Source organism: Pelophylax lessonae (genome assembly GCF_965119305.1).
Source record: "Pelophylax lessonae genome assembly, chromosome: 3".
NCBI lineage: Eukaryota > Metazoa > Chordata > Amphibia > Anura > Ranidae > Pelophylax > Pelophylax lessonae.
In genome coordinates, this window is record NC_138770.1 from 405,845,866 (window position 1) to 405,967,761 (window position 121,896).

The 121,896-nt window shown below is 45.2% G+C and overlaps 1 protein-coding gene across 2 annotated transcripts; it reads left to right on the forward strand.

Annotated features, from left to right (window-relative positions):
- The first annotated feature begins 3,932 nt into the window (after positions 1-3,932).
- Positions 3,933-120,801, forward strand: DSE (dermatan sulfate epimerase). Of its 2 annotated transcripts, none has more exons than XM_082249563.1 (6): positions 3,933-4,195; positions 77,373-77,841; positions 100,499-100,752; positions 101,472-101,711; positions 115,655-115,862; positions 118,832-120,801. In XM_082249563.1, the coding sequence occupies exons 2-6, from the start codon at positions 77,426-77,428 to the stop codon at positions 120,582-120,584; spliced, it is 2,871 nt and encodes a 956-aa protein (XP_082105689.1). In that variant the 5' UTR covers positions 3,933-4,195; positions 77,373-77,425; the 3' UTR covers positions 120,585-120,801. The 2 variants fall into 2 exon arrangements, with proteins under 2 accessions (XP_082105689.1, XP_082105690.1); XM_082249564.1 differs by having other exon boundaries at positions 77,377-77,841.
- The last annotated feature ends 1,095 nt before the right edge of the window (positions 120,802-121,896 follow it).

Here is a 121,896-nt window from a genome sequence, read left to right on the forward strand (position 1 = left end):
AAACCATACCCCGTGAAGAAACCATACCCTCGTCATTTCCTGTCTGAAACAGCTGAGCAGCGCAGCAGTGCGCATGCTCAGAGCCCCGGATACGTGATTGAACATGAAAGAATTTGACAAGTGCGCATGCTCGGTGGGCATGAAATTATCACGGCACTGTGTCTAATGTTATACTTGCGGCGGGTACATTAAAACACTTCGGCTGCAACATCAATCATCTCCTCTGCTATCGCTGGCACTTCCCTCATCTCCGGTAATAAATATAAAAGCGGCGGCGGGTGTATGAGATGTAAATGACGGCGATCTGTGCTCCGTGATCCGCTTTTATATTTATTACCGGAGATGAGGGAGGTGACAGGGGGAAGAGCGGAGATGATTTCTGTTGCAGAGGAGCTGTTTTAATGTAAGCGCCGCAAGTTTAACTACCGTGAGAAATCCATACCCTCTGTAGGTGCACCGAAAGTGACGAGGGTATGGTTTTCTCACGGGTATGGTTTTTTCACGGAACACCGGCATTTGTTTATATGGGAACAACTGTGATTGTACACAGCCGATCACATGGCCGATCACATGTCATTGGCTCTTTACCCCAATCGGTGATGTGCTGTGTCCGAGGGACATGGTTCACCACCATTTGCCGCACTGCTTGCTTCCAGGGAGGATGTCAAATGATGTCCACCCAGATGGATGAGCATCCCGGGTGGGAACTGCTTAAAGGCAGGGGCATTTAGAGGCAGGAAAAGCCCCTCAGTCCAGGATCATCAGCATTTTGGCAGAGAAAACAGTGTGTGTAAACCTGTCTAAACATGCCTATACACTAGGTGCATTTAGCACTTGAGTGTTAGTTCACTTCATTGACCAAATAATAAAACATAATTCTGGTCAATGAAATAAATTAACGCCCAAGCACTTGACACACCAAAACATGTAACACGTCTTTACAAGCATCAGGCGTTTTTTTTTTTTTTTTTGCCAAAACATTGCTGCCGGGAGCAAAGACGTCTAGCAGAGTTAGCAAACGTCCAGTGCGCATGATGCCCTAAATCAGACCTTTGCAAATGTGGCGCAGTCGGCAGTCGCATTAGCGCTCCATGTTGGTGACTTGAGTCCATGTTGGTGATTTGAGTCCATGTTGCTGATCTGAGTCCATGTTGCCGATTTGAGTCCATGTTGGTGATTTGAGTCCATGTTGGTGATTTGAGTCGATGATGGTGATTTGAGTCCATGTTGGTGATTTGAGTCGATGATGGTGATTTGAGTCGATGATGGTGATTTGAGTCCATGTTGGTGATTTGAGTCGATGATGGTGATTTGAGTCCATGTTGGTGATTTGAGTCGATGATGGTGATTTGAGTCCATGATGGTGATTTGAGTCCATGTTGGTGATTTGAGTCCATGTTGTTGATTTGGGTCCATGTTGGTGATTTGAGTCCATGTTGGTGATTTGAGTCGATGATGGTGATTTGAGTCCATGTTGGTGATTTAAGTCCATGTTGGTGATTTGAGTCCATGTTGGTGATTTGGGTCCATGTTGGTGATTTGAGTCCATGTTGGTGATTTGAGTCGATGATGGTGATTTGAGTCCATGTTGGTGATTTGAGTCCATGTTGGTGATTTGAGGCCATGTTGGTGATTTGGGTCCATGTTGGTGATTTGAGTCCATGTTGGTGATTTGAGTCGATGATGGTGATTTGAGTCCATGTTGGTGATTTGAGTCCATGTTGTTGATTTAGGTCCATGTTGGTGATTTGAGTCCATGTTGGTGATTTGAGTCGATGATGGTGATTTGAGTCCATGTTGGTGATTTGAGTCCATGTTGGTGATTTGAGTCCATTTTGTTGATTTAGGTCCATGTTGGTGATTTGAGTCCATGTTGGTGATTTGAGTCGATGATGGTGATTTGAGTCCATGTTGGTGATTTGAGTCCATGTTGGTGATTTGAGTCCATGTTGGTGATTTGGGTCCATGTTGGTGATTTGAGTCCATGTTGGTGATTTGAGTCCATGTTGGTGATTTGAGTCCAAGTCAGTGATTTGAGTCCATGTTGGTGATTTGAGTCCATGTTGGTGATTTGAGTCCATGTTGGTGATTTGAGTCCATGTTGTTGATTTGGGTCCATGTTGTTGATTTGGGTCCATATTGGTGATTTGAGTCCATGTTGGTGATTTGAGTCGATGATGGTGATTTGAGTCCATGTTGGTGATTTTAGTCGATGATGGTGATTTGAGTCCATGTTGGTGATTTGAGTCCATGTTGGTGATTTGAGTCCATGTTGTTGATTTGGGTCCATGTTGGTGATTTGAGTCCATGTTGGTGATTTGAGTCGATGATGGTGATTTGAGTCCATGTTGGTGATTTAAGTCCATGTTGGTGATTTGAGTCCATGTTGGTGATTTGGGTCCATGTTGGTGATTTGAGTCCATGTTGGTGATTTGAGTCGATGATGGTGATTTGAGTCCATGTTGTTGATTTGAGTCCATGTTGTTGATTTAGGTCCATGTTGTTGATTTAGGTCCATGTTGGTGATTTGAGTCCATGTTGGTGATTTGAGTCGATGATGGTGATTTGAGTACATGTTGGTGATTTGAGTCCATGTTGGTGATTTGAGTCCATGTTGGTGATTTGAGTCCATGTTGGTGATTTGGGTCCATGTTGGTGATTTGAGTCCATGTTGGTGATTTGAGTCCATGTTGGTGATTTGAGTCCATGTTGGTGATTTGAGTCCAAGTCAGTGATTTGAGTCCATGTTGGTGATTTGAGTCCATGTTGGTGATTTGAGTCCATGTTGTTGATTTGGGTCCATGTTGGTGATTTGAGTCCATGTTGGTGATTTGAGTCCATGTTGGTGATTTGAGTCGATGATGGTGATTTGAGTCCATGTTGGTGATTTGAGTCCATGTTGGTGATTTGAGTCCATGTTGGTGATTTGGGTCCATGTTGGTGATTTGAGTCCATGTTGGTGATTTGAGTCCATGTTGGTGATTTGAGTCGATGATGGTGATTTGAGTCAATGATGGTGATTTGAGTCGATGATGGTGATTTGAGTCCATGTTGGTGATTTGAGTCGATGATGGTGATTTGAGTCCATGTTGGTGATTTGAGTCCATGTTGGTGATTTGAGTCCATGTTGTTGATTTGGGTCCATGTTGGTGATTTGAGTCCATGTTGGTGATTTGAGTCGATGATGGTGATTTGAGTCCATGTTGGTGATTTGAGTCCATGTTGGTGATTTGGGTCCATGTTGCTGGATCTGAGTCCATGTTGCCGATCTGAGTCCATGTTGCTGGATCTGAGTCCATGTTGCTGGATCTGAGTCCATGTTGCTGGATCTGAGTCCATGTTGGGGATTTGAATCCATGTTGGGGATTTGAGTCCATGTTGGGGATTTGAGTCCATGTTGGGGATTTGAGTCCTTGTTGGGGATTTGAATCCATGTTGGGGATTTGAGTCCATGTTGGGGATTTGAATCCATGTTGGGGATTTGAGTCCATGTTGGGGATTTGAATCCATGTTGGGGATTTGAGTCCATGTTGGGGATTTGAGTCCATGTTGGGGTTTTACCTAGTGCAATAACAGTGGAGTTGCTGCCATTCTATGGGCGAAGGGGCTGTTTGTGTACCCACCAAAGTGGGAGCCTTTGCTGACACAAGCTCCATTCACACCACAGAGTGAGGTGATAATTGAGGCTGCTCTCTGTGTACCATGCTAATGGAACTTGTGTGCTCCTGAGCTCATGCTTGTTTTTACATGCTGTTTATTATCAGTGTGATTTCACTCTCCTCACTTCCCTTGCCTCACAGAACAGAAACACACACACCTCGTCCCCTGCTGACGTTGCAGAACAGTAAACTTGTAGAGACGACGGCCCTTCTCTCTTTTTTCCTAGCCTCCTCAGGGTTAATGCATGCTTGGGGTGGGGCCTGACTGCCAACACAGCTCGGAGAAGAGGGCTCTCCGAACTTATCTCCCCCCCTCCCCTCATTGGCTCTCACTGGGATGCCGGGACTTGTAGTCGGAGCATCGGCTCCTGACTGAGTGGCGGCTGACATCTCCTCAGTTCAGGGACCGAGCCATGAGCCGAGAGGAGTGCACGGACAGCCCGAGGATGATGCTGAGCGCGCAGTGCTGGCCTCAGGGGGCTCCAGGCGCTAAATTGGCGCAAGCTGCACAACACTGACGCAGGATCCACACCTGGGTAAGGCGCCACACTTTCTTCCTTTTTATTTCATACTTTGTTTTTATTGCACACTTTTATTTCATACTTTGTTTTTATTTCATACTTTGTTTTTATTGCACACTTTTTTTTTTTTTTTTTTTTACTTTGTCTTGTTCTTTTATAGAGGGTTAGAGTAAAGTTGCAGGGGGAAGTGGAAGCTGTGGTTTTACCCCCCCGAGGGACTGTACATAGGGTAGCATCTTATCACAGGCACAAGGTTTTATTAGTCAGATTTGGTTGCAATAGGAAGAAATGAGTGACAGGTAGGAGGGAAAGTATAGCAGAGATTGATGAGGCCCATGTGGGTGATGAATACAGGGAAGGCTCCTAATGCATTCCTTATGGGAAGGTAGTGTTCTACCAGGGCTGCCTTTGTGCATCTTCTTTTGTTGTTTCTATAACTGTATTAGTTTTCTTACAATTGTAATAAGTGATGGTGATTTCTTTCCTAGGCTGATGGACACTTGCCAGCCAAAGTTAAATGGATCGCTAAAGAGGTCTCCTGTCTGTCCCATTGCTAGCAACGGGGGGGGGGGGGGGGGGGGTGACATCTCACTGGCTCCCCATTCCATAGAGACTAGTTCAGTGGCGGCTGGTCCATAAGGCCCTTTTACACGATCAGACCGACCAGGTCCACTTGTCTGTTTTTCAGGTGGACCTGATCAGGCCACCCATTCTACTCTATAGGGAAGTCTGGCATGCGATCTGACAAGATCTGCTGAAAACAGACGGATGGCAATACGTTCGCCATCCGTCCAACAGGTCAGATCAGATGAAAATCGGCATGCTGTCCATTTTCATCTGATCTCCCTATAGAGGAGAGGGGGTTTCTGCACAGTGAGTGGAGAAGGACCTGTCATCTGCCTGCTCAGCTTCTGACTTTTAATATTAGGGACACTTAGTGCCGGTTCACATTTGTGCGATGCGGGAACACTGCGAATATGCAGCGTGATCCTGCATCGCATCCGCAGCTCTGGCAGTTCACACTGCCATATGCGATACGCAGGGGGTGTCAAAAGTTAACAACACCCCCAGTTGCGATCTGCAAGTTCGCACAGAATCGGATCGCACTAGTGTGAACCACTATGCGATCCGATTCTGCTGCGGATAAAAAAAAGCCTCATGTGCGAATTCAGCCATACAAAGTGTATGGCTGAAATTTGCACCGCACGTGAGATCGCATGTCATTTAGGAGCAGTGCGCTCCGAATTGCATGCGATCTCTGCGATCGTACAAATGTGAACCGGGGCTTAGGCCCCTTTCACACGGGCTTTCCGATCAGGTCCGCCTGTCCGTTTTTCAGGCGGACCTGATCGGATGCTCCATGTAACTCTATGGAGCAGCGGATGTCATCGGTGATATGTCCGCTGACACCCGTTACTCTCCGATCTGATGTGGTCCATGAAATCCGGGGCAGATGAAACCCTAATTTCCATCCGTCTGGAAGATCAGATAGGATCGGATGAAAACCGACAGGCGGTCCATTTTCATCCGATCTCCCATAGAGGAGAGTGGGGCTCTGACAGCTCTGTCTCTGCAAAGTAAGCAGAGATAGACCTTTCATCTGCCTTGCCTAGCGGGGTTCCACTGGGCACACTGCTCATGTGAATGGACCCTTAGGGTCCTTTCACACAGGCTTTCCACCCGCAAGACTCAGTTTTGCTTAGCAGGGATCATTCAGCTGATCTCCGCTGAGCAGGCGGATGACCGGTCCGTCTCTGCTCACTGTGCTGAGACGGAACTTTGTAAGATCACCGCTCTCCTCTATGGGAGATCAGATGGAAAAAGAAATGCCTGTCTGCTTTCATCTAATCCTATCTGATTCTCCAGATGGATGGAAAATAGGGTTTCCATCCGTCTGGATTTCACAAATAGGATCGAATCGGATAGCAGCGGGTGTCAGCAGACATGTCACCGCTGACATCCGCTGCTCCATATGGAATGCATGGAGCATCGGATCAGATCCGCCTGAAGAACTGACAGGCGTACCTAATTGGAAAGCCCGTGTAAAAGGACCCTTACCTGTCCTGGAATCCAGTTGGCACCCCAGCCGAAGTTTTCTTTGGCTGTCAAGGGAAGGGAAGGGAACCTGGCCGTGAAGCGCATTCTGAATGGTGCAGCGGCGATGCCAGACTTGTGACGTACTTCGCCACAGGCGAGTCTGCCGAAAGTGGGGACAGGTACCTAACAAAAACAGGTACCCACTCATCCCTCTGGTGCCACAATCAGAAAAGCGTTCCACTTCTGGGTGGAACTCTGCTTTTAAGTTAAAAAAATGTTAGTCAAATTATAATATATTTTAAAAATAAATTGTTCCACTGTACCTGGCGCCAGACTATTAGCCGTCTATTCGGTCCGTCATTTTTCAATTAGGTTGTGATTAGAGCCAGTGCGCTGCGCTTCAAACCCTCCCACTTTTGACTTTAGCGAATGAAAATTCACCATCACATCACTTCCAGTTTCTCGTCCCAGAAGAACTGGAACACAGAAACCACTGGCCGCAGGGTATCAGCGGGGCTGTGAAAGCCCAGGCTGGAGGCTGCAGGTAAGGACCTGGAGGAGTTTGTTTGCACCCCCACCCCCCCAAAAAAAATGGGGCACGTGGGGCACTATTTCACCCACTGACATCAAGGAAGGGGCGCAATTTCTCCCAGTGGGCACAATTCCTGACAATGACAACAACAATAGTTTACTACCACTGATGCCAGGACATTTTCAACTCCCAATGGCCACGATCTGCCTACCCAAAGTCTGGAGGACAATAAACTAGCCCTTTGATTAGTAAGTTTGGAAACCCCTGGCCTATGCGAAGAATGATGTGTACTATACCCACTGTGCCCCCTGAGATATGTACATCACATATCCCAGGAGGCCTTACTGTTTCATTCAGAGAGGAGGAGAAGGAGGGCAGGCCTAGCTTGCCTGCTGAACCCAGAACAGCCGACTGGCCTCATAAAGATGTCAAACAATATGGCGGCCAGGACCAAGTGGTGGCAGGGCATAAGAGGATCTCAGCAGGACAATGCAGAGATGAATATCTGAATTGTGCAGATCCCACCTCACAGTAAGCGGGGCTGAAAGGGAAAAAAAAAGGGGGAGATATAGGTAGAGATCTGCTTTAACTGGCTGTGAGCCTGTCATTTCTGGCCCCGTAGCACACACACAAAGGGACCAGATTCTAGTTCAGAGGACACCCGAGCACATCTCTAAGTTTACACTAGTTTCAAAGCAGGTATTTCATAAGTTTCTTTTCAAGTTCCATAAATGCCTGTCAAAATTGAATGCATTGCAGTGCCCGAGGTTTCATTAGCATTGCGTCATGTCAAAATTAACCCGACATATGTCGTTTGCCAGGCTTTGTCGCTCCCCAATTGATGTCAATGTAAACTCCTCATAAACACCCCTATGGCATTTACAGCGTGTTTGAGATGCATTTAGAAAGCGTTACTAGCGAGATAATACAAAAATGTATACAATAAAAAACCAACAGGGTGAGCATTTTTAATGTGACACAAACCCAACAAAAACTCATCATTAACGCGTCCTAAGGCATTAGATGCGTTGATGGGAGCTCAGATTTCTTTTCATTTCTAAAAGCAACAAAAAGGCAGCCACTTAAAGTAAAACTAAAGAGTGAATACTTACCTCTGCAATGGTCCCTCATTGGCATTGGGATCTTTTTCTGACCACTGGTCTTCAAGTTTCTTCATTGGCTGGCAGGGGATTAGATGATCACTCCTGCGCATGTGCAGGAGCTAGTCCTCCAGGTACTCAGAGACCCGCCCAGCACTGTAAAATAAGCTGCTCATGTGCAGCTTAGTTTAAATCACCGGAGAAGACAGCCAGCAGGCAGGTAGGGGTATTTTCTCTTGTGCAATAAAAGCCTGCCTTTGGTTACAGCGGAACTTCAGTTCTGCTTTATGCCAGCCGTACAAGGTTACATTTTCGTTTGAATGTTCATAGAAAAATTATTTATCAGAACATTCTTTCTTGTCGTCATTGAGTCCACTAAACTGACTTGAAAGCCTTTTAAATGTGGTCCAGACCTGCTGTTTGAATGCAGTCTCATATTTTTTTGAACAGGTTTCATTACAATACATTTGATTTTTCCTAAATGAAAACGGCATTCACAGTTAGAAATGTATTTGTTCAAGAATAATTTTCCACCCTGCTACTTCGCATTTTCTCATCTCTAATGTTGAAAATTAAAGTTGATTGACCCCATTACATAGTTACATAGTTAGTGAGGTTGAAAAAAGACATCAGTCCATCCAGTTCAACCTATGATGTGTGTGTGTGTGTGTGTGTGTTTGCTATTAACCGTACATTGTATACCCCTGTATGTTGTGGTCTTTAAGGTGTCCATCTAATAGTTTTTTGAAACTATCAATGCTCCCTGCTGATACGACTGCTTGTGGAAGAGAATTCCACATCCTTACCGCTCTTACAGTGAAGAACCTCTTACGCACTTTAAGGTTAAACCGCGTTTCCTCAAGTTTTAGTGAGTGGCCACGTGTCTTATTGTATCTCCTCTCTCTGAATAGTTTGTTCCTTATGCTCGGGTCGCCAGTACAGTATTTGTACATTGATATCATATCCCCCCTCAATCTTCTCTTCTCCAGAGAGAATAGGTTCAGTGCTTGTAGTCTTTCCTCATAGCTGATGTCCTCCATTCCCCTAATTATTTTTGTTGCCCTTCTCTGGACTTTCTCCAGTTCCAGCACATCCTTCCTGAGGACCGGTGCCCAGAACTGGACAGCATACTCCAGATGTGGCCGGACCAGAGTCTTGTAGACTGGAGTGAATCCCCTTTTCTATACAACCCAGTATTCTGTTGGCTTTGCTTGCGGCGGCTTGGCATTGCATGCCACTGCCAAGCCTGTTGTCTACCAGTACCCCCAAGTCCTTTTCCATCCTAGACTCACCCAGAGGTTCCCCCCCTAGTGAGTAGCTTGCTTTCTGGTTTCTGGCCCCCAAGTGCATTACTTTACATTTTTCAACATTAAATCTCATCTGCCATGTAGTTGCCCACCCCGTTATTTTGTTCAGGTCCTCTTGCAAGGTTTCCACATCCTGCATAGAAGATATTGGCAAGCCTAATTTAGTATCATCTGCAAATACTAAGATTGTACTAGATATCCCCTCCTCTAGATCATTTATGAATAAATTAAACAGGATTGGTCCCAGGACAGAACCCTGGGGGACCCCACTTTCCACACCCGCCCAATCCGAGTACTCCCCATTAATCATCACCCTCTGGACTCTACCCTGGAGCCAGTTCTCTATCCAGGTACTCGCCTTATGATCCATACCTACCTTCCTTAGTTTGTACAGTAAGCGTTTGTGGGGAACGGTGTCAAAGGCCTTTGCAAAGTCCAGATACACCACATCCACAGGCTTACCTTTATCTAGGTGGCAGCTCACTTCATCGTAGAAGACATTAGAAAATTTGAAAATTGAACCATGAAAATTGAACAATGAAAATTCAATGCTGCATGCCTGTCTGACATCAGCCAATCTCCTATTTTTTTTTTTTACTTTTTTACAGTCCTGGATGCTTCTGTGCTTTGTAATTTTTAAACTTGATCTAAAGGTTTAAGGTTTTTTTTTTTACCTTTATGCATTCTCTGCATTAGGGTAAAAAAAACCCTGTGATCAGTATAACCCCCAGCCTCCCCTGTATACATATCTGAGCCCGAACTCGATCCAACGCTGTGCCCGAGGGCAGCTGCTCTTGTTTTTTTTCTCCTTACAGAACGGAGAGGCAGGAGCTATTGGCTCCTGCTTCTGTCAATCAAACAATTAGTGATGGTGAAACGGAGCCACGCTGTCTTTGTCTATGGATGCAGTCAGCGCGGCTTGAGATTGAGCAGGCGCGAGTGCCCCCAATACAGGCAGCCTCCTATGGGGTGCACTCACCGAAGAGGAGGAACCAGGAGCGCTGATGAGAGGACCCCAAAAGAGGAGGCTCAGGGCCGCTCTGTGTAAACCCATTGCACAGAGCAGGTAAGTATTACATAATGATTCTTTTTTCAAAAAAGGAAGGTTTAGAATCCCTTTAAATTGTACGGCACTTGGCTTTTATTATTAAGGTGATATGCAGCCATTGAAAATCATGATACAACTCCTACTCTGGCTGATATTACTGTATTACTATCCTGGGCTAAGGGGAGGTATGGATATTGGAGGACCTTGTCTATCACTCTCTTCTTGCTCTCACTTTCTTAGATATAGAAACTACAAAAAAATATATGTAAATGGTTATTTTTTTTTTCCTTATGCTCAGACTTTTATTGGGAGTGTAAAGTAAATTTTTTTACAATTAAAATAATAAACAGGGTTATATACTTCTCTGCTTTGTGCAGTGGTATTGCAAAGAGCTGCCGTACCTGGGGTCCCCACATCCACGACCTTGGTTTCTCCTCTTCTGTGTCTTCCCCCTATAGCAAGCTTCTTGCTATGGGAGCAGACATGCGGCTCACTTCCAAACTGGTCTGTGTGTGTCCATAGAAACACAGTGCTGCTCGGCCCTGACCCCCACTCTCTGCTCATGGATTTGACTGACAGCAGTGGGAGTCAATGGCTCCCAATTTTCCCGGCAATACCTGTGAGACCAGGAAAAGAGGCAGAGAAGACCTGCAGCTGGGCACACCGCTGGATCGATACAGGAGTCAGGTCAGTGTTAGGGAGGGGGAAGGGCAGGAACACACAGTGGAAGGTCTTCTTTTTTTTTTTTTTTTTTACCATAATGGGGGAGAATGCATTAAGATAAAAGAAACTTTACTTTAGAATCACTTTAAAGAGCATCAGTTCTTTCTTTAAAAATTGAAAATCAGCAGCTACAAAAACTGTAACTTCTGACTTTTAATAAACAGATACTCACCTGTCCCACAATCCAGCGCCATCCTCAATGTTTTTTTCACCGGTCTTCAGGTTCCGGCGCCAGCATCCTAACTGTTGGCAGCCAGCTGTGACTTCTTGCAGCTTTACAGCCAACTGCACATGCATGAGCCGTGCTGCGCTTTGTGAATGGTCACACAGCTTTCTGGGACCTGTGATGCGTCCCAGAAGTATGCGGGGGGGGGGGGAGGAGAACTTATGCTCAAATAGCGGTACTCCCCCCCCCCCCCCCCCCCCCAAAAAAAAAAAAATTGTCAGGGGAGGAGGAAGAAGGAGAAGAGCAGTACTTGCTCTTTTGGGTGAAGTTCTGCTTTCAAAACTGAGAGAGTGAAATGGACTCACCAGGTCATCCAACATACTCTTGCCACTTCCTTCCCTCCACTTAGTCTAGGATGCTGATAGGGCAAAAGAAGCCAGAGCACGTGTAGTATTCTCATTTTAGACTGACACCTATAATTTTGCCAGTCAGGGTTGAGCTGCGTGTTCGTATTATTGCTACTACTATATCATTTTTCTACGACTATATGAGGTCTTTTGTCTGTTTAAAATTTAGGGGGCAGAATCACAGTAATTCTGCTCAAGATCCCAAAACGCCAGATGTGAATGGGGCTTAAACCTAGAAGCTGATTGGTTACTATGCACAGCTGCACCAGATTCTGTGTGCACTAGTTTTAGTAAATCTCCCCCTATGCCTCTTCTGAATTCTGCACATGAACTGCCCGTTTGCATTTTATTAACCACTTTACCATCGGAGGATTTTGCTGTCTTACGTCCAGGACACTTTTTGCGATTCGGCGCTGTGTGAATTTAAGTGACAATTGCGCGGTCGTTCAACGCTGTACCCAAACGAAATTTACGTCCTTTTTTCCCCACAAACAGAGCTTTCTTTTGATGGTATTTGATCACCTGTGCGATTTTTACTTTTTTTTTTTATAAACCAAAAATAAAGAGTTTTTATTTTGAAAAAATAACTATTTTTAACATTTTTTTTATATGAAATTCCCCCCAAAAATGTAAAAATCTAAAAACATTTTTAAATTTTTGGCCAATTTGTTTTCTGCTACCTATGTTTGGTAAAAAAAAATCACAATAAGCGTATTTTGATTGGTTTGCGCAAAAGTTATTGCGTTTACTAAGGGAAAGATTTCTGGCATTTTTGGTGTTTTTTTTTTTTTTTAACGCGTAATGGCGGCGATCTGCGATCTTCTTTTTTTTTTTTGCGGGACTGCAACATTGCGGCAGACAGATCGGACCCCTGACTGACATTTTTGACACTTGGGGGTAGCAGTGACATTTCTACAGTAATCAGTGCTATAAATATGCACTGTTACTGTAATAATGACACTGGCAGGGAAGGGGTTAACTTTATTGGAGAGGGAGGGGTTAATGTATGCCTGGTGCTTACTAACGTGCGTGGGGGGAGGTGACTGAGTGACACAGGGACAGATCGCATGTTTAGCTATGCTAAACCCTGCAATCTGTCACTTAGGAGATCCGCCCGCTCTGTTTACACAAGCGGGCGGATCTCCAAACTCGATTCCCCGACGATCGGGGAAGAGCGGCAGTGATCACCGCCACTCCTCCCCTGGCCCGACTCCCGATGTGACTGAAAACAGCGGGAGCGCGCCACCTACAGGGGGAGGAGTCCTGCGACGTAGGTCTACGCCGCTGGACGGAATCGAGCCACTTTGCCGCAGTACAGTCCCAGTGGCTGGTCGGCAAGTGGTAAATTAAAGTTCCAATTTAACTTCATGTTGCGTTCTAATTCAGTCTAAAATGTGGGTTTCATTTACTTTACACTGATTAAAATACAGAGCACATTTTATAAGTGGGTGCTTTCTTTCATTAAATATAAATAAAGTAAAAAAAAGTTTAAGCGTTTCTTTCCTGTTTATAGTCAGAATTTGTCCAAATATCCCAAGTGTGGTAATTGGTTGGTAGACTGCCATAGGGATGGTCAGCCTGCACAGAATAGCTGATCTTCTGCTTCGTAGAGTCCCAGCACTGTACTTATGTGGTCCAAAACAGATAGAGGGAAACCACATGAACTCCCTGTATCATTTAGCGTAAATGGGGTCATATGTAATTATTGTTGTAGCTTGATTGGCAATGTGGTTTTTGGAAAGATCTGTAGGGAAAACACACGTAAGTAAAACAAAGCAGAAAAACGGGTCATAATTTGAATAGTAAGAACATGCACCTGAGACAGTAGCAGATAATCATTGAAGTCAAATTCTCTAGTCCCATGGAGACCCACAGTGTACAAATGCTGCGTTGACCTCTAGACAAGCTCCATATAGACAAGCTCCATAGTATTCATGGTAGAATTTTTACATAAACCTGCTTTTAAATTACAAATTGCTTCTGATATTCCATACGTCCTCCTTTCTTGTGGCTTATAGGGTATCTACCTCTCTCAGGACCTATATCTTCAGAGGGTGATTATATGCAAACCCAGTTCATAAGATTCAGGGTGGGGGGGTTCCCCTTCCTGGTTTACAGAGGGCAATTGTAACTTGCATGGAGGTCCACGGTTATGTTTTTCTATGCTTTGCTTGCGGGCTGGGACTCTGTTATGATCCTCGGACGTTTTAGTAATCCTATTTTAGTAACCATGCCTATCTCGTTTTGCATTGCTGCCATTGTTATCGTAACAAAGGCCCTTCCCAAGTGGGCTCTGTATATGTCACATTGTATACCTTACTTATGCAATATTTCCTGAAATTGTATGTTGTTGTTCTACACATGTCTTAGAAAATAAAAAACTTTTGCAAGTAAATTGCAAATTGCTTAGTGAATGCATACTATTTTCTTGAAAATCTCTTCTCTTTCATGTGCCCTGTGGGAGTGTTCACGTTTTTGCACTTTGTGGTATTGTGGGATAAAGATGCAAACTATTTTACACAAAGAGGAATTTGTCACCTATTTTTAGATGGAATTTAGCTTTTCCTAGCAACATGCCAGCTAGAACTACTATAGCAACGTTACAAAGCACAGTACCCCCATAGCACCACTCAGAAATTCTTTCATTTTGGCTGCATTCAATTGCATCGTACACTTTATTTTTAACCTGAAAGGGAAATTGATAGAGATGTTGTATGCATTTACAGTAGCATGCTGTCATTCATTATGTTAGAAATTTCTTTATAAATTATAAAGAAATGTATATGTATACATACATACATACATACATACATACATACATACATACATGCATGCATACATATATACATACAATCTCACAAACGTGAGTAAACCCCTCACATTTGTAAATATTTTATTATATTATATCTTTTCGATTAATATATCTTTTGAATTTGACGCTGAAGAAATTACACTTTTCTACAATGTAAAGTAGTGAGTGCACAGCTTGTATAACAGTGTAAATTTTCTGCCCCCTTAAAATAACTCAACACACATCACAGCCATTAATGTCTAAACCGCTGGAAACAAAAGTGAGTATACCCCTAAGTGGAAATGTCCAAATTGGGCCCAGTTAGCCATTTTCCCTCCCCGGTGTCATGTGACTCGTTAGTGTTACAAGGTCTCAGGTGTGAATGGGGAGCAGGTGTGTTAAATTTGGTGTTATCGCTCTCCCTCTGTCATACTGGTCACTGGAAGGTCAACATGGCACCTCATGGCAAAGAACTCTCTGAGGATCTGAAAAAAATGAATGGTTCCTCTACATAAAGATGGCCTAGGCTATAAGAGGATTGCCAAGACCCTGAAACTGAGCTGCAGCATGGTGGCTAAGACCATACAGTGGTTTAACAGGATAGGTTCTACTAAGAACAGGCCTCACCATGTTCTATATAGTGATAAACGCATGTAAAATCCAGTAGGCTGGTTGTACCCAAGTTGATAATCAACTTAGCATATTCAGCCTTCCCATACATGGTTCGAATATCGTCTGGTCCCTGCTGAACTGGCCGAAATTCTAACAATTCGAATTTCTTATGTCTTTATGGAGCATACCCATTAAACATTTACAGTGCTTGAGGAAAAAGTCAGTGAACCCTTGGAGAGACTAGATGGTCAAACCTCTTTTGGCAGAAATAACTTCAAGCAAGCTATTTCAGTATGGTGGATCACGCCTACACAACATTCAGTAAGAATTTTCGATCATTCCTCTTTACAAAACTACTTAACCTCAGACACATTTGTAGGATGTTGGTGTGAACTGCTTTCTTGAGGTAAATACACAGCATCTCTATAGGGTTAGGTTCTGGACTTTAAGTTTCAACTGTCAAACAGCAATCCTGAGATTATCCTGTAGGATATTTTGGTAAACTCTGGAATTAATTTCCCCTCGATGGCAAGTGGTCCAGACCCTAAGGCGGTGATGGAAGCTCAAGTCATGATGTTTCCTCCACCATAGTTTTCCGTTGGGATGATGTTTTGATGTTGGTAAGCTTTGCCCTTTTCTCACCATACATAGTGCTGCGCTGAGTATTCTTCCCAACCAATTCTACTTTTGTTTCATCAGTTCACAAAATATTTTCCAGTAGGATTGTGATTTTCTAAGTTGCCCTTTTGGCAAACTTCAGGCATGAAGCAGTGTGTGTGTGTGTGTGTGTGTGTGTGTTTTTTTTTTTTTTGGGAGCAGCTGCTTCCTCTGTGGTGTTCTGCCATTTGCCTTTTACACCCTGCCTATTCAAAGACTTGCGTATTGTAGACTCAGGAACAGGGATATTTCTCAGTTCCAGGGATGTTTTCAAGCCTTTCGCTGTTCCTCGTGGGTTCTTCTTTACCTCATTGAGGATTTTGCGCTGTATATTGGGGGTCTTCTTGACTGAGCACCCACTTCTAGGTAGAGAAGCCACAGTACTAAACTAACTGTTGACTGATGGATGCTTAAGCATGGTCTGGTATGTCTGGTACCGCTTTTCCATCTATATGCAGATCAACTACTCCTGATCGTATATCTTCAGAGAGCTCCTTTTTGCGAGGCAAGATTCACATTGGCTATTGCGTCTTATGAACAGCAATCTTAAAATATTGAGTGTCTTATCACTTAAAGCGGTAGTATACTCATTTTTGTGACTATAATAAGGCTTACCTGTAGGTACAATTAATATCTCCTAAACCTGCACGGTTTTGGAGATATTTGCCCTGCATGCAGCCGCTGACGCTAGCGGCGCATGCGCTCTGAAGGTCCGGCGGACCTTCAGAGTTCCTTGCCGGAAAGTGAAACTCCCGCGTTAAACTCGTCGCGGCTCCGGCCACTCACAGCGCCGGAACTGCCGAACCCGGAAGAGAAGCAGAGGCAGCATGTCAGCTCCCACAGCGGTGTCCGGGGGTCCGTGTCGGGGCTTCGTTTTAAGGTAAGTATTTCATAATGAGTTAGTATGCGATGCATACTAACTCATTATGCCTTTGTCTTGCAGGGTTTTTTTTTTTTTTTTTTTTTTTTTTTTTCAGTATACAACCGCTTTAACCACTTGCTGACCGCTTTACTATAGAGATGGAGAGATCTATCTATCTATCTATCTATCTATCTATCTATCTATCTATCTATCTATCTATCTATCTATCTCTAATATACACGGCGGAAGGGTGGTCGTACAGGCATATAGATACGTTGCTCGCTTGGTGGCAGCTAGGGGGGCGAGCGCGCGCCGCCGGCGGTGCGCTCCCACCCCCAATCTTTAGCGGGGAAGCCGATGCGTGTGTCAGGCGGCTCCAATTGCAGCCTGACACCCGTGATTGTTCTTCACTGAGAGAGGACGGTCGGCTGTTATTAACACAGCCGACCGTTCTTCTCCCTGGAATGGTCATAGAGCCCATGTGATCCTTCTGTATAGGATCACGTGTCTCTATGGTCATTTCAGAAGCCACTCCCCCCCCCCCCCCCCCCCCCACAGTTATAATCACTCCCCTAGGCTCACATTTAACCCACTGATCACTCACAGGGTTAACCTCTTCCCTTCCAGTGTCATTATTACAGTAACAGTGCATATTTTTAGCACTGATTACTGTAGTAATGTCACTGGCACCCCCAAAAGTGTCAAATGTCAGTTAGGGATCTGTCCACCGCAATGTCGCAGTCCCACAAAAAAATCGCAGATCGCCGCCATTACTAGTAAAAAAAAAAAAAAAAAAAAAATTACATAAATCTTTCCCGTAGTTAGTAGACGCGATAACTTTTGCGCAAACCAATCAAAATATGCTTATTGCGATTTTTTTTTTTTTTTTTCCAAAAATATGTAGCAGAAAAAACAAATTGCCCTAAAATGTTAAAATTTTATTTTTAAATGTTTTTTTATTTATTTTTTTGAGAATGCCATATAGCACAATATTTTTTTTTTCTTAAAAATTGTCGCTCTTTTTTTGTTTATAGCGCAAAAAATTAAAATCGCACAGGTGATCAAATACCACCAAAAGAAAGCTCTGTGTGGGGAAAAAAAGGACGTCAATTTTATTTGGGTACAGCGTCGCACGACCACGCAATTGTCTGCAGTGCCAAATCGCAAAATTGGGCCTAGTCATTAAGGGGGCAAATCCTTCCAGACTTAAAGTGGTTAAAGTAGCTCTAAACCATTCCACCTTACTAATTTCATTAATTGGACTCCAGGTCCAACTGACTCCAATTAGCTTTTATTGAAGCTTTTAGTCCATGGGTTCATTTACTTTTCGCTCCAACACTGTAAGGCCCCTTTCACACATGCTGTCCATTTGTCCGTTCTTCATCCATCCGTTGACGGATGAAAAACGGACATCAATGTATCTCTATGTAAAAACGGATGATCATACGTTTTCATCCGCTTCCGTCAATGTCCGTTTTTGTGAAAAACTGATGGAAAAATGGATGAAAAACTGATACATTTTGACGTGACTGAACTGAAGAACTGAACGGACCGTATGTGTGAAAGGGGCCTGAGGCCCCTTTCACACCAGTGTTAATTTTGGCAGCAAATTTCAATTTAGTTTTAGTCTTAGGACTAAAATGGCATTTTAGTTTTAGTCCCATTTTAGTCTTCTGCAAGTGTTTTAGTCGTATTTAGTCGACTAAAACTTCCTACATCCGATCCCCCATAGAGATGCATGGGGGACTGTTCAGATCCGCCAAAAAAAAAAAGCAGACAGGCGGATCTGAACGGTCCGCCTGTGTGAAAGGGGCCTAAATGTTTAAATGTTTAATGGGTGTGTTCAATAAAGCACATAAGAAATTAGAATTGTTTGTGTTTTATCAGCATCTGAGCACCACAAACCAAAAGCGCTATTTAATTCATTTTTAAAAAACAAAAAAAATGTCCTCAAAATGGGACTTTAAAGGGGTATTAAACTGCCCCCAAAAAAAGAAAAAATTGGGCCCCCTGCTGCCTTACTCCATAATGTGCTAGTATGCACCTCATACTAGCACATTATGAAAGGCTTACCTGCAAACTGAGCTCTCAAGCATAGCACTGTCACGGCTCCCCTGGCACTTCCACCTTCATCTGCTCTTCCTTCTGGGCTTGCGGGCTCTGGCTTCAGCCAGGATGATGTCACTTCTGTGGCACGGTATTCTGCATTTTATGGCATATTGTATGCCCTCGAATGCTGGGTATCACTGTGCATGCACGGGTGACGTCATCAGCTATTGCTAATGTGAATATCTCCTAAACAGTGTACAATTAGGAGATATTCATCGTACCTACAGGTAAGCCTGATTGTAAGCTTACCTGTTTGAAATAGACTTTTCAGCTGTCACGATACTTCAGGAAAGTTGTTCTCTTAACCCAGGGCTTGACAAATTTGCCTGTAATCTAGGAGCCAGCTAAAAAAAGTTAGGAGCTAGTTTTTTTTTTTTTTTTTTTTTAAACTAACAACCAAGCTTTATTTAATAAAACGTATACTAAATTTACACATAAATACGACTAGAACCCCACTCTCCTCTATAGCGCAATTGGATGGAAACAGACTGTCTGTCTCTTTCCATCCGATGGCATCTGATCTGATCCACGGGGTGGATAGAAAATAGAACCACCATCCGTCTGTTTTTGGCGGACAGGATCAGATGGCGGCAGATTACCGCTCCATAGAGGAGAATGAAGGGTCTGATCAGGTCTGCCTGAAAAACTACTGACAGGCGGACCTGATCAGACAGCCCGTGTGAAAGGGGCCTTCGGTTGTGGCTGTGGCATGGCGATGAGGGGGAAAAAAAAAAAGATAATTTTTTTTAATAATGAGAATTGAGAAAAAAAAAAAAGAAATCATTTTTTAATAATTATAAAAAAAAAAAGAAGAAAATTATTATTTTTTTTAATTTAAAAAAAAAAAAAAAAAATAATAATAATAATAATAACCACACTCCCTATCCACTTACCTTTTTAAGCAAAGGTAACTTGACAGGGAGATGAAGCCTGCAAAAACTTCCCTCTCATCTACTCTTAGGAAGTAGATGGGAATGCATTAACAGGCAGTGGAAACAGTCATTACTCCCGGCCACCACAAGAGGGCGCCAGTTCCCCAGCCTCTCTCATCTCACAGAAGAAGGCCGAAAAGCCGGGGCCTCAATTTTCGGACCGCACGGAAGTCCGTGCATTCGGGGAGAAGGTGGGGGGCTCAAAAGGGACAGGACACCTCCTGCAGGGCACCCCAGGCGCCAGGTCGCTAATTCTAGTCGCAAATGCGACCTGGCGCCCGGGGTTTGTCGAGCCCTGTCGTAACCACTTCAGCCCCGGAAGGTTTTACCTTAATGACCAGGCCATTTTTTGCAATGTCCTTTTCCCACAAATAGATTTCTTTTGGTGGTATTGGATCACCTCTGCGGTTTTTCGCGCTATAAACAAAAAAAGTGTGTCAATTTTGAAAAAAAACCCAATATTTTCTACTTTCTGCTATAAAACATTCCCAGTAAAAAAAAAAAAAAAATTCAACATTTTTAATTTTTTTTATCAGTTTAGGCCAATTTCTATTTTGCTACATATTTTTGGTAAAAAAAAAAATCCCAAAAAGCATTTAATAATTGGTTTGCGCAAAAGTTATTGTGTCTCTAAACTAGGGGAAAGATGTAGGTCATTGTTTTTTATTTTTATTTTTTTACTAGTAATGGCAGCGATCTGCGATTTTTTTTTTTTTTTTTTTTTTTTTTTTTTTTTTTTTTTTTTTTTTTTTTTTTTTTTATAGCAGGACTGCGACATTGCGGCGGACAGGTCGGACCCCTAAATTACATTTTTGACACTTTTGGGGGGACCAGTGACATTACTACAGTTATCAGTACTAAAAAATTTCACTGTTACTGTAATAATGACATTGTCAGGGAAGGGGTTAACACTGGGGGTGATCAAAGGGTTAAGTGTGTTCCCTATATGTGCTTTCTAACTGTTTTGGGGATGGATTTAACAGAGGCAGAGAGAGATCATTGGTTCAGCTTAGCTGAATCAGGCAATCTTTCCCTGCCTCTTGGACAGGAGAGCCGTCTTGCATAGTTTACATTCCAGAGGGCTCTCCCGTCAGTATTGCCAAAGATCGCGGGAGGCCGGCGGTGATCAAGCCCGCTCCTCCCACGGTCTTCCGCTGTGTCTATTTACAGTGGAAGAGCGGCTCCGGCGATGCGCATGCGCCGCCAAAACCACGTGCGCATAATCACGTAGAACTACGTGATTATGCGCAGCCGAGCCGCCCTGCCGCAATGGTTAAAGTGAAAAATAAGACACAAAACAAACAAGAGTTTTCACGCATCAAAAGGAGAGAAAGAGAGGTGTTATGTGTAATCAGAGTGAAAGATGTCCTTTTCTCTTCTCTGTTTAATCTATAGATATAGCTGTCTTTTATACTATGTGTAAAGACAATTTCAGCAAAAAGTGTGTATCCCAAGAAGGTAGTAATTCTAAATATAAATGTAACACCCATTCTTGCATATATGGTTTTTACTCTATAATTGACACATAACCCCACCCAACATACTAACATGGAAACTCAGAATAGAAATACATGCATAGTAAAATGGCTTCTCTGTCCTTGACAAAGGGACATATGAAATAACCTTCAAACGAACATCAGTACATTATATATATTTCAGAGACTTTTATCTTTTAAACTCTAAATCTCTAACATTACCTGTAGGGTCAAGTAAAGAGCAGGCCTTTACTACCACTTTAAAAGTGCCTAACGATGCAATTCATATAACGCATTAATATTATTATTATAGGTTTTATAAAGCACCGACATACTATTAAAATACATCAATGTATTGTAAAAACATTAGGGCGTGGTAGAGGTGCGCATCCTCACTAGCTGTTATCTCATGGTTCGATTCGATTACGATTATCCTGTCAACGATTTGATTTGATTCCGCCATGCATCACGATTACTGCCTGTGTTTTTCATAAAAAAAATTCAAGCAATCAGACAAACTCCATTGGTTGAATGCAACAAAAAAACTGACCTGTCTATGGGATGCTTAAGAAATTGACAAAACGTATGTTTCCTGCTGATTGGAAAGCTTTAACGCTGACTCGACATGGGTATGTTGAACTTCTCCAGAGAGACCACTACTTCCACACAGAGAGTGAAGCCCTGTACACACGTACCGATCGTCGGCCGACCGATCGGCCGTCTTTTGTCCCCGGGCTGTCCTGTCCGCTGAAAAGTGCAAAAGACTGCACACGAATTTTGTCCGCCGACTGCAGAAGTGATGTCATGTGATGGTTAACTTTCCCTGTGTTTTTTTTCTTTTCTGAGCATGCCCAGTCTTGCAAAACTGCTGTCTGTCGGCCGAATTCTGTACTGACTGGCGAACAATCGGCCATTCTGGTGTCGACACACAAAAATTTTAATGCTTGCACGACAGATTCTGTTCGGCCGAAGGTGCGCTGTCGGAAGCATCATACTAACAAGCCGAAAATCGGCCGATCGTTCGGCGGCCGAACAGTTTCGGCCGACAATCGGTACGTGTGTACAGGCCTTAGGGGTCCTTCTCTGCTGCATGTTGCCAGTGAGCAGACCTCTCTACTTGGGCTTTGGCTGTTTTCTAAAGAAAATGAACTGTAAAGGCCCATTCATGCTATGCATTGCATTAACTCACCTGTGTTAACAAAATACATTATCATGCATTAGCCCTGGTTCACACCAGGGCGGCTTTGAAATCGCTCTACTTCAGCACGATCTTAAAGCCACCGATCATTGCGATTTCATGTCGCACATGAATTCACACAAATGGTGCTAGAGTTTTTTTCAAAGTCGCTGCGACCTAAGTCACGGCGATTTGAACAGTTCCATTGCTACATTTAGGGTGCGCCTTTGTTATGTGACCTTAAACTGTCAAGTCCCATGACAAGTGGCATTGTTGTGAACCAGGGCAGACTGTGTGCTTTGTTAGGGCAGCCAATTTATTTTACATGAGCTGGTAACCGTTCACGCCCCAAAAATCAGTAATGCACATTTTTTTTAATGCAGCAAACTACAAAGTACACCATGAGAGGAGTTCTTTAAATTTACAGTACGATGCACTGGGGCACCATTTGGAGGGAATGACACCCCATACTACAATGCAGATGCTGTGGTAACATGATGTAAAATATGCATATTACCCATGTTACTGCAATGCAACTATTTAAATGAGCCCTTTTTACACCTATTGCTTTGATACACCTGGAGGAATGTATTTATGTAAAATGAACCTTCAAATGGGCTCTTGGCTCTGTTCACATCTGTGGGTTTTCAGCGTGTTACAACATTTTGCTCAGCACTTCAAAAGCGCATAAAAAAAAAAAAAATAGTTCCCTTTAAATTATATTAAATTGAATACATCTGTGTGCTGCATTACAGGGCTGTGTGCTACACCTTTGAAAACACCTGCTTTCTGTATCTTCAGTGTGTCTTCCTGAAAACGCACCTTCCATTATATTCAGTGCTAAAACGCAAAAATGCAATAAAAATGCAACATACTAGAGAAATACCTGGAGGTAGATAGAATACCGAGAGGTTTAAGATTGACCAAAATGTGTGTATGGTTAGAGGATGATCTTAAAACAGAATGGATAGGGAAATTAAGAGAATGTAATAAGTTACCCCTCCAGTTTATAATAACACAAAGGAAAAGGAATTTGGAAAAGATTCGTATTGACCTAAAAAACATACAATAGGAGCTTGCTTCATATATAGATATTTAGTCTTTTATACCTGGAATAATGGGGTAAACTACCAAATGGTCAGTTTCGAAACAGATCTGATCAGCAAGAAGTCAGGTAAATTTGAAAGGGACAGACAGGATTACCAGCAGGGGCATAAATTCAGTTGGAAGAAAGGCTCACATACTTTCCAAACGAGTAGGGGAAACCCAGAAAACACGAGGGCACCAGGCATCCACTTCAAGATAGCCATGAGCCCAGTAGAGCTCATACCAGGTGAAAGGACAGACGTCGTTTTCACCAAAATAAAAAATCCAAGAAAAGTAATAAGGGTAAGAGCTCCATTAGAAACCGCAGTCCAGGTCCCAGTAATAGAAATGACAGCAACTCTCTCTCTGTAACTTTCTTTCACTAACAACTGTAATACGAAACATCCCTCAACTTAGTTGGGGTTTTGGGCCCCAAGGTTCCCAAATGACACTTTTTAGTAACACGGGCGAATACGGATCAGACTAAGAAGGATACACATCCCTTAAGATTCAGCCCCTCTAGAATCACTGCCCTAGGTGCATCTAGTCTCCCTCAGGATGCGGAGACTGGTACGGACCCTCTTCCTTATTTTAGAGCCAGGGGCTGTGGGGGATTCTCCCCGGCAGCCTCCAGACCTTACAGCTCACTCCCACAAAGACAGTCGGTGAGAAAAAGAGAAGGGGGACGAGAGGAGGAAACAATATCTAAGAGGGAGAAGGTAATCCAAAAGTCTTCCACCATTAAGATCTACAATTTATCCAGCTCTGTGTTCACAGACACAGAGCTGGATTTTTTACGCAAAGGGCTAAATTTTGCCCCCAAGAACCATCCCAATTTGTTTATTTGTGGATCTTAACAAATATATTAGAGGCCTGACTGTCAAGAGATACTTTGCCCTCAGGAATGAAACGACTAAGGAGCCTGATAGCCCCAAGAGGGAATCAACAGACATGGAGGACCATTTTCGAACATGACAAACTACCCATCCTGGAAAGTTTATTCCAGGAGGGGGGTTGCGAGGATTTACAAATGGAACCATTGACATAAGGTCAGGAGGAGAGGAGAATGATTTACACACATTTTAAACCTAAATCCTAATTTTTTCCACTTGGACAAGGCAAGCTAAGGCAAGTTTGCCATAAGAACATAACAATTCTAAAACTAAATACACAGCTGGGGGTACAAAATGGGACAATTCGATAGATAAAATTAATAGCCTTAAAAACAACAGTCAGATCATCATCAGACAAGCAGACAAGGGTGGAGACATTGTTATTAGGGATAGACCGATATAGTTTTTTCAGGGCCGATACCGATATTTTGGTCACAACGTATTGGTATCAGCCGATAAGGGCCGATATTTTGTACATTTAACCACTTCCTTACCGGGCCATAGTAATATGACGTCGGCAGGAAGTCTCCCTCGATCTGGTCGGGCGTCATATGACGTCCGCCCAGATCCGCTGCTCTCCAGCCCCCCCGGTGATCGGGGATGCGGCGTGTCCGTCGGGACACAGCCCATCCACGATCGGTGCAAAGAGCCATTAAAAAAATGGCTCTTTACCATGTGACCGGCTGTGTCCAATCCCAGCCGGCCATATGTACTTCCCTCGTGCACGCCCCCAGGGGCGCACAGAGCGGCGATCGGGGATGGAGAGTGTCACTCTGACACAGTCCATCCCTGATCAGGGTAAAGAGCCAATGAAATTGGCTCTTTACCAAGTGACCGGCTGTGTCCAATCACAGCTGGTAACAGAATGTCAACAGAGAACACTGTAACTAGCTGTCACCGTGTTCTCCTCCTCACACACTGATCCTGTGTGAGGAGGAGATTGCGGTAACAGCTAGTTACCAATTCCAGTCCACACCAAAACACACTGATTGCCCCCCCCCCCCCCAATAAAGAGTACCTGTCACTAGCCCATCAAAGTACATGTCACCAGCCCATCAAAGTACCCGAGTGCCTGTCACCAGCCCATCAGGTACTCTGATGACAGGTACTCTGATGGGCTGGTGACAGGTATTCGGGTACTCTGATGACAGCTACTTGGGTACTTTGAGTACCTATTATCGGAGTACCCGAGTACCTGTCTCAAGCCCAGAGTACCCAAGTACCTCTCTGCAGCCCATCAGAGTACCAGAGAACATGTCATCAGCGTACCCAAGTACCTGTCACCAGCCCATCAGAGTACCCGGGTACCTGTCATCAGAATACCTGAGTACCTGTCTCCAGCCCATCAGAATACCTGAGTACCTGTCTCCAGCCCATCAGAATACCTGAGTACCTGTCTCCAGCCCATCAGAATACCTGAGTACCTGTCTCCAGCCCATCAGAATACCTGAGTACCTGTCTCCAGCCCATCAGAATACCTGAGTACCTGTCTCCAGCCCATCAGAATACCTGAGTACCTGTCTCCAGCCCATCAGAATACCTGAGTACCTGTCTCCAGCCCATCAGAATACCTGAGTACCTGTCTCCAGCCCATCAGAATACCTGAGTACCTGTCTCCAGCCCATCAGAATACCCGAGTACCTCTCTGTAGCCCATCATAGTACCCGAGTACCTCTCTGTAGCCCATCATAGTACCCGAGTACCTCTCTGTAGCCCATCATAGTACCCGAGTACCTCTCTGTAGCCCATCATAGTACCCGAGTACCTCTCTGTAGCCCATCATAGTACCCGAGTACCTCTCTGTAGTAGGGATGCACCAAAATGAAATTCTTGGCCGAAGCCGAATAATGAAATGCTTGGCCGAAGGCCGAATACCGAACGCGGTGTTTCGCATTTTTTAACATAAAATATGCCCATTAGCGTGCCCCTTAACATAAAATATGCCCATCAGAGTGCCCCTTAACATAAAATATGCTCATCAGAGTGTCCCTTAACATAAAATATGCTCATCAGCATGTCCCTTAGCATAAAATAAGGGGCACGCTGATGGGCACATTTTATGTCAAGGGGCACTTTATAGGGCACTCTAATATAATAAGCATTGCAAGTGGCAACAACATATGGCAGCCTGCACACTAATGCTTGTGCAGCTGCCAGCTACCGTATTCTTCTCCCCCAAATGTGCTCAGCTCCACATCACATACCTCAACTGCAGCCAGAGCCAAAAGCCGCGAACAGGGGGGCGGGGCGTGGACCTAGTGTGAAGGAGCCGCCAGTCAGGAGCAGGGGGCGGGACGCGCGCGTGACGTCACACCCCCTACTCGCGGCCGGACAGGACCACCAATGAGGAAGGTGAGACATTGTTCGGCTCAAAATTATTCGGCCTTTTGATTTATTCGGCCGAACACCGAAAGTGGCATTTTCTCTATTTTCGGCCGAATAATGTTCGGCCGCCGAATATTCGGTGCATCCCTACTCTGTAGCCCATCATAGTACCCGAGTACCTCTCTGTAGCCCATCATAGTACCCGAGTACCTCTCTGTAGCCCATCATAGTACCCGAGTACCTCTCTGTAGCCCATCAGAGTACCCGAGTACCTGTCTCCAGCCCAGAGTACCTGTCTCCAGCCCAGAGTACCTGTCTCCAGCCCAGAGTGCCTGTCTCCAGCCCATCGGAGTACCTGAGTGCCTATCTGCAGCCCATGCCTCCTAGATTATGTGTTGAGGTGTTTGCTTTCCAAAATGGGGTCATTTTGTGGGGGTTTCCATTGTCCTGGTGTTAAAGGGCCTTCAAAAGTGTGATAGGTTGTAATGAAATTATATGTGTAATTCATGCTCCTAGAACACCTGACGGTGCTCCTTGCATGTTGGGCCTCTGTATTTGGCTATGCTGTGACAAAGTCCCACATATGTGGTATCACCATACTCAGGAGGAGTAGCAGAATGTATTTTGTGGTGTCATTTTTGCTATATATATTCCTTGAGAAAGTCACGTGGTCTGTGATGCAACGCGTCGGGAGGCATCGGGTGACGTCGACTTGCGGTTCACGGCCGTAGCCGGAAGTACCCAGAGGATTCATACCGCTACAGGGCGGCTGCCTGTTACTTTTATTTTAAATGTGAGTGTTTTCCCTGATTTTTTTCTAAATAAAGTGAGTTTAAGACATACTTCACTATGGGTATCAATATATCTTTTTGAGCGTACTGGGACCTCTGGAGCTTTACTGGAAATCGAGTAAGCAGTGGATGTCAGAGATATTCTAATTTCCAATAGTGGATTACAAGCCTACAAGCCACTTAAGAAATCCAGCACCCCTATTCCAGGGTCATACATCAGCTAAAGCGCCTGTAATGGTGCAGTGAGGTGAGCGGCCATTGCACTTAAATTGTTCCTGCTCACTTCGGATCACATCACTGGAATTTCACAATTGTTGTCAAAAGAGAAATCACCAATTGTCACATGATTTTATGTGCACATATGAACTTCACTTGATCACTAACGGTATTCTAATCATTGCACAAGGACTATATTTATTTATTTATTTATTCATCTGTTTATTGATTTATTCACTTATAGAGTTATATACCTATTTATTTATATTTATTCTCATTGAGAGAGAAGATTCAAGAAAATTTTCCTTATCACGGATTTTCAATACTTATTTGCACTTTATATATGAATTATTGGTTGTTCTCACAGTTATTATTGTTCGATTTTATACACTTCTGATATTTTTTTTATATAATTCACCACATAAAATATATATATATATATATATATATATATATATATATATATATATATATATATATATATATATATATTCACCCACCATTTTTGATATTATTTGTTTTTGGATGGATTAAGTGATCATTGGATTAGTTTTTATTGAAGACACACACATACATATGATCCTGTGACTTGGATAGCGTGATGCGATAATTTTGGCTGTTTCTAAAGATTTTTTGGTTTTAGACTCTTGGATTGAAGACAGACACATATTTGGTTTTACAATTTTAATCATATGATGCAATAATCCAGCTGGTTTTATATATTTTACTCCAATTGGTGTGGGGAACTCTCAAATTTATTAGCCCCAGGCCCACCATTGATATTTTAGTGTGATTGTTCTTATCTTTTTTTTTTATACACTTTTACTCAGGATTTTATAATATAACGTATTGTCAGCTCATTTAGAGCTTTTGAGATTTTTTTCCATTAGCGCCGATTCATCTCTTGTTTAATATCTTTGTCAGTATTTGGTGAAAATACCAGAATTGGCTGCTGATGGTGTAGGATTGGATCCTAATCTCATACCATCTGTAAGCTTATCTGGAGTTCCTCTCATTCGGATACCCAAGTGACAGCGCACATATCACTTCTTTTCCTTATGTGTAATTTATGCTCCTAGAACATCTGACGGTGCTCCTTGCATGTTGGGCCTCTGTATGTGGCCAGGCTGTGTAAAAGTCTCCCACATGTGGTATTGCCATACTCAGGAGGAGTAGAGGAATGTATTTTGTGCTGTAATTGCAAGTATGCATATACTGTGTGTGAGAAATAACTTGTTATTATGACAATTTTGTGTATTAAAAAAAAAAAAAAAATGTATTCCTTCATTTTCCCAAGAATTGTGGGAAAAAATTACAACTTCAAAAAACTCACCAGGCCTCTTACTAAATATCCTGGAATGTCTACTTTCCAAAAAGGGGTCATTTGAGGCGTATTTGTACTGTCCTGACATTTCAGGGCCTCAAGAAATGAGATAGGCCGTCTGTACATCAGGTGTGATTAGGTGTGATCAGTTTTCAATGATTGGCACCATAGCTTGTAGACTCTAACTTTTTTACAGACTAAATAATAACCACTAATTTGGGTTATTTTTTCCAAAGATAAGTAGTAGTATAAATTTTGGCCCAAATTTATGAAAAAAAATTACTTCTTTGCAAAATTTTATAATAGAAACTAAAACAAAATGTTTGTTTTTTCAAAATTTTTGTTCTTTTTTCACTTAGGCCTCATGCACACTGGACGTTTTTGGAGCTGCTGTTAGCAGCGTCAGACATTTTTTTTTTTTTTTGCAGCTGCAGAACGCCCATCCATGTTATTCTATGGCCTCATGCACACATAGAGCTTTTAGGAGCTCCAAGTGGCATAGGCGTTTTACAGCTCCAAAAAAAACCCAGGAACTGTGCGTTCTGGAGCTGCAGCGTCAAGCTGTAAAAACGTCTGACGCTGCATAACGTTGCTTAACGTGAGTTAAGCCACATTATACGTTTTTTTTCTTCCATTCAAAATCAATGGTTCCCTATGGGAGCCTATTGATTTGAATGGAAGTCGCACCGCAAGTCGGATCAGGGTGATCCGACTTGCGCTGTGAGAATCTTGAGGGGGAACTCCCCGCCAAAAACGGCCACGCCCCTAATGGCTATATAATAAGCTGCAGAGACCGGCATAATCACCGGAGACGTCGCCGGAGGAGGACCGGAGGAGGACCGGAGGAAGAAGGAGAGCGGACAGCAAAAGAGCAGAAGACCGGAGAGGAGAAGACAAGACAAGAGCGGACACGGAGAGGAGAAGACAAGAAGAGAGGACAGCAAAAGAGCAGAAGACCGGAGAGGGAGAAGACCAGATGAAGATTTTTAATAAACTTTCCAAAGCGTCTCCTGTCATTATTTACACACCCTGCCTTTTATGGGGTGAATGGGTAGGGGTACAGTGTACCCCATACCCATTCACATAGGGAGGGGGTCCGGGATCTGGGGGGGCCCCCTTGTTAAAGGGGGGCTTCCAGATTCCGATGAGCCCCCTGCCCACAGACCCCCACAACCACCGGCCAGGGTTGTGGGGATGAGGCCCTTGTCCTCATCAACATGGGGGCAAGGTGCTTTGAGGTGGGGGGTGCAGAGCTCCCCCTGCCCCAAAGCACCAACACCCCCCCGTGTTGAGGGCATGTGGCCTGGTATGGTCCAGGGGGGGTGGGGCCGCTCGCTAGTCCCCTCCCCTTTCCTGGCTTGCCGGGCTACATGCTCGGATAAGGGTCTGGTATGGATTTAGGGGGGGACCCCACGCCGTTTTTTCGGCATGGGGCTACCCTCAAATTCCATACCAGACCTGAAGGGCCTGGTTTGGAACCCTGGGGGGGAACCCCACGCCGTTTTTGGCGTGGAGTTCCCCCTCAAGATTCTCACAGCGCAAGTCGTGCCGCAAGTCGGATCACCCTGATCCGACTTGCGGTGCGACTTCCATTCAAATCAATAGGCTCCCAAAGGGAACCATTGATTTTGAATGGAGGCAGAAAAAACGCTGCTAAAAGCTACTGTGGCCAAACGTGCAATAACGCTAATGGAAAAAGCTACTGAAAGCACGTTTTTACAGCTGCTTTTTCCCGGCGTCAAGAAACAGCTATGGAGCTCGTTTTTATGACGCCCTGTGTGCATGGAGCCTTATATCGCAAAAAATAAAAAACCCAGTGGTGATTAAATACTACCAAAAGAAAGCTCTATTTGTGTGAAAAAAATGATAAAAAATTTGATTGGGTACAGCGTTGCATGACTGATGATACTGAACATGTTAACTTTTTGTTTAATGCTTAATGGCTGGCTGTCTGGCACCCTGTGGTGGGTGGCTGGCTGTCTGGCACCCTGTGGTGGGTGGCTGGCTGTCTGGCACCCTGTGGTGGGTGGCTGGCTGGCTTGCTTGGACCCTGTGGTGGATGGCTGGCTGTCTGGCACCCTGTGGTGGGTGGCTGGATTTCTTGCACAATGTGGTGGGTGGCTGGCTGGCACCCTGTAGTGGGTGGCTGGCTGGCTGGCACCCTGTGGTGGGTGGCTAGCTGGTACAGGGTCTGTGGGTGGCTGGCTGGCTGGTACAGGGCCTGTGGGTGGCTGGCTGGCTGGTACAGGGCCTGTGGGTGGGTGGTTGGCTGGCTGGTACAGGGCCTGTGGATGTGGGTGGCTGGATGGCACCGGGCTGCTGTGAGTGGATGGCTGTGATACACTCCCACGAGACTAGTCCTGACTCCAGACGAGGCTGTCCAAGGCGAGGGAGGCGGCCTAAGAAGGCAGAATGACGTCACAAAAATATCGGCCAGTTCCAGGGACGATACATCGGGGAAAGTGCATATCGGCCACCGATAATCGGTCTATCCCTAATTGTTGTTCTACAGTATAGGTCTACGTATATCTAGCAGAAGCTTTGAGGTTGTTGAGAGATAGGGATACATATGAGACACTCCCCAGGGATCCGCTGCTTGAGTGAAGTACCAAACTTCGCTCAAGCAATTATTGTATAGGTCATTGCATGATCAAACAATTACAAAAAAAAGAATATCAGTTTCTGTATAGACCACATCCACTGACCCCACGCTTTTACCACATATTCAAGATTCATAAGGATCAGGTTAATCCCCCTGGGTAAGACCAATCCTAGCAGGCATAGATAGCATCACTAGTAATCTAGGTTCCTATATTGATTATTTTCTTCAGGACCTGGTCGTGGAACTACCCTCGTACGTTTGATTTTCCGGTCACATGCTTGGCATTCTATGGTCCATTAGGTGGCGCCAGCATTATATGTGGTTATCCCTTGACGTCACATCACTGTACACATCAATCGAACATAAATACAGCCTAAAAGCAGTCGGCTACTATCTGAGTTATAGCAATCTGCATCCCCTACATGTATCCTTCCTGGTGAACTCTATAGAATTCACCCTGACACTTGACTATATAGGGGATTAATAAGACAAGTTAGAGGCACTGCTATAGGGCCAGGTTTGCCCTTAGTTATGCCAACTTATTCATGGGTTATTGGGAAGACCAATTTATCTGGGCCAATAACCCATATGGGACTAACCTGGCCCTATATGCCAGGTACATTTGATATCTCGATCATCTGGGACGGGACAGCTGAGAATCTCAGTGGGTTCTTCTCTCAATGTAATAACCCATTTGGCATATCTTTGTCTCACGTCGTGCATGATACCCACCTGGTCTTCCTAGACCTAGAACTTTGAATAGGAGACGATGGGAGCATCCTCTCTAAGACACATTTCAAGCCTAGTGCGGGGCTTTTGCATGTAAAGAGCAATCATCATCCAAGGTGGATTTAAAACATACCCTTTGGTCAGTATTGTAGATTGCATAGAACCTGCACTAAGAGAGCAGATTATAAGGTTCAAGGAGAGGTTTTTAGAAGTAAATTCCCGGAGAAAGGGTATAGAGGACCAGGTGGAGGAAGCATATAGGAAATTTTGGCTGCTATATAATGAGAATGTTCTACGGGGTGCTAATCAAATGGCATACAAGTCCAGACGCAAAAGCAAGGGCAATAGTAAAAAAAGCTAATACGGACACCATTAGGTTCAGCACCCCTTTTAACTCAAAGGCCCTTGAGATATAGCATGTACTACAGAGAAACTGGAAAATCCTGAGACCGAACTCAGTCCTAGGAAAGTTGAGATCGTCTTTAGAAAAACCTAGAGATCTCAGGAGTCAACTAGCGCCCAGTAAAGTTCGTAATTCCCAGGTCAGGTGGGAGGTAACCATGAGTTACCCTTGGTCCACAATATTCGACCAAAAGGGTAACTATAAAAGTGGTGTGAGGAATTGTGGGTCCTGTTTGTTCATGTGGCAAAGTTTCAGGAAGCTAATTCAGCTAATACTAGTTCTCGTGCAGCTAATGCTAGCCCTTGTGCAGCTAATGCTAATTCTTCTTCAGCTAATGCTCGTTCATGTGCACCAGCACATAGACGAGCTCAGGCTAATGTCCAGTGTGCACTGACATGCAGGCGCATCTTCGTGCATTGGCGCCAAATGGCCTATTTAAAGGAGAGCCTGATGGATGCTAGCTGCTGGATGTTCTTTCAGCTTCCCCTGAACCATGTTCCTGTGTTCTTGCCTGTGCTAACTGATCTCCCGTTTCTGACCCAGCTTGTTCTTAACGTCCCTCTTTTTGAGCCTGACCTCGACTTGGCTCTGACTATTCTTTGCCTGATCTCCTGGTTCTGACTTCAGCTTGCTACTGGACCTTGCTCTGCCTGCTTCCCTGATACCGACCCAGCCTGCTGTCTTACCGTGTATGACCCCGGCTCACCTTGACTAAGTTCCGGACTTTGGCAGTCGCCTGCTATCAGGCTGCTGGCACCCATGCTTGGCAGTCACCTGCTATCAAGCTACCGGCACCCATGCTTCTTTGAGCCTTGTACCTCTGTTACCACCTCCAGGGGTGCTTGAAACCAGAGCGGCAAAGAAAGCTCTCTCGCCAACTCAGCCTCCAACCAAGGTACGTGACACACACAAAGAAAGAGGTATTTTTAAGGGATGGTCGTACCTATAAGATCAGACCATTTAATAATTGTAGTACAAATTATATTGTATATGGTCTCATTTGTCCATGTGGCCTTCTCTATGTGGGATGCACGAAACGCCCACTGAGAGTAAGGTTCGGGGAACATAAATGCAATATTCTGAACAAGAATGTAAATGGAGTGAGGGAGAGAAATAAATATTCGGGCTCCTGGCATTTTAGGCAATACCATATTGGGGACCCGTCTGGTCTGAGGGTCTTCGGTATCGAGGTCATAGGTAGAGATCAAAACTGTGGCAGGAGGTTCCAAAAATTGTGCAAGAGGGAGACCTATTGGATCTTCACTCTGGGATCTCACTCCTGGGGGACTCAATGAGAACCTCGAGATACATGGTCATGAGAGAATTATATTGATATTGGGGGTTCACTTAATCCAGTCTTGATTTCCATCCTGTGTGTACTACATATGTCAGCTATTGAGGGTCTTCTATGTGTATAAGGATAGGGGAGTCCCTATCCCTTCTATCCATTTCCATTTTTTTGATGCCTGCAACGTTCTTTATACCGATTCACTAAGCCCCAACGGGTTCGTTTTCCGGTTTTGTACCTTTTTATGTGTCTAGCTGCAAAATATAGAGTTAATTTCATCAATCTTTTGTAGGGAAACTGTGGCACCATCTGTTATTTACAGAAAAAGAGAGAATCATCTAGTAGTCATTGGATTAGTCTCCTCCCATATCAGGGTGGAACTTGATCTGATATACGATTATTACTACTATTATTATTGGATTTATTACTGTATCTTTTACTGTAATTTTTACGGATTTTATGTATACTTTTATCTTCTATGTTTTTACATTTGAACTAGGGATGCATCGATCCGATATTAGGATCAGATATCGGCGCTGATATGGCCATAATAGCTGGATCTGGGGGAATCGATAAAATTAACAGATCCACGGCCGATCCGGTTTTGCTCTTTACATAGCTGTGAGGGAGCAGAGAACAGCTGTCAAAGAAAAAAAAAAAAAAAAAAAAGAGCCTCCTGCAAATGCCTGTCAGTCTCCCAGTTAAGTAAACACAATGCATACAATGTAAAGGGGGTATATATGATTTGCCACATAAAGAATGTCCAGTTGCCTTCATCCCTATGTGTAGATATGGACAAAAAAGGTATGGGACTTTGATTGAGGTACAGCTGAACATGGGATATTTTAATAATAATAATAATAATAATAATAAATGTGGTAAAAATTCATCACTGTTACATGTACATATACAGAGATGGAGTACATAGCAGATACAACAATGCATAATAAATCCAACATTAATACAGTATTTCTAGGACCAAAAAATGGATCACTCAAGAATACAATGGATACATTAACATATAAATGCTTTGTGTGCTCATAGTCTTTGAATATATCATGATTGGATGAATATATCATGATTGGATGAAACATTTAAGTAAGTGTAGGCTCTACGCGTTTCGTGGACCTCCGTCCACTCATCAGGAGCTTAAATATACAGTAAAACATTGGATTGCGAGCACAATTAGTTCTGGAAACATGCTTGTAATCCAAAGCACTCTTTTATATCAAAGCGAATTTCCCCATAAGAAATAATGGAAACTCAGATGATTCTTTCCACAAGTCCTTCAGTTTATAGTCTATATACAAAGATTATAGCAATGTGATAGGTTGTGTAACCATAAAATGTCCATCCACAATATGCAGCCTTCCCAAGGGGATTAGAAGCAAAATCTAGCAGAGCTACAGAATATAAGAGAGCTGAGAGGCGCCTCTAAGTGTAGCAATATGGTTACATTTAATGAAGGTTCAACATTTAGCAACTCCCATGGTTGATGATTAAAATAGGCACACCTAAGTATGCAGGCATCCGGGGTAAAACTGTCCACATAGACCATCTTCTGAACCTCCGGCTCTCACCACTGTCAGTCTGCAATCCTGACCTGGAGGAAAAGCCTGCAGTAGAGTGATCTGAAAGTGAGGCTTTGAATCACTCGTGGAGTGCAGCGGGGAAGGGATGATGAAGATGGCTGTGCAGAAGATGGTCTATGTGGACAGCTTTACCCCAGATGCCTGCATACTTAGATGTGCCTGTTTTAATCATCAACCATGTGAGTTGCTAAATATTGAACCTTCATTAAATGTAACCATATTGCTACACATTTGAGGCTCCTCTCTTCTTTTTTTATACACGACGCTACTTGTATATCAAGACATCGCTTGTATATCAAGTCAAAACTTATTTAAAAAATGTGCTGGTCTTGCAAAGCGCTCTTAAACCAAGTTACTCTCAAACCAAGGTTTTACTGTATATCTAAAAGTAAAAATAAGGATAGAAATAGGGGCTGTATTGTTATACTATTGTAAAGAGAGGACTAATGAATGGTAATAGGGAATAAATGGGAATAGACACTACCTTAGAACAGTGTCATGCATCCACAGGTGGTCCAGTCAGGACAAAGGGAACTGAAGCGGATCCAGGGATTGCCTGACCCGGGGCTGAGGCATGGATAGCAGCCAGCAAAGGGGCAACAGGGAAGGGAGGACCAAAAATTAAGTGAATTGAAATAGAGAAACTCCAAAAATATCACTTCAAGGGATGATGGTGAAGGCACATTGAAAGCAAGACCAGTCTGAAAATAAATATAAAAGATATTGTGTATAAAATAAATGTACTGAGAAATTCAATCTCATATGAACAGTGTGTGTGTGTGTGTGTGTGTGTGTATATGTATATGTATGTGTATATATATATATATATATATATATATTGAAAGGAAAAGGGGGAAGAAAGTGCCAATGCAAAAATGCCACCAAGGTTTAAAGATCCCAAAGAAATGGCAAGCGAAGTATATGTGAAGAATCCATGTGAAAAGAATGGGGAAGTGACCTACGAATTAGATGATAAAAGAGAGAAAGACATCCCCTAAGTAGGGGAATAAATCAAAAAATAAGGTGCTCAAAAAATGTAAAAAGTGAATGCAAATATGGGGAAGATGTGACAAAGCATGCTGATATACAAACAAAAAAAACCTGGTGTTAAAGAATAAAATCAGAGTTTAACAATTTTTTTGGAAAAAAAAAAAAACGCCAATAAAAGTGATTGCTGGTCTGATCAAACCCATGTGCGCCGCAATGCAGGAGCCATACCATGCCGGCGTCAGTATATATAGGTGACTGTGTGCCCTCCCTATCCGGTCAATAGGACCGGATGTAGGTGGGGGCCGTCCGCTACTGACGTCCGAATGGATGGAGGTTACCACAGTGACCTGACGCTAGCAGCGTCGCGTACTAGGTATATGTGCATGGCGTCGATGGGAGGCATGATGACCTGCCCCCAACCCAGATGCCTGCACACGGGTCACTTCCCCATTCTTTTCAGCTTCTGATTCAGCTTACATGGATTCTTCACATATACTTCGCTTGCCATTTCTTTGGGATCTTTAAACCTTGGTGGCTTTTTTGCATTGGCACTCTCTTCCCCCTTTTCCTTTCAATCCTTTACATGTATGCATGTATGTATGTCTGTGTGTGTATGTATGTATGTATGTATGTATGTGTGTATGTGTATGTGTGTGTATATATATATATATATATATATATATATATAATATATACACACACTGTTCATATGAGATTGAATTTCTCAGTATATTTATTTTATACACAATATCTTTTATATTTATTTTCAGACTGGTCTTGCTTTCAATGAGCCTTCACCATCATCCCTTGAAGTGATATTTTTGGAGTTTCTCTATTTCAATTCACTTAATTTTTGGTCCTCCCTTCCCTGTTGCCCCTTTGCTGGCTGCTATCCATGCCTCAGCCCCGGGTCAGGCAATCCCTGGATCCGCTTCAGTCCCCTTTGTCCTGACCGGACCACCTGTGGATGCATGACACTGTTCTAAGGTAGTGTCTATTCCCATTTATTCCCTATTGCCATTCATTTGCCCTCTCTTTACAATAGTATAACAATACAACCCCTATTTCTATCCTTATTTTTATTATTTTTACTTTTCGATATATATTTAAGCTCCTGATGAGTGGACAGAGGTCCACGAAACGCGTAGAGCCTACAATTACTCAAATGTTTCATCCAATCATGATATATTCAAAGACTATGAGCACACAAAGCATTTATATGTTAATGTATCCATTGTATTCTTGAGTGATCTTTTTTTTTTTTTATATAGAAATATTGTATTAATTTTGGATTTATTATGCATTGTTGTATCTGCTGTGTGCTGCATCTCTGTATATGTAAGGGCTCTTTCACAGGGGCGGTCCGATCAGATCCGCCTGTCAGTTTTTTTAGGCGGATCTGATCGGATCCTCCATGCAGCTCTATGGGGCAGCGGGTGTCAGCGGAGGTCACCTCCGCTGACACCCGCTGCCATCCGCATCCGATCCTGTGCTGAAATCTGGACGGATGGAAACCCTATTTTCTCTTACGTCCTCCGACAGTCGCCGCCTCTTCATATTCGTCACATATGGGTATTAGACTTTGCTCCGAAGGAGTAGCTAGGCAACAGAATATGTTAACAATAAAGCTTTAACATATCCCACCCTCAAGGGGTGGTCCCCTCAGTCAATACCCTCCTACTTCCTGCAACCATATCTCAGTTTTAATGTCTAGCTTGTCAGGAGTGGCTGGCTCTCTCTGTGCTGGGACTTTCTGTCCCAGACTCTTTCTTCTTTTTAATATTTTGTTTGAGTTTTCTCTCTATCTTTACTTAGCTGTTATTTTTGTCAGCATTAGTTAGTTCTTCGGACGAAGAGGATCATGCGGACTGGGTCTCGGGCTGATCCCCCTGGTCGCAGGTCGTGGGTCAGTGGCTTCCCAGTCTGCCATCGAGCGTTCAGCCAGGTAACGCTCCTGGCACAGTGAACGACCCATCCCTGTTCGGTGCAGGGATGATTGGTGAGGTGGCTACCTCACCGGACGCTGTGCGGTTTCTTAACCTCCATTGTGTGCGTCTTGAATTGCGACTCTCCCTGCCTCATGTGCAGCGGCTTGTTCGCCTATGCGGGTTCCCCACGCCATGTGAGGTAAGTGTATTTATGTGGGGACCTGTCTGTCTGGGGGGGGTCTCAGTCTGGGACTGTGTAACCTGCCTTTAATCACACTGCTTGTCTCCCTATCTCTCGGCTGCATGCTGTGGGCTGCAAGGGGGGGGGGGGGAGCTGTATGACACTGTGTGTGTCAGGCTGGGCAGTGTGAGAAGCTGTGTGCTGTGGGGCATGTTTTTTCTTGGCATGTTTGGGCATATACAGCGATCGCTGCGGCGATCTAACATGTATCCTTATATTGGGATGTAATGTGTGTGTTTTTATGCACTGTGGAGCGGCGTTTTCGGCGCCAAACGACGCCATTTTACCGGCGCCCGCTCCGGCCGCATGGTTTACATGCACGGCGGCCATTTTCTTGTAGCCTCCATAGGCTTCCATAGAGCGCCCTGGCAGCATCACTTCCTCTTTCCAGGAACACCGATCGAGGCAGCAGCGGGGTCTCCTCAGGTTTTATCCTTCTGTTCTTGCTATCCATTGCCTGTATTCAGTTTGTTTATTCCCTGTGGGGGTCTCATTGTGCCTGAGTGTGGTGCGGTGGGCTGCGCTTGCCGCGCTTGCTAAAAGGGGGCAGTTAACCCTTGGTTGTCTGGCATTACAGGGGCAATGGATTCTCAGGAGGGCAAGTTTCCTACAGTATTGGTGGAAAGCCAGGGGACCGCTGTTTCCCCCCCAGGGGGGGATTTAGCCACTATTGTGGCTGGCCTTGCTGCCCAGGTGCAAATGCTGGTGGCTGCTCAATCTACTAAACGGCCCAGAGTTGCTCTGTCCTCTGATTCTGAGGGTGAAGGTGATGGGGCTGTTCTGGCAGGGACCTCCTTATCGGGGTCCCGCTCCTCTCTTGATCTAGTAGGGTCTGAGGTAGAGGCTGAAGTTGAAGGGGTTGATAATTCTCCCCCTGGCTCGCCTGAAGAGCTTGCAATCATGGATGAGTTGATTGCTTCCATTAAGCAGACGCTACGTTTGCAGGACGAAGTTTGTCCCCCCGCTGCCTTGGCGGCTTATGGGACGCAGAGGAAACGCAGGACGCCGCAGGTTTTTCCCTGCAATGCTGATTTTCAGCGCGCTGTTAAGGATCAATGGCGCGATCTGCGCAAGCCTTTTGCGGTACCAAGTAAATTCAAGCTGCGTTATCCTTTCTCGCCTGCCACTGATGAACGGTGGTGTGTGCCTCCGCCAGTGGATCATGCAATTGCGGTTTTGAACAAAGCCACTCCGATTCCTGCAGAGGGTTCCCCTGTTTTCCGTGATGCCACGGATAGGAGACTGGAGTCTCTTGCCCGTCATACTTATTCTGTTACGGGTTCTATGCTTAAGGCTCTGTTTGCTTCTCTCATGGCGGCCCAGGCGATCGCAAGTTGGACGCAGATGCTTAGGCGCGTCCTAGTGGCCGATTCGGCCTCGGCGGCGACCCTGGATATGGTGGATCGGATCCACCAGGGTGTCATGTATCTGTGTGATGCGGACCTGGACCTGATTCCGTTGGCTGCACGTGTGCACAGCGTGGCGGTGTTGTCTCGCCGCCTGGTTTGGTTGAAATGTTGGTCGTTGGACCAATCTTCACGTAAGACCTTAGCCAATCTGCCTTATGATGGGTCTCGCCTTTTTGGGGAGTCCCTGGATGTGTTGATTAAGGGGATCACCGGGGGTAAGAGCACTCTCTTGCCCCATTTCCCCAAGGCTAAGGGGGCTTCTGGGAAGAAGCATGCTAATTTTCGGCCCCCTCAGGGGTCCTTTCGTGCCTTTCGGCCGCACTACAAGGGCAAACCGTTCAAAGGCCAAGGCTCTCAGAAGAAGCCCTGGTCTGGGAAACAGAAGTCCGGCCAATCCGGACCTGCAGCCCATAACAGTTCGGCCTGAAGGGGCGCCCTCACCCAGTTTTGGGGTGGGGGGACGCTTGCTCGGTTTTCTTCAGCCCTGGTTGGCCCGTGTGCGGGACAGATGGGTTCTGGAAATCGTTCGATCTGGTTACAAGATCGAGTTTCTCTCTCGGCCGGAGAGCAGATTTTTTCCCTCAAATCTTCAACTGTCTCCAGAGCGCCTGCGGGATCTGCACCTGGCGGTGCGGGACCTGAGGGCTCAGGGAGTGGTGGTTCCGGTGCCTCATCGGGACAGATTTCGGGGGTTTTATTCCAATCTGTTCACCGTGCCCAGGAAGGAGGGCAAGGTTCGTCCGATTCTGGACTTGAAGGCTCTGAACCGCTCTGTGCGGGTTCGCAAGTTCCGCATGGAATCCCTGCGCTCGGTGGTGGCTGCCCTTGTTCCGGGGGAATTCATGGCCTCCATCGATTTGAAGGATGCGTACCTTCACATCCCCATATTCGAGGGTCATCAGAGATACCTTCGATTTGCCATTGCGGAGGATCACTACCAGTTCGTGGCGTTGCCCTTTGGTCTCGCCTCGGCTCCGCGGGTCTTCACCAAGGTGCTTGCACCGGTTCTGGCATTATTGAGGGCCCAGGGCATTTCTGTCCTGGGGTATCTGGACGACATTCTGGTTCGGTCTGCGACCAGACAGGGTCTGGAGGAGGACCTGTCTGTCACAATGCAAACTCTGCAGGAGTTTGGTTGGACGATAAATGTTCCAAAGTCGACACTGAGTCCGTCGGTTCGTCTCCCCTATCTGGGAATGATACTGGACACGGTGCAGGCGAAGGTCTTCCTGCCGGAAGACAAACTCAGGACTCTTCGGGAGGAAGTCAGGTCCCTCAGGGACGTTCCACACTCGTCTCTGCGGACGTGTATGAGATGTCTGGGATTGATGGTCTCGGCCTTCGAGGCGATTCCTTTCGCGCAGTTTCACACGCGGGGTCTCCAAGCGGAGATCCTGTCCAGGTGGGACGGGCGACCTCAATCTCTGGATCTTCAGATCTCGTTGAGTCATCGCACCAGGGAAAACCTTCTGTGGTGGCTCCAGTCCCCGTTGGTGTCCGGGGGCAAGTCGTTTCGTCCGATCTCGTGGACGGTAATCACCACGGATGCCAGCCTGTCGGGCTGGGGTGGTGTTCTGGGCGTTCTGTCCGCCCAGGGGACCTGGTCGGAGGGGGAGTCTTCCCTCCCGATCAACATTCTGGAATTGCGTGCGATAAGGCTCTGTCTTCATCGCTGGACGGACCGGCTGCAGGGCTGCCCGGTTCGGGTGCAGACGGACAATGCCACGGCGGTGGCCTACATCAACCACCAAGGGGGCACCAGGAGTGCCCGAGCGGCTCGTGAAGTGGCCGACATTCTATCTTGGGCCGAGACTCATGTCCTGGCGATAACGGCGGTTCACATTCCGGGAGTGGAGAACTGGCAGGCGGACTATCTGAGTCGCCAGACCCTGGATCAGGGGGAATGGTCTCTCCACCCGGCTGTCTTCCAGATGTTGTGCGCGAAGTGGGGTCTTCCAGATGTGGACCTGTTCGCGTGTCGCCTCAACTAGGTGAAGAGGTTCGTGGCACGGACGCGCGACCCTCGGGCAGACGCGTCGGACGCGTTAGTGGCCCCGTGGCATCAGTACGGGCTGATGTACGCTTTTCCACCGATTCAGTTGCTGTCCAGGTTCCTTCGCAGGTTACACTCGGAACGCAGCACGGTGATTCTTGTGGCACCGGACTGGCCTCGCCGGTCCTGGTACGCAGACCTCGTGAATCTGGCGGTCGACGCCCCTTGGCGTCTGCCTCTTCGAGACGATCTACTGTCTCAAGGACCGATTTACCATCCTGCTTTACAGTCGCTGGCTTTGACGGCCTGGCTGTTGAGACCGAGGTCCTGAAGGAGAAGGGTCTCTCTCCAGAGGTCGTTCATACTTTGATCAACGCGAGGAAGTCTTCCTCGGGGAAGGTTTATTACCGTACTTGGAAGGCCTATTTTGCCTGGTGTGAGTCCAGGGGGTTTTCACCCCGCACGTACTCGGTTTCCCGTGTGCTGTCTTTCCTTCAGACGGGTGTCGATCAGCGTTTGGCGCTGGCTACGATAAAGGGTCAGGTGTCTGCGCTGGCCGTTCTGTTTCAACGTCCCGTGGCTTCCAACTCCTTGGTTGGCACCTTTATTCAGGGTGTGCGGCATCTGGTTCCTCCTAGGAGGGATCTTTTGCCCCCTTGGGACTTGAATCTCGTTCTATCTGTGTTACAACGTGCTCCTTTTGAACAGATCAGGGAGATCTCGTTGTCTATGTTGTCCAAAAAGGTCGCCTTTTTGGTGGCGATCACTTCGGCTCGCAGAGTGTCGGAACTGGCGGCTTTGTCCTGCAAGTCTCCGTACCTGGTTGTTCATTTGGATAAGGTGGTCTTGCGACCTAATCCTTCTTTTCTGCCGAAACGAGTTTCGGAATTCCATCTTAACGAGGATATTGTTTTGCCTTCGTTGTGCACGAAGCCTAAACATCCAAAGGAGATGAGATTGCACTCTCTGGATGTTGTTCGGGCGATAAGGGTTTACCTTAAATCATGCAAAAGAAATGACTATCAAATATGGAGACAATCCATAAATAAAAATGGGGATTTAGTTCCACCATATGGCCATATCGTGCTCAAGCCCACCACTGCGTCAAAGTACCCCATTATCGGTGGGTCCTACACTATCCATAAAAAAGGGGTGAATCCAGCTTCTCTTACCCTTGGAGACAACACTCCTTGCTGGGAAGGTGTGCTAATGCACTGCAGGGGACTCCTCCTATATCTACTTGATAGAGGACACCAATAGAGTACAGGTGTGTGTGGGGGATGGGATGCTCAACCTCAGAAGTCTGGTCAGACCGAATACATAATAAACAAGCAAAAAATTGGGGGAGCAAACCCTGAACATGCATATCTAAAGCCGGTGCAGCTATGGACCAAGCAACATGTATATTAAAAAAGAATAGCGCAACCATGCAAAAGAAATGTTCAGGGTTTGCTCCCCCAATTTTTTGCTTGTTTACCTTAAATCGACTGAGTCTTTTCGTAAGACGGACTCCTTGTTTGTTCTTCCAGAGGGTCCTCGGAAGGGCATGGCGGCTTCGGCCTCTACCATCGCCAAATGGATCAGGCAGACCATTGAACAGGCCTATGCCTTGCAGGGGAAGGCTCCCCCTGTGCCTGTGAAGGCGCACTCTACTAGATCTCTGAGTACGTCTTGGGCCTGCCGTCATGGGGCTTCTGTAGCCCAGGTGTGTAAGGCGGCGACTTGGTCGACCGTGCACACTTTCACAAAATTCTACAAAGTAGATGTTCAGGCATCGGCGGATGCTTCCTTTGGCCGCAAGGTTCTTAGTGCGGCTGTTCCCTAGGGTCCCTTGTTGGGGAATCCTGGCTGTTGGGATAGTTTTTTGTATCCCCTGGGTTTTTTGTCTTTTCCTGGGTTGTTGCTCCTGTTGAGCACTTATTTTTGCTGTTGCCCAGCTGGTTTCCTTCCTTTGGTAAGGTTCCTTTCTTTGATGTGGAGACTGCGTTGCCTTTCGGCGCGGATGCGTTTCCCACCCCTCATGTTTGCACTGCTTTGGGACGTCCCCATATGTGACGAATATGAAGAGGCGGCGACTGTCGGAGGACGTAAGAGAAAACGGAATTTTTGTAAAATCTTACCTGTAAAATTCCTTTCTCTGAGTCCTCCGACAGTCGCCGCCCCCGCCCCTCTTTTGGGGTTTGAATGTATACTCTACTGCTATTCCACTAAAACTGAGATATGGTTGCAGGAAGTAGGAGGGTATTGACTGAGGGGACCACCCCTTGAGGGTGGGATATGTTAAAGCTTTATTGTTAACATATTCTGTTGCCTAGCTACTCCTTCGGAGCAAAGTCTAATACCCATATGTGACGAATATGAAGAGGCGGCGACTGTCGGAGGACTCAGAGAAAGGAATTTTACAGGTAAGATTTTACAAAAATTCCGTTTTTCCATCCGTTCAGTAATCGGAGCGGAGCGGATCTGATGAGAGCGGACAAGCGGTCCGCTCTCCTCCGATCCCCCATAGAGGACAGTGGGTGCTAAGACACCTCCCTCTCCGCTCTGCAAGCGGAGACGGAGCTGTCATCCGCCCGGCTCAGCGGGGATCGCGGATCGATCCCCGCTGAGCAACACGGATCCGCCTGCGGAGGCGGACCGTATGAAAGAAGCCTAACAGTGATGATTTTTTACCATATTTGTTATTATTATTAAAATATCCCATGTCCAGCTGTACCTCAAAGTCCCATACCTTCTTTTTTTTTTTTTTTTTTTTTTTTTATTTTTGTCCACAATGCATAGAATGTATCTTTTCGTTCTGTCTGCCAGAGGAGGGAAGTTTAACCTTTCTAGCGGTATTCCCGAGCGTGACTCGGGGTTAGATTTTAGAGCCGAAAGCGGTAACCCCGAGCCACACTCGGGGTAGCGCTAGGAAGATCGCTGGATCCTGGAAGAGGTTTTACTTACCTTTTCTCCGGGATCCAGCGATGTATGCGGCGGTGGAGCTTTCTCCCGATCGTCTGCGAGCCCCGGATTCCGTCTCCGGCGACGTGACGTCCGCCAGGGGGTGGAACCGGCGGCAAATTCAAATGTAAAACACACCAAACACACTGATACCATTCAAAATAAAATAAAATCACATTACATTGCCCCCCAGTGCCCTTTCCTGCAGTTTTACTGTACTTTTATGTAAATATATGTGTATATATAATATACGTAATTCTTGTGAATGAGCAGCCCAAACCAACTGTATACATTATATATATATATATATATATATATATATATATATATATATATATATATATATATATATATATATATATATAATAAATGTATACAGTTGGTTTGGGCTGCTCATTCACAAGAATTACATGCAAAATAATGGTACCGCTTTCAGCACCTAAAATCCAAAAGAATCATACCGCCAGGGAGGTTAACCTCTTAAGTGCACAATGTTATAAGGTATCTGCCGATACCGATCCAGAAGTATTATTTTGTTATGAGCTCACAAAACAGTACTTCCGGATCGGACTCGGGATCAGCGATTTCACAAAGCAAAAGATCGGGATTGGGACCAAAAAAGTCGGATCGGTGCATCCCTAATTTGAACCAGGCAACAATGTAGTGTTCTGTGTATGTAGATAGAGATATAATTGACAATGACAAATTTCAACATTTGTTTTAATCTTGGTTTTCTTTTTAGAGGGAGTATTATGGTCTAGAGGGAGTATTATGGTCTATGTCCCTCACTTGAGTGGCCCTGTGCTGCTATCACGTACCTGATCAGAGGCCGAGGTGCTGAGAGGGCTTCCCTTGTGGCTAAGTGCAAGGCACCCCTGGAGGTGGAGACAGGGAATGCTGTGCCCAAAGGAACAGGGGTCGCCAGCTGCGGCAAGCTCCGGTGAAGAGGTGACTGCTGTGGTAGTAGACACGTAGTGGGTGCTGAAATGCAGGATGCCGTGAAGGTGACTGGAGGAGGTAGCCAGGCGTGCGACAAGAGCGAGGTCAAGCCAAGGGGTCAAACACAGTTCATCAAGCAGTAGAGGAGTCCGTAGGAGCAAGCCAGGGGTCATACACGGGAACAGCAGACTGAAGCAGAGTAGGTAAACAAGCCGATGGTCGGAGCCAGGAGGAGAGACAAGACAGGTGAGACAAGCCGGGTCGGTAACAGGTAATCCAAGTGAACAGGAACACAGGAAGCTGAAGATCATCCAGCAACTAATGGCTGGAGCAGGCTGATTTAAATAGGCCACTGGGCGTCGCTGCATTAGTGTGGGCGGAAGATCCAGCTCTCTTGTGGGAAGTTCCCTGACAGCTGCATATTATCATTTGCACCACTTTGCAGTGCGTTGCGTTGAATAATACTTATTGCACCACTTTGTCTCACAGGGTTGAGTTTAGCTCCCCCTAACAGACTGCCGTCCATGCTTTTGTTTTTTGCATGGGGCACAATCTGTCTGCGGGAGGTCCCTATTGGTGGGTGTGTATTAGAATAGTGAGATGGGAATACTTTTCGATTCTCGCCACTAGGTGTAGCACTTTTGAGTGTGGGAGGCCCTCGCAGTCAGGGCTTTATTGAGGACGGAAGGGATGCTGATGCCACTGGCCCAGAAATGGCACGGGCAGAAGCGACGTCAGGGGCTTGGAACGCAGGAGACGGTTTCACTTCCTGGTAGCAGCGACGTGTGTTCCAGCCATTCTGGATGGGAGATCCCACAGATTGCCCCTGGAGAGCATCGACGTGGATGCCTGGAGCATCCCTGGCTTTTTTTCTCCCCCCCCCCCCCCCCCTTCTACTGGAGCTAATTAACCAATGTGTGGGTATACATTATATACACATTCTCCTATGTGACCTCTATGGGTAAGCTTGCATCTGACCTTGAGATCCCGAGTTCTAACTTCACTCTAACTGAGATACTCAGTATTTTTAGCAAAAGACTGGCAAAGGCAGCCCATATACAGGTTTCCTATAGAGCGGTTGAAAAAAAAACAAACACCCGCATAGCAATGGTATAGCAATGGTATAATATGCTAGTATGGATCGCATACTATCACATTATGAAATACTCACCTTGGAACTTCAGCGCTGTACTGTCACTGCAAAGAATGCCGTACCAGTGACATAACTGGCTGCATCCAGAGTAAATATTGTCTAAGTCTAGTGCACGTTTAGGAGATATTCATTTTACCTACAGGTAAGCCTTATTCTAGGCTTAGCTGTAAGTTAAATTGACCAAGCAGGGTTTACTGTACTACAGCATTAGGCATTCCTCTATTTAAGCTAGCCATAGTAAATATAATTGTACATAAACACTGGGTAAATTTTTAATAAGAGATCTTAATATGTGCTCTTTTTTTTTTTTTTTTTTTTCCGGGGAACTGAAAAATATATTTTTTGCATACTGGTTTCATCAGACCCTCATAGTTCCTGTTTTGCAAGTTCATTCTTTATAAATTTAAGATTGCGTAACAAAATGTTTGCTAAGCTGCCTGCATTTCTGCTGCACTTGCTCTTTAAAGAGGTATTAAAGCTTCATGTGTGTGTTTTTTTTTTTTTTTTTTTTTTTTTTTTTAAATAACATGTTCTACTTAACCTGGCTCCACCCCCTCCAAGCAGTGCCCCCAGAGAAAACTGCTTGCCCCGAGGGGTACCGCTGTGTCCTCGCTTTTGAGCCACCGCTCTACATGTCCATAAAACGCATAGAGCCACAGCTCGACCTTGCTCTCTCCTCATTGGCTCACTGCTGTCCCACCCAATGAGGAGCGAGAGTCCACATACAGCTGAGGCTATTGTGAATATCCCTGGATTGGAGGGGGGGGGGGCGTGCCGCTGCACACAGGTTTTTTACCTTCATAGGATGCATGAGGTAAAACGCCTTTAGAACCACTTTAAAAATGTGATCTTATTTTAACGTTAAGCCTAGATTCAGTCAAAGCTTTTGTAGCACCCTCCTAGGTGGGTGGTAGGAAAAGTATATGGGTGACCCTGCCTGCTTATCGGGGGGGGGGGGGTCTTAATTGTTCAGTTAGGCTGTCTAGTGCTCTCAGGTGCCTGTTGTTGAGTTTGGGGAGTCTCCCCACTGTGTTCAATAAGGGCTCTCATTGGACAGTGGAGGAAACCTGATCAATAGCCCACCAAGGCTTGTATCTATCCCAGAGGGCAGAATATGCCGCAATGCATCCTGGGATGGGGTATAAGTCTGAGGGGAGCACATGACGGGGTGTCTTTGGCGGGAAGCAGAGTCCCAGTAGGAGGGTGACGGCTGTTTCTCCTCCTGTCAGCGTGAGGAAAGGTGTCCTTGGTGGTCGGCCTAGAGGATGGAAGGTTGAGCTCAGCTGCAGAGAGGGATCCAGTGTGTTTCCAGGAAAGCAGAGTTGTGAGTACTGTGAACTGCCCCGGGGTCTGCCTGGGATAGGAGACCACTCCAGGAGGTCAGAGGGATATAGGAGCCAGCTAACCAGGAGGAAGCTTAGAAAGGGGGTGTCAGAGTCGAAGCCCTGAAGAGAATTCAGTGAGAGAGGGTGCTGGTTTGGGCCCTGCAGTGTTAAGAGTTGCAGCAGTGTTACAAGTAGCTACCTCAGCCAGGAGGGCTAAAGGGAGCTGTGCAAAGGACTTTGTGTCATTGGGGAGTGTCAAAGTCAGTTCAGTGTTAACAAGACAGCAAGTCAGCATTAACAAGCGCCAACTGGTGTTGACCAGCATTCAGACGGCGTCAAGAGGCATTTCTCTCAGTTGTCCCATTACATTGTGTATAGTCGAGCCAGAGGAGTATCCCACTCATCCCCTTCTCCCATCCAAGTTCCTAAAATAAATACAAAAAAAAAGATCCTGGACTGTTTCTTGTCTCAGTGCTCATACTTGGAGAACATGCTTAAATGTGCTAGCGGTAACCCTGGCAGACCCACATCCAGCACAAAGGCTGGAAATCCTGCTACACTTTTTTAAACTTTGGATGGAGTGTAGAATGGCAGGGTTTCTATGTCTAAATGCAGTACGGAGCCAGCATGCCAACTTCAAACTGCCTTATGTGTAGGATGGAGAGAAGAAGACCTTAACCTCCACATCATTGTATACAATATGGTCCCGGTTCCTGGCCTAGCAGAAGATCTTTTCTTTTAGGGAGAAGCTAACCAAACAGCAGAACACGTCCCTTGGTGGGTCAGTATCTCAGGCCCTAGGGCACAGAATTTTAGGGATCCGCTCAATCTCTAGGGGGGATTTCCACAGTCTGTACAAATCGATAAAGTTGGTAGGGACCGCCTGTTCAACATATGTTGGTTTGACTCTGGTGTGCCCCGAAATTATGTCTGCCGGCTCTCGTTTTCAGGGTCCTCCACATGTCCAAGTTTATGAGCTACCCTCCAGTAACAGACTGTATCTGCTGGAGTGCCATATTCTGGTCAGCCGTGGTCTTTTCCACTGCCATCAGCCTTGTGGCCATAGCTCTAATGTCTGAGTGGAGATCTGTAATGGCTGCTGACAGGGTGTTCTTTATGTCAACAGCTACCGCCTATTGGTCATTCAGGTGTGGGAACTGCTCCAGATTGGCTGCGGTGTGATTGTTTGCAGAAAGAAGCTGTGTCCCTGTTTTAGAGCAGCTGTTTAAAACAGTGAGGCTTGAGAGGCTATACGCAGATTGCCCTGTTGGATTCTGAACAGCTCGAGAGTGTTGCCGCTGAGCTATGTCCTGGAGTCCTAGGATGAGCGGGGCACCGAGGCACTCTAATTGGTCTTCCCCATAGTGCCGAAAGAGTTCTCTCGCTTATTGCGCCAGTAAAGAGCTTTGGGTGCTTGAGCTCCTGAATTTGGTGGCCAACTTGAACCAGAGCTAGAACATGCCCCCAAATTCAGCCCTTTTTTAAATATTAGTTTGTCGTAAGAATATTGTAACAGGTGGTTTTTGGTCAACTTGGGACACACGGCAGTATCTTGTCTAAGGATTGCACAGCATATTATTGTTGTGGTTATGCAAGAAAGCCAAACCTACCGAAGTAGCAAAAGTAATGAATTTCTTGCATCTGTAAACTACCAGAATAGATTTTGACTGATTGAAGCCTATGCCTGAAATTATTGGAACACCTGACTCAAGTTTATTCTAATTTCACAAATTTGCCTGGTTTAACAGGAACTGGCTGAAATCATCCCGGTGTATGGCAACTTTAGCAACGGAATATGACTACTGTGCCCTAGAACTCAGAGGGGGGAGGAAGAAGTTATGTTGCAACAATAGGAGTGGAGAACAGTGATGGAGGAATTAGCTCAATAGTCTGCTTCTTCTCCTTTCACTTCCCAGTTCAGGCCAGTAGAGGGACAAGATCAGTAAGTAGACAGGGTTGTGCTGTGTGAATGGGTGGACAGAAATACAATTCTTTGTTGGGTAAAACGGCTCCTTTTTATATGTATTTTTTTTATGTGTTAGGGGTTTGTCTGGATTTAAGCTTTAATTTTTTTTCATCCATTTTTTTTTTTAACCTTTTCTCATGTTTAAATGAATTATAGATCACTTGTAATAAATAATTTGTTTAGTACACTTGTCATCTAGAAAATATATACATTCACATATGGACTGGTCAAAAGAACAATCTGTTGTGAGAATAAAAAAATTTAGACATGCCAATCCCAAGTAATATTGTTATACAACCACCTTAAGTCATGTTTCAAAAGGGGTAGCCTATGGATCTGTTTAAGATTTGTGATATTTGAATGCCAAAGTGAAAGCTCAACCGAATGATAATTTCCTAATAACTACTTTCTCTTTGGTCCAATCTGGAGTAGGGATATGCTGTTAGTGTGCTGCTAATACAACACTCATGCAAGTAAAACAAATATGTTTTTCTACAACTTTGCTATGCAGCCTATTCTTGTTTTCATTTATGAGTTTGCTAGACAGGAAACCAGCTATATATTAAAAAATCACCCCCTACTATTGCACATTATATTCTAGTTTATAATCCCTGGAAAAGTTATGTTAGTAAAAGCTTTTCTTACATACAGTGCCTTGAAAAAGTATTCATACCCCCTTGACATTTTCCACATTTTGTCATGTTACAATGAAAAACGTAAATGTATTTTATTGGGATTTTATGTGATGGACCAACACAAAGTAGCACATAGTTGTGAAGTGGAAAAAAAAAATTATAAATGGTTTTTAAAATTTTTTACAAATGCATATCTGAAAAGTGTGGCGTGCATTTGAATCGGGCCCCCTAAGTCAATAGTTTGTAGAACCACATTTCGCTACAATTACAACTGCAAGTCTTTTTAGGTATGTCTCTACCAGCTTTGTACATCTAGAGTGACATTTTTGCCCATTCTTCTTTGCAAAATAGCTCAAGCTCTGTCGCATTGGATGGAGAATGTCTGTGAACAGCACTTTTCAAGCCACAGATTCTCAATTGGATTTAGGTCTGGACTTTGACTGGGCCATTCTAACACTTGAATATGCTTTGATATAAACCATTCCATTGTAGCTCTGGCTGTATGTTTAGGGTCGTTGTCCTGCTGGAAGGTGAACCTCTGCCCCAGTCTCCAGTTTTTTGCAGACTCTTAACAAGTTTTCTTCTAAGATTGCCCTGTATTTGGCTCCATTCATCTTCCCATAAACTCTGACCAGCTTCCCTGTCTCTGCTGAAGAAAAGCATCCCTACAACATGATGCTGGCACCACCATGTTTCATGGTGGGAATGGGTGTGTTCAGGGTGATATATGCAGTGTTAGTTTTCCGCCACACATAGTTTTGCTTTTAGGGCAAAAAGTTTAATTTTGGTCTCCTCTAACCAGAGCACCTTATTTTACATGATTGTTGTGTCCCCCACATGACTTCTCGCAAACTGCAAACAGGAATTCTTATGGCTTTCTTCCATAAAGGCCAGATTTGTGAAGTGTATGACTAATAGCTATCCTGTGGACAGATTCTCCAAACTGGGCTATGAATCTCTGCAGCTCCTCCAGAGTTACCATGGGCCTCTTGGCTGCTTCTCTGGTTAATGCTCTCCTTGCCTGACCTGTCCGTTTTGGTGGCCGGCCATGTCTTGGTAGGTTTGCAGTTGTGCCAAAGTCTTTCCATTTTTTATAATGGATTGAACAGTGCTCTGGGCGATGTTCATAGCTTAAGATATTTTTACTTTATCCCTGACCTGTCTGTTGTGTTCCTTGGCCTTCATGATGCTGTTTGTTCACTAAGGTTCTCTAATAAACCTCTGAGGGGGCTTCACAGAACAGCTGTATTTATACTGAGATTAAAGTGGTTGTTACCCTAAAAAAAAAATGGACCCTGTTCCTTTTAAGGTATGTTATACAGCACACTGCTTGTGCTGTGTAATTTGTCCCTTTCTATCAACAAAAATACCTGGCTGATCCTGCCTTGTTCTGCTCTTCCCTCTGTATACTGACCACGGTTTTCATGGCTGCTGAGCCCTAACACTGTGGTCCATTTAGGTGCCTGTCATCTGAAGCTCTCCTCTGTCCTTTCTCCTCCTCCCTCCCTCCCTGTTTGTCAGCTGTGTCAGTGCCAATTTTCTCCCCCCCCCCCCCCCCCCCCGCTGCTATTATAAAGCAATTACATTCCTACAATCCCCTCTGCTATATTAAATAATGTCCCCAGTGTATGTGTGTTTTTTTTTTTTTTTTTTTTTTGTTTTTGTTTAGTCGTCTGTCCAGGCCAGCGCAGGAGAGACAGGCTCCACCTCCGGAGGCAGGAAACAGAAAGGTCAAATCCTTAAAGGGCAGTCACTATCCCTCTTCCCCAGTCTTTTGTATCCTCCAACAGAGGAGGAGCAGGTTATGTAGCTCTGTCTCCGCTGAGCCTAGGGCTCTCTAGGAAGGGGTGCTGTGTTACCTTGGTAGTAACAGGTTTTTTTTGGGCCCCAGGGTAGGCTGCAGTGGAAGCTGGGACCGGCGCTTCTCCTCCTTTAAAGCCCAGGGAGGCCTGGACGTCCGCCACGCAGCTCTTCCAGCATGGGAGTATATTTCTCTGCCGGACTGGATGCTAGGGAGTTTCCGGGAGGATCGGGGCAGTGGGCGGGCACAGGCCTCGAGTTCCGGCCTTTGGAATTCAGGAGGAGGGTGGGGGCTTCCAGCACATCACTTCCGGGTTATGCGGAGAGTGAGGACGCCCGGACCGGGCCTTTTTTTTTAAATGCCAGCCACAAGCAGCTGGTCCTAGCTCTAGTCGCAAATGCAACGACGCGATGGTGCAGGAGGAGGACAGACCCATGGAGCCAAGGTGCAAGCTGGCAGTGGTTCTGGCCCAGCCTAGGTAGGTAAACACAGGGGTGGCTTAGCCTACGGGGCTGGGGAGGGGGGGGCAGGGAATTCCATGGGGTCCCCCCCTTGGTGATACCGGATCCGGGCTAGGAGCCTTGGGAATCTGGTTATAGCTGTTTAGGTTGCACTTGGGTGTCAGTGAAGGCACACCCATTTATGTCAAGGGTCCTTGACAGCTTTTGTCCTTTTTTTGTTCCCCCCCCTTCCCTTCTTCTCCCCTTCTCTTGTTTCAGGCTCAGCCCAAAACATCAGAGAAATTGGGGATGGAGTAAGAGGTGCTCGTCTTACACATGTAAATTTTAAGGAGGGATAAAACAAAACGCTCTGCAAGCCTTGTATAGATAAACTGTTATACAAGGGCTACATGGGCATGTAAGGACTTGATTTTGGCTGTGAATAACCCATGGACAAAAGAATAGAGGTGTTATTGAAACGATCTGGGGAAGTAGTCATGGCTAACTTTAAAGCCAGAAATGGCTACATCAGTGGTAGCTCGCAATTTGGAGGTCTGGTTAGACCAGCTACAGGCCCATTTAGAGGGGGGGGGACTTCACGGAAGGAAATCCTGGATTCCCTATCTATGTTACGGAAAACCGCGGGTTATATGGCAGATGCCTCAGCAGAATCTATCAAGCTCTCGGCTAAAGCCGCAGCCCTGTTAAATTCTTCTCGCCAGGCTCTATGGTTGAAATCCTGGTCAGGGGACCAGGCTTCAAAAATAAGATTTTGTGGCATCCCTTTCGAGGGGGACCTATTATTCGGACAGAACCTGGAGAAAGTCTTAGACCGGACAGCGGATAAGAAGAAATTCTTTCCGATCAAAAGCAAAAAGACCCAAGTAAGGCAGGGTTTTTTTGGCTGCCAAAGGTTGCATGGGCAGGCTCCTGAAGTACCAGCCACTAAGAAGCAGTGGTGGAGGGGAAAACAGAAAAGTGGTATCCTTTTTTTCCTGTCTTAAAAAAAAAAAAAGTCTCGGTGGGAGGAAGATTGGGGTGGTTCCTCCCACAGTGGGAAAAGGTTACCCCAAATGGGTTCATACTGAGGATATTCAGGGAGGGCTATCGAATTCAGTTGACGGGCACTCTGCCCGCGTTAGTCTACAAGATGTTTTGGATGGAAACAATCTTTATGGCAAAATCTATTCTCCCCCCAAATTGCTTTATGGCTTCCCTCGATTTGCGGGATGCTTATTTGCACACCCTGATCCATGAGGAATCGGAAACATTTTTTAGAGTGGCAATCAAGTGGGGGAAGAAAGTCCGCTACCTCGGTTCAGGGCTCTACCGTTTGGCCTGTCCTCATCCCCCAGGATTTTTACGAAGGACGACCTTTTATTTTTTGCCCCCTCCTTGGCCTCAATTACAAGGGGACCTGTGGGGGGGGCATTCCTTTTCTATGAGATCTGGGGTGGTTGATTAAACAAGGAAAAACCAAACCTGACCCCAGCACAGGACCTGTGCTACCAAGGGTACAGGGTAAACTCGGTAACACAGAAAGTCTATCTCCCAGAGGAGAAGGTAGAAAAGGTGAAGGATACAGCGGCTTCCTTTCAAAGCAATTTGGCGGTGACCATCCAAACGGCCATGTCGGGTCTAGGTCTCTTGAAAGCAATGATCCCAGCAGTTCCATGGGCAAGGGCCCATTTCCACTATCTCCAGGACAATATCCTGGCAGACTGGAACGGGAGACAGCAATCACTGGGTCGAGATCTTTCAGTTATCCCCAAAGACCAAGTGGTTTCTGTGGTGGTGGTGGAAGAAACAAGAAAACCTCTTACAGGGTCTTCATTGGTCCTTTCCAGTGTCTGTCTGTATCAGCATGGACGCCAGTACTTGGGGATGAGGAGCCCATTGGAGGTCGAAAGTGGCCCAGGGGTCCTGGTCCAGAGCAGAATCCTAAAGATCAGCCAATTGGAGGGAGTTGCAGGTGATTTTGGAGGCTCTTCGCCAAAGAGTGTAGGGATCACCACGTGCAAGTCCTCTTGGATAGCATAGCAGCAGTCTCTTATATCAACAAGCAAGGGGGGACACTTCCTTGATCCAGCTGGAGGGTGACATTTTTTTTTTTCCAAAAATAGGAGGGCGACATTTTTACTTAGGCCAAGGGGAACCGGAGTTCAATCTCCGCAGTCCACCTCAGGGGAGTGGACAATCGTCTGGCGGACTTTCTAAGTCGCCACCAGGTGCACGAGTCAGTATGGTCATTGAACACAAATGTCTTCCAGCTAGAAAGCCTCATGAAGTCTAAGGGGCTCTCAGACAGGGTTGTGAATACGATCCCATCTAGCAGAAAGAAGGTGACCCAAGCAATTTATTTTAAGTTTTGGAAAATCTTCTGTTCATGGTTTGAAACCAGGAAGGTGTCCGCAGGTATCCCAGCCATCATAGAGTTTTTACAAGATGGAGCAGACCATTGGTACATTAAAAGTTCAAGTGGCGTCCTTGTCTGTTTTTTTTTTTTTTTTTTTGGAGCAGCCCCTGGCATTATAACCTCTAGTCACCAGGTTCTTTAAGGGGATAGCCAGAATAAGGCCCATTCAATTTAAGATTCTGCCAAAATGTGATTTGGCAATCATATTGTAAAGTTGGATAAAACGTTCGCAAGAGGAAGACCTGCCCTTAAAGTGGGCTACTCCCATAGCGGCCTTTTTGGTTGCGACTTCAACAGCCAGAAGAATTAACGAGCTGCAGGCTCTTTCTATTAGGGAGCCTTTCCTGCAAATTTTTATATGTAATATATGTAAGGGCTCTTTCACACGGGCGGTCCGATCAGATCCGCCTGTCAGTTTTTTAGGCGGATCTGATCGGATCCTCCATGCAGCTCTATGGGGCAGCGGGTGTCAGCGGAGGTCACCTCCGCTGACACCCGCTGCCATCCGCATCCGATCCTGTGCTGAAATCTGGACGGATGGAAACCCTATTTTTCCATCCGTTCAGTAATCGGAGCGGAGCGGATCTGATGAGAGCGGACAAGCGGTCCGCTCTCCTCCGATCCCCTATAGAGGGCAGCGGGTGCTGAGACACCTCCCTCTCCGCTCTGCAAGCGGAGACGGAGCTGTCATCCGCCCGTCTCAGCGGGGATCGCGGATCGATCCCCGCTGAGCAACACGGATCCGCCTGCGGAGGCGGACCGTATGAAAGAAGCCTAACAGTGATGATTTTTTACCATATTTGTTATTATTATTAAAATATCCCATGTCCAGCTGTACCTCAAAGTCCCATACCTTTTTTTTTAAATTATTTTTGTCCACAATGCATACAATGTATCTTTTCGTTCTGTCTGCCAGAGGAGGGAAGTTTAACCTTCCTAGCGGTATTCCCGAGCGTGACTCGGGGTTAGATTTTAGAGCCAAAAGCGGTAACCCCGAGCCACACTCGGGGTAGCGCTAGGAAGATCGCTGGATCCTGGAAGAGGTTTTACTTGCCTTTTCTCCGGGATCCAGCGTTGTATGCGGCGGCGGAGCTTCCTCCCGATCGTCTGCGAGGCCCGGATTCCGTCTCAGGCGACGTGACGTCCGCCAGGGGGTGGAACCGGCGGCAAATTCAAATGTAAAACACACCAAACACACTGATACCATTCAAAATAAAATAAAATCACATTACATTGCCCCCCCAGTGCCCTTTCCTGCAGTTTTACTGTACTTTTATGTAAATATATGTGTGTGTGTGTGTGTGTGTGTGTGTGTGTGTGTGTGTATATATATATATATATATAATACGTAATTCTTGTGAATGAGCAGCCCAAACCAACTGTATACATTATATATATATATATATATATATATATTGTATACAGTTGGTTTGGGCTGCTCATTCACAAGAATTACATGCAAAATAATGGTACCGCTTTCAGCACCTAAAATCCAAAAGAATCATACCGCCAGGGAGGTTAACCTCTTAAGTGCACAATGTTATAAGGTATCTGCCGATACCGATCCAGAAGTATTATTTTGTTATGAGCTCACAAAACAGTACTTCCGGATCGGACTCGGGATCAGCGATTTCACAAAGCAAAAGATCGGGATTGGGACCAAGAAAGTCGGATCGGTGCATCCCTAATTTGAACCAGGCAACAATGTAGTGTTCTGTGTATGTAGATAGAGATATAATTGACAATGACCAATTTCAACATTTGTTTTAATCTTGGTTTTCTTTTTAGAGGAAGTATTATGGTCTATGTCCCTCACTTGAGTGGCCCTGTGCTGCTATCACGTACCTGATCAGAGGCCGAGGTGCTGAGAGGGCTTCCCTTGTGGCTAAGTGCAAGGCACCCCTGGAGGTGGAGACAGGGAATGCTGTGCCCAAAGGAACAGGGGTCGCCAGCTGCGGCAAGCTCTGGTTAAGAGGTGACTGCTGTGGTAGTAGACACGTAGTGCGTGCTGAAATGCAGGATGCCGTGAAGGTGACTGGAGGAGGTAGCCAGGCGTGCGACAAGAGCGAGGTCAAGGTCAAGCCAAGGGGTCAAACACAGTTCATCAAGCAGTAGAGGAGTCCGTAGGAGCAAGCCGGGGGTCATACACGGGAACAGCAGAGTAGGTAAACAAGCCGATGGTCGGAGCCAGGAGGAGAGACAAGACAGGTGAGACAAGCCTGGTCGGTAACAGGTAATCCAAGTGAACAGGAACACAGGAAGCTGAAGATCATCCAGCAACTAATGGCTGGGGCAGGCTGATTTAAATAGGCCACTGGGCGTCGCTGCATTAGTGTGGGCGGAAGATCCAGCTCTCTTGTGGGAAGTTCCCTGACAGCTGCATATTATCATTTGCACCACTTTGCAGTGCGTTGCGTTGAATAATACTTATTGCACCACTTTGTCTCACAGGGTTGAGTTTAGCTCCCCCCTAACAGACTGCCGTCCATGCTTTTGTTTTTTGCATGGGGCACAATCTGTCTGCGTGAGGTCCCCATTGGTGGGTGTGTATTAGAATAGTGAGATGAGAATACTTGTCGATTCTCGCCACTAGGTGTAGCACTTTTGAGTGTGGGAGGCCCTCGCAGTCAGGGCTTTGAGGACGGAAGGGATGCTGATGCCACTGGCCCAGAAATGGCGCGGGCAGAAGCGACGTCAGAGGCTTGGAACGCAGGAGACGGTTTCACTTCCTGGTAGCAGCGACGTGTGTTCCAGCCATTCTGGATGGGAGATCCCACAGATTGCCCCTGGAGAGCATCGACGTGGATGCCTGGAGCATCCCTGGCTTTTTTCTCCCCTCCCCCCCCCCTTCCCCTTCTACTGGAGCTAATTAACCAATGTGTGGGTATACATTATATACACATTCTCCTATATGACCTCTATGGGTAAGCTTGCATCTGACCTTGAGATCCCAAGTTCTAAAAAAAACAAAAAAAACAAACACCCGCATAGCAATGGTATAGCAATGGTATAATATGCTAGTATGGATCGCATACTATCACATTATGAAATACTCACCTTGGAACTTCAGCGATGTACTGTCACTGCAAAGAATGCCGTACCTTTAGAGCGCATGCACCAGTGACATAACTGGCTGCATCCAGAGTGAATATTGTCTAGGCTTAGCTGTAAGTTAAATTGACCAAGCAGGGTTTACTGTACTACTGCATTAGGCATTCCTCTATTTAAGCTAGCCATAGTAAATATAATTGTACATAAACACTGGGTAAATTTAATAAGAGATCTTAATATGTGCTTTTTTTTTTTTTTTTTTTTTTTTTTTCCGGGGAACTGAAAAATATATTTTTTGCATACTGGTTTCATCAGACCCTCATAGTTCCTGTTTTGCAAGTTCATTCTTTATAAATTTAAGATTGCATAACAAAATGTTTGCTAAGCTGCCTGCATTTCTGCTGCACTTGCTCTTTAAAGAGGTATTAAAGCTTCATGTGTGTGTTTTTTTTTTTTTTTTTTTTTTTAAATAACATGTTCTACTTAACCTGGCTCCACCCCCTCCAAGCAGTGCCCCCAGAGAAAACTGCTTGCCCCGAGGGGTACCGCTGTGTCCTCGCTTTTGAGCCACCGCTCTACATGTCCATAAAACGCATAGAGCCACAGCTCGACCTTGCTCTCTCCTCATTGGCTCACTGCTGTCCCACCCAATGAGGAGCGAGAGTCCACATACAGCTGAGGCTATTGTGAATATCCCTGGATTGGAGGGGGGGGGGGGGGCGTGCCGCTGCACACAGGTTTTTTACCTTCATAGGATGCATGAGGTAAAACGCCTTTAGAACCACTTTAAAAATGTGATCTTATTTTAACGTTAAGCCTAGATTCAGCCAAAGCTTTTGTAGCACCCTCCTAGGTGGGTGGTAGGAAAAGTATATGGGTGACCCTGCCTGCTTATCAGGGGGGGGGGGTCTTAATTGTTCAGTTTGGCTTTCTAGTGCTCTCAGGTGCCTGTTGTTGTTGAGTTTGGGGAGTCTCCCCACTGTGTTCAATAAGGGCTCTCATTGGACAGTGGAGGAAACCTGACCAATAGCCCACCAAGGCTTGTATCTATCCCAGAGGGCAGAATATGCCGCAATGCATCCTGGGATGGGGTATAAGTCTGAGGGGAGCACATGACAGGGTGTCTTTGGCGGGAAGCAGAGTCCCAGTAGGAGGGTGATGGCTGTTTCTCCTCCTGTCAGCGTGAGGAAAGGTGTCCTTGGTGGTCGGCCTAGAGGATGGAAGGTTGAGCTCAGCTGCAGAGAGGGATCCAGTGTGTTTCCAGGAAAGCAGAGTTGTGAGTACTGTGAACTGCCCCGGGGTCTGCCTGGGATAGGAGACCACTCCAGGAGGTCAGAGGGATCTAGGAGCCAGCTAACCAGGAGGAAGCTTAGAAAGGGGGTGTCAGAGTCGAAGCCCTGAAGAGAATTCAGTGAGAGAGGGTGCTGGTTTGGGCCCTGCAGTGTTAAGAGTTGCAGCAGTGTTAACAAGTAGCTACCTCAGCCAGGAGGGCTAAAGGGAGCTGTGCAAAGGACTTTGTGTCATTGGGGAGTGTCAAAGTCAGTTCAGTGTTAACAAGACAGCAAGTCAGCATTAACAAGCGCCAACTGGCGTTGACCAGCATTCAGACGGCGTCAAGAGGCATTTCTCTCAGTTGTCCCATTACATTGTGTATAGTCGAGCCAGAGGAGTATCCCACTCATCCCCTTCTCCCATCCAAGTTCCTAAAATAAATACAAAAAAAAAGATCCTGGACTGTTTCTTGTCTCAGTGCTCATACTTGGAGAACATGCTTAAATGTGCTAGCGGTAACCCTGGCAGACCCACATCCAGCACAAAGGCTGGAAATCCTGCTACACTTTTTTAAACTTTGGATGGAGTGTAGAATGGCAGGGTTTCTATGTCTAAATGCAGTACGGAGCCAGCATGCCAACTTCAAACTGCCTTATGTGTAGGATGGAGAGAAGAAGACCTTAACCTCCACATCATTGTATATAATATGGTCCCGGTTCCTGGCCTAGCAGAAGATCTTTTCTTTTAGGGAGAAGCTAACCAAACAGCAGAACACGTCCCTTGGTGGGTCAGTATCTCAGGCCCTAGGGCACAGAATTTTAGGGATCCGCTCAATCTCTAGGGGGGGATTTCCACAGTCTGTACAAATAATCGATAAAGTTGGTAGGGACCGCCTGTTCAACATATGTTGGTTTGACTCTGGTGTGCCCCGAAATTATGTCTGCCGGCTCTCGTTTTCAGGGTCCTCCACGTGTCCAAGTTTATGAGCTACCCTCCAGTAACAGACTGTATCTGCTGGAGTGCCATATTCTGGTCAGCCGTGGTCTTTTCCACTGCCATCAGCCTTGTGGCCATAGCTCTAATGTCTGAGTGGAGATCTGTAATGGCTGCTGACAGGGTGTTTTTTATGTCAACAGCTACCGCCTATTGGTCATTCAGGTATGGGAACTGCTCCAGATTGGCTGCGGTGTGATTGTTTGCAGAAAGAAGCTGTGTCCCTGTTTTAGAGCAGCTGTTTAAAACAGTGAGGCTTGAGAGGCTATACACAGATTGCCCTGTTGGATTCTTAACAGCTCGAGAGTGTTGCCGCTGAGCTATGTCCTGGAGTCCTAGGATGAGCGGGGCACCGAGGCACTCTAATTGGTCTTCCCCATAGTGCCGAAAGAGTTCTCTCGCTTATTGCGCTAGTAAAGAGCTTTGGGTGCTTGAGCTCCTGAATTTGGTGGCCAACTTGAACCAGAGCTAGAACATGCCCCCAAATTCAGCCCTTTTTTAAATATTAGTTTGTCGTAAGAATACAGTGGTTTTTGGTCAACTTGGGACACACGGCAGTATCTTGTCTAAGGATTGCACAGCATATTATTGTTGTGGTTATGCAAGAAAGCCAAACCTACCGAAGTAGCAAAAGTAATGAATTTCTTGCATCTGTAAACTACCAGAATAGATTTTGACTGATTGAAGCCTATGCCTGAAATTATTGGAACACCTGACTCAAGTTTATTCTAATTTCACAAATTTGCCTGGTTTAAACAGGAACTGGCTGAAATCATCCCGGTGTATGGCAACTTTAGCAACGGAATATGACTACTGTGCCCTAGAACTCAGGGGGGAGGAAGAAGTTATGTTGCAACAATAGGAGTGGAGAACAGTGATGGAGGAATTAGCTCAATAGTCTGCTTCTTCTCCTTTCACTTCCCAGTTCAGGCCAGTAGAGGGACAAGATCAGTAAGTAGACAGGGTTGTGCTGTGTGAATGGGTGGACAGAAATACAATTCTTTGTTAGGTAAAACGGCTCCTTTTTATATGTATTTTTTTTGTGTGTTAGCGATTTGTCTGGATTTAAGCTTTAATTTTTTTTCATCCATTTTTTTTTTTTTTTTTTTTTTAACCTTTCTCATGTTTAAATGAATTATAGATCACTTGTAATAAATGATTTGTTTAGTACACTTGGCATCTAGAAAATATATACATTCACATATGGACTGGTCAAAAGAACAATCTGTTGTGAGAATAAAAAAATTTAGACATGCCAATCCCAAGTAATATTGTTATACAACCACCTTAAGTCATGTTTCAAAAGGGGTAGCCTATGGATCTGTTTAAGATTTGTGATATTTGAATGCCAAAGTGAAAGCTCAACCGAATGATAATTTCCTAATAACTACTTTCTCTTTGGTCCAATCTGGAGTAGGGATATGCTGTTAGTGTGCTGCTAATACAAAACTCATGCAAGTAAAACAAATATATGTTTTTCTACAACTTTGCTATGCAGCCTATTCTTGTTTTCATTTATGAGTTTGCTAGACAGGAAACCAGCTATATATTAAAAAAATCACCCCCTACTATTGCACATTATATTCTAGTTTATAATCCCTGGAAAAGTTATGTTAGTAAAAGCTTTTCTTACATACAGTGCCTTGAAAAAGTATTCATACCCCCTTGACATTTTCCACATTTTGTCATGTTACAATGAAAAACGTAAATGTATTTTATTGGGATTTTATGTGATGGACCAACACAAAGTAGCACATAGTTGTGAAGTGGAAAAAAAAATTATAAATAGTTTTTAAAATTTTTTACAAATGCATATCTGAAAAGTGTGGTGTGCATTTGAATCGGGCCCCCTAAGTCAATAGTTTGTAGAACCACATTTCGCTACAATTACAACTGCAAGTCTTTTTAGGTATGTCTCTACCAGCTTTGTACATCTAGAGTGACATTTTTGCCCATTCTTCTTTGCAAAATAGCTCAAGCTCTGTCTCATTGGATGGAGAATGTCTGTGAACAGCACTTTTCAAGCCACAGATTCTCAATTGGATTTAGGTCTGGACTTTGACTGGGCCATTCTAACACTTGAATATGCTTTGATATAAACCATTCCATTGTACCTCTGGCTGTATGTTTAGGGTCGTTGTCCTGCTGGAAGGTGAACCTCTGCCCCAGTCTCCAGTTTTTTGCAGACTCTTAACAAGTTTTCTTCTAAGATTGCCCTGTATTTGGCTCCATTCATCTTCCCATAAACTCTGACCAGCTTCCCTGTCTCTGCTGAAGAAAAGCATCCCTACAACATGATGCTGGCACCACCATGTTTCATGGTGGGAATGGGTGTGTTCAGGGTGATATATGCAGTGTTAGTTTTCCGCCACATGTAGTTTTGCTTTTAGGGCAAAAAGTTTAATTTTGGTCTCATCTAACCAGAGCACCTTATTTTACATGATTGTTGTGTCCCCCACATGACTTCTCGCAAACTGCAAACAGGAATTCTTATGGCTTTCTTCCATAAAGGCCAGATTTGTGAAGTGTATGACTAATAGCTATCCTGTGGACAGATTCTCCAAACTGGGCTATGAATCTCTGCAGCTCCTCCAGAGTTACCATGGGCCTCTTGGCTGCTTCTCTGGTTAATGCTCTCCTTGCCCGACCTGTCCGTTTTGGTGGCCGGCCATGTCTTGGTAGGTTTGCAGTTGTGCCAAAGTCTTTCCATTTTTGGATAATGGATTGAACAGTGCTCTGGGCGATGTTCATAGCTTAAGATATTTTTACTTTATCCCTGACCTGTCTGTTGTGTTCCTTGGCCTTCATGATGCTGTTTGTTCACTAAGGTTCTCTAATAAACCTCTGAGGGGGCTTCACAGAACAGATGTATTTATACTGAGATTAAAGTGGTTGTTACCCTAAAAAAAAAATGGACCCTGTTCCTTTTAAGGTATGTTATACAGCACACTGCTTGTGCTGTGTAATTTGTCCCTTTCTATCAACAAAAATACCTGGCTGATCCTGCCTGGTTCTGCTCTTCCCTCTGTATACTGACCACGGTTTTCATGGCTGCTGAGCCCTAACACTCTGGTCCATTTAGGTGCCTGTCATCTGAAGCTCTCCTCTGTCCTTTCTCCTCCTCCCTCCCTGTTTGTCAGCTGTGTCAGTGCCAATTTGCTCCCCCCCTGCTGCTATTATAAAGCAATTACATTCCTACAATCCCCTCTGCTATATTCAATAATGTCCCCAGTGTATGTGCTTTTTTTTTTTTTTTTTTTTTGTTTAGTCGTCTGTCCAGGGCAGCGCAGGAGAGACAGGCTCCACCTCCGGAGGCAGGAAACAGAAAGGTCAAATCCTTAAAGGGCAGTCACTATCCCTCTTCCCCAGTCTTTTGTTTCCTCCAACAGAGGAGGAGCAGGTTATGTAGCTCTGTCTCCGCTGAGCCTAGGGCTCTCTAGGAAGGGGTGCTGTGTTACCTTGGTAGTAACAGGTTTTTTTTGGGCCCCAGGGTAGGCTGCAGTGGAAGCTGGGACCGGCGCTTCTCCTCCTTTAAAGCCCAGGGAGGCCTGGACGTCCGCCACGCAGCTCTTCCAGCATGGGAGTATATTTCTCTGCCAGACTGGATGCTAGGGAGTTTCCGGGAGGATCGGGGCAGTGGGCGGGCACAGGCCTCAAGTTCCGGCCTTTGGAATTCAGGAGGAGGGTGGGGGCTTCCAGCACATCACTTCCGGGTTATGCGGAGAGTGAGGACGCCCGGACCGGGCCTTTTTTTTTAAATGCTAGCCACAAGCAGCTGGTCCTAGCTCTAGTCGCAAATGCAACGACGCGATGCTGCAGGAGGAGGACAGACCCATGGAGCCAAGGTGCAAGCTGGCAGTGGTTCTGGCCCAGCCTAGGTAGGTAAACACAGGGGTGGCTTAGCCTACGGGGCTGGGGAGGGGGGGCAGGGAATTCCATGGGGTCCCCCCCTTGGTGATACCGGATCCGGGCTAGGAGCCTTGGGAATCTGGTTATAGCTGTTTAGGTTGCACTTGGGTGTCAGTGAAGGCACACCCATTTATGTCAAGGGTCCTTGACAGCTTTTGTCCTTTTTTTGTTCCCCCCCCTTCCCTTCTTCTCCCCTTCTCTTGTTTCAGGCTCAGCCCAAAACATCAGAGAAATTGGGGATGGAGGAAGAGGTGCTCGTCTTACACGTGTAAATTTTAAGGAGGGATAAAACAAAACGCTCTGCAAGCCTTGTATAGATAAACTGTTATACAAGGGCTACATGGGCATGTAAGGACTTGATTTTGGCTGTGAATAACCCATGAACAAAAGAATAGAGGTGTTATTGAAACGATCTGGGGAAGTAGTCATGGCTAACTTTAAAGCCAGAAATGGCTACATCAGTGGTAGCTCGCAATTTGGAGATCTGGTTAGACCAGCTACAGGCCCATTTAGAGGGGGGGACTTCACGGAAGGAAATCCTGGATTCCCTACCTATGTTACGGAAAACCGCGGGTTATATGGCAGATGCCTCAGCAGAATCTATCAAGCTCTCGGCTAAAGCCGCAGCCCTGTTAAATTCTTCTCGCCAGGCTCTATGGTTGAAATCCTGGTCAGGGGACCCAGCCTCAAAAATAAGATTTTGTGGCATCCCTTTCGAGGGGGACCTATTATTTGGACAGAACCTGGAGAAAGTCTTAGACCGGACAGCGGATAAGAAGAAATTCTTTCCGATCAAAAGCAAAAAGACCCAAGTAAGGCAGGGTTTTTTTTGGCTGCCAAAGGTTGCATGGGCAGGCTCCTAAAGTACCAGCCACTAAGAAGCAGTGGTGGAGGGGAAAACAGAAAAGTGGTATCCTTTTTTTCCTGTCTTAAAAAAAAAAAAAGTCTCGGTGGGAGGAAGATTGGGGTGGTTCCTCCCACAGTGGGAAAAGGTTTCCCCAAATGGGTTCATACTGAGGATATTCAGGGAGGGCTATCGAATTCAGTTGACGGGCACTCTGCCCGCGTTAGTCTACAAGAAGTTTTGGATGGAAACAATCTTTATGGCAAAATCTATTCTCCCCCCAAATTGCTTTATGGCTTCCCTCGATTTGCGGGATGCTTATTTGCACACCCTGATCCATGAGGAATCGGAAACATTTTTTAGAGTGGCAATCAAGTGGGGGAAGAAAGTCCGCTACCTCGGTTCAGGGCTCTACCGTTTGGCCTGTCCTCATCCCCCAGGATTTTTACGAAGGACGACCTTTTATTTTTTGCCCCCTCCTTGGCCTCAATTACAAGGGGACCTGTGGGGGGGCCATTCCTTTTCTATGAGATCTGGGGTGGTTGATTAAACAAGGAAAAACCAAACCCGACTCCAGCACAGGACCTGTGCTACCAAGGGTACAGGGTAAACTCGGTAACACAGAAAGTCTATCTCCCAGAGGAGAAGGTAGAAAAGGTGAAGGATACAGCGGCTTCCTTTCAAAGCAATTTGGCGGTGACCATCCGAACGGCCATGTCGGGTCTAGGTCTCTTGAAAGCAATGATCCCAGCAGTTCCATGGGCAAGGGCCCATTTCCACTATCTCCAGGACAATATCCTGGCAGACTGGAACGGGAGACAGCAATCACTGGGTCGAGATCTTTCAGTTATCCCCAAAGACCAAGTGGTTTCTGTGGTGGTGGTGGAAGAAACAAGAAAACCTCTTGCAGGGTCTTCATTGGTCCTTTCCAGTGTCTGTCTGTATCAGCATGGACGCCAGTACTTGGGGATGAGGAGCCCATTGGAGGTCGAAAGTGGCCCAGGGGTCCTGGTCCAGAGCAGAATCCTAAAGATCAGCCAATTGGAGGGAGTTGCAGGTGATTTTGGAGGCTCTTCGCCAAAGAGTGTAGGGATCACCACGTGCAAGTCCTCTTGGATAGCATAGCAGCAGTCTCTTATATCAACAAGCAAGGGGGGACACTTCCTTGATCCAGCTGGAGGGTGACATTTTTTTTTTTCCAAAAATAGGAGGGCGACATTTTTACTTGGGCCAAGGGGAACCGGAGTTCAATCTCCGCAGTCCACCTCAGGGGAGTGGACAATCGTCTGGCGGACTTTCTAAGTCGCCACCAGGTGCACGAATCAGAATGGTCATTGAACACAAATGTCTTCCAGCTAGAAAGCCTTATAAAGTCTAAGGGGCTCTCAGACAGGGTTGTGAATACGATCCCATCTAGCAGAAAGAAGGTGACCCAAGCAATTTTTTTTAAGTTTTAGAAAATCTTCTTCTGTTCATGGTTTGAAACCAGGAAGGTGTCCGCAGGTATCCCAGCCATCATAGAGTTTTTACAAGATGGAGCAGACCATTGGTACATTAAAAGTTCAAGTGGCGTCCTTGTCTGTTTTTTTTTTTTTTGGAGCAGCCCCTGGCATTATAACCTCTAGTCACCAGGTTCTTTAAGGGGATAGCCAGAATAAGGCCCATTCAATTTAAGATTCTGCCAAAATGTGATTTGGCAATCATATTGCAAAGTTGGATAAAACGTTCGCAAGAGGAAGACCTGCCCTTAAAGTGGGCTACTCCCATAGCGGCCTTTTTGGTTGCGACTTCAACAGCCAGAAGCATTAGCGAGCTGCAGGCTCTTTCTATTAGGGAGCCTTTCCTGCAAATTTTTGAGGACAGACTGGTAATGCGTAAAGATCAGGGATTCTTGTCTATGGCTCAGGAGATTGTTTTGCCTTTCTTCTGTACGTCTCCAACTAATCCTAAAAAAGCAGAATTCCACCAACTGGACATGAGGGCCTGTGTCTTGCATTTTTTGTAATTGTCCGAAGGCATTAAAAAATCAAATGTCCTATTTTTTTTTTTTTTTTTGCATTCTGATAAATAATTGGGTTTCCAAGCTTCGAAGAGCACACTCGGCCGGTGGATCAAACATGCAATTGTCAAAGTTTATTTTCCCTGATGGCTCACTTCACACGGGCGCTGTAAGCTTCTTGGGCAGAGCGAGCTGGAGCGACACCAGAACAGATATGCTGAGCAGCAACATGGTCGAGCTACTCGATGTTTAACCACTTAAGCCCCGGAGGATTTGGCTGGTAAAGGACCAGGGGTTTTTTTGCGATTTTTTTTTTTTTTTTTTTTTTTTTTTTTTTTTTTTTTTTTTTTTTTTTTTTTTTTTTTTTTTTTTACTGCGTGACTTTAACGGACAATTTCGCGGTCGTGCGACGCTGTACCTAAACGAATTTGACGTCCTTTTTTTCCCACAAACAGAGCTTTCTTTTGGTGGTATTTGATCACCTGTGCGATTTGATCACGCGCTATAAACAAAAAAAGAGCGTAAATTTTGCAAAAATAACAATAGTTTTCACATTTTTTTTATATGAAATTCCCCAAAAAAAATGTAAAAATCAAAATTTGTTTAACATTTTTCGGCCAATTTGTTTTATGCTACCTATGTTTGGTAAAAAAACACTTTACGCGTTTACTAACAAAGGGAAAGATTTTTGTCATTTTTGGTGTTTTTTTTTTTTAACGCGTAATGGCGGCGATCTGCGATTTTTTTTTTTTTCCGGTACTGCGATATTGCGGCGGACAGATCGGACCCTTGACTGACATTTTTTACACTTTTGGGGGTACCAGTGACATTACTGCAGTAATCAGTGCTATATATATGCACTGTTACTGCAAAAATGACACTGGCAGGGAAGGGGTTAACATTATTGGACAGGGAGGGGTTAAGTGTGTCCTAGGGGCGTGATTCTAACTGTGCAGGGACATTGCTATTGGTGTAAAAGCAAAGATCAACAGTTCTACATAGTAGAACGGTCAGATCTTCACTTTTACACAGGGAGAACTGACAGGCAGCTTGTTTACACAAGCCGCTCTGTCTTTCTCCCTTCACAGGAGCGATCGTAGTGTGACCGGCGGACATCGAGGCTCCCGCCCCCGCTCGTCCCTGGAGAAGCCAGTGCATGTGTCAGACGGCTCCGATTGCCGCCTGACACCCCTGATCTCCCCCCGCTGACAGAGGACAGACCGCTGATGTAAACACAGTCGTCCGTCCTTCTCCCTGCAATGATCAGAGAGACCATGCGATCCTGCTATATAGGATCGCATGTCTCTAGCATTTCAAAAGCCCAACCCCCCCCCCCACAGTTACAATCACTCCCCTAGGCTTACATTTAACCCCTTGATCACCAATAGTATTAACCCCTTCCCTGCCAATGGCATTATTACAGTAACAGTGCATATTTTTAGCACTGATTACTGTAGTAATGTCACTGGTACCCCCAAAAGTGTCAGGGATCCGATCTGTCCGCCGCAATGTCGCAGTCCCGCAAAAAATCACAGATCGCCGCCATTACTAGTAAAAAAAAAAAAACCATAGAAATGACATAAATCTTTCCCCGTAGTTAGTAAACCCGATCCCTTTTGCGCAAACCAATCAAAATACGCAATATTTTATTTTTTTACCAAAAATATGTAGCAGAAAACAAATTGGCCTAAAATGTTAAATTTTGATTTTTTTTAAAAAAAAAATTATTTTAGGAATGTTATGTAGCAGAATAGAAAAATATTGTTTTTTTTTTTTTCAAAATTGTTGCTCTTTTTTTTTGTTTATAGCGCAAAAAATAAAAATCACAACAGGTGATCAAATACAACCAAAAGAAACCTCTTATTTGTGGGGAAAAAAGGACGTCAATTTTGTTTAGGTACAGCGTCGCACGGCCGCGCAATTGTCCGTTAAATTAACGCAGTGCCGAATCGCAATAAAGGGTCTGGTCATTAAGCAGCAAAATCTTCCGGCCTTAAAGTGGTTAAATGCCGCTGCGTACCTCATGCTCGTGCATGAGAAGATTACATGATCTGTCAGTCATAGAAACGGGGGTGTGGCGACACAAATTTAGGTAATGTTTCGCTTTTTAACACCGCTGGAGCGCATAGAGGGCTGGATGATCCTTTCTTGACAAGACTGGGGACAGATGGCTTCTGCTGCTTAACTGTTATAGGTAAACTGCTTATTTTACTTTTGATTTTATAGATTTACAATCACTTTAGGTTCTAATCAGAAAAAAAGTAATATTTGTAAGCATGGGTGGATAATTGTAAATACCACAATGTTGGTTGATTTTATGAATAAGTACATTTACGTTTCAATTGTTACTTATTTTAGTAAATAGGGTAATATGCTGTCTTCTAAATATCCCTTAATTTTTCCTTACACATGATTAGATATTTTTTTAAAAATCAGAATTGACATTTCACTACATTCACTAAGATAAGTGAAAATTAATTTTGCATAACTGCGCATTTAAAGCACGCTTGAGTGCATTTTGTACTGCGTTTGAAGTGCATTTTCTTTGAGTTTTTTTGGGCTTGGCTTTCTTGGCTTAAAGGGGCGTGGTGTGGTGTGTTTTGAAGTGTGTTTGTAGCGTACTCCCTGCATTTGCAGTGCGTAAAAATGCAGCATGCTCTACTTCTGACTTTGGTCTGTCTATGCAGTTTGAGTGCAGTTCAAAATGCATCCAACTGTGTTCGGTGTGAAAGAACCCTTAGAAAACCAGGGTCACTGTTTAAGAAAGGGTAATTGATATTTTGGAATATTTAACCAGACACTACAATACTGTTTGTGTGTATTTAAAACATCATGTAACCAGCATTTAGTTTACAGAAGCAGAATATTAGATAGAATGCTGTTTTAGCAACACAAAACTTTTCAAAGACTGAGGGTGGCCCACATATAGGATGCAGCTGGGTCCTAGATACACCAAATACCACAGGCAATGTGCTGCCAAATACCAAAAGTTGCCTGTAATCCATACCTCCTAACTTTCTGAAATAACCAGGGACACCTTTTAGCACATAGGATGTAGGCAAAAGACATGTCCATGCCACGGCTCCCGTTATCCAGGCCACAAAGATTTAATATGCAGAAAATGGCTGGCTAAACAATACAAGTGCTTTTTTTTACTTACCATTATTTTATATAGGCTTTTCAAAATAAAAAAATGCAATATAGAGTTTGGGCCACCAATTCTACTCTATGGAGAGACCAATGTCAGCGGAGGTTTGTCCGCTGACACCCGTCTGTCATCCGATCCGAAAAGATCCACCTTAAACAGACGGATGTCGATACGTTCGCCATCTGTCCAGCGGGTCGGTTTGGATGAAAATGAACATGCTGTCCTTTTTTTCATCAAATCTCCCCATAGAGAGGAAAGCTGGATTCTGACAGGCCCGTGTCTGCACAGTGAGCAGAGACACAGACCTGTCATCCGCCTTCTCAGCGGGATCAACGTAGCTATCCCTGCTGAGCTAGCAGAGCCTGCTGAGCGGATCCGCCCTGTGAGAAAGGGGCCTAAAATTCTAGTGTAGCATAAAACTTTTGGTAGTAAAATGGTAAATTTTTTTATAGAAATGTACACATCAGGCCAAAAAAGGGACATTTGAAGCTGCACAAGGGACAGAAGGATTTGATCTGAAAAGGAGGACAGTGCCTCCAAATCTGGGAGAGCTGGGAGCAATGTAAAATTTGCTAGTTAATATGCACACTGGGAACCAAAGGCTATGTCCTGAGTGCAGTATAGCTAAAGGTTAGCCACAATATTAGGCCAAGCCTGCTATTTCACCCTTCGCTAAAGAAAGTTTCAGCAATTTTCTCATTTTACTTTTTACTGTGAGAAAAATAGCCTGGGTGAATTGGCAGCTGAAAAGGAATTATTTGATACTTTGCTTCAATTCATCAGGCACAAGGCTAATATAGTATGCACAACCTTGACTTGCTTCTGTGTAATAGGCAAAAGTGCTGCGTGTGTTTTTTTTTTTTTTTTTTTTTTTTTTTCATTACAGGAAGTGGCTGCATTACTATTTGGTATCTGAATGCATCCTCTAGTCCAGACATATGTTTTTAAACTTACACTGAAAGCGTTAGCAGTAGTAATTCCTTGCATTAATACAGCTATAAACCACCTTTGCTAAAAAAAAAAAAAAAAATGCCAAAATAATCCTCAGTCAACTTTCTTATGTGTTTTAGCCATTAAGTATTACTTTCAACTTCTTGTCTGGGTTAATACAGGCCAAAAATCCCTAGAGGAAAGAAAAGGAATTCTTTACATTCTTCAGAGGGGAAAGGTTAGAGCAGAAGGAAAAAATCATAGGACAGAATTGTGTTTTTAAATATACTAGCCAGAAGTAAAAATGGAATCTGCCGTTTCTTCCTTATTGCTTGAATGAGTGTGCACATTCACAATAAACTTGGCTCGTGGCCTCATTTTCCTAGGACTTCTTTTACACAGCCTGCCACCGTTGGCCCACATAATTTTAACCACTTCATTTCATTTCACTTTTCTTTAAAAGAAAAAAAAAAAGATATCCTAGTAAGGCCTGTGCTACAGGGGACATTTTGACCATATGATGACCCCTATCTTATGGATTAGCCACCAGTTGAGCAGTTTTAAAGTATAGCATTACTTGTAAACCATTAGTGCCGGTTCACACATATGTGATGCGGGAACTCTGCAAATCCACTGCGGGTTCCCACATCACACTCGACTCACAGGCAGTTCACACTGTCATATGTGAATCGCTGGGGGTGTCAATACAAAATTAACTACACCCCTAGATCAGTTTGCATATCGCAGTGTGAACTGTCAAGTTCCGACATGAATTGGATTGCATAGGTGTGAACACCCATGCGATCCAATCCTGGAGAGGACCAAAAAAAGGATTCTGTGCGACTTTGGTCCGAATGCGATGCAAATTCAGCCATACAATCTGTATGGCTGAATTTGCAACATACAGACATCGCATGTGATTTGCAGAGCAGTGCACTGCGTATCACATGCGATGTCTGACATCGCATAGGGTTAACCGGCACTTAAGCTTTCTTCAGCACAGCTGTGCTAGCTCACTGAATTTTGAATATGCCTGTACATCTTGGCCAGCAATGAAAAACACTGGCTTTCTAATGGGCTGCATCTTGCTCCTTAAAGTGATACTAAACAGAGAATTGGCATAATTCATTCACATAAATCCTATATCATGCCTTACTCCTGCAGCGCTGTTGTGTGGTCACATGGTCTTTGGCATCTGCAGGGAACGGTTCTTGGAAGGGGATTCTATTGCTCTGCTGATGTAAGCTCTCTACAGTATGTGTCTGGCCAGCCCTGATTGGTGCTGTGCCAGTCACATGACTAAGATAACAAAATAGCAATTCAGATTAAATTATAAATATCAAAAAATAGTTTTTATAGCTCCCGATAAATCTTTATTGAACATCAGATGTGTATTTTGTGCATTATATGGTGTAGGTGGAGTCAGATGATTGACATTAGATTTCATTTTGTTCAGACAGCATCTGCATTCAAGGCTTCCTTTTTTTTTTTTTTTTTTTTTTTTTTTTACTTTACAGGTATCAGCAGTTTTAACTTGAAATATTTAATACTGATATATAATAAAACTAAGCTTTTTTTTTTTTGGGAGTGTCTTAGTGAATGCAATCAGCATACAATATCCTGCCCCCCTAGTGTTTAGCAATAAAAGGATACGAAGGAGGGAGGGTAGTGGGAGTGTCATCTACCACTGTGCATACGCCCACATTTGTTACGCTCTAGTCTAGTCATGTGGGCTGCACAGGTAAGATAAGGGAGGAAATGAAGAGCTTAGAAGGGAACTGAAATATAAGCATGCTCAATAGAGGACACCGGCATACATAATCTCACCCTGCAATGAAGACATGGAAGATGGGAGGCACAGCTGAAGGCAGGATCAACCAGATATATTTCAATGAATGCTTTAGTGGCTTTGAGTAGTGAGTAGTGAGTATACACACTGTTTATATAGCAAGTAATAAGAGTTTTTCATAGTCTAGGTTTACCAACACTTTAAAGAGACCCTGTTGCGTTGCAAGATAAAGCATTTTAAATATTTGTATTGTTTTTTTCCTTTCCCTAACTTCCATGATTGTATAGACTTGATTGCAATATGCCTCTGACCTTGATAGGTCAAGTGTCAATTCTTTAGCACAGCCATGCACCTCCATGTACATTTCTCCTGTTCTAGGAGTGTCAGATTACTGTTTGTGCTGGCCCAGCTCCTTTGCCCCTCCCCTCACCACCTTGCATAACATTTTTTGTACCAACCAGAAATTGAGCGAAGAGGTATACTAAAGAGTATCACTTGATTAACGGCTTTGAACCCATTGGGGGTGCTGACATCACATCTCGGGAAGTGGCGCCCTGCAGCAATCTCAGAGCTTTTGAATGTCTACATAAAGTTTTTACGGGTAAAAAATACATTAAATGTACATATAATCTAAACGGTTTATCGACTACTGTACAACTAACTTGCCCATACATGGACCAAAATGTAGCCGGTCCCTGCTGAGGAAAACCTCTGTGATTCCTGAGTTATGAGCACACACCACATTTAAATCTTTATATGCAAAACAAAGACTATATAAATGATTCAGAATTGGTTTAAAAATACCTAATCCTGTTGCACTTTGGCAATCATCCACAAATGGGGCCTATACAGCAAAACTATAGAAGAAAAAAAGGCTGCAAATGCTAAGGAGTTGTCCATGGTGATTGCACTGAATGGGATATAAATATTTTTCTGAATTTGCACAAGGCTAAAGATTTGACTTTGGGGAAGCATTGGAAAAGTCAGCAATTTTAAAACTGCACTAAATGGAAATGACTAAATACACAGTAAAATGGATAAATATGTGACTACAGTTGTACTTTTACATGTCATTAACCCCCCCCCCAAATAAATAAATAAATAAAGCCTATTCCGTTCTAAATGCGGTAACAATATATCCCTTTGTGGTTTTTTTTTTTTGTTTGTTTTGTTTGAATGTTGAAAATACTTTATACTGCCAATGAGTTGCTGTTCTGGTTGGCAGTAGAAATGATTTACAGGCTCATCTAGTCCCTGCAGTGTTGCCACCTGCAGTGCACATGCGTCGGATCTCTATATACTAAAGCCGTCTGTGTGAATTACTGTGATGACATCATAGGGGGGAGTCAAAGAATTTCACAGTGGCTCCTCCACTGAGCCTCACTGTCATCAGATTAGAGCAATCAGGCAGCACACGTGACCCACCCATTGCCCTGGCCCTTCAGAGTTTAACCACTTTAATACAGGGCACTTTCACCCCTTTCCTGTCAAGGCCAATTTTAATCTTTTAGCGCTGTCGCATTTTGAATAAAAATTGCGTAGCCATGCAACACTGTACCCAAACTAAATTTTTAGCATTTTTTTTCCCCACAAATAGAGCTTTCTTTTGGTGGTATTTGATCACCACTGTTTTTTTTTTTTTTTTTTTGTTTTTGCTAAACAAATATAAAAAAAAAAACGAAAATTTTGGGGAAAAAATTTTTTTTCTTCGTTTTTGTTATAAAATGTTGTAAATAAGTATGTTTTTTCTCCTGCACTGAGCACTGATGGGCACTGATGATGATGCACTAATATGCAACACTGATGGGCAATGATAGGCGGCACTGATGGGCACTGATGGCACTAATAGGCAGCACTGATGAGGCACTGACAGGCATTACTAATGGGCACTGATTAGCATCTTTGATAAGCACTGATTGACATTCCTGGTGGCCTAGGGTTGGCATCCCTAGTGGCATGGGTTGGCATCCCTGGTGGGGCTCTAGTGAACATCCCTGATGGGTCTGCACTTATAATCAGCATAGTGCAGACCCCCCCCCCCCCCCCCCTGTCAGCAGAGCCACCGATCGGCTTTCCTCTACTCGCGACTTGTCAGCGCGAACTGAGGAAAACCGATAAACGGCACTTCCTGGTTACCATGTGATCAGCTGTGATTGGACACAGCTGATCACATGGTAAAGAACCTACGTCATAGGCTCTTTGCCAGGATCAGAGATGCGGTGTGTCAGAGTGACAAATCGCACCACGATCGCCGCTCTGCGCGCCCTCGTGGGTGTGCGTAGTCAGGATAACTTAACCACTTTGCGGCCGTCATTCTGCTATATGGCAGGCAAGAAGTGGTTAAAGCATTTTTTTTTTTTTTTTTAAAGCTGCAAGGTAAAGTTGTAATGTGTATATGCATCACATGCTAACACATTATGTGACACTTACCTTGAAACAAAGCCCTCCAGGGAGGCGCTGACAGGGCTTCCATCTTCACCTGGTCTTCCTTAAAGGGTTCACGTTCTCCGGTCATCTAATTGGCCACACCTCGATGATGTCACTTGTTCCTTCAGAGTGCATGTGCCAGTGACATTACCAGCCCATTCACAAGTAAATATCTTCCAAACTGTGCATGTTTATGAGTCATTAAATGTACCTATAGGTAAGCCGCCTTATAGGCTTACCTATAGGTAAATATCAACCATGGGAGTTTGCTCCCACTTAAGCAGCAGAATAGGAGTCACACAGAGCGACATCATTCGGCAGGAGGGCCCTGTGATTGGCCCTCCTGATCACATGACGGCTGTGTCCAATCACAGCCGTCATGTAATGTAAATAGAGCCGTTGTAACGGCTTCGATCTCTTCTCCTCCTGACAGATCCTGTCAGTGAGGAGAAGATCAGAGGATCGGTGCTGCTGCGGGGGTGATCAGTGAGTATTTCTAATTACTCACTGATCACAGGGGGGGTCTGTGCTGGTAATCAGAACATTGATTACCAGTGCAGCCCTGGGGGGGGGAGGGGTGCCACTAAGCCACCAGGGATGCCCACCCATGACCACCAGGGATGCCCACTATGGCCACCAGGGATGGCAAGCAGGGCTCAGAGAGCCCCCCAGTGCCCTCCCTATCAGTGTTGCCCACCAATGGCATCTATCAGTGCTGCCCACCAGTGCCATTATTGCCATCTATCAGTGCCGCCCACCAGTGCCCATTATTGCCCACCAGTGCTGCCTATCAGTGCCACCGATCAGTGCCGATCATTGCCGCCCAACAGTGCCACTATCAGTGCCCATCAGTGCTGCCTATCAGTGCCCACCAATGCTGCATATCAGTGCTATCTATCAGTGCCACATATCAGTGCTGCATATCAGTGCTACCTATCAGTGCCCATCAGTGCTGCATATCGGTGCCACCCCATCAGTGCCACCCCATCAGTGTCTCCTCATCAGTGCCTGTCAGTGCGGCATCATCAGTGCTCATCAGTGCAGGAAAAAACATATCTATTTACAAAATTTTATAACCTAAACAAAAAAACTTTTTTTTTTTTTTTCAAACTTTTCAGTCTTTTTTTATTTGTGCACCAAAAAAGAAAAAACCTGACGGTGATCAAATACCACCAAAAGAAAGCTCTATTTGTGGGGAAAAAATGACACATTTGGTTTAGGTACAGCGTTGCATGACTGCGCAATTGTCATTCAAATTGCAACAGCGCTAAAAGCTGAAAATTGGTCTGGGAAGGAAGGGGGTTTAAGTGCCCTGTATTGAGGTGGTTAAAGTAGAACCAAGCTCCTAAAAGGAAGTTCCACTTTAACACCCCGCCCTCTGCAGGAAGAATTGTAGGAACTTTTGTTTTATCCTTTCTATTTTATTTTTTTTACCGTATTCATTTTTCATGCTCTTCTCTTCCCCAGGCAGTATCAAAGATGATCTGGCAGAGTGTGTGGCCTGGAGATCTTATGCTACAATGAGGACACTCACACGGGTGGCCCCCAGTGTGTTCTTCATATACCTGCTTTCTTGTATAATTGTGTGTGGCACAGAGGAAAACACAAATTCTAAAATCCCATTTCTCAATGCGAAATATGACGGCTATCCCATGTTGTACTTCTCCAAAGGCGAAGTGGCGAAACTGCGTGCCCAAGCAGCAGGCAGCCATCAGTACATCGCATCACGTATAAATGAGGCAGTTCATACAATGCTGACTAACCCCACCGAATACCTACCACCTTGGGAACCAAAAGACTTTTCTGCCAGATGGAATGAAATATACGGCAACAATTTGGGAGCACTGGCAATGTACTGCGTCTTGAATCCTGACAACACTGAAGCAATTGGCTTTGCAAGAGATTATATGGAACGAATGGCAGCACAGCCTAGTTGGTAGATTTTTTTAAAATGTTTATTTTTACTGTTTTTTACGGTTCTGATAAGCACATCTTGACAACCGGTGTCTTCCTTCCCTTGTACTGCTAGTTTTATAAAGTGCTTTTCTCTGTCGCTCATTGACAGACGTAGTCCTCGTTGATTCAACACACTCGGGTTATGCTGCCCTCTACAGGAGTAGGACTAGACAGGAAAGAAAACACTTTGGCCACACCCTAGGGGCAGTCCCAGAGGGTATATCCTCTCTCTTTCTGCTACAGCAAATCAGTTTTTTTCTGTCTAGTTAGGAGTAAGGACCTAGATACCTTGCTGGGATCTTCGGTCCTGGCAGGATTTTTTTCTTAAGAAAAGATTTTTTAGACAGCTTTTTTTCTCCAGTGTTCCTGTGAGATCTTCAAGCAAGAAAGCTGAACTGGGCGACGGGCTGGATGTTGAGATCCAGTGGTCACCCCAGTTCAGCCTGCGAGCGCGTGCAGGCCATAGCTCCGCGCTGGGTCGGCCGCGACATAGTCCCACTGGACGGGGACTGACCCTGCGAGTTAAACGTCTCGCCGAAACGCCTAAGACCATGAGTCACGGCGTCCGTACTGGTCGACAGCCCTCCCACCTCGGTGGAGAGGGGTACTGTCAGGAGTTGGCGCCCGCCTGGTTCCGGTATGGTGAGTAGTATGTTCCCCCCTTTTCCCCTGACGGGTCTTGTGGTGAACGCGGGCCCCTCGCTGTAATGGTAAGGATGGGTCTTCCCTCTATCCTATAACATGTCACAGATCCCCCTGTTTGAGTGTGATTTTTGTGAACAAAAAGCCAGGAGGCTTGGTTTGGGAGCTGACAATCTAATTGCAAAGATGTTAAAATGATGAAGTCAGTGGCAGTACTAGAACTTTACTGTGATAGTATAAAGTATCCTACCTGTCAGAAGCCACAGGGCGATGTCTATATATGTATACTGCATTCCAGATCATTCCTCCAGCTAAACAGATGCCTCCCGACGGCCACAGACCGCATACGACCCGCCAGGGTCCGGTACCGCTGACCACCATGAGGGTGAAGGGTTGTGAGGCCGAGATTCTTCTGCAGACATGCCGCTATTCTGTGCAGGCCGCCGCCATTGTCTGGTAGATCGCAAGAGGCCGCCATTTTGGCGTAGCCTCGTGTCTCCAGCATGGGGGCGGCCATGTTTGAGGTGACTCAAACACCTCGTGGAGCTAGGGGAGGCGCCGGGGCGGAGCCTCCTCCTTTCTTCCCGGGAAGCCAGCCAAGAGACTTCCTGTCTGCTCTAGACAGTGCTGAGACAAGTTGCAGTTGAAACTCTGAGCATCAAGTGGTGGGCCCTGGGGTCTATCTCTCTCTCTCGCTCTATAGCCTAAGCAGGTACACTGAGGGGCTTTGTGGCGCTGGGGGTCTGAAAAAAAAAAAAAAAGTGGTTTTATTTTTTTTTGGCAAATTGATTTTTTCCGGGTAGCATCTGGAATTATCATGGACCCTGCCACACAAGTACCCCCACCTGTTTCCCTAGAGGGGGCCGCGGGACCCGCCGGTGCACAGAGTATAGATGCATTTACAGCAGTTTTGGAGTCTTTGGTGGCTCGGGTGGAGACGGCCTGTCAGGAACGGGGGTCAAGAAAGCGACCCCCGCCTACCCCTATATCATCTGATACTTCAGATTCTGAGATGGTCATTGCAGCTGCAGGTCCCTCTGCAGGGGCTGTTGTCTCAGGTAAAGTTCCCTCAGACAGTGAGGAGGACGTTCATGCTTCCGCCATAATTCAGGAAGAAGCATTGGTGGACGCACTAGTTGTGGCGGTTCGGGAAACCTTAAGACTTGAGGTTTTACCGGCAGAGGCAACTGAAACAGAGATTCCCTTTGGTACTAACAAACCCACCAAAACGGTGAAGGTTTTTCCTGTACCCAAGTGTTTTGGTAATAAAATTAAAGAAGAATGGGAGCATTCTAAGCGTACCTTTACTATTTCCAAGCGCATTGCTAGACGCTATCCGTTTGAGGAATCCCTCATTAAGAAATGGACGGTACCACCAGTGGTGGATCCACCCATTTCCAGACTGAATAAAGCCACGGTTATTCCGGTGGAGGACGCTTCTTCCTTTAAGGATCCGGTGGATCGTAAAGTAGAAGCGGAGTCCCGCACTATCTTTTCCCTGATAGGGTCAGCCTTTAGACCAGTAATTGTCATTGGTTTAGTGTCTCAGACATTAACGGAATGGGCGAGATTGGTGCGCCAGGACCTGAAGGGGAAAGATATCCCCCAGGCAACATCTGATTTGATGGAACAGATTATACAAGGACTACAGTTTATCTGTGACGCAGCCTTGGATGCTACCCCCCTATTAGAGCATGCATCTATGTCAGCGGTAATCCTCAGACGTGTGCTGTGGTTAAAATGCTGGTCAGCGGACCTAGGTTCCAAAAAGACCTTGACGAATCTCCCCTTTCAGGGGAATCGCCTATTTGGGGCCACCCTAGATGAGATCATTAAGGATGCCACTGGGGGCAAAAGCACTTTTTTGCCACAGGCTGCTAAAGCTAAAGGACCTCGTAACAAGCTTTACCTTTCTCTACCGCCCATAAAGGGTTCGTTCGCTCAGCTGGAGCAAGCGGGAAGGGCAAGACTCCTCCAGGAGGGTTCAAGAAGGGCTGGTCGGACAGACAAAAGACCGACTCAGCCAAACCTGAAGCAAAGGATTACACAGCCTGAAGGTGCGCCCCCACCCGGCTTGAGGGTGGGGGGGACGTCTTCACCGGTATTCAGGGCATTAGATCGAGCATCGACCACTGCTACCGGTGCAATTCTTCCCTTCCAACATCTAAGTACTACAGGGAGCGGTAGTTACCGTTCCCTGAACAGATCATTTTCTTTACCTTTTCCAAAGATTAGCCTCAGTTCCCCACAAGAATCGGATCCGGTTGAACAGACAGACCAAGGAGCCTCTAGCCGGGTGACTTCGGTCCCTGTGGTTCAACCAGGAGAAATGTGTGTGGGAACAGTGAACGATCAGACTTTGTCGGATGGCCGGGGCCAGATAGCTCTAGGGCAGCCTGGTTCGGATCCAGTCAGCGCCAGTTGTCCTGGAAATTCTAGGATGGCCTCTTCAAGCCGGTCTGGCCGACTTGGAATGCTAGTCGCGGACGTTCCTTGGGAACTTCTTCTCAGAGAGTGTCTGCGGTCTCAAGGACCGATCTTCCATCGTGCTTTACAGTCGCTGGTTTTAATGGCCTGGCCATTGAGACCCAGGTACTGAAGGACAGAGGTTTGTCAGCTTCAGTTATTCCTACTCTAATTAAGGCAAGGAAAGCGACTTCCAGCAAGGTCTATTATCGCACATGGAAGACTTGTATCGCGTGGTGCGAATCGTTAGGAATTCCTCCACGTACCTATTCGGTGACCCGAATATTGGCCTTTCTGCAAAAGGGGGTTGAGCAGAAAATAATCTTGAGCACCATCAAGGGTCAGGTTTCAGCATTAGCAATCTTCTTTCAGAAGCCTTTGGCTACAAAATCCTTGGTGAGGAATTTCATCCAGGGGGTGCGGCACCTGGCTCCACCAGTCCGCGCACCCTTACCGCCTTGGGATCTTAATTTGGTTTTGTCGGTTCTGCAGAAACCTCCCTTTGAAAACATCAGGGAGATTCCCTTGCTGACTTTATCCCAGAAGGTAGCCTTCTTAGTGGCTATCACTTCTGCACGCAGGGTGTCAGAACTGGCTGCATTGTCATGCCAGTCCCCATACTTAGTGATTCATAGGGATAAGGTAGTTCTTCATCCTAAGCCATCCTTTCTTCCAAAGGTGGTTTCAGACTTTCATCTGAATGAAGATATTGTACTACCTTCCTTGTGTCCTCAGCCCAATCATCATCGGGAACATGCGTTGCATTCCTTGGATGTGGTTCGGGCAATCAGGGTATACCTAAAAGCTACGGAATCGTTCCGTAAGACGGATTCACTTTTTGTGATCACGGATGGCCCCAGAAAGGGGTTGCCTGCATCTGCCGCGACTATCTCCAAATGGATTAGACAGACGGTGGTACAGGCTTATTCTATTAAGGGTCGGAGTCCTCCGTTCCCTGTTAGGGCGCACTCCACTCGAGCGCTCAGTACTTCCTGGGCCTTCCGCCATCAGGCGTCAGTGTTCCAGGTATGTAAGGCGGCCACCTGGTCGTCGGTACATACCTTTACAAAATTTTATAAGATTGATGTGATGGCATCGGCGGATGCCTCATTTGGCCGCAAGGTTTTGCAGGCCGCAATTTGAGGAGACCGGCGGTCTACCTCGAGGGTTTCTTTCTGTTGGAATTTTCTGTTGAGTCTCATCTTTGATTGATGAGCATTGAAGACTTCTAGTTGGCACCGGTTGGGCCTTCTAGATTGGATTTAATTTCCATTTTCCCACCCCTCATTTGTGGTACTGCTTTGGGACGTCCCGAGTGTGTTGAATCGAGGACTACGTCTGTCAATGTGCGACAGAGAAAAATTGATTTTTGTAAGATCTTACCGTAAAATCCTTTTCTCTTAAGCTCATTGACAGACGTAGTACCCGCCCCTCTATTTTGAGTTGGGTTGGGTTAAATTCTCTAAACACTGCTTTGTGACATAACTGATTTGCTGTAGCAGAGAGAGAGAGAGGATATACCCTCTGGGACTGCCCCTAGGGTGTAACCAGAGTGTTTTCTTTCCTGTCTAGTCCTCCTGTAGAGGGCAGCATAACCCGAGTGTGTTGAATCAACGAGGACTACGTCTGTCAATGAGCTTAAGAGAAAAGGATTTTACGGTAAGATCTTACAAAAATCAATTTTTACACCCCGTTCACACTACGGCGGATCCGACTTTGGGGCGACCTGTGAAGTCGCATGCAGCGCGACTTCGTCACAACTTGCACGGACTTCATAAAATGAATGTCTATGCAAGTCGCTCCAGGTCGCCCCGAAGTAGTACAGGACCCTTTTTCTATGTCGGAGCGACTTGTGTCGCACCTATTAGAACGGGTCCTGTACCGCACAATGGGAGCGTGACGGACCGCGACGTCAGGCTGACAAGTCGCGGTCCAAGTCGGATCAGTGTGAATGGACTCTTACTGAATGTTTGGTTAAAAACAGTGCCTGGATTAAAGCCAAAATAATTCTTAGGTTACCCCCAGTTATAAGATGCTTTCTGACAGGGTCTAGAGACAATGTTTATAGGCTGGCATACACAGGGTGAATATCAGCCGCTATCGGCCAGTTCAACAGAAAGCGGCTGACATTTGGCCAGTGTGTACAGCAGCCTGTACTATGCTATGCAAGTACAGCGATCTCCCCGCTGGGCTATTGTGTTCTGACAGGGAGACTGCTCCCCCCCACACAGGTAAGCGCTCACAGCCAGTGGGGGGGTGGGCAGTCCCCATGTCAGAACACAATAGCCCAGCGGGGAGATCGTTGCATTTGCATCGCAAAACTAGTACAGCAAGATCCTCAGTTTTCTTTTTGTTCAACATAGTGGGCTAAAAATATAAAACAGCCTTTGTGTACCAGGCATATGTCGATCGGAAGGGTGGTCTGATCTGCCTGATTATTTTGTTTATCTCTGAAGCGCAATCAGCCAACAGACCAGACCTACAGATACAATACTGACAGTATAATCACCTGATCTGACTAGATTGAGTGACTGCCATCTCATGTCTATGGGTAGTTTTAAAGTGTTCCCACAATCTTTTTTTTTTTAAGACCACTGACAATTCGCCAGGATGGCTCAAAGCTTATCTTGGTGTGCTACAATGAAGGAACTAGGGTTATACTGCTTGGTCAACTGAAGGCAAGTTGTGTTATTGCAGTTTATCCTTGAAGCAGTATTAAACCCAAAAGCAAACATGTATGATTGTTATTAAAGCTTACTAGTTCTTAGGTGTGATGGCTCCATTAGTTTTGTTTTTACACTTTCTTCCTTTTCCTTTTTCTCTTACGTCCTCTGACAGACACAGCTCTCCATAGTTTCTTCACCAATGGGTAATGCGCCATCTACAGGAGTAGATTAGGCAGTGAAACTTTTCACCTGACACTCCTATAGGGGCTGTCCTCATGACATTACCCCAGACACACTGTGCTTACTAATCAGTTTCTTGCTGCCTAGTGAAGGAGTAGGACCTAGGTTTCCCTGCTGGGACTTCGGTCTCAGTTTTTTATTTTCTTTTACAAATGTTTGTTTCTTTCTCTTTACTCACTTTCGCTAGCTAGTGTCAGGGGGATCCTCCTGGTGAACTACAAGCGACAGCCGGGCTGGGGTTTCACACTGGATAATCTAGATCCTTATGGTCTCCCAGCTTGGCCAACTAGCGTGAGCAGGTTGTGGTCCGCCCAGGCCTCGCTACGACAGAGCCCCAACGGATGGGGACGAGCTTGCGAGCAGATGCTTCACCGGGATGTATCAATCTGGAACGCCCTGAGTTGCAGTGTACCCCTTTCTGGCTGGCAGCACCCCCACTCAGGGTGGGAGGTGAGCTGTTTCGGAGCGGAGCCCTTTGGTCCATGATATGGTGAGTGATGCAACGCCCCCTGTGTCCCTGGGACGGATATCTGTGGGGTGGATGTGGGCCCACTCCTGGGGATAACAGAGCTGTGTCCCTCTGAAAGATCTCCCAGGCCTGTCAGGCCACTGGGGGCGCTATAGCAGCGTCTGACTCCTGGGGGGGGGGTATTGTGATTGTTACCGTGTCCTGGAGGGTCCTCTTAGGTGTGGGCATAGGCCGCTTCTGTGTAAGGGCAGCGGCCATTTTTACTAGCTCCCTGTGTGTTTTGGCACCGTTTTCGGCCGCCATTTTAAGTTTGGGCATGGGTGCTGTATGGGTGGCAGCCATTTTCTCTGAGCTTCCTATACTTTAACATTAGGCACCATTTTGTGTTAGCCTGGGTGTTCACAGGCACTGCTCGGCCTCTAGTGTTTTTTTTTTTTTTTTTGTCACTTCCTGTCAGGCATTTTCTGCAAGCTGAAGACAGACCCAGCGCTGCTGCTCCAGGAGGTTAAAATACAGGTGCCTTCTGTCTTGGTGGGCTTTCCTAGGGCACGTGTTGCTCCTGCAACCTTAAAGGGGGATACCGCAGAGCGGTATGGCGCAGTATCTCACGCGGCCGTGATTTAAAGGGACAACGCGCTTTTTTTCTTTACTACTGCAAATGGAGTGCCGGGACATGAATTCTCCCTCAGACTTTACATGTGCACATGCCGGAAATTCCGGATCGCTATCCCTCATGTCTCTTGTCAGCAGCAGTAGAAAACTCTGGCATCCACACTGGATCTTGTGATATTACAAGTTGCTATCCAATGCCCCCTCAGTCCTCTGGATCAGAACCTGATTTGGTTGCCACGGACACTGCCCTCCCTGAGGGATCCCTGCCCGGGGAGGAGGATGAACCCCCCTCAGCTGTGGCGCGGGAACGCCCTTTGGTGGAAGCATTGATTTGATCAGTAAGTGAGACATTGCATGTAGATGATGAGCCCACACAGTCAGGTACAGCGGGTTGTCTTCGGCTCACACAAAAGCCCAGAAGTCGGATAAGGTTTTTCCTTGTCCCGAGGATATTCACAATGGCGTGAAGGAGCAATGGCGAAGCATTAAGCACATGCTGGTGGTGCCCAAGCGCCTTCAGCGCTGTTGTCCCCTTGCACAGTGTGACCTGTGGTGGATCACACTGTTTCCCGGATGAATAAATCCACTGTGTTTCCCATGAAAGACTCCCGGTGTTTAAGGACCCGATGGACAGGCGAATGGAATCCCTGTCTCGCCACCCTGCATGTGATTGGCAGGTTCGATTCTCAAACCTGTTTTCGCCTCCGTCCTATTTTTTTTCAGACCGTTACGGAATGGGTCCAGGTGCTTATGAGCCATGAGCCCAGGCCATGGTGTACCTGTGGGCTGCGGCCCAGGACGAGGCCCCTCTGGTTGCCAGAGTGTCTGCGGTGGGGGGCGCAATACGTCGCATGGTGTGGCTGAAGAGCTGGTCGGCAGACCAGGCTCCTAAGAAGGCTGTGGCTGCTCTTCCCTTTTTGGGTGAACGCCTCTTTGGTGACTCCTTGGATGTGTTCAGCAAGGGTCTAACAAGGGGGCTTTATCGTGCCTCGGGGGCGCAAGTACATGCAAGCCATTCAGAGCCTCCTGAGGAAACAAGAAGGCTTGATCGGGTAAGCCCAAGACTGGTCAGTCCGGTACAAGTCGTCCTCTGGATGAAGGGACACCCTCACTCGGTTCAGGGGTGGGGGGACGTCTGCGTTACTTTCGGGAACCCTGGACGTCTCTGATTTCAGACAAATGGGTTCATGAATTGATTCATACAGGGTACAAGATCGAATTCTGGTCTCGCCCATCGGACAGGTTCCTTCCATCAAATCTCCGTCTGTCTCCGGATTGTTTGATCGATCTCAGGGGGGGCAATGCAGGATCTTCTTGCACAGGGCGTTATTGTCCTGGCTCCTCAGCGGGACTGGTATTGGGGTTTTTACTCAAACCTGTTCACGGTGCCCAGGAAGGAGAGAAAGGTGCTTCAAATTTCTGGACCTCAAATAGCTGTACCGCCTTTTGCAGGTACAGACTTTTCGGATGGAATCCATCCAGTCAGTGGTGGCGTCTTTGCAACAAGGGGATTTTCTGGCCTCCATCGATTAAACGATGCGTATCTGCACATCCCTATTTACGTGGGTCACCAACGGTATCTCCGTTTTGCGGTGGCAGAAGAGCACTATCAATTTGTGGCAGTACTCTTTGGTCTAGCTGCCGCTCCCAGTGTCTTCACCAAGGTTTTGGCCCCGGTGCTGGCTTTGCTCCGCAAACTGGGGATTGCGGTCCTCGGCTGTCTGGACGATCTCCTGTTAAGGGCGAGCTCTTGTGCCACCCTGTCGGGCGACCTGGCATTCACAGTTTAGGAGTTCGGGTGGACCATCCACTTCCAGAAATCTGCGCTGACTCCGTCGGTACGACTGAGTTATCTGGGCATGGTCTTAGACTCCGCTCGAGCGAGGGTCTTTCTTCCAGGGAAATTACTACAGACCTTGCAGGGCGAGATCAGGATCCTGATAGACAATGATCTCTTCTCCCTGCGGACCTGTATGGAGGTCCTGGGGCTGATGGTGTCGGCCCTCGAGGCGGTCCCATTTACCCATTTACATGCAAGACCTCTGCCAGCAGAGATTCTTGCCTTGTTGAACAAGGATCCGCGGCCCTTGGACAGGATGATCTGTCTAAGCCGTCTCGCGGGGTCAGAGCTCTCGTGGCTTCTGTTCCCGCTCTGAGCCAGGGCAGGTCCCTTCTGCCGCTATTGTGGACAGTGATCACCACGGATGCCAGCCTGACGGGCTGGGGTGGAGTACTGGACACCCTTGTGTCCAGGTAATGTGGTTGAAGGTGGAATAATCTTTGCCTATCTATGTCCTGGAGCTCAGGGCAATCTAACTCTGTCCGCTCTATTTGGTGCCTCGGTTACACGGTCTCCCGGTTCGGGTTCCGACCAACATTGCCACAGCTGTGGCTTACATCAATCACCAAGGGGGCACCAAGAGTGCCCGGGCAGCCAAGGAAGTGGCCGAGATTCTGACTTGGGCCGAGGCGCACGTTCCAGCCCTCTCTGCAGTTCACATCCCAGGTGTGGAGAACTTGCAGGCGGGTTTCCTGAGTCGTCAGGTTCTGGATCTCAGGGAGTGGTCCCTGCATCCGGAGATTTTTTTTCGCCTCCTGTGTGACCGATGGGGAACTTCAGAGGTGGATCTGTTTGCGTCTCGTCTAAACGGACAGGTAGAGCGGTTTGTGGCCAGGACTCAAGATCCTCTGGCCGATGCCGCGGATGCATTGGTGGTGCCTTGGAGCCGCTATCGGCTGCTTTATGCCTTTCCTCTGATACAACTGTTGTCTTGGTCCCTCCGCAGGTTGGTGTTGGAGGAGGTGTGGGTGTTTCTGGTGGCACCAGACTGGCCTCGCCGGTCTTGGTACGTGGCCTTGGTAAGGGTGGCCGTCGAGCCTCCCTGGCGTCTGAGAGAAGATCTGTTGTCTCAAGGACCGATCTTCCATCCTGCTTTGCGGTCGCTGGCTTTAACGGCTTGGCTGTTAAAGGCCAGGTGTTGAGAGACAGAGGTCTCTCTGATGCTGTGATTCCTACCTTGTTGCGAGCTAGGAGGGCTACTTCCAGGACAATTTATCATCGTACTTGGAATATGTATATTGCCTGGTGTGAGTCGCATGGGTTGCATCCTCGTTCCTTTTTGGTGGCAAGGGTCTTAGCTTTCTTGCAGAAACAAGTGGAATAATCGTTTGGCTCTGGGCATGATTGAAGGTCAGATGTCGGCCTTAGCCATTTCCTTCCAATATCCCTTGGCAACTAACTCCTTGATCGCAACTTTATTCAACGGGTGCGTCATCTGGCTCCGCCAAGGAGATCCCCTTTACCTCCGTGGGATCTGAATTGGTTTTGTCTGTTTGGCAACGACCTCCCTTTTGAGAATATCAGAGAAATCTCTCTGCCTTTGTTGTCTCAAAGTTGCCTTTCTGGTGGCTATCACCTCTGCTCGCAGGGTGTCTGTGTTGGCGGCTCTGTCTTGCCGTTTGCCTTATATGGTTGTTCATAGGGATAAGGTTGTTCTGCAACCTAACCAATCTTTCCTACCTAAGGTGGTGTCGGTTTTCCACCTCAATAAAGATATTGTTTCTCCTCCGACAGTCGCCGCCTCTCTAAGTCATCACTGTTGGGTATTGACTTCCGCTCTGCAGGAGTAGCTAGGCATATAGACTTAGTCAAAAGACAAAAGGCATGAGCATATACACACCCATGGGGGCTGTCCCATCTGGTCAATACCCCCCTGCATAACCACTCCCAACTCAGTTTTTAATCTGCCTAGCGTCAGGAGTAGTCAGGCTTTCCTGTGCTGGGGCTTCAGTCTCAGCCTTCCTAATCTTTTATTTGATTGTCAGTTTTTTCTTACTTTACTAGCTGTTTATTTTGTCAGCTTCTAGTCGTTTCTTCTGATGAAGATGGATCATGCGGTGCTGGGATTCGGACTGACCGCCCTGGTTCTCCAGGGCAGAAGGGTCAGATGGACCCCCAGCCCGCCATCGAGCGTTCAGCTATGGTTCGCCCTGGCATTACGAACTACCCATCCCTGCTCGCTGCAGGGATGCAGCCGTGAGGTGGCTACCTCACAGGACACATCTGCGATGCTGCAGTGTCATGTCCCTGGCTCACGGCACTCCCTGTCAGATGGGGACAGCGGTTTTCCGTTCATAGAGGCATCCCACGCCATCAGGTACAGGTAAGTACCTCTGTGTGGGGCCTCTGTCTGGGGTGGCAGTCTGTGTTGCTGTGTGTTCCCCATGTCTGTACCTGTGTGGCTCCCTATGCGGTCCCTGTGGGGATCGCTTGTGCAGATACTGTATGTTTTCTGGGGGTCCCCTTCCCTGTGTCACTTCGGTGCATTGTTGGGGGTGCAGACTTTTTTTGTGCGGCGACCGCATTGGTGTATGTTCGCGCGGTTCGCCATCTTGGCTATGGGCAGGCATGTGTAGCTTCCCTGGGGGCGATACTGCATGCTATTTTGGCGCCATCCGCCGCCATTTTGTGGGAGGTGGAGGATCGGTCCGACCGCATGTTCGGCGGCCATTTTGGCGTAGCCTCCAATGCATCCCTATGGGGCAGCCATTTTTCCTAAGTCTGGCAGTCTATAGTTCAGCCTACTTCAGCAGCACTTCCTTTCCATCTGCAGCAGGACATCGGTAGCAACACTCTGCAGGTTATCGCTCTCAATTTTCCTCTGTATTATCGCTTCTGGCTCAGTTTTCTTTTCTCCTTTTGGGGTCTTTGTCACTGTAGCTGTAGCGGTGGGCTGCGCATTCCGCATCGATTTTAAAGGGGCAGTTCACATTTTATTGCACTGTTTGTTTTCTGTAACCTTGAGCAATGGATTCTCAGGATAGCAAATTCCCCCCAGCTCTGGTGGAGGTCCCCAGTTCTCCTGTGGCCCCGCAGCGACCCGATTTGGCTGCTGTGGTGGCGACTTTGGTGTGTAATATGGAAATGCTGATGTCTGAACGTGCTGCAAAAAAGCGGCCCAGATTGTCTCTCTCCTCTGATTCAGATGGGGATATGGCTGCTGCTGCGAGCGTGCCCTTTTCAGGGTCCCGCTCATCCTTGGACCCCCCGGGGTCTGAGGGGGAGGCTGAGGTGGAGGGGATTGATACCTCCTCCCCAGGGTCACCTGAAGAATGGGCGACCATAGATGAGTTAATGTTTCTGTAAAGGAAACCTTACATTTGGAGGATGAGCCCTGTCCTCCGTGCGTTGTGTCCTCATTTGGGACGCACAGGACCCGCAAGTCGGCGCAGGTTTTTCCTTGCCCAGCTGAATTTCATTACACTGTTAATGAAATGTGGCGCACGTTGAAACGTCCATTCCTGGTTCAAATTGCTTTATCCTTTTGCGCCGGCTACGGAATCACGATGGTGTGTGCCTCCGCAGGTGGATCACACTGTGGCCGTGTTAAACAAGGCTACCTTGGTTCCTACTGAGGATACCCCGGTTTTCCGGGATCCCACGGACCGGCGGTTGGAGTCTCTAGCCCGCCATTCCTCCACGGTGGCGGGTTCGTTGCTCAAACCCGTTTTTTCACGTCCGTTTTGGTGGCTCAGGCGGTGGCTAATTGGACTAAGATGCTTAGGAGCAATCTCGTGTCTGATGGTGTTCCACCTGCCCGGCTGGAAATGGTGGATCAGATCCACCAAGGAGTCATGTATTTGTGTGTGATGCGCCTTGAATGAGGCCCCCTTGGTGGCTCGCCTCTCTAGTGTAGTGGTGCTTAACCGGCGACTGATATGGCTGAAGAGCTGGTCGGGCGACCAGTCCTCACAGAAAACAGTTGCTGATTTTCCCTATGCTGGCTCTCGCCTTTTTGGCGAGGCGTTGGATACCCTGGTGAAAGGCGTCACGGGGGGCAAGAGCACTATGCTGCCCCAGAACCCGAAGAACAAGTCTTTTCGAGGCAAGCGGGGTTCTGCGCCTAGATCCACTCAGGGGTCCTTTCTTGCCTTTCGGAATCAATCCAAGGGCAAGCCCTTCAATGCCCAGGGCAACCAGAAGAAACCCTGGGCGGGTAAGCAGAAGTCGGGTACTACCGGCTCGGCAGATCAGTCAGCCTCTGCCTGAAGGGGCGCCCTCACCCATTTCAGGGGTGGGGGGACGTTTGCGCGGTTTCCTCCAACCTTGGCTGCTCCGGATATCGGACAGGTGGGTTCAGGAAATCATTCGATCGGGGTACAAGATCGAATTCCTTTCCAGGGCGACGGAGAGCTTTTTTCCCTCAAATCTTCACCTGCCTCCGGGGCGTCTGCAGGACCTACACCAGGCGGTACAGGACCTTCTTGCTCAGGGGGTGATTGTCCCGGTGCCTCATTGGGACAGGTTTCAGGGGTTTTATTCAAATCTGTTCACTGTGCCCAGAAAGGAGGGAAAAGTGCGTCCTATTCTGGACCTAAAATCGCTGAACCGCTTAGTGCGTGTTCGGAAGTTTCGTATGGAGTCTCTCCGTTCAGTGGTGGCCTCTCTGAGCCCAGGGGAATTCCTGGCTTCGATAGATCTGAAGGATGCGTATCTGCACATCCCCATTTTCGAAGGTCATCAGCGGTACCTTCGGTTTGCTATCGCAGAGGACCACTACCAATTTGTGGCGTTACCTTTCGGTCTCGCTTCGGCACCCAGGGTTTTTACCAAAGTGCTGGCGCCGGTTCTGGGCCTACTGAGGGCACAGGGCATTGTGGTCTTGGGCTATCTGGACGATCTCCTTCTGAGGGCACGGGCTAGCCAGGACCTAGTGCGCGATCTGTCCACCACGGTACAGACGCTCCAGGAGTTCGGATGGACCATCAACGTTCAAAAATCGGCGTTGTCTCCATCGGTTCGTCTTCCCTATCTGGGAATGATTCTGGACTCTGCTCAGGCAAAAGTGTTCTTGCCGGAGGACGAGATCAGGTCCCTCAGGGACAATCCGTCCTCGTCACTCAGGACCAGTATGAGGTCTCTGGGGTTGATGGTGTCAGCCTTCGAGGCGATACTCTTTGCTCAGTTTCACACGCAGCCTCTCCAGACGGAGATCCTGGCCAGGTGGGACAGACTACCTCTGTCCCTAAATCTGAGTGTCTCCTTGAGTCGTCAGACCAGATTGGCTCTTCTGTGGTGGCTCCAGTCCCCGTCGGTGGCGGAAGGCAAGTCCTTCCGTCCATTGGTGTGGACGGTGATTACCACGGATGCCAGCCTGTCAGGCTGGGGTGGAGTCCTGGGCAACCTGTCTGCCCAGGGCACGTGGTCGGTGGAGGAGTCCTCCCTCCCCAATAAATGTGCTGGAATTGCAAGCGATAAAACTCTGTCTCTTCCAGTGGTCGGACCGTCTTCAGGGCCTTCCTGTCCGAGTACAGACGGACAATGCTACCGCGGTGGCTTACATCAACCACCAAGGGGGCACCAGGAGTGCTCCTGCCGCCCGGGAGGTGACCGACATTCTATCGTGGGCCGAGACTCATGTCCTGGCGATCTCAGCAGTTCACATTCCGGGTGTGGAGAATTGGCAGGCCGACTATCTGAGCCGCCAGACCCTGGACCAGGGGGAATGGTCCCTGCTCCCGGAGGTATTTCAAATGCTGTGTGCGAGGTGGGGATCCCCGGACGTGGATCTGCTCGCATCTCGACTAAACCAAAAGGTGGAAAGGTTCGTGGCAAGAACGCGCGATCCGCTGGCAGTCGCCTCGGATGCGTTGGTGGCCCCTTAGCATCAGTATCGTCTGATGTATGCCTTTCCTCCGATTCAGTTGCTGTCCAGGTTCCTCCACAGGCTAGCCTCGGAACAGCACCTGGTGGCTCCGGACTGGCCACGCCTCCGTGGTGGCTGCCCATGCGGGAAGATCTCCTGTCTCAGGGTCCGATCTTCCATCCTGCTTTACAGTCGCTGGCTTTAACAGCCTGGCTGTTGAGACCCAGATCCTGAGGGACAAGGGTCTCTCCTCTGAGGTCATCCCTACTCTTGTCAAGGCTAGGAAGACCTCCTCTGGAAAGATTTATTACCATACCTGTAAGGCTTACTTCGCCTGGTGCGAGTCCAGGGGGTTCTCCCCTCGTTCGTACTCGGTGTCGAGAGTGTTGGCCTTTCTCCAGGCGGGAGTGGACCAGTGCCTGGCGCTGGCCACGATCAAGGGCCAGGTGTCCGCACTGGCTATTCTTTTCCAAAGCCCTGTGGCGTCTCATTCTCTGGTTCGCACCTTCATTCAAGGTGTGCGACATTTGGCTCCTCCCAGGAAGGAGCCCTTACCTTCGTGGGACTTGAACTTGGTTCTGTCCGTGTTACAACGTGCTCCCTTTGAAAACATTTGGGATATCTCGTTGCCTCTGCTGTCTAAGAAGGTTGCCTTTTTGGTGGCGATCACTTTGGCTCGCAGAGTGTCGGAACTGGCAGCGTTATCTTGCCGTACTCCGTACTTGGTGATTCACCGGGATAAGGTGGTTTTGCGTCCGCAGCCCTCCTTTCTTCCTAAGGTGGTCTCTGAGTTCCACATTAATGAGGACATTGTCCTGCCCTCGCTTTGTACAAAGCCTAAGCATCCTAAGGAGGTTGCTCTGCACACCTTGGATGTTGTCAGGACGATCAGGGTTTACCTGTCGTCTACGGAATCTTTTCGTAAAACTGATTCCCTCTTTGTCCTTCCTGAGGGACCTCGGAAGGGCATGGCTGCATCCACAGCGACTATTGCCAAATGGATCAGACAGACCATTGAACAGGCTTACACCTTGAAGGAACGGGTTCAACCCTTCCCTGTTAAGGCGCACTCCACCAGATCTGTGAGTGCGTCCTGGGCCTATTGGCATAGGGCCTCGTGGCCCAGGTGTGCAAGGCTGCGACTTGGTCGTCGGTGCACACTTTCTCAAAATTCTACAAAGTAGATGTTCTGGCATCGGCTGATGCCTCATTTGGCCGCAAGGTTCTCAGTGCGGCAGTGCCATGATGGACCCTTGTGTTTTTTTTCTGGGTCCCTGGCTGTTGGCATTTGCTTTCCTGGGCTGTTGCTCCTGTTGAGCATTTTTTTTCTGTTGCCCAGTTGGTTCTCATACGGTGCATGTAAGATTCCTTTCTCTGATGTGGGTACTGCGTTGCCTTTTCTACGGTTGCGTCTCCCACCCCTCATGTCTATACTGCTTTGGGACATCCCAACAGTGATGACTTAGAGGGGCGACGACTGTCGGAGGACGTAAGAGAAAACTGAATTTTTGTAAAATCTTACCTGTAAAATTCCTTTCTGAGTCCTCCGACAGTCGCCGCCCCGCCCCTCTTTGGGGTTCTTATTACCCACTGCTATGCTACCAAACTGAGTTGGGAGTGGTTATGCAGGGGGGTATTGACCAGATGGGACAGCCCCCATGGGTGTGTATATGCTAATGTCTTCTGACTAAGTCTATATGCCTAGCTACTCCTGCGGAGCGGAAGTCAATACCCAACAGTGATGACTTAGAGGGGCGGCGACTGTCGGAGGACTCGGAGACAGGAATTTCACAGGTAAGATTTTACAAAAATTCAGTTTTTTCCCTCGCTTTGTGTGAAGCCCAAGCATCCCAAAGAATTTACTTTGCATTCACTGAATTTGGTTCGGGCCATCAGGGTTTACCTGTCGGCCACGGAATCCTTTCGGACATCTGATTCGCTGTTTGTCCTTCCTGAGACATCTCGTAAGGTTTCGGCTGCGTCTGCTGCAACCTTATCGAACTGGTTCAGACAGACTATTGTTCAGGCCTATTCATTGAAGGGTCAGGTTCTTCCTTTCCCTGTGAGAGCGCATTTTACTAGGATGCTGAGTGCCTCTTGGGCTTTCGCCATCAGGCTTCTGTGGCTCAGGTGCGTGGAGCGGCGACCTGGTCGTCTGTGCACACTTTTACAAAATTCAACAAGATTGATGTGATGGCATCCTCGGATGCTTCCTTTGGCCGCAGAGTTCTGCAGGCCGCTGTTTGCTGAAGAGGTTTGTTGTTCTCTTTATGGGGTGAATTTTTGTTCTGGGGCAAGCTCCTGTTGGTTTTAAAGAGCTTTCTGTTGACCTGTTGGCTATGTTTTCAAGCCTTGATGAAACATTACCGGTTGTTGGTTGCGTTCTTCCCACCCCTCATGCCTACACTGCTATGGGACATCCCATTGGTGAGGAAACTATGGAGAGCTGCGTCTGTCAGAGGACGTAAAGAGAAAATTGGATTTTTGTAAGAACTTACCGTAAAATCCTTTTCTCTGAGTCATCTGACGGACGCAGCTTCCGCCCCTCTATTTTGGGGTTGGTTCTGTCTTCTTTCACTGCTTGCTATGAAACTGATTAGTGAGCACAGTGTGTCTGGGGTAATGTAATGAGGGACAGCCCCTATAGGCGTGTCAGGTGAAAAGTTTTCTGAAAAGTTTCACTGCCTAATCTACTCCCCATTGGTGAAGAAACTATGGAGCGCTGCGTCTGTCAGAGGACTCAGAGAAAAGGATTTTATGGTAAGCTCTTACAAAAATACTATTTTTTTTTTTTAATTTGGTGATCTAGCCAGTATGTCTTTTTTCAATACAGCAAGCTGTCCTGCAGATGTAGCAGTTACAGGGATGAGACAAACCATTTACCACTGACAGGGTTGTTTACAATGATCAGCTTTTTTTTTATTTTTGTACAACCTTTATCCCAAAAAAAGGAAAAAAACTGCTATAACTGCTTATAAAGTGTTGGTTGGTGCTTGGCTTTAAATTTTTATTATTGTATATACCCGTATTTATTGGCATATAACACGCACTTTTTTCCTCCTAAAAATGGAGGGCAAAACAGCAGCGCGTGTTATACGCCGATATAATAAAAAAAAAAAAAAGGCCAGGCAGCGCTAAGAGGCAGAGGGGAGCGGGTCGGGACGAGCAGAAGGAAGGACAAGCGGTCGCTGTCATAGGAAGTCCCGCCTCCTATGATAGACAGCACAGTGGCCCAATGCCGGGACGTGTAACGTCTATCTTAGGCATCGAGACTTCACATGACAGTGGCCGCTCGTCCGCCCTTCTCCTCGACCCAGCCCGCCCCCGCTCAGTGCAATGGTGCTGATGAGGCAGCAATACTGGACACTGCGCTGGCGAGGAAGCAATACAGGACACTGCGCTGGCGATGCTGTATTTGACACTGCGCTGATGAGGCTGCATTCATGGGCACTGGTGAGGCTGCATTTGATTAAAAAAAAAGTTCTGAGTTCAAAGCTGTTTCAAATTTAAGCTTTTTTCCTAAAATATACCTCCTAAAATTAAGGTGCGTGTTATACGCCGATAAATACGGTAAATCTGCTAGTACATCTGCAGTTACATGCAATACAATACATTTTTGGTTTTGGGTTTAATACTGCTAGAAGGCCTTGTGCATGTGTGCTTCCACTTGTATAGAAGCAGTGTGTACAGACACTTCTACAAAGCATTTGCAAAGCTTCCAGGCAATTTTGTTGAGGATTTTAAAGCACACTTTAGCATTAGTTTGGATGAGAGCAGGGCCATCCCCAGCATAAGGCCGCCTGAGGGCGCTAGGAGAGGGGGCGCTAAAGCCGGGGCTTCTCTCAAGAAATGCTAATCCTGGTCCTGCCCCTGCTTGCACATTTTCCTCGCTCAGAACAGCAGCGCACAGTGACAGGCAGCACAGCCCCGTCACTGACAACTACAGAGCTGCCTCCACACTTTTCCATCTCCTCTCCCGGCCCCTCCTCCTCCTCTTGCAGTGAGTTGCAGGGCAGACGATGGCTGTTTGTTTCTCCCCCTCCAGCCCTCTCTGTAAACAACCCCCTGCCATGGAGTCCCACTTCCAGTCCAGCATAGATACAATTGCCGTTGAACTGGAGGTGATTAGGATCAGAGGGAGACCAGGGGGAAGAGCCGAGTGAGACCAGAGGGGCGGGGCCAGCAGGCACTGATATGGTACAGATGACGGTCCTCTCGGGAAGGTAGGGCATTGATGAAATGCCTTTTTATGCCAGGCTGTGTATACTTTTATTATACAGCCCACTGCATGTACATGGGGATCCTCTCTAGGGTGAACAAATGGGGAAGAGAGAACAAGGGGAAAAGAGTGATGGGGGCAGTGGGGGGGGGGGGAGAGGCTTTGCTCAGTGGGGGATCTGTGAGCTGATCCTTGCTGAGCAGTGTGGGACAGAGCTCACTCTGCTCTATGGGCGGTCGGGTGTAAACAGACTTTGTTGACCGTTTACACCCAACTACAATTTGATCCAATCCGCCCAGATGGAGAGGATCAGATCCCCTTCCAATTTTATTTAGTAGAGCAGATTGGATTGAAGATTACACCCGCTGCTCCAAGAGAATAGAGGGTCCAATTGGGTCCACCTGAAAAACACAGGCGGATCCAATTGACTGCTCATGTAAAAGTGCAATGTGATCGATCTAGAGAACAATTAATATATGTATGTTCCAAAGTGCAGTAAATACATTTCATACAAAAAGTCCAATGAAATTGTGTCATGATAAACTTGTGCAGATCCACTGCAAGCTACTTGCACCAACTTCAGTGTAACATCACCAAGACCACACCATCTGCGTACCAAAAATTGTGGTTCTCTTAAAGCGGAGTTCCACCCTGGGACGTTTTTTTTTTTTTTTTTATAAAAATACCCCCGGGACAGTCAGGGCTAGTACATTCCACAATGGCTAGCCTCTGATCTGTCCCGGGTTGCACTTACCTTTTAGGACAAATACTTACCTTGAAAAAGTATTGTCCAGCGCTGCCATCTCAGGTGTGGGCAGCTTGAAGCCAGCGCGATCCTCTTCTGCGTCCTCTTCCGTCTTCTTCGGTCCCTGCACCGGCCCCGCCGTCACTTCCGGGGCGCGCGCGTCATCCCTCCACAGCTTCTGAGCATGCCCAGAAGCTGTTTAGAAGGGAATGACGCGCGTGCACCGGAACTGACGTCGGGGCCGGTGCAGGCGCATTGATTCCTGGGAGCGATGACGTTCAGCTCCCAGGAATCATTGCAAAAGCCAGGAAGTGACGAATCGCCGTGGCCGCCGAGGGGAGGAAGAAGGAAGTAAGGTAAGTATATTTTCTCTACGAGGTAAGTAAAAAAATTGCGATTATCCATTTGTTTTTCAGGTGACCCGGAGCGAGAAGATGGAGGTAAGTATAATTTTAGGGTGGAACTCCACTTTAAAATTGAGGTCATGTGTGCTTGTCATTTGCCAAGTATTTGCAGCCACTTCACTCAAAGTAACAATGCAGGTATGATGGCTTTCTCCCAAAAGCAGCCTTTCACCACTCTGTCCAGTCCAGTACCAACCACAGGAAACCCCGTATATGGAAAGAATAAAGCATACTTTAGTGCATTACCAAGCCAATTAAACGATTTGTTTCTTTATCCTAGTAAAGTTTGCTGTAAGTACAGTACTTTTATAAAGCAGCACATTCTGTCCCGCTAATGCACTATAGAGTGCTTTATTCTTTCCATATACAGGGTTTCCTGTGGTTGGTACTGGACTGGACAGAGTGGTGGAAGGCCGCTTTTGGGAGAAAGCCATCATACCTGCACTGGTGCTTTTTGAGAGAAGTGGCTGCAAATACCTGGCAGATGACTAGCACACATGACCCCATAAGTTTATGAAGTAAAATTTTTGGGTAAGCAGATGGTATGTGATTTGCCTTGGTGATGTTACACTGAAGTCGGTGCAAACAGCTTGCAGTGGATCCACACAAGTTTACCACAGCGCAATTTTATTGGACTCTTTATATGAAAGGTATGTTTTATGCATATTATTTATTGCACTGGCACTTTGCACCTATATTATTCTTGATATCTATAAAATTGCAATTTATTGTGGTTCACACTTATATGATGGATGTTTTTTCTTTGTTTCTGTTTGTCTATGTAAGATATTTTGTATTACTGCAATTTTTTTTTTTTAACTTTGAAAGCACTTTGATAGCATTGAAAGATATTAAAAGGAACAGGGCACCTAATTTTTATATAGCAAAATATTTTGGTGTTGATGTATTTGGGACACTGATATATTGTAAGGGGAATTCTGCAAACTCTGTTGTAAAGAGTAACTCTGTAAGGGGGGCTTTGTCACCAGAGCCCCTTTTCATCAGTGTTTCCCATTACAGTATAAAGTAGAACTCTGCGGATTCTGATGAAGGGGCTCATTCAGACAGGTTCGGAGTCCCCTCCTCCCAGCAGAGCTGCTGTCTGGGGTCTGGGTGGTGGAAGAATGGTGGAGGGGGCACCAAAATGCACCTTTTGCCTATGTACACAAAAATCCTGGCACCGGCCCTGGATGAGAGGATATTAAACAAAGATTTTAATAGGAACATATGCTGTCACTTTAATCAAGCAACAAGTTACAGTCAGCCCTCACATTTTAGATGTGACCTCTAATTGGAGCTGAAGGCTGTTTTTAGGTTCAACAAAGAGGTCTGAAGCTTTTGAAAAATATTGCAAATGTTTTCTTAAAGCTTATTGTACACATTGCTTTTATACAGCCTGCCTCCTGTGTGTACAAGGCCTTAAAGCATATTTGAACCCATAGGGCCCTTTCACACGGGCGTTCCGTATGTCCGCAAATCATCCTATTTTTTTGCGGATGATTTACGGACATAATGTAGGTCTATGGGATTGCGGATGTCAGCGGATGACCATCCGCTGACATCAGATATTCTTCCTTTCAGTTCTGTTCCGTTTTTTGGAACGGAACAGAACCCTATTTTTCCTCCGTTCAAAAAACGTAAAGGAAGCAAAATCAGATGTCAGCGGTGTCATCCGCTGACATCTGCAATGCCCATAGACTTACATTATGTCCGTATATCATCCGCAAACGGATGGGATGATATGCGGACATACGGAGCGGATGACACAAGTGTCATCCGCTCCGTGAAAAAAAAAAAGTCCCGCAGCGGGGCAAAAAAACGGAGCGGCCGTGTGAAAGAGGCCTTACCTTGTGAAACAACCCATTCTGTTTAAAATCGAAGGCAAAACGTTTGTGTATACAGTTGGGTGCATAATTATTTGATCCCCTTCGGAATTTGTAAGTTTGCCCACTTACAAAAAAATAATGGGTCTATAATTGTATAGGTGTATTTTAAATGATAGAGACAGGATATCAACCAAAAATCCAGGAAAAACACATGATAAAATGTTATAAATTGAGTTGCAGTTCAGTGAGTAAATTATTTGATCCCCTACCAACCAACAAGAATTCTGACTCCCACAGACTGGTTACAGTATGTGGTACACAGATCAGTCCTGTCACTTTAAGAAGGTGTTCCTAACAATAACTTGTTACGTGTGTAAAAGATCCCTGTCCACACAGAATCTTTCTTCCATTTATACCTCACCATCATCGGCAAGACCAAAGAGCTGTGGAAGGACATCAGGGACAATATACACCTGCACAAGGCTGGAATGGGCTACAGCACCATCAGCAAGAAGTTTGAGAAAGACAACTGTTGCAGTGATTATTCGCAAATGGAAGAAATATAAAGCAAATATATAATTACACCTAAAACTAGTTCATCTTGGTTAAACACAATGGTTTTAGTTATTTATGTTCATTTGTATGCTAACAATTTGAAAGAACCCAAACACTATATTTATCTTGTTTCTTTTCTTATGCTAGGTTGGTGAAAGATGCTCCCTGGGATGAGGTACCCCTGGCACATTCTCTTGTGGCCTTTGCCACTGCTTATGACTTTTTGTATGACTCTTTTACTAAGCACCAAAAAGAGCGGTTTCTTGAGGTCATTGCCAATGCTTCCGGATATATGTACGAAACGTCATACAGAAGAGGATGGGGGTTTCAGTATCTCCACAATCATCAACCTACCAACTGTGTAGCACTGTTAACAGGAAGTTTAGTCATGATGAATCAAGGTGAGATGTGGCAATAACAATTCTTAGTTATCCCGTTCGTGTAGTTTTCTTAGATCCTGTTTTCTTTTATTCAGTAATATTTGCAAAAAAACTGAGCATACAAATTAAAGGGGATGTTTGGAGTATATTAACCATTTGCCTACCGTAGACCGTCCTATGTTGTCCTGGGCTTTAAGTGGTGATATCTGAATGATGCCTGCAGCTGCAGGCATCATTCAGGTATCGTTTTTTTCAGATGGCGATTCCCTGCAATAAAAAAGCAATCATAGCCGCTTGATTCTTTTTACAGGTGGTGGGAGGGGACATCTGAAGTGATGTCGTGTGTTGAATTGTTTTGTATGTAGTCTAACCTTTCCGACCATGCGTAGTCTTGCTCTTGAAATTTTTTTCGGACAAAAACTGTACTAATTAAATGAAAATCGGACGTTGTGTTCACGTACGATAAAAATTTTATAGCCTCCACATCCAGTTCTTGTACAAAAATTTGTAATCGGCTGTCAAAAGCACCATACTAAAGATCCGAAAATTGGCAGATCATTTGCCGGACAAAATTTTACTTCCGATTTTCTTACCGTGTGTACGGGCCTTAGTCTTCTTTTGCAGGGATGAAAGGGCCTTGTTTTTTAGATGTCCTGGAGAGATTTAGGCAGCAAACATACTCCAGTCAGGTTGTGATATTAATACAAGTTATGAAATGTTAACATTTCATTTTATTACAGGGTACTTGCAAGAGGCTTACTTCTGGACAAAACAAGTTCTCACCATAATGGAGAAGTCAATAGTCCTGTTAAATGATGTGACGGATGGGTCACTTTATGAAGGGGTGGCCTATGGCAGCTACACCACCAGATCACTTTTTCAGTATATGTTTCTTGTCCAAAGGCATTTTGATATCAACCACTTCAACCATCCTTGGTTAAGAGAGCATTTTGCCTTTATGTACAGAACTATCCTGCCAGGTATGAGACATTAAATATTGTGGTGCATTTAAAACTAACTTTATTTTCTTATGAAAATATGTCACTGTCTGTGTTGTTTAACTTGTCCTATGGACTACAGGATTTGATTTGGTATTTGGAGTCTGCAGTGGCCCCAGTAACAGCATGCCACACATTATGGGAATGTTACGGCCAAGGTTTAAAGCCACTATGTAGACCTCCTTTCCTTGCAGCAGTGAACAAGGTTAATAAGTGGACATATTCCCTTAATGAATCATATGTATGAGTTCACTCAAAATTGATTTTTCCACACCCTGCATCTGCCAATATGGCTGTACAGGAATTTGTTCAAAGGGATGACTTTTTTCAATCCTCAGCTATCCAGTGCTCATGCCCTTTAGCCTGGTTTAGGATGTATAGGCAATAATTGGGTTGCATGGTTTAGGATGTATAGGTATTAAAGGTATACTCTGTTGGTTACGCTGAATGGAATTATACAGGTATACTCCATACATTGGGAAGTATATTACACTGTGTTGTTGAATCAGCCTTTCACAAGATTAGCACAGCCCTCACATTTTGCACAACACTCACATTTTTGTAAATATTTTATTACATCTTTTGATGTGACAACACTGAAGAAATGACACTTTGCAATGTAAAGTAGTGAGTGTACAGCTTGTATAACAGTGTCAATCTGCTGTCCCCTCAAAATAACTCAACACACAGCCATTAACCACTTTAGCCCCAGCCCTATTTCGGACACTTTTTGTTCACAAGTTAAAACCAGTATTTTTTCCTAGAAAACTACTTAGAACCCCCAAACATTATATATATTTTTTTAGCAAAGACTCTGGAGAATAAAATGTCGGTCATTGCAAAATTTTTTGTCACGCGGTATTTGCGCAGCGGTCTTTAAAACGCCATTTTTTTGGAAAAAATTTGAAAAATCACATTTCACTGCATTTAAAAAATACTAAACAGTAAAGTTAGCCCATTTTTTTTGTATATTGTGAAAGATGATGTCACGCCGAGTAAATAGATACCAAACATGTTACGGTTTAAAATTGCGCCCCCCCGTGGGATGGCGACAAACTACGGTCAATAGAGATCTCAATCTGCGACGCTTTAAATTTATTTAACGGTTACCAGTTTAGAGTTAGAGTGTAGCTCTTTTTTTTAAATTATTGCCCACGCTCTGGCGATCGCGGCGATACCTCACATGTGTGGTTTGAACAGCGATTTCATTTGCGGCTCGACTTGCGTATACGTTTTTTTTTGTGCGCGAGCTAACGGTGACGGGGACGGCTAAATTTTTTTTTTTTTTTTTTTTCCTATTTATTTTTTCTTTTTTTTTAAACTTTATTACAGGTTTTTAAAAAAAAAAAAATCTGATCACTTTTATTGCTGTCACAAGCAATGTAAACATCCCTGGTGACAGCAATATGTCGTGACAGGTACTCTTTATGGAGGGATCGAGGGTCTAAAAGACCCTAGACCCCTCCACTACACTTCCCTGTATGCAAAACGCCGAAAACGGCATTTTTGCATACAGCCGTTTTTCAAATCTGCCGCCTTTTGCAGCACAGTAACCCGGACGTGACGTCATGGACGCCGCCTCCGGGTTACGTCATCGGAGACCCGATCGATGCCGTTTCCGGCATTCATCGGGACTCCATCCAGCCGGCGGACGTGCCGGCTGGGTGCTCGGGGCTCCCGGTGGGACGGTAGCCCCGAGCAAAGCCGCGGAAGGCGGCGGGAGGGGGGGGACGTCCCCTCCCGCCCCCCCGGGTAACGATCGAGCGGCTCCCGAGCCGCATCGATCGTTACCGACGGAAAGCCGACCGTCGGCTTCAAACAACGGTACCGGGATGATGCCTCTAGCTAGAGGCATCATCCCGGTATAACCCCGCAAAGTCTGATCACGTAGAGGTTACGTGACTGGTAGTAAAGTGGTTAATGTCTAAACCTCTGGCAACAAAAGGGAGTACACCCCTAAGTGAAAATGTCCAAAATGGGCCCAATTAGCAATTTTCCCTCCCCAGTGTCATGTGACTCGTTAGTGTTACAAGGTCACAGGTGTGAATGGGGAGAAGTTGTGGTCAATTTGGTGTTATCGCTCTCACTCTTTCATACTGGTCACTGGAAGTTCAACATGGCATGTCATGGCAAAGAACTCTCTGAGATCTTAAAAAAAGAGTTGTTGCTCTACATGAAGATGGCCTAGGCTATAAGAAGATTGCCAAGACCCTGAAACTGAGCTGCAGCATGCTGGCCAAGACCATACAGTGGTTTACCAGGACAGGTTCCACTCAGAACAGGCCTCGCCATGGTCGACCAAAGAAGTTGAGTCCACGTGCTCAGCGTCATATTCAGAGGTTGTCTTTGGGAAATAGACGTATGAGTGCTGCCATCATTGCTGCAGAGGTTGAAGGGGTGGGGGGTCAGCCTGTCAGTGCTCAGACCATAAACTTCATCAAATTGGTCTGCATGGCTGTCGTCCCAGAAGGAAGCCTCTTCTAAAGATGATGCACAAGAAAGCCCGCAAACAGTTTGCTGAAGACATGCAGACTAAGGACATGGGAATACTGGAACCATGTCCTGTGGTCTGAGACCAAAATAAATGTATTTGGTTCAGATGGTGTCAAGCATGTGTGGCGGCAACCAGGTGAAGAGTATAAAGATGAGTGTGTCTTGCCTACGGTCAAGCATGGTGGTGGGAGTGTCATGGTCTGGGGCTGCATGAGTGCTGCCGGCACTGGGGAGCTGCAGTTCATTGAGGGAACCATGAATGCCAACATGTACTGTGACATACTGAAGCAGAGCATGATCCCCCTCCCTTTGGAGACTGGCCGCAGGGCAGTATTCCAACATAACCCCAAAAAAACCTCAAAGACGACCACTGCCTCGCTAAAGAAGCTGAGGGTAAAGGTGATGGACTGGCCAAGCATGTCTCCAGACCTAAACCCTCTTGAGCATCGTCAGGAGCTCAAGGTCTCTAACATCCACCAGCTTTGTGATGTCGTCATGCAGGAGTGGAAGAGGGCTCCAGTGGCAACCTGTGAAGCTCTGGTGAACTCCATGCCCAAGAGGGTTAAGGCAGTGCTGGAAAATAAAGTTGGTCACACAAAATATTGACACTTTGGGCCCAATTTGGACATTTTAACTTAGGGGTGCACTCACTTTTGTTGCCAGCAGTTGAGACATTAATTCATTCTTTGCCATTACGTGCGATGTTGAAATTCCAGTGACCAATATGAGAGAGTGAGAGTGATTACAACAATTTGACCACAACTGCTTATTCACACTTGAGACCTTGTAACACTAACGAGTCACATGACACCAGGGAGGGAAAATGGCTAATTGGGCCCAATTTTGACATTTTCACTTAGCGATGTACTCAGTTTTGTTGCCAGCGGTTTAGACATTAATGGCTGTGTTGAGTTATTTTGAGGGGACAGCAAATTTACACTGTTATACAAGCTGTACACTCACTACTTTACATTGTAACAAAGTGTCGTTTCTTCAGTGTTGTCACATAAAAAGATATAATAAAATGTTTACAAAAATGTGAGGAGTGTACTCACTTTTGTGAGATACTGTATGTGAATGTTAGCTGTTTAAGTTGAGGGACCTATTATTTCAGCCAGTTTAACTTTATATACTTGTATACGAGCCTATAAAAGCCTTGAAATATAATCTATATATATATATATATATATACCAAAGTTGCTAAGGGTTTAAAAGATTAAACTCTATGCACATGAGTTCTGCCCATGAGCCACTACAAGTGCTTAGACCATCTCTTGGCCACAAATATCACCATCATGGCCTCCTATTGAGGTGGTTATACTGATATCACAACTGAGGCTACAACTGTGATCCCAGTACTATTTTTTTCGGCTGGCGATTCTTTATGTAAAAGTGGTCCGAGCAGCTATTCAGTCACTGGATCACTTTTCAAGCAGCAGAAGGGGGTCCCCCTGCCTTTCCCTTGCTCTCTTGTCTCATCGGAAGCCTGGGACTGATCCAAACGGTGGCATTGGCTTCCTTACACACAGTGAATGGAAATGATGTTCCTCCTTCTGCGTGACTTTAGAAGCAACAGGGATTTCATCACTTCCAGTTTGTTGAGAAGCGTTCCCGGCTTCAACAGCAGCAACAACACCAGACCAATCTCTGGTGATCAGCTGCTTTGGAAGCCAGAGGAGAGATCTGGGGTCTCATAAACCCCAAATCTCTCCAGGAAGAGGACCTTTCACAGCCCATGCTATCAGAAGGGATGTTGTTCACATAATATTTACATAAGGTTTACATGATATTTAAATTTAGATTTAGTTTGTTTTCAATCATTCGACCACCAGAGCCCCTCCAACTTATTCACAAAGATAGTATTTTTAAACATCGGAGCAATGAGGAAATGGTCTGTGTCATTCCCGATCCTTCTGTCACCATGCGTGACTTGAAAAAGTGTCACATGGGGCAGATTACTGTAGACCAAAGAGGAGGTCTTCAGCTTCCATACAAAAAATTTTTAGCATGCGCACATTGAGTTGTAACACAGAAGAGTCTAAATCGCCCACAATAGCTTTGTCACTGTGAATGGGGAACTTGCAGGATCACCAGGTAATTACTACCAAAACATGGACTTTTAATAGAGACAAACCGCACATAATCAGATATGCTCACATCTTAAAATAGCATTAATCCCAAAAACAAGCATTGATTATATTGCAGCTTACTAATTGTTCGATGTGGTGGCTGCGTTTGTTTTCTTTTTTAAACTTTTACTTTCACCTGATGATCCAGTTAGTAAGTCTGTTGTTCTTACAAATCACAAGCTGTCTTGCAGTTGTAGCAGTTAGAGGGTTTAAACAAATCATTTAACACTGACAGTGGTGCTTGCAGTGGTCAGCTTTTATATATTTATGTAAAATCTTTACAACCCCCCACCCCAAAAAAATTGCTGCTATAGCTGCTTATAAAGTGTGAGCTATAGAAATCTGCTAGTACATCTAACACTTCCCTCCCCTGGACTGAAAATGCTGCTGTCCAAAGGTGTACCTTCATCCTGAGTGGTGGCACTCATAATACAGGAAGTGTGTTACTGGCCAGATCAGCAGGTGAAAACAGAGGGAAAAAAAAAAGCCTAAAAAAAGAAAATTAATGCAGCCACCACATCTGATAATTGGAAAGCTACACTATATATTACATTTTTGGTTTGGAGTTTAAAATAGATTAAAGCGGAATTTCACCCTAAAAATGATTTTTTGCTTGTCCGCTTGCTTTAAAGTACCTGAAAAAGAATTGGATAATGACAATTTTTTTTATTTTCACGTACCGTGTTTTTAATGCAAATATACTTACCTTCCTTCCTCTTCCTCCCTCTGCGGACACGGCCGCCGACGTCACTTCCTCCTTCGCATTGCGTCCTGGGAGATGAGCGTCATCAATCCCAGGATGCAATGGGAACGGCCGGCCGCTATTTAGAATGCCGATCGCAATCTACAGCACATGCGCGAGATTGTGATCGGCATTCTGGGTAGCCAGTTCCAGGAAGAAGGACACAGCGGCTTCAGAGGCCCACAATGGAGATGGCCGCGCTCTGCAATCAATTTTAGAGGTAAGTATTTATCTTTCTTTGTTTACTGCAATGACCTGTAATGTGGGGGGTTAGTGTTAGGGTAATTAGGGATAGATTAGGATTGGGGGGTATTTTTATCTAAAAAAAGTTGTATGTTGCCGGTGTTCCGTGAGAATAACCTACCCCGTGAGAAATGCCTACCCTCGTCACTTCCTGTCAGTTCCTGCTGAGCCGCTCCCCATTGCGCATGCTCACAGCTGAACCCGCGTCATACATCAGCTGTTGGAGAGCACATCCCACACTTCCACTGCGCATGCCCAATCTCTGCTCCAGGAATTAAAGCGGCTATATATATATATATAGTTATAGAAGCGGCTGCCAGCGTCTCAGCGGTTTGTGACGTACCCTGAGAGGAAGTGACGAGGGTAGGCATTTCTCACGGGGTAGGTTATTCTCACGGAACACTGGAACTCCGCTTTAAAGTTCTAGGTTTAAACCTTTATTAAATAATGTTAAATAAGCATTAAAATAGAAATGTGGGCTTGGATAGAGAATACCCCCTGCAGTCTTAAAAGGTTTTTCTTTTTTCAGCTTTAACCAGAAATATTTTTCTGAAGACCCACAAATTTTCTTCTGACTTGTGTCTGATTTTGTCTTAAAAAATGCCCTTCTCTTAATTGGCTGTGTATTTTCTTGGTGGAATTTTGCTATCTTCTTATTGATTTTTTTATTTGTCTTTTTGTATTTACTTAGGGCAGTTAGGAAAGTGCTTGCATAGCTGTCTGGCTTTTTCTGAACAAAGTTGTCTTCTCTGTCCATCAAGTATTCTTTGAAGATCTAGCTGTTCTCTGACTTGTTTACAAAGCACCATATGCCACTACAACCACTCAAAACATGAATCAGCTCTGTAATTGCAAGTCTTGACTGCTTGAGGTTGATTCATAGGAAGAAAAGATTCCATCCTCTCTTTCAGTTTACCACTACGGCAAAGTGAACCTTTGTTGTGTATGTAATTAAACTGATTTTAACAAATATTTCAACTTGTGTGAAGCAAGAAATGATACTCATGAATTTAGAATTGTTTATCTGTCAGACCAAACTGTGATATGCTCTGGCATCTGTGTTGTTGTTGCTCATTTATTAAAACTAAAGTTTAATCTGCTTATATTTTGCCGTTCAGCCACCAACATTCTAGTGACCTTTTTTAGTGACATAATCACTGGGTCTCTGTGCTTCTCTATGCAATGCCGGCAGGTCATTCTGGTGGTAAGGGCTAGAAGGGTGCTATACATTGTAACCTAAAACCATTATAGCACCCTAGTTGGTACCCCCTCACAAGAGCCTGAAGCCCTGATGTAAGAAGTAAGCTGGCTCTTAGAAGCTGGTATTCAAGTATCAGACTGCCCTGAGGTGTGTCACATAAGCAGATTACATTTGCATACAGACCTCCTCATGTAATGCTTAGCCTCCATTATTGAAAGAATTGATTCAATGAAGTGGCAGGAGAGGGATAGGAAAGTGGATCTTCACTGTATCTGAGCAACACAAACCAAAAACTCAATTTACTTCATTTTTAATACTCAAAACAAACTCCCTCACCCATCCATATCTCCATGCTTTTTTGTTGAGACATCAATTTGAACCCCCCCTAGTGTTTGTGGCTGTGGCGATGTTGAGAAGGGGCATCTGATTAATATAGCACAAGGGTCTTCAAACTATGGCCCTCCAGTTGTTCAGGAACTAAACCTTCATGCCTTGTCATGTGTGTGAATGTCAGTTTTACAATACCTCATGGAATGTATAGTTCCACAACAAAAAAAGAACGACAATTTTGCAAAAATAACAATATTTTTCACATTTTTTTTTATATGAAATTCCCCAAAAAAAATTTAGAAATCAAAATTTTTTAACATTTTTGGCCAATTTGTTTTCTGCTACATATGCTTGGTAAAAAAAAAAAAATCACAATAAGCGTATTTTGATTGGTTTGCGCAAAAGTTATTGTGTTTACTAACTAAGGGAAAGATTTTTGTCATTTTTGTTTTTTTTAACGAGTAATGGCGGCGATCTGCGATTTTTTTTTTTTTTTTTTGCGGGACTGCGACATTGCGGCGGACAGATCGGACCCTTGACTGACATTTTTAACACTTTTGGGGGTACCAGTGACATTACTACAGTAATCAGTGCTATACATATGCACTGTTACTGTAAAAATGACACTGGCAGGGAAGGGGTTAACTTTATTGGGGAAGGAGGGGTTAAGTGTGTCCCTAGGGGCGTGTTCCTAACTGTGCAGGGATGTGGCTTTACATGTATCAGCAGAGATCTACGGTCCTACATAGCAGGACCGTTAGATCTGTGCTGTTAAACAGGAAAGAATGACAGGCGGCTTTGTTTACATTAGCCGCCTGCCTTTCTCCCTTCACAGCGGACGATCGCGAGTGACCGGCGGACATCGGGTTCTGCCGGTCACACGCGCTGACTTGTTAGTGAACAAGCCGAGGCGGGAGCGCGCCTCCGGCGGTGCGCGCCCGCCCGCTATTGGCTCACAGGCTAGTGAAGTACCGATACGTCACTTTGCCTGGCCGGGGCTGACCGCTGCAGTATATGTACTTGCGGCGGTCGGCAAGCGGTTAAGTATGCATACAAGAGGGTGTGCTTAGCTGTGAAAACCCCTCCTGAAGACTCCTAGGATGTATGACATTATTTGCCCAGGCATACAAATCAGGAAGTAACTGAAAACCTGTAAAAAAAAAAAAAAAAAAATTTAAAAATGGTAAATATGATGTACCTTTTTTATCTTGGTACTAATGCTAGCAGCATGATGATTAAATATAGTCCATGTTTATTGAGATTGTGAAGTTCCACTCTAAAAATGGGGAGGAAGGTTTTAGATGAGTGGTTCCCAAACTTAGTCCTCAGGTCTCCCTAACAAGTCATGTTTTCATGATTTCCTTCACATTACACTGGTGCTTTAAATCTGGGTCAATTGCTTGGCACGTATTACAGCTATTTTAGTTAAGGGAAGCTCCCAAAATTTGGCCTGTTGAGGGTACTTGAAGACTTGAAGAGGTTGGGAACATCTGTTCTAGCCAGGAAATGAGGCAGGATTCTATCGGACTTTCTGCAGCTTTTAATGCACACTGTGGGAAGCTCAGAAAGCCTGCAGGAAAGACTGAAGTGCTGCTTTAAAGTTTAAGTTCTTGTTTTGTTAAAAAAAATAGTGCACATCATTTTGCAGGTTCCATCTGGGCGGAGCGGATCCCCCACCAGCTGTGAGAGGAGAGCTCTATCGGTGGGTGGATAGGAGCATGTTACACCCTAAATATGGGTGTAACATGTAATATGCTCCTAAGGGTGAACTTATCCTTTAATCTTTTTAATCAGCAGTAATATGAAGAAAAAGCTGCACTCTAATGATACCACTACAGTTATGTTCATGTAACTGACTACCGGATGTCCCTGCCTGTGGCCACTCCCCTCTGAAGAGTTTCACCCCTATTGAGCTTAATCCTAGAGATGGGGTGGCCTAGAAGGGGGGTAACGTACATACAGCTGATAATTAAAACAATCAATAAACGTTAAACCGAGCCATTAATGGATAACTACATAAATAGAATCCAGAAAAGGAGATCGGCACAAAAAGAGTTGGCAAATGCCAAAATGTGCGGACTGGCCTAAAATGAAAAAAATAAGTATGCAAGGTATATAAGTATATAAAGATATCAGTGTGACCACACTCGGGCACCATCCACCATGTTGCCCCCTACGAAACTATCCATCCACAAAACCTTCAAGTATTACCATAATTGGAACTTATAGGAAAATCCTTATCCCAAGATTTATATAGGAAGGATTTCATTTACAAGTTACATTATAAAAATGGATACTAGAAATACAGAATTACAGCAGAAAATTATGAGCAGATATGTACTGCATATGCTTTTAGTTTTTTTTTATTTTGCTCTGACATTTTCTTTACCACAATGGACTGAACCCATCTTGTGAAACTAATAGTCTAAAATCCTTGTAACCATTATACAAGTACAGAAGCTACATTAAACATTTGACAGGAGTTACTATTGTTGGTTCCAAACCTTACTAGATACATTCTCTTTTCCTCCTTGGACTAGGAATGTTTAACCCTTTTGCTTTCAGTGAGGTAAGGCTTACATCATAAAAGAAATGTTCCAGCTGGCCAGGTCAGTTAAAAGCAGTAATAAACCCAGAAGCAAACAATATATTGCAGCTTACCAATTCTTAGATGTGATGGCCGCATTTTTGTTTCTTTTTTAGGCTTTGTATTCTCCTATTTTCATTCAGTCAGCAAGTCTGTTGCTTTTCACAGACTCAAGCTCTCTAACAAAATGTATCGGTTTCAGTCAGATCTTGTTTGTTCATGCAAAAAAAAAAGTTACTGTAACCGATTATAAAGTTTGAGCTGGAGTTTGGCTACAATGTGTTAGTGCATCTAAATCTGCTAAAACATTTACCACTGCCCTCCTTCTCAGACTGACAATGCTGCTGTCTGCAGTGCCTCCTGTTCTCATTCCTCCAGAGCGCTGTCTCAGTAATACAGTAGATGTGTTACTGGCCACCAAATCACCAGATGAAAACCGAGGGGGGGGGGGGAGCCAAAGAAAAGAAAATGAATTCAGCCACCACATCTAGCTCATGGTAAACTGCAATATAATACATTTTTGGTTTTGGGTTTAATACTGCATTAAGCTGGGTACACCCTGTCAGCGCACACCCACTAACAGATTTCTGTATCTAAACAAGCCAGATGGATTCAGGTATCCCACCCCCACCGCCGGGACATTGTATTCTGACAGCAGGGACTCTCAGCTCTCAGAATACACTGATCAGTGCTGCAGCAGATTGGCTGCAAGCCACTGATCAAAGCAGGTTTTCCAGTAGTCCCACTTGACAGAAGCTGATCTAACAATCGGTTTCTGTGGATCAGGGAGGGCAACACATCAATTGAAATTCAGCTGGTCCCTGCTGTACCGGACACATTTCAATCTGTGTGTACCCAGCTTAGTCCCTGTATGCTTGAGATTCCCATCTGCTATAAGTTCATGGTCACTTCAGCAGGGAAAGTTGTACTGCACTGAGCTGGAAGGATCAAAAGACAAGGGGATGTGGTGCACAACAGGAGGGATGATAGTATGTTCAGGATAGAGAGCTTAGGGGTCAGTAAACATGTCTTTTATGTTTACCAACACCTTCTTTCTTGAATGAACACAATGATCGATCAGTACTGGCACTCCTGTGTTCATTTATAACCAAAGCGACGGTAAGCACTAGCTGCGTGTTTCCTATTACTTTGGTTTGTGGCTGACCACAGGAAGAGCTGAGTGTTCAGCACTTCCTGTGTACAGTTTAGCGAGTGCAGGGTTGCAGAGGAGATGTAGATTGAGATTATCTTTCTCTGTCTCAAAACTGAAATATCAAGGGTCTATCTTGGCAAAAAGAAAATAAATAAGACCTAGTTTACACAGCCACAAAGGGTAGTACAGAGCCCAGAAGGGACATAGTTCTGCGCCCAAGAGTCACAGGTGTTTGCGGGTAGCAGCCTGTAGAAATCAGTGACGGGCTTAAGGACTCCATGGCTCTAGGCATGTAGTCGCATATCTGAGCAGTTGCATATGTACAAGGATGAATGTACAGTTACATGCGTAGCAACTACAGTGTCTGTCAGCCTGTCATGTATAGTTTGCTGCTCATAGCTGTATGTAAACACCTGAGTCCTGGGTGTAAACATACACTCCTGATGTTGTGCAGTCCTTTGTGGCTATGTACATGAGGCTTAAAGCACCTGTTCTGTGCAACAACACACTAAGCGGGCTTGCGTTATGGTAAACCCATGAAAGCTGGTGTACGTTGTGCACATGTGCTGCAGTACCTTGCATCTTTTATTGAAATTACATTCATTTAACTCACTGTGTGGTGCAATGTGTTGCTGTGGATTGTAACGCGCTGCATTCAAATGTACATCTCCATCATTTTATCACATTGTACATACAGGTCCTTCTCAAAAAAATTAGCATATTGTGATAAAGTTCATTATTTTCTGTAATGTACTGATAAACATTAGACTTTCATATATTTTAGATTCATTACACACAACTGAAGTAGTGCAAGCCTTTTATTGTTTTAATATTGATGATTTTTGGCATACAGCTCATGAAAAACCAAAATTCCTATCTCAAAAAATTAGCATATCATGAAAAGGTTCTCTAAACGAGCTATTAACCTAATCATCTGAATCAACTAACTCTAAACACCTGCAAAAGATTCCTGAGGCTTTTAAAAACTCCCAGCCTGGTTCATTACTCAAAACTGCAATCCTGGGTAAGACTGCCGACCTGACTGCTGTCCAGAAGGCCATCATTGACACCCTCAAGCAAGAGGGTTAGACACAGAAAGAAATTTCTGAACGAATAGGCTGTTCCCAGAGTGCTGTATCAAGGCACCTCAGTGGGAAGTCTGTGGGAAGGAAAAAGTGTGGCAGAAAACGCTGCACAACGAGAAGAGGTGACCGGACCCTGAGGAAGATTGTGGAGAAGGACCGATTCCAGACCTTGGGGGACCTGCGGAAGCAGTGGACTGAGTCTGGAGTAGAAACATCTAGAGCCACCGTGTACAGGCGTGTGCAGGAAATGGGCTACAGGTGCCGCATTCCCCAGGTCAAGCCACTTTTGAACCAGAAACAGCGGCAGAAGCGCCTGACCTGGGCTACAGAGAAGCAGCACTGACTGTTGCTCAGTGGTCCAAAGTACTTTTTTCGGATGAAAGCAAATTTTGCATGTCATTCGGAAATCAAATGCCAGAGTCTGGATGAAGACTGGGGAGAGGGAAATGCCAAAATGCCTGAAGTCCAGTGTCAAGTACCCACAGTCAGTGATGGTCTGGGGTGCCATGTCAGCTGCTGGTGTTGGTCCACTGTGTTTTATCAAGGGCAGGTTTCTTTGTAATTCTATGGTTCCTGTTCTCTTAGAAAAGAGTGATCTGGCCACCTGTGGTTACAAATGGAGCTCAGGGCAGGTTGCCAGAAGGGTTAATAATATGTTCAATATAACTTTAAAAAAGTGCAGTTTGTTAAAAATTCCATAAAAAGTTATGAATTGTGTCCCAAAGATGTTCCTACACAGAGCAGTTATGGCAATCAGAGGTCATTTGGATGTACAGTATCTGTGGCTTCTGATTCAGGTACAATGCTACATCTGTAAATTAAAGCATTTCAAAACCCCAAAACAGTGAATTCCTTTTTTACTTTTTTATTTTCTTTTTTTTTTTTTTTTTACTTTATTTTCACCTCATAACCCTGTTAATCCCTTTCTCCAAAAGCCTCTAAGAGAGTCTTACTGATGAAGGTGGGCTTCTCGATCATGTGACTGATGTGATTGGCTGTCACAGTTGCCATGTGTCGAGACTGGCACCCTCAGCATAAAAGGGCAGTTCTCCATAGACACATATAGTAGGTGCAGCAGCTGGGTGGTAAGGCCTTTTCTACTGCTGCATCAATGGGATTGGGTTAATTACACACTTCCTCTTCTACTATGGCTATGCTCACTCTTCCATTGTAGCTGTGCAGGGTGCCACAGTTGTCAACCTAGGATGCCCTTTTAATTATGAATACTAATCTCTTCCTTTTTTTTTTTTTTTTTTTGTTCTCTCCATTACATGGAGAGCAGTTCAGTTTACAGACCACTGCATTTCTAGCAAGATTAACAGGGATTTTCTGTTCTGGCAGAAAATGTTTCTAGAAACCGCAAAATCATGGAAAACAAATTAAGGAAAAAGACTGATAAGCTGCAAAATATTATAGTTTTGCTGTTGGGTTTAGATATCCTTTAATTGCTTTTATGCAGAACTTGATATACTGTTCAAACATTATGAAATGGCTACCTTTTTTTAAGATCGGTTCATCTGATAGTCAGGCTCGTTAACAAGATCTGCAGGTTCACAACCAATTTTTAAGAGACACAATGACCAGTTTTTAGCTATCTTCTGTCTTTGCTATGGTTGTTGACAGTATACATTTTAAAATTACAATGTATAATAAAAGTTTTGCTCCATTGATATTACTTAATACTCTTTAATAAGGTCATTACAAAGGTCCTGTTATAGGCTTGTCATGTTTTCAATAACATTGGTTTTCACCTTCTGTTTCCATCACAGTCATAATTTTAACCATTATTATTGTAATTTACTGCTCATTTATACAGAATACATTTTGTGGTGCAGCTGGACCATCTGGTGAATTATTTATTACATATAACATTTTCCATCTGCAAAATACTATCTCCGCAAAATAATAACTTCACTATACAATATAGTATCTATTAATCTTATACTATGTACTGTGTTGTAGGTTTTCAGAGAACAGTTGCCATAGCAGATTCAAACTACAACTGGTTCTATGGTCCAGAGAGTCAGTTGGTATTTTTGGATAAATTTGTTCTGAGAAATGGAAGTGGAAATTGGTTGGCTGAACAAATCCAAGCCAACAGAGTGCAAGAAGGACCAGGGACACCTGCCAAAGGACAGCGTTGGTGCACTTTGCACACAGAGTTTCTTTGGTAAGAAGACAAATCATGGAAGCTGTAACATCAGCCTTCTACATGTTATTGAATAGGGCACTAAAAAAATATTTAATATATGCCTATGTACATCTTATCGGCAGAGGGCTTATATCTACCCCATTGTTTCTGCTCTGTTTATTCAGTACCCTTGCTAAAAGTCATGATCAAAACTTCTGGTTAGAGTTATTATACTTTAATACTTTATTTGGTTTGATTCAAGTTTTTATTTTATGGCACTTTTTTAGGTTTTCAGGCGCTATTAACAACTTGAGCTCCAAAAGGTTTTACGCCTTCACGACAAGGTCATATTTTGTTATTCGGCACTGCGCTACTTTAATTGGCAATTGCATACATTAAATTTATATCATTTTTTTCCCACACAAATAGAGCCTTCTTTTAGTGGTTTTTGATCACCGCTGTGTTTTTTTATTATATAAACAAAAAAAGACTAAAAATTTTGGGGGGAAAAAAAACAATATTTTTAACTTTCTGCTATAAAACCTATCCAATAAAATCAAATTTCTTCATAAATTTATACCAAAATGTATTGTGCTACATGTCTTTGGTAAAATTAAAATCCTAATAAGCGCATAATTATTGGATTGCATGAACCTTATAGCATTTACAAACAATAGGGAGGGAAAAGTATTTAATCCCCTGCTGATTTTGTACGTTTTCCCACTGACAAAGAAATGATCAGTCTATAATTTTAATGGTAGGTTTATTTTAACAGTGAGAGACAGAATATGAACAAAAATATCCAGAAAAACGCATTTAAAAAAAGTTATGAATTGATTTGCATTTTAATGAGTGAAACATGACTTGGTGGCAAAACCCTTGTTGGCAATCACAGAGGTCAGCGGTTTCTTGTAGTTGGCCACCAGGTTTTCACACAACCTAGGAGGGATTTTGTCCCACTCTTTGCAGATCTTCTCCAAGTCATTAAGGTTTTGAGGCTGAGGTTTGGTAACTCAAACCTTTAGCTCTCTCCACATATTTTCTTGGGGATTAAGATCTAGAGACTGGCTAGGCCACTCCAGGACCTTAATGTGCTTCTTCTTGAGCCACTCCTTTGTTGCCTTGGCCATGTGTTGTGGGTCAATGTCATGCTGGAATACCCATCCACGACCCATTTTCAATGCCCTGGCTGAGGAAAGGGGGTTCTCACCCAAGATTTTACGGTACATGGCCCCATCCATCGTTCCTTTGATGCGGTGAAGTTGTCCTGTCCCCTTAGCAGAAAAACACCCTCCAAAGCATAATGTTTCCACCTCCACATTTGACGCCGGGGATGGTGTTCTTGGGGGTCATAGGCAGCATTCCTCCTCCAAACACGGTGAGTTGGGGCCAAAGAGCTCGATTTTTGGTCCCATCTGACCACGACACTTTAACCCAGTTCTTCTTTGAATCATTCAGATGTTCATTTGCAAACTTCAGATGGGCCTGTACATGTGCTTTCTTGAGCACGGGGACCTTGCGAGCGCTGCAGGATTTCAGTCCTTTACAGCGTAGTGTGTTACCAATTGTTTTCTTGGTGACTATGGTCCCAGCTGCCTTGAGATCATTGACAAGATTCTCCCATGTAGTTCTGGACTGATTCCTCACCGTTCTCATGATTATTGAAACTCCACGAAGTGAGATCTTGCATGGAGCCCCATGCAAGAGAGATTGACAGTTATTTTATGTTTTCTTCCATTTGCGAATAATCGCACCAACTGTTACCCTCTCACCAAGCTGCTTGGCGATTGTCTTGTAGCACATTTAAGCCTTGTGTAGGTTTAGAATCTTGTCCCTGACATCCTTGGAAAGCTCTTTGGTCTTGGCCATGGTGGATTGATTGGAATCTGATCAAATCCTTTTTTTCTTCACTGCACATACTGGGCTTTTTTTTTTTATTTTTTAATACTAGTAAGAGCGATGATCAGTGACTTATAGTGGGGCTGTGTTAGTGCGGCGGGAAATCTGACACTTTGTGGGAACTGGCTAATTGACACTGACATCACCTAATACAGTGATCAGTGATAATACTATACTGGGAAGTGGCTAACATCTAGAGTAATCAAGGGGTTAAAGTGTTACTAAACCCACAACCGTAATATCAGTCTGTATATGCAGTAAGGCATGCTTGTTATGCTCACTGTGGAACCTAAGAGTCTTTTTACACAATGTGCAGGATTAACCTGTTTGATCTTGTCTTCTCTGATCTTCCCCTTCTTCCACTGTCCCCAATCCATCTCCAGATAGGACAGAGTTTTGGCATCATTCTGCACATGCTCAGTTTGGTGTGTATTGCTAGAGAGTTTTTTTTTCTTGGGAGGGTGCATGTGATCGGTACAGGGCCAGTCTGCATTGTGTAGACAGAGGGTCGGGGGTCCTGCTGCCTCATAGGACAGTCAGAAGAAAATAAACTCCTCCTACAAGCTTTAACCAGTACTAGTCCAGACACTGATAGAAGCCAAAAGACTGATATAAACTGCTGACGAGAAAAGGTATTTAGCCTGTTTATATTTACCAAAATTGTATTTCCATGTTCTGTACTGTGGGAGACCAGATAATGTGAATGCAGGGCCCTGGGTTTAGTTATTGTTTAATTGTGTGCTTAACAATGTGTATTGTGTGCTGATTTTTACTAAAGAACTCTGTTTCTTATCCAGAGAGATTGTCCCTCTGTATAGAGCTTGGTGTTGATTGTCAACACACGGCTCTGGGCTGTGATTGGACAGCAATGATTCATGGCCTGGACCTTCTGACTAAGTCCCACTGTGTTCAATCACAGTGTAATCACAGTGTGGTGCCTGTACGAGCCACCTGTCCACAGTATATGAACAGCAGTGGGTCAGCAAGCGGTTAGGTAATAGAAGGAAAGGGTAAACCAGTAGCAACCAAAACTTGTAAAATCTTACGCAAATTAAAATGATGAATAATTTTTAAATTTAGTAAAATGTCTCTTATCTTTTTACCTTTAGGTATGATGCTTCATTGACACCTACACCCCCACCAGACTTTGGGACCCCACAATTGCATGTTTTTGAAGACTGGGGAGTAGTGACCTATGGGAGCTCTTTACCTGCAGAGATCAACAGGCCATTTATTTCTTTCAAATCAGGAAAACTTGGAGGACGTGCAATATTTGACATTGTTCACAAAAACAAATACCAAGATTGGGTGAAGGGATGGAGGAACTTCAATGCTGGCCATGAGCACCCAGACCAAAATTCATTTACATTTGCTCCTAACGGATTTCCATTTATAACGGAGGCATTATATGGACCAAAATATACCTTTTTAAATAACGTCCTTATGTTTTCACCATCGGAGTCAGAAAGCTGCTTTGCTCCTTGGGAAGGACAAGTGACTGAGGACTGTACTTCAAAGTGGCTAAAATATAAGCAAGGGGAAGCAGCTGACTCTCATGGAAGGGTGATGGCAGCAATGGAGAAAAAAGGAGTTGTTTTCATCAGGGGTGAAGGTGTGTCGGCCTACAGCCCTAAACTGAAATTAAAAAGTGTTCAAAGAAATCTAGTTTTACTCCATCCACAGCTTCTGCTACTTGTTGACCATATACACTTGGATCATAGTAGCACAGTAGATGCAACTTCTACTTTTTTCCACAATGTAGACTTGCCTTTTGAGGAAACCTCTATTGATGGTGTCCATGGGGCAATACTTAGGCACAGGGAAAATATTTATAAAATGTACTGGATGGATGACACTGGCTTGAGTGAAAAAGCTGTCATCACATCAATAAACTACCCCCAGGGTTACCCTTATAATGGAACTAATTATGTGAATGTCACAACCCATCTCAGGAAACCAATCACACGTTCAATATATCTTTTAATTGGACCTTCTATTGATGTTGAAAGCTTCAGTGTTCATGGAGATTATCAGCAAGTGGACGTGTTCCTTGCAACTAGTGACCATGCTTATGCTGTCTACCTCTTTACAGGAGATACTCCAAGTCAGTCAGTCTATGCTAAAATAGTTGCAGACAGACAAAAGATTGTATTTGATAAAACCTCATCCATCAAAAGTTTTTCTCCCCCTGAGGTTAAGGATTATGTCAAAGTCGTGGAGCAAAACCTTCAGCACTTCAAACCTGTTTTTCAACAAATGGAAAAAGAGATCTTGTCACATGTAAAAAATACTGCCAGTTTTAGGAAGACTGCTGAAAGGTTACTGAGGTTTTCAGATAAAAGGAATACAGAGGAGGCAGTTGAAAAGCTATTTGCCATATCTCAACAGCAGAAGCAACAGGGTAAGATCACAAGAACAAGAAAGGGAGCCAGGAACTATAAATTTATCAATGCTGTTCCTGATCTATTTGCCCAAATAGAGGTAAATGAAAAGCAAACACGGCTGAAAGCTATGGCATTGGCTCAAAGTGAAGTTCCAGTCAATGAGGATGAAGAAATGAAAGATCTATTGGACTTTGTGGATAAACCATCAGTTAGACAAAAGTCTGGTTCTTACAGCAGATATGGTCCCCATCACACGTTGACTACACATTATAATGGGGCTGTATCCATATCTGCTTCCTATACTAGATTATTTTTAATCTTAAACATTGCCATTTTTATAGTTCTTTTGGCATTACAGTTATCCCGATTTCTAAAGACTAAGAATATGCATAGAAAAAGATGTCTTTATGCCATACTCTCTATTGACTGTTGCATTTTACTTTGGTTGTACTCGTCTTGTTATCAATCGCAGTGTTAAAGTTAGACAAACTCTCATCAGTCTTTACCCTATGCCAAAACTAAACTTGTCTGCTGTGCTGTGAAAGTGGAATGTCCTCCTCTATATACCCCTGACTGGCTCATTATTTTTGTATGTTTCATAAAGGGAAAAGCACTAAGGATATAAAAAGACTTTTATAATACTGTACAATTGAGACTGGAAATAATTAATGGAGGATTAAAGTGTTTGTTTTTTTTTTTTTCCAAGTTCCCTAAATAAATATATGAAATTCTGTTCATAAGTACATTAAGTTGATATTTAATAATATGAGGAAGCTTTTTTTTTTTTCCCATACATTTTGTTTTCAATTTAGTTGATGACTAACATACTGTGCTTAGTAGAAAGGAAAATTCCCCTGAGTTTGGGACTTTTTAGGCACAAATTTTGAAACCAATTCAGCAATGTATGCAAAAAATGATAATGTTTAAGTGACAAAAATATAATGTAAACAATAAAATCACAGGCAGTAAAAAAGCAAGAATAAAACCAGAGACGGATTGTAACCATGTAGATAACAGGAACCTGAGCCCGATATATTTCGGAAAATAACTTTTTCCTTTCTCCAAGGGCGGTTCTCTTTAGAGGTGCTCTGACAACAGAATAATAGCATAATTACAACACTATACATCATGACAGCAATTCTTTTTGCATTTTAAATATCATGTGTATATAGGCAGCGTTGTACAGATATATAGATCATTTCACATTAATTTATATGTTTATACATATGTCTATGTTGAAAAGAGACACTTACATGGTTATCCTTGCAGTATAATATATTGCCTGTTGAACAAGTTAAAAGCAAGCTGGTTCACCGTGTTTCTGGATCCGCATTGTTATTTCATATATCCCGTAGGGTCATGTATATGACCTATAAGTTGGATTAAACCTGATCATAGGATATAAATGAACCCCCGTGCCTCCAAATCAATATGGCCACCTGAAGTCCCAAAAGGATTGGACACCAAAACACTGACAAGATGGGCCAACTAAAGAAAAAGATGTATGAAATAGAAGGGACATATCAGTCATAGGGTATAATTTGGCTAAAAAATATTTTGTTTTGTGGATGGAGGTCACCAATGGGATCCGATGGGGTCCATCAGTAAAAAAGTCATAATTACCTGTACGGCAGAAAGGGGAAATGCCACAGCGGTATGCCAGCACACTCCGGACTGCACAAAGGCTATATTGGATGTGTGTGTCATTTATATAGTACCTTAGATTTGGTGAAATGGTCTGCAGCTGGTGTCCATAGTACGGGGCTTCCTGGATCACAGACGCCAGGACC

Bases quoted from the DNA above. Each gene is read 5' to 3' on its own strand.
- DSE (XM_082249563.1), top strand. From the start codon at position 77,426: ATGAGGACACTCACACGGGTGGCCCCCAGTGTGTTCTTCATATACCTG. The intron at 77,842-100,498 runs GTAGATTTTTTT...TTCTTATGCTAG, and splicing joins ATGGCAGCACAGCCTAGTTG to GTTGGTGAAAGATGCTCCCT. The intron at 101,712-115,654 runs GTATGAGACATT...ACTGTGTTGTAG, and splicing joins GTACAGAACTATCCTGCCAG to GTTTTCAGAGAACAGTTGCC.